A 144,179-nucleotide genomic window follows, 5' to 3' on the forward strand; every position below is an offset into this window, starting at 1 on the left:
GTGGCAGAGGTGATGTCATGCTGTGCTTTCCCTGACTTGAAGCTGCCCCTCAGGACTGTACACCAAAATTAAAAATAAAACTTCCCTTTCGGCAGCTGCTTTGGGTTGAATGCTTTATCTCAGTAACCAGAAGGTAACTGTAATTCATTGACTTTTCCATGTAAAAGATTCTTCACCCAGCACCTTACCCATTTAAGTATAATTTTATGGAGACAAGATATCACGTATCCCAGGCTGGCCTAAAAACCTCCAGGGTTCTCCTTTCTCTGCCTCCCATCTTGCCAGAGGATTGGGATTACAGATGCTTACTGTTGTGTGTGACCTCTTAGTAGCTTCTGAGGATGTAAAGTCCAGTGGTCTGCTGGTGCAGCAAGCACATTCACCCTCTGTGCTCTCCCCTCAGCTTTCAGTTAACTCTTTTTTAGCCCAGGCTGACCTGGAATTCACTCTGTAGTCTCAGGGTGACCTCGAACTCATGGCGAGCCTCCTACCTCTGCCTCCCGAGTGCTGGGATTAAAGATGTGCGCCACTACACCAAGCTTCAGTTAACTCTTACTAAATGCTTTCTCATGAACAGATGTGAGAAATAATTGCATTCTTACCAAATTAGAGAAACAAGGAAGAGGAGAAAATGTAACACAAAGAAGCATTCTGGTTTTCCTCTTTATTTAATCAAAGACTGGTGAATAAAACATAAATACAGCACAATTACTTCAGATCATTCTTCAACTGTGTACACACAGACCGATGAACAGTCATCTGAAAGAAACTGCAGTCAGCAGTGAAATGCATCAGCTTTTTCTTCCCTTGCTCCAAAAAAAAACAAAAAAAAAACCCACCACCAACAAAAAAATTTAAAATCTCTTCAGCACAAAATCTCCTGTAACAAATGATTCAGACATAAATAATAGGTGCAAAGAAACTATATACTAACATATGTATGTATAACCTTTGTTAATGAAACAAAAAGCAGCAGCCATAATGATTAAGATACATTCAGTTACTGATAACTAGCTGTGCCCAGAGGGCATTATCAAAAGGGAATCGTGCTGCAGAGAAAAGCTATATATACATACACAATGAGAAATGAACTGCAAGATTAACGCATGCATGTTTAATACTGGAAAAAAAAAATCACAGCCCTCCAAGATTTCTCCACATTTGTTATAAAAGCCCTCTGCACTCAACTAAAATTCAAATGATCTTAAAAGGATAATACTTGAAAGTTTAAGTCTTTCCAGCCACAGAAACTGCAATGGAAATAAATGTTCAGAGTCATTTTCAAACAAAACAAAAATCTATTCCTCTGATGACATGCATGATTCAAAGGTCTATGCAAGATATGGTGCTCTACATTCCCAAGGACTAGGAAAAAAAACCTCAAGTCAATTTTTAGTTTGCAGATGGATAAGGAGTTTGTATTCCAGCAGGAGCTCAAATCTTCTGGATCTTCTCACCAACAACTACTGGATTTTCTTTCCTGATTTTTTCAGCAGCATCGGCTTTGTAATTGTAAGAGCAATTGTGTACATCTGAGTAACGGTGCACACCACAGTAAACATTTCCACACCGGCATTCAAACCCTGAAAGTGAACACAGGTATAATGTGAGCTGGACAGGTCAGAAGACTGGGGCTTAGTTAATGTTAAACAGCCTCATGACTTTACAGCAGTCTAGAGTTTTGTTCCCTACCAGAGTTTCATTTCTTTTCCTATCTACAAATACACTTTTGTACTAGAGCATGTCACAGCCACTTTTGAGAGCTCACATTTCTTCACCTGTGGTATGGCCACAATTTTTTCCTATGAAACGATGATAGGTAAATTGAAAATGTCAATCTTAAAACACAGCCTTACTGTAAAAAGAAAGAAATAACCCTACTGTCAGAAGGCTTAACAATTAAAAAAGATCAAATAAAACTGAAAGAACTGTGACTCCTTTAACTTGCCCTTGTTAAACTCCTAGGAAATGAGAACAGTACTATGGATAAATGATTAAGAGCATGGGATCTGGAGTCAGTTTCTTTCCTAAATAGGTACCACTTAGCTCTCTGAGCTTCATTCCTGCATCTATTTTGGAATTATTGTAAAGATTAAATGGGAAATGCACTGAGTTCTTAACATGTAATAAACTAAATGCAAGTTACTTAACTTTAGGGAAATGCTATAAAAACTGAGGCCAACCGACATGTAATGGAGCAAGAATGGATTGTCTTCTTCCCCTAAATTAGGATTTTATGTTATGATAGATGTTTTAGAAATGGAGCTCAAGAATAATCAGTATTTTCACCATAACAGTGGATATTAACTTACCTTTTCTTACTTCAAAATCATATTCTATAGCTTCATTTAATGAAAGAAAAATGAAAAGTTAACCAGATTAAACAAAACTAAGCACCAGCTTTGTAGTGTAAGTCCAAGATTTTATAAGATTTAGACAGACTGTACTTGACATTAAATAAATGTATATAGGTATTTTTAAATCAAATGTTTATATTTTTTTGAACCATTTCATAGCATTCAACACCCAACCTTACTTTGTTGAGTACTTAAATGAGTATTTATTGGGTTTGCACTTAGCTATGTAAAATGAAAGTTATTTTGTGTTTAAATTCTTATTATTTTTAAAGTTTTTTTTAATATATACAGTTCAGAATCTGAAGTGTATCCAATAAGTAACACTCATGGGAGCAGAAATAATCTTAGTTGAAGTCTAATGATATGCTGAATTATTCCAAAACATGATTTTAACATTAAACCACCTGATGAGAATCCCTTACCAGTAAGTCCCACTTTCTTCCTGCACATGAAACAGCGATTCTTTTTTTGTTTTGGTTTTTCAAGATTCTTGCTTTGCTCCTCAGATGGTTGCTGTGTTGTATCTGATACTGAAGCTGATGGAAAAAAAAGGGGGGGGGGCGGTAAAACTTCATTATCCAGTAATACTGCGACATATCAGTGATAGTTGGCCCTCACCCCACCCCACAGCTGAGGATTTATAAGGATGGAAAGAGGTTCATAAATTGCAAAGGTATTGCTAAAATGAGAACCTCTTGGTTAAATGCAAGTATATACACATGTAGAAAATAATCTGTAATACACAAGTGCTGTATTTAACTAGTAATGATTCTAGATGATGGACTGTAGGAAATATGCAGGAAGCAATAGTCATATGCAAGCATCTTAATACTGATCAATTACGTAAACTTCTCAGAGAACAAGAATATTCTTGTATCAATGTTCTCAGAATGTTTCACATGAAGCACTTAAACTAGGCACAGTATTGTCTATAATCCAGCACTAAGGAGACTGAGATTGCTGTTGGGGGCCAGCTGTATGTACCCTGTGAATTTAAGGCCAAAGGGAGATTTGTTTCATCAGTCCCTGTTCCTCAAAGCAAAATAAAACAAAATGATATGGAAGAAACAGATGCCAAGAAGCTCTAAAATGTAATTAAGATAACATGCTGAAACCAAGATTAGTACCAAGACTTGGGTACTGTTCTAAACCCTCAAGAACGCTCCCCCTCCACTCTCACTTGCTACCCTGGCCCTCCTGGGTTCAGTCAGAACCAGTCTGTAACAGCACACTACAGACATGAAGTCTTGTTCAAGTCAAGTGGACACCACAGGCTTCAGCAAACAGCACGCTCTGGCTTTCCTTGACACATCTCTCATACCTGTGAGCTCCTGTGCGGTGCCCTTGCCAGAGCCTGCCTTTACTGGAGAACTCCAACTTGCCTTTTATGTTTAAGCTTACATAACCCACTCTCCCAGACTTAGACTAGAAACTACCCTGTGCTACACAGCACTGTTCACATGCTGTAACTGCCCACTTGACTTAACTCTGCGTAACAGGAACCTGTCCTATCACCCTGTTAGTTTATCCTGGTGCCTGTGCCATAGAACAAACAAATGCCTGCTGAACCAAATTACTGAGTCCTCACCAACTGTATCTAAGGGCAACATCTGTCCAACTGGTCTACATCATTTCTTACAACCAGTTAATCATAGCAGACTCTAGATTATGTTAACTCATTTTGCAGTTAAAAAAAAAAAAATCAGGCAAAGCACTACAGACTAGTGATTGTCCACCAACAGACTGTGCACAGCCCTACTACACTAGACTAATGACTGTGCACTAATGGAAATGCAACACCCCTCCACTAGACGTACTTCCAGTAACAGAAGAAAGTACTATTAATATACACATTTATCAGACTGCTTACAGTTTTTGAGACAGGGTTTTCCTCTATAGGCCAGATTGTCCTTGAGTTCACAACAATCTTCCTACTTCAGCCTCCCAAGTGTTGGGATTACAGGTGAGCTATGGTAACTGGCTACATTTTATCTTTCAGCAAAATATGTTACACAAAATCTTTTATTTTCAAAAAACAAATATCCCTAAAATGTGAGCTGACTGAAGGCAAGGGTTGAGTGTCATACTTACTATTTTATCCCCAGCCCTTAGAACAGTATCAGATTAATCTGTAGCCAGAAATTAACCCATATACTTAGTGTGGAATTTATAAGCTGCCTCAACTCTATTCTCAGTAAAACATATTCAAATGAACTAATAAAGAAAATGCTTACATGTAATACCATCACAGATCAAACCAAAATTAGTGTAATTGAGACACACTTTGGCATCTGGCAATGGAGACGAGTGCAAATCTATTTATCTGCTATGCACACAAATGTTACATACCTCTGGAGTGATATCTTGCAACATTAAGCATGAGGACCTAAGGCATATGGTTTCATTTCAGCAAAGGCAGATGGACAGCCTTTGAAGTTAAGGACTGGCAGGCTATCAAAAAGCTCGTAAGCCAAGGCTTGAGTCTGGAACTAGTGAGTATCAAATATAGCCCAAGAGATGAAGGGAACCTCTACTTAACCTAAATGATATGCACTGCCTGATTTTATACAGTGAACAGCCTGAATTTAAGTGAGTTCTTGTGCAAGTTCATATATTCTAAGATACTACTCTGTGTCCTCAGGTTACATGTAAGATTTAAGACCAAAGAATAACACCCAATTCTAGTCCCATAAAAAGCAATACTTTGGCTTATGAAAGATTGGTACACTAGACCTACAGCCAAAATGAGGTCAGTTTCATCAGAAGTAGGCAGTTTTCATGTTGGGAAATGAGAACTGGGAATTGAGTATCTCTTGTTAATAGTTAACAACAGATGTCTGCCTGTGTCGCACTCACTGATGCTAGAGGTGTGCTTGGGAGACTTATGAAATGGCATACAGGCAGTAAGTAAACTACAGTTCTTGCTAGCTTAATTTCTAATGGGAATCCGGACAAGACAAAATCTACTAGTGACCGTTAAGATACTTCAGAGAGCACTGGACAGGTAAAAGTGGTTTAACTACCCACATGGAGGATCACATTCAAGAGGAACAAGGCCCTCTGCTCTGGGTCCTGTAAACAAAAAAAGAATACAGACATAGTAGTGAGTACATACCATGGTTTACACATTATTTCTGCTTGGGGAAAGTTCATAAACATGAAAAATGCTGAACTTAACATGACAGTAACAGGTAATCCCAAAAATTATCCATATCATAATATGACACATATATTCTTTTCTAATAAGTCATGACAGTTCTCATCTAAGCATTAAAACTAAGCCCCACCCCCGGCACACAGTATTACAGTGCTTGAGACTGAACTCAGAGCCCAACCGCACAAGGCAACTGCTCTACCTCTAAACTACAATTCCAGTGAAGAACTGAGACTAGGGGCTTGGTGACTCTGCTCACTCAATGCTCACAGGGCAAGTGCTCAATAGACCCTTATATTAAATCAAGAAGAACATTTACAACCACCGACTGGTACAACACTGATTTCTCCTCTTTGCATCTCATTTTCCTATATGCAAAATATGAGTTCAAACTGAATGAACTTCACAGTATTCCTAGATAAATATTCTTCAGAAAATGAGAAAAATCTTGATATTTAAAAGAAAACCAGGCTTGTATCAGTAGTAACATACAAAGGAAACTTATTATATTTATAATGTTCTGGGAGCCACATTAAAAAGTAAACCGTCAAAATATATAATTTCAAAATGCAATTAACATTAAAAGTACTGGGTATTTGGGGGGCTGGAAAAATGGCTTAGCAGTTAAGGCATTTGCTTGCAAAGCCTAAGGACCCAGGTTTGATTCCCCAGAACCCACTTAAGTCAGATGCACAAGGTGGCATATGTATCTGGAAATCATTTGCAGCAGCTGGAGGCCCTGATGTGCCCATTTTTCCTCCATCTCTCACATAAATAAAATATTTAAAAAGTATTATTTTAACTCAGGGGTGGCTATTAAGCCCTCAAAAACCCAGTGTATGCATTCTCCGACAGTACAGCTACTACAAACATATACACTAGAAAATTTTGACTAGTCATTTCTAGAGCTGTACAAGCTCGTTGCTGGCCTAGCACACACAGCAGCCCTACAGATGGACATGCGCTCAGTGTGGAGCACGTGTCTGGCACAGGCAGGGCCCTAGTTCCATCCCTAGTTCTGCAAAATAAAACTTTAAGTAAGAAAAAAGTATCTGCTAGAGATCAGTTTCTGTTAGTAGCTATCTGGGGGCAAAAGTCTGTTGCATGAATCTCCCTAAAAGTAGGGATATATCTCAGTAGTAAAGCATATACTTAATGTGCATATGTCTCTAGTAGCAAAAAACCAACAAAACACAACTAGCCTTCAAGTGGACTCTACTCCTTCTCTACCGTTTTCTACTATTATCTGATTTCCAAACATCTTTCCATCTTCAGTTCAACACATACTTGCCTCGATCAGCCACTGGTTACTCTTCTATTCCCCACATTTCATGCCTCCCCACTCCCCCATATATTTTTGTGGGGGATGGGGTGGGTATGAGGCTTTCACTCTAGTCCAAGCTACCCTGAACTTCACTCTGTATCCAGGCTAAAATTCAAATTCATAGTGATCCTTCTACCTCAGCCTCCTCAGTGCTGGCCTGGCTTTTTACCTGTGTGCTGATGTTCTACTCCTCCAGTGAAACCATATGTGTGTGTGTGTGTGTGTGTGTGTGTGTGTGTGTATGTGTATATGTGTGTGTGTGTACAAACACACATGTATTTCGTAGGTTGTGAAATCATCACCTGTATTATAATTCCTGCTGTTTCATTTACTCTAAGCAAACCTTATACATGATTAATGGTAACTCCTAAGCCCCACAGCTCCTGGAAATGCTCATCTTGCCATATGTATGCATGGACTGGCTGTTCTGGATAATGCCCCTGGCACCATACAGTATTTTGGCTTCTGAACCTGGCTTCAATTAAGTGAACCCTTGAGTGTCACTTTCTTTTCACAGCTCAGTAAACATTTCAGGGCATGCACATACCACATTATTTATCCAAGCATCTGCTGGTCATCATCTGAGTTCCTTCAATTCTTTTGGTTATTATACATTATGCTACTATAAGTATTCATATACAAATTTTTGTATGAACACATGAGGTTTTGTTGTTGGTGCCATCTTTTGGGGGCTGAGGAATGAATTCAGGCTTTGAGAATGCCAAACATGTATTCTACCATTGAGCCCTACCAACAAGTCAGGACATATTTTCAATTTTCTTTGAAATCAAGAGTGAAAATGTTTTATCATACAGTAATTATACTTAACCTTTTGAGGAACTACCAGATTGCTTGCAAAACATCTACACCATTTTGCACTGCTACAACATGCAAGAGCTCCAATTTCCACACCTTGACAACACTGCCTGTTGTTGGTTACAGGGTTGAGTGGTAACTCATTGCAGCTCCCATTTGCACTTCCCTACTAACAACCGACATTGACTGTCTTTCATTTGCTGATCTGTCAATCTGTCTGTCTTCTCAGGAGAAACATGTATTTAAACTCTTTGCTTACTTTTAATTGAGGAGTCCTTTTATTATTAAACTTTAATTTTATACATTATTAGATATATGACTTAAAATACTTTCTCCTTTTCATGGTATGTTTTGGCATAAAAAAGGAATTAACTCAATGTATCTTTCTCTTTGGTTGCTATTGTTTAACATGTCTTATCTAAGAACCCATTATCTAATCAGAGGTCACAAAATTTGCATCATTTCAGTTGTCATGGTAATTTAAAATTCTCATGTATTTTAAGTGAATTTTTGCATATTTTAGGAGGCAGCAATCCAGGCATCATCATATTTTGCTTTTCATATTGGATGATCTGTGATAACCCTGTTGAAAATCAATTGTCCTTGGGTGGGCATGCGTTTTTGGATTCTCAGTTCTATCCCTGGTCTACATGAACATCCTCTCAACAGTACCACAGTCCTGCTTATGTCAACTTTATCATTCTTTTTGAAGACTATTTTGGATATTTTCATGTATTAAAAATCCACATTTTTTTTCCATAAAACTTTACTAAATTATTTCAAAATTAGTCTTACTGCCTGTGACCCCCCCCCAACCCCTTCCCCGGGGTGGATGGTGTGAAGCATTGATCTAACAATTTACTCTGAGAACTCTAGCTCACCCTGCCCACTCAGTGAGCATTCCCTTCTGCTCTGTCCTTGACAACTCCGCTCTACTAGAAACTTCTGTTAACAGCTTATCGTCTTAATAAAATGATCCCCTTTACTGTTGGGAAGTTTTAAAATCTTCCCTTAACTCGAAGCCTTCTTCTGTAAACTCCCAAGTTATTTGGGCAATGTACAAAAAAAATGCATATCCTTCACAGTTTATACAGCCCATGTTGCCTCTACTGTTTCAATAATGTTGACTACCCCATAAAATGAACATGCTTTCAGAATAAGGCACAGAAAGTCATGTGGTATAAGGAAGACAGGAAAACACAACCTGCAAGTCCAAAACCCATTTAGTAGGATGACTCAAGATCTGAGAGACTGAGGATAACTAAAGATAAAGACTGAGGATAACAACCTTTAATAAGACAGCCAGCCAATCCAGTATGGGGTAGTGTAAATACACTAAGATTGATTCTTTTTCTTTTTCTTTCTTTTTTTTTTGAGGTAAGGTCTAGTCTTGGCTAACCCAGGAATTTACTATGTACTCCCAGGCTGGCCTTGAAATCACAGTGATCCTCCTTTCTTGGTCTCCCAACTACTGGCATTAAAGGCATGCACCATGCTTAAAGAGACTTTTAAAATTAGAACAAGAGAAGAAAATTACAAAGAGCTCCTGCAACGTGGAAGGCAGCAGAGTAGGAACCCACATGGGAGCAGGGGTCCCTTACCCCCCGTTAAACTCAGAAGAAGATGAAACTTATACCTGTTCTGTCAAAGATTCTGTTACGCTGCAATTTTAAAAACACTAAGTTTTTAAGGTATTTAAATATTAATTTAACCTAAAAGTCATTCAAAACACTCTTGACCAAAGAGTGTCTCAACTTTTAAAGCACTACAATCTGAATTAATGTTCTCAGGACAAGATGGAGGAAACCCTGCTGTTCTCCAAACATCAGAATGGTGAGAAAGAAGAGCTAGTGAGATGGCTAAGTGGTTAAAGACGCTTGCTTGATAAGCCCACTGGCCTGGATTCAATTCTCTAGTACCCAAGTAAAGCCAGATACACAAAGTGATACATGCATCGGGATGCTCGTTAACAATGGCTAGAGGCCCTGGAAAACCCACTCTCTTACCTCTCTCTTACAAATAAAATATTTTTTTAAAAAAGAAAGATATCAAAGTACTTACTTCACATTAATTCACCCACCTATCACCTTTATTCTTTTCAAAGTATACTACTGCCATGACACCTTTATTTTTTAATTATTTTAAAATGTTCTCATTTATGTGCAAGCAGAGAAAGAAAAGACATAGACAATGGATGTGCCAGAGCCTCCAGCTACTATAACAAACTCCAAATGCATGGGCTAGTTTGTGCATCTGGCTTTACATGGGTATTAGGGAACTGAACCTGGGTTGTTAGCCTTTGTAGGCTAATGCCCTAACTACCACGCCATCTCTCCAGCCTACTATTTCATCTTCCAATGCTAAATTGTTCTTTATTTTTTTAAACAATCAGCATTAAAACTTATTATCAATATAAACAACACCTTGGTGACTAGCAGCTTGTTTCCTCCCTGTTCAGTCTATCTTCCTCTCAAAGCTGAATACTTCTAGCAATTCTCCTTTGGCATCTACAGCCTGAAACTGACCAGGATCTAAATGCTTCCTCTTCTACAGGCCCACCCTCCAGACTGTTCTTTGCTTTCAACCTCATCTATCAACGTATGCCCAGGACTTTAAAATTTCAGCGACAGTACTGACCATACCTCCTACCTATAAATATCCTCCAAACAAGCTCTCTCCTGTGTTAAATTTGGCAACTTACTCGTTAAAGTTTTCTGTGAAAAAGTACCTTTCTCAGCCTCCTTGTCTAAAGCAATCACATGTCACTATGATAAAACCAACAGACTGACACCAACCACCCTTAGTTTCCATGTCTGATGGATAACTGTGGTAGACTGAATGTGTGTCCCCCCCAGACTCGGTGTTTTATTAAAACTGAGTTTGCAGGGCTGGAGGGATGGCTTAGTGGTTAAGATGTTTGCACGCAAAGCCAAAGGACCCAGGTTTGATTCCATAGGACCCATGTTAGCCAGATGCACAAGGTGGCACATGCGTCTGGAGTTCATGTGCAGCAGCTGGAGGCCCTGGCGTGCCCATCCTCTCTGTCAAATAAATAAATAAAAATAAAATATTAAAAAACTAAAATTGAGTTTGCAGCTTCAGCCCCTAGCAGGCAGAATCATGCTGGGGGAGGGAGGTTATGACACTGGGGCAGATCCAAATTCTAGCCCAAGGTGTAGAGAACGAGAGCAGTGGCAGCTTTGGCAGAGCTCCTGTCTACTGCTTTTTGGTGTCTGCTGGCTGGTTTTTGTTTTGTTTTGTTTTTTTCTCTCTGCTTAGATCTGTGAAAGGGAGCTAGTTTTCTTTTGCCATTGATGGAATTTCCCCTGGATCTGTAAGCTTGAAATAAATCCCTTCCTCCCATATAAGTGTTCTGGGGTTTGTGTGTTTGTCCCAGCACTGTGGTGCTGTCTATGACAGTAACTTGTCAAAAAGTACCCCCCATCCCTGCCTATATTACGTTCTCATTGCTATGACAAAACACCTGACAAAAGCAATTTGAGGAAGAAAGGTCAATTTGGGTTTCCACTCCATCACTGTGGGGAAGGAATGGGAGCAGAGGCAGGAAGCAGGTGGCCACATTCAACATTCAGTCTGCAGTGATGAAGCAGAGTGATGAACACGAGCGCTCACCTCCCTTTCTTTCCCCTTTGCATTCAGTCCAGGACCCCAGGCCATGGAATGGTGCAAGTCTTCCCCCATCAATTAACCTTATCAAGATAAAACCTCATCGGCATGCTCAGAGGCTCATTTTATCAATAAAAACCATCCTTCAATGCCATTCCTTCAACCTTTCTATTTACCAAGAAAAATCTTTCACTAATTATACTTATGAATTTATAACAAAATGCTCAGAGACTACTGGCCACATAGTATGTTCACTAGCTGTGGCAAAAATCTACACAAACGAGCAATATGTCAAGGTTACGAAAGGTAACTAACTTAAGCTAGTGCTACCAGTGCTTCTGTGGCCACAGTGCGCACAGTACACACAGAACGCCATTCCGTCAGCATCTTTGTCCTTACACTACGCAGCGTAGCGCTGCACTGCTTATCACAGGGCTTCTTTGCAGACTGCACCTTCTAGGTTAATAGAAGGATACAAGTTACAGAGACTAAGAACCTTCTAACTGCCTCTACGCTAAGAAAGCCTTCTGACAAATTTTAAAGAGTTCTTAGGTTACTTGAATTTACATCACAGGGACATGGGGACATAAAGAGCCAGGGAATTTACTAATAATAAAGTACTAGTGTACTAATAAGGTGCTTGCCAGCCACACAGAATGATCTCAGATAATTGGAGCAACCAGATTTCCACAAGCCAGTAGTCTAGTCTGCTTTGAATGGGAATAGTCTCTACAATTAACTAGGCAAAAATCATAAAAAACTGTAACAGTATAATCTTCTCATCCAGTCATTGTAGTTATGTTTTTCAAACAAATTTAAATTTTTCTCTTAATGCTGGCCTAAAATAATCTAAATAGGAAGTGGCTCCCAATATTAAGTCAATTAAATACTTGAGGATATAAAATGTCCTCATAATAAAGCCATAAAATATTTCTTATCAGCAGGCACTCTGTATATGCCTATGCTAGAGCCTGGCCTGCAATGCTTGGGGTTGGTAAGTAACAAGACACACTAGTGTATATGCAAACCTTGTAGATCTTCTGTTTCAGGTACTGCTTTGTCCACAGATGTGCTGTCCACTTGGGAAGGTGCTACAGATTCTGATAAAAGTGACTGGTTTGATACAGGGCTAGAAAGGCAAAAATAAAAAAAAAAAATTGCTTTTTCCTTTTTAAGTCAAAATTATTTATTTAGTCTTGAGATAGGGGCTTGCTATGTTGTACAAGTTGTTCTCTAACTCCTGGGCTCAAGTGAGCCTCCTACGTCCTTCAGGCTATTATCACTACACCCAGTAATATTTCAATTTTAAAAGATGATCCCCATAAACAAATATAAACTGAAGTGACACTTGTTTATAACTTAAAATAATCAGCTTCGAAATCGTAATTTGGAATAGATGTACATGTTTCAGAAATCAAAGGAACGACGCACACCCTGTGTATTTCAAGTAACCACGAGAAAGCACTGAACAATACACATGGTATGCTCTTGCATGGAAAAAGGACCTCTAGTACAGATTATTAATATGTCACTGTAGCAAAGTAAGACAGAAACAAGTATCTCTCTTTCTCTCCCTCCTTTTCTTTTGATAGGGTCTCAGGGTAGCTGAGGCTGGCCTTGAACTCCTGATACTGAGATTATAGGTATGTACCCTCACATTCAGAGGTTTGATTAAGTATTTCTATGACATATAACTATATCTTTGACTTCAGAGTTAAAAATAAAAATGTATCACAAAACAAATACAAGTATTATCTCATGGCATAACAAAAAGAACCTGTGAGAAGATTGTTTATTGATGCACGGTACTACTATTGCAAATTAAAGAACTAATTAAACATGTTCCAAAAGCACTTGATCAATGGATCAGGATACAGTATGAAGAATAAAAAGGGAAAGATATCTGAGAAGGGAATCTAGGATTTAAAAGATTGTCCTCCCTCAAAGCATCTTTTAACTGGTGGGTAGTAGTAGCCACATATAATTTTAGGCTAGTTAATCCTAACATATTCCTTAATATATTTTTCCCCATTTTTTGAGGTAGGATTTCACTCTAGCCCAGGCTGACCTGAAATTCACTATGCAGTCTCAGGGCAGCCTTGAACTCATGGCAATCCTCCTACTTCTGCCTCCCAAGTGCTGGGATTAAAGGTGTGTGTCACCACACCCAGCTCCTTAATACATTTCTTAATAAAAATGATAAAAACAATAAATTCTCTCACTAGTTTTCCAGTGGCCACTCAAGAGAATACCCCTTACCTTGGCTGCATAGATGAAGACGTAGAGTCTAACGCTGACTGAGCGTCTGAGACATTTCCCTCTGTGCACTGGACGGGTAAAGATTCCGACAGGCTGCTGACAGAAGCTGCTGCAACACAACCACATTGCACAGAATGTAGTGGGTAGATCATTTTACAATACATGGTGGTATTTCATTATGTTTAGTTCAAAAATTTTAACAGCTTGCTAATGGTGACAAATTTTTGGTGCTGGAGGTTGAACTCAGGGTCTTACACATACCGAATACATGTTCTACTATTGAGCTTTCTCACTCATCTGTTATTTAAGAAAAAAATTAGTGGGTGGGGGGGGGTTGGTGGTACACAAATGGAGGTCAGACAACTTCATGTGTCCATCCTTGCCTTTCACTTTGAGACAGGGTCTCTCATTGTTCACTACAGTGCTCACTAGGCTAACTGGCCTGCAAGCTTCTAGAATTCTGTCTCTTCCTCGCTACTGGACATGGGAAGGCTGAGATTACAGATGCTTGCAACTGCACGAGCTTTTTACATGAATTCTGGGGAGCTGAACTCAGGTATTCATGTTTGCGTGGCAAGTGCTTTATTCACTAAGCCATCTTCCAACCCAAGAAAATTTTCTGTGTAGTTTTAAGTTTTTATTTATTTTGAGGAAGTGAGAGAGGGAGGGAAAGGGAGAGAGAAAGAGGAAGAGAGAAAAAGAGAGAGAGGATGGGCATACCAGGGCCTCCAGCCACTGCAAACAAACTCCAGTCACATACGATGCCTTGTGCATCTGGTTCATGGGGGTACTAGGGAATCAAACTGGGGAGCTTAGACTTTGCAGGCACATACCTTAACCACTAAGCCATCTCTACAGCCCTGACTTTTTCTTTTTGAAAGCATAAAGAATGTTCATACTAACTAAGAAGAAATTCATAAATAAGTTGTATGTATTCTTAATTATACTGTGGTTACTCAGCTGACTATTATTCAAAAAATCATTTAATGTACAAACACCTTCTAAGCACTAAAATACACCTGAGATAATGAAGAAAGAATTTAGCCCTGAGGCAGATACAGGTTCAGAACAGTACATCAGGTTATATTTTTCCTGTGTCTGCAAGACAGAAGCAGTGATGATTACTGAATGTACAACAATGTGTATATGGCCATATTGTTTTAGCCTTAAGAAAAAAATGTTAAAACTATTTTATTCATTTATTTGAGAGAGGGGGACAGGTAGAGAAAAGGAGAATGGGCACGCCAGGGCCTCTAGCCACTGCAAACTCCAGATGCATGTGCTACTTTGTGTATCTGCCTTACATGGGTACTGGGGAATTGAACCTGGGTCCTTAGGCTTTGCACTCTCAGAGAGCAGAAAGCAGCACTGGGTATACTGGACTAGGCCATGTGTTTCAATCAGGAGCACTGTTGTGTTCTAACAGGACTACTTACCAGGTGGGCTTATTCTACCATTGCTACTATTCTGTCTTTGAAGGTGTTCTTTATAGCATACTGAACACATGCCATTTGTACGAGGGTTTCCATAAAATCCGCAGCCAGTGGAGCAAAGCATAGGCGCTTGGCTGTGATTAGTTTCTTGAGCCATGTTTCTGCCGTGCACCTGAAATTTATATGAAATTAGCAAAGACTCAAACACAAGATTTCAGTCTTACATATCCAAATAAGGGAAAAAGCCTATATGGACCCCTGCCTTTCAACCATTCCATAACTGTCCCAAGACACCAGGCTAAAACAAAGATGAAAAAATAAACGACAAAGGACAGACACATGGTGAACTTTGCTCTCTAAGCCACTCTGTCTTCGATCATATAAAGTGTGGAAGAAACTCTACAACAAAGTTTAACTTCAGTTGGACTCTTGAATGTTTAAGGTGTGCATTACACTACTGAATTTCTCCTCTATTTTTTTCCCCAAATGCCTATTAACTTGTACAAATTTGTTCTGTTTTAAAAGCATCTAACAGGGCTAGGGAAATGGCTTAGCAGTTAAGGGCCTTGCCTGCAAAGAGTAAGGACCCAGGCTTGAGTCCCCAGAACCCATGTAAGCCAGATGCACATGCTTCTCAAATTCTTTTACAGTGGCTAGAAGGCCCTGGCCCGCCCATTCTCTCTCTCATAAATAAAATAAATAAACACACACATTTTTTAAAAAAATAAAAAACATCTAACAATAACACTTCTAGTGATGGTACGGAGAACGGGGAAGAGAAATGGTGAAATAAGAAATGGGTTCAACGTTTTGGAAGGCAATTTAGCAACTCACCCCTAGAACCCTGAAGATGATGAACAGTGCTCACTGACCCAGCCATATAGCTAGACTACAGTCAGAAAACTACAAAGAACACACAAGGAAGTGCTTCCCAACATATCTAGAATGTTGATGAACTGAAAATAAGACCTAATGTCTAACACTAGAATAGAGAATTTGTTATTCATTTATTTGGAGGGAGGGAGGGAGGGAAAGGTAAGAGAGAGAGAATGGGTGTGCCACGGCCTCTAAATACCTCGAGTGAACTCCAGACGTATGTGCCACCTTGTGCATCTGACTTTTTGTGGGTGCTGGAGAATCAAAACTGGGTCCTTTGGCTTTGCCAGCAAGCACCTTAACTACCAAACCACCTCTCTCGCCCTAGAATATATGTACTTTAATACATAATGCATGTTAATGACAAAAATCAGAGGGTCACTAATGTTTTAAAATACTTTCTCATGGATAAAATGCTATGATAGTGAAAAATCTGAAGGTGAATATTCATACAATATGTTGCTAAGTAGCATTGAAAGAGCAACTACTAATTATCAAAAGGACATAGTAAACATTCAAAAATGGGAAATGGACCTGGGCGTGGTTGTGCATGCCTTTAATCCCAGCACTCGGTAGGCTAAGGTAGGAGGATCGCCGAGTATTCGAAGCCACCTTGTGACTACATAGTGAATTCCAGGTCAGCCTGAGCTAGAGTGAGACCCTACCTCAGAAAACAACAACGAAAAACCCAAAAAATGGAAAATGTAATGACTTTTTGATATTTATGTTTACTCTGTACTTTAATTTTTTCAAAGATAAAGATACTATTTGCGGGCTGGAGAGATGGCTTAGCGGTTAAGCGCTTGCCTGTGAAGCCTAAGGACCCCGGTTTGAGGCTCGATTCCTCAGGACCCATGTTAGCCAGATGCACAAGGGGGCACATGCATCTAGAATTTGTCTGCAGTGGCTGGAAGCCCTGGCGCACCCATTCTCTCTCTCTCTCTCTGCCTCTTTCTGTCTGTTGCTCTCAAATAAATAAATAAATAAAAATAAACCAAAATAAATTTTTTAAAAGATACTATTTGCCTAATTAGGGAGAGATGTAATTTTTAAGCATATAAAACATAAAGACTGAAACATTAGAAGTGGGATGCTGGGACTCAGGAACTATGGGAAGCACATGAAGGCAATAATCAAACACAGCAGGTGGAAGAACCCCACATGCTATTTCTCCCAGAAAGCAATTGCTTGTTTGGCAAGACTAATGTGACAACAGACGATAGTAACGACCATCTCCCGAGAGGTCTCTCCAAATGGGTCTGTGCATTACAAAATTATGAAGAATGAAAGTACAAACTTTTCTGCCATTGCTGTTTTCTTGAATTGTTAAGTATGTAAGAAGAATATTTACCACTCACTATCAGATTATTCCTCATCTAATCAGTCTGCAGAGTACCGAGAGGTGGAAAGAACTTACTGCCAATTTCAGAATAATAATAAAGAGTTTGTTTGAACTATAAAAGGACTTAGTACCTTACATTTACAAAATGCTCTTTATAGGAGGGCTCGAGAGATGGCTAAGTGGTTAAGGTGCTTGCTTGTAAAGCCTAAGGAACTAGGTTTGATTCCCTGGTACCCACATTAAGCCAGATGCAAAAGATGGCTCATGCATCTGGAGTTTGTGGCTAGAGGCCCTGGTGTTCCCATTCTCTCTATTTGACTCTCTTTCTCTCAAATAAATAAACCATTGCAAAATATTTTAGCTGGGGGATGGAGATGGCTCAGCAGTTAAGGCACTTGCCTGCAAAGCCTAATGATCTGGGTTCAATTACACAGTACCCACATAAAGGTAGATCCACATAAAGTGACTCACGCATCTGGAGTTCACTTGAAGAGGCTAGAGGCTTTGGTGCACCCATTCTTCCCCCCCACCCTCTCTCTGTCTCTGCTTGCAAATAAATAAATATTTTTTAAAACGCTCTATCTGGGCATGGTGGTAAATGCCTGTAATCCCAGCACTTACAAGGTTGAGGCAGGAGGACGCATGTTAGATGCCAACCTGGGTTACAATGGGTGGCCCTGCATTTAAAAATGAAATCAGAACTGTCAAGGATATTTAGGACTTTACCCTGCGAATACAAACTGAGATTCTGACAAGCATCTTTTTTTTTCAACTCCACAACAAGTACTTTCCGAACCCAGTCACTGCTACCAGACACGTGTGTGTTTATGAGCTGCTTCAGACTCTGCTTTCCTGAATGCTTACAAACAAACTAGACAATGGTATGGTGGGTGGGGCTGGGTAAATGGCTCAATCGTTAAAGGTGCTTGCAAAGCCTGATTACTTGGGGTTCAATCCCCAAGTCACTCCAGATAAGGTGGTTGCAGAAAGTGAGCAAGCACCTCGTGTTCGCTTGCAATGGTAGGAGGCCTTGGCACATGTGTGTATGCGTGTGCGTGCATATACATGTTTAAATTAAAAAATGAAACACTTTTGAAAGGCAATAGTGATGATACAGAAAACCTAATGTAAATACTTTCATGGGAGCATGCTTCTGGGAGACACTGGATTTTTATGTTCATCTACTTTTGTTACCAGTTATTGCTCGCCATCATGAGGCTGATTAAGTGATGGAACTGGGGTTCATTCAGGCAGCCTGGCTACACATAATCAAGTCTAATCCAGTGGCGTTAAAACCTCTTTGGAGGTCAAAACTTTGTTCAGAATAGCATTTGCAAGTTATTGCTTTTGCTTTAAACAATACTGACATATCTGCAGTGGTGTGAGTAGGATGCATAAGATACCTGCAATTTTGCCAGTAAGCCAAACTAAGGTCTACTGGCCGTGCTGTTCTTTAACACTATGCTCTCTGCAGAAAAGATGACTTCACTAAATACTGCCCAGAACACATACCCAGCCCTCCTGCACACCTTACAGGGTTTCACAATGCGCTGCTGCAGTTAGACATGTGCCACTACACCTTGTTACTATTCTGTGTGACTGACAGGCAGGTATGAAGCACTCTTGCTGCCTAGAAGTATGAATGTCTACAGAAAAACTACTGGTGAACTATCTGAATTGTGAGCTGAAAGACTGGGCCAAGGCATCAACTACACCATCTGTTTACTAATAGCGTTACTGTGACATAAGATAGAATTAAAGAACGACTGACAATCGAATTACTCAGATGTGAGTATACGACAGACACATTCTTGAAAGTGAAGGACTTGCACCAGTCTTCCAACAACTAGCAGCATTCACACCAAGGACAATATTAAAGCATTCAGGTGGTTTACAAAGGCTTGCCAACTCTCCCATACTGTGAGAGTTTCTAGTGAGATTAGTGGTGATATTAAAGAAATCTGTTTAGCTGATACTTATTTGAAAGGTCTTATTAAGTGAGTGAACCAAGAATTCCAAGTAAAATGATGCAAAATTATTCATGAACAAAAGGTCCATTCAAGCCCAAAGCCAGACGAATGCATGTTCATAATGGTAAGATAAAAATGCCCTTAAATCCCAGCATTTGGGAGGCAGAAGTAGGAGGATCATCACGAGTTTGAGGCTGCCCTGAGACTACACAGTGAATTCTAGGTCAGCCTGGGCTAAATCAAGATCCTATCTTGAAAAAAAAAAAATAACCACGTATTTTATGTGGTTTCACATTCCACACTCAACTATCCTCTAAGAAATACCAACTGTTACGTTTTGGTGTCGTATGAAAGAACAGCCTGTATTATCTGAAAAGATTATTACCACACTTCCTTTTTCCAACTACTAATTAGCCCAGATTTTCTTTAAAACATCGCAATGAAGAAACCATAAGAATCTTGCTGTTAAAGCCATGTCTATCACTAAGGAACAATCGTATAGAGGAGTGACTGCAAGGATTTTCTTCTGTTCTACAGGCTCTCTTCACTCAGCTAATTTCCTTTGCTGCACTCCAGATATGCTTTTTATTCACGAGGTCCCATTTGTTGATTGCTGACATTGTTTACTGGGTGACTTTAGTCCTATTATAGAATGTTCTTATCCATTGCTCTATTTGAAGAGTTTCCATATTTTTTCCTCTACCATTTTCAGAGTTTCAGGTCTCATGTTAAGGACTTTGATCTATTTGAAGTTGTTTTTGTGTAGCGTGAGAGATTTAAAAAAATACTTTCATTCTTTTACATGTAGACATCCAGTATCTCAGGACCATTTCTTGAAGAAATTCCTTTCTGCCAGCCAGGCTAAATGAGCCAACAGGTGCAATAGTGGCATGTCTGTCATGGTGGAAACCAACTGCCCTCTAATTGGACTGAAGGCCTGCTCCATGGGAGGGAATATATCCTTCATACTGAAAACCTACAACAGGGTAGTCATGAGCCCTTAGAGGTATGTCTGCTGCTGTCTGGCTAAATGTATATACTATGCTCATCAAACTGCCCAGTAAGCACTTCTCTTAATGTATCACTACTACTCTATGTATCACTACTACTCTCACTTTTGGTAGAGATCCTTCTCTTTTCAGATGTCAGTGACCTTGGGATGACTCAGAAGGCATCATGGTGCTGGGAAGAAGTGACAGGAGTGCTCAGTACTGCAATATCTCTACCACACCTTCCAAGGCTCAGGGTCCATTGCAGAACAGGTGGCAGAAAGAATGTAAGAGCCAAAGGAAGGGTAGGACTCCTTACAACATGCTCCTCCAGAGACACAAAATGGCCTGGATATACATGACCTCATAGTGCCTGACACTACCTACACAAGACCACCAAAATAGGATGAAAGATTATGACATCAAAACAAAAGAGAGACTGATAGAGAGCAGGAGGGGATATGATGGAAAGTGGAGTTTCAAAAGAGGAAGGTGTGGGGAGGGAGGGCATTGCCATGGGATATTGTTTACAATCATGGAAGCTGTTAATAAAAATAGTAATAAAAAAGAAAAAAATTCCTTTTTCCCAATAACTATTTTTTTGTCAAAAATCAGGTAGCAGCTATAACCGAGCAGGGTAATGTCAGGATCTTTAATTCTATTCCACTGATCTTTATCTGCCTGCAGGCTGAGGAGATGGCTCAGGAGTTAAAAGTAATCGTTTGATTTACCTGTCTGGTTTTGTGTCAGGATCATGCTGCTGTTGTTACTATCATTCCATAATACTGCCTGAAATCAGGTATGCTAAAATCTCTATCCCTTCATGGTTGCTTTGGCTATCTGAAGGCTTTTGTGCCTCCAAATGGATGTGAAAATTGCTTTTCCTATTATGTGAAGAATGGTAGCTGGAGACGGCTTAACAGTTAAGGTGCTTGCCTGAAAAGCCAAATTGGATTTGATTCCCAATACCCACACAAAGTTGGATGCACAAGGTGGCACATGCACCTGGAGTTCGTTTGCAGTGGCTAGTGGTCCTGGCATGCCCATTCTATTTGCCTCTTTCTCTCTCTTCTTTCAAATAACTTTCAAATAAATATTTTTTTAAAAAAATTTAATGGTATTAGGATTTTGAATGAGACAGCATTGAATCTATAAAATGGCTTTTGGTAAGATAGCCATTATATTAATTCTTCTAATCCATGAACATGGGAGATCTTTTCATCTCCTAATATCTTCCAATTCTATTTCTAGTGGTTTTAACTTTTAATTTTTTTTGTTTTGTTTTGTTTTTGTTTTTCGAGGTAGGGTCTCACTCTAGCCCAGGCTGACCTGGAATTCACTATGGAGTCTCAGAGTGGCCTCAAACTCATGGCAATCCTCCTACCTCTGCCTCCCGAGTCCTGGGATTCAAGGTGTGCGCCACCACGCCCAGCTTTAACTTTTAATTTTAGAAGTTGCTCATTTCCTTGCTATTTTACATTTTTTGAGGTAGTTGTGAATAAAGTTGCTTCCACGATTTCTCAGCTTGTTTGTTACTGACATATAGGGAGGTTGCAGATTTTTCGCGTGCTAATTCTGTAACCTGTTACTTTGCTGAAACAGTTTGTCAGTTCTAACAGATTTCTGGTGTAATCTTGAAGGCCACTTGTGTGCAATAGCGTATTATATATGCAAATAAGGATACTTCTTTTAGTATGTGTCTTTCTCTTCAGCAATGGGCTTGTCATATAGTCTATACTGAGAGATGTTCTACAGAATGTTTTCATGAAGGGATACTGAATTCTGATAAAAATTATCTTTGGTACATACTATGTTTGATGTGGTTTGGTGTGGTGTATGCATGTGTAAACAGGCCAGAGAAAAGTTAGGTGTCCTTCTCTAGTGTTCATCTGCTTGTTTTCTTGAGACAGTCTTTCACTGAAGTGGAGCTGTGAGTCCCAGGGACTCTGGACTCTGCTGCCAATAGGACTGGTATTAAAGGTATGTGTGGCCATTCCCTGCTGTTCATGTGGATGCTGTGGAACTGAACTTGGGTAAATCTGGGACTTCAGGCTTGCAAAGGCTCTTCTTACACATTGAAACATCTTTCCAACCCCTCTGAAAATCCTTTTCTTCCATCATGTGATTTCTGTCCTTCAGTCTATGTATGTATTACATTCATTACTTTGTGCATGTTGAACCATTTCTGCTTTTCTGGAATAAAGCCAACTTAATCAAGATGGTCTTTTTGATGTATTCTTATATTTTGTTAGCATTTTGAGAATTTTTCCAGCTATGTTAGCCAAAGAGATTGGACTATAATTTTTCTTTTTTCCTTCCTTCCTTCCTTCCTTCCTTCCTTCCTTCCTTCCTTCCTTCCTTCCTTCCTTCCTTCCTTCCTTCCTTTCTCTTTCTTTCTTTCTTTCTTTCTTTCTTTCTTTTGTTGTTGTTGTTGTTGTTGTTGTTGTTGTCGTCTTTATCCAGTATTGGTATCAGAATAATGCTGGCTTCAAAAAAGTTATTTGGTGGTATTTCATCCTCTCCTAGTTTATAAAATACTTTTAAGAAGCAATTATGCTACATGTCTGAAGATATGGCAAATGAATTCAGCTGGGTCTCGGCCTTTTTCAGTTGGTAGATCTTTTACTATTTCAAAGTCCCTGCTTACTATAGATCTGTTAAAATTATTTCTCTTTCCTTGTTAATATGCATTTAAAACTTGATTTTTTAAAAGATCTTCTAAGTTAGTAGTGCATGTTTTGAAGATGTGTCCTAGGAGTACTGAGTAATATCTTGATCACACCTTCCAAGGCTCAGGGTCTAATGTGGAAGAGGTGGCAGAAAGAATGTAAGAGCCAAAGGAAGGGTAGGACTCCTTACCACGTGCTCCCTCCAGACATAAAATGTCCTGGATATCCATGACCTCACAGTGCCTGACACTACCTACACAAGAGGAGGGAAAGATCATGATATAAAAATATGAGACTGATTGAGATGGGAAGGGGATATGATGGAGAATGGAATTTAAAGGGCAAAGTGGGGGGAGGGAAGGTATTATCATGGGATATTTTTTATAATCATGGAAGATGTTAATAAAAATTGAGAAAAAAAATCATGTCCCAAACCAAAAAAACAAACAAAAAAATCTTAATTTCATTACTATCCGTCATAATGGTCCCCTTTTCTGATTTTATTAAATTTGTACCATCTCTCTTGGCTATTAATCTTACTATTTCAATTAACCAACACTGTTACACTGACTCATTGAATTGCCTTTTTTTTTTTTTTTTTTTTTTTTTTGGTCTCCATTTCATTAATTTCTGCTCTAAAATCCTTTCTTTCCACATACTGGTATTGAGGTTTGGAGTACTCCTGTTCAAATCAATAACATGAACCATTAAGTTATTCACTTGAGATTGCCTGTATTTCTTAATATAAGCACATACAAAGCTTTTCATTGTATCCCACATGTTTTCCTATTGTTGTGTTTTCATTGCCATTCATTTCTAGGAATTTCTTCATTTCCCTTTTGACTTCTTCAATGATCCATTTAATTTTCAATAGTGTATTGTTTAATCTTCTTGAGTTTATGTATGTTCTATAGTCTCTCTTGCTATCACTGATTTGTGATAAGAGAAGGAATTATTTCCATATTATTAAGTTTTTTAAGACTTGCTTTAGATTCTAATATATGGGATCTATTTTGGAGGATATTCCATGGGCTACTAAAAATACATATTTTGCAGTGTTTGAGTAAAATGTTTTGTAGATGTTAAGCCCAATTAATCTATGATGCATTCAATTCTGAACATTCAATTCAGATGTTTCTTTGTATTTTTTGCCTGGATGATCTGTCAACTGGTGAGACTGGGGTACTGAAGTCACCCATTAGTGTGCTACTGAAAGTTGTATAGTATTTCCTATCATTGTGTTATTTTGTAGTGTTTGGGGTTTTCCTATTCCTCTTTTGCATGCTATTTTTCAATCATATTTACTCTTCTCTGTAGCCTCATAGATACATTTGTCTTTCTCTACAAGCTAGAGAATTTCTTCAAGTTATCTTCTGTAGAGCTGGCTCAGCTAGCCTGTTTTTATCCTTTTTCCTTCTCTTTCAATTATGATGGGCAGTTTTGTTGACTATAGATGCCTGAGTTGGTAGATGTTGTTATTCAGAACTTGAAGTATATCATTTACAGACCCTGCTAGCTTTTAAAGGTTCACTGAGAAATCTGCTGTTATCCTGATTGACCTGTCTTTATATGTGATGTGATGTTTCTCTCCTGCTGCTTTGAATACAATTTTTTTTTTTTGTTCTGCCAAGTTTAGTGGTTTCATTATCATAGATGAGTGAAGCTCATTTCTGGTCTTGTGTATCTGTATTTGGCACTTTAAAAGTCTCACACCTAGACTGGCATCTCTTTCCCTAATTTAGGAAATATCTTTTGCTATTATTTCATTTAAAATATTTTATACACCTTTAGACTATCACTCTACACCTTCTTTTATGCCCATGATTCTTAAGCTTGGTCATTTCAGTGCCCTGAATAAGGTCTGATTTATAGCTTTTTGCTTTTTCAAGGTAGAGTTTTTCACTTTAATCCCAGGCTGGCATGGAATTCACTAAATGAAGGTAAAAAATAACGTCTTTATTTTCCGAGTTAGGGTCTCACTCTAGCCCAGGCTGACCTGGAATTCACTATGGAGTCTCAGACTGGCCTCCAACTCATCTCATTCATGGCTTTTTACCTATCCTTGTTGTTGGACAGTTTCAATTCTTCCACTTTATCATCCGGCTCAGATATTGTCCTCTCCTTGATGCATTAGACAAAAGCTTTCCAGATTTTTATTTGACTTACTGTTTTTTCATTTCCAGTATTTGTCTGGCTTTTCTTCATATTTCTATATTCTTAGTGAATTCTCCTCTTTCTTATCATTTATCTCTATTATTTTGATCAAATGACTTAATACTCTTGTGAGAGTCACTGTTTATTTTCTTTGAGCATACATATACTCATTTTTCTGAATTTTGTTTCTGGAATTTCTGTGACTTCATTCTCAGTGGAGGCCATTACAGAAGCATTAACTTTTGTTGTCTTAGTTTTTAATTTTACTTCTGCTCTGTGTTAAGACATGCATCTGGAACTGGGTTGAATTTATTTCATTATTTTTAACTTGCCCTTATTCTCTCAGAGTGAAAGCTTGCAATGATTAAGAGAGACTAAGTTGCTGTGGGGTTAGTGTCATATCCTTCTGCTGAATTAATGCTCAGGGCATGAAACTTGAGCCCTGGGTATTCTCCATGCTTACTTTCCACCAGCCCTGTGAAGATGCAAAAGGCTCTTGGGTGTGTCCAGTTTACCAGAGATGCCAGATTAGCCAAAGACTCTGAGGAGTACAGAGCTCCCTAAAGAAAAGTAAAGGTGGAAGACTCTCAAGTGAGTAGAGTTCACTGGAGCCTATGTACACAGAGCTCGAAAGAGATGAAGAGCAGTCCACAGGCTCTGGTGTACACAGAGCTCCAAAGAGATGAAGAGCAGGCCAAAGGCTTTCAGGTGCAGAGATGCTGAAGCCAGGCCTCAACACTGTGCCTGCTGCCTGTGGCTTGATTGCTAGGCTGAGTGGTGCCGAGGATGTCCAGGATGCAGTCACACTCCTTGGGGCTTGGTGAAATGTTGGCTGTGAGCACCTCAAGAAAATTTATTTTTACGTTTTTTTTAAAACCTAAAATGTTTCTATCAGTTTATAAAATCATGATTAAATACTTTGAGACCAGAAAGAAATCCATTACAACCAAAATTACAATGAAAAAATAGCCATGAATGAAGGTAGTACAGGCTTATAAGTGCAAACCAGTCAAACCCATTTACCTTTGCTCATTCCCAAGTAGAGTCACCATGTCCCCGCAATTTTCACTTTGGAATAGCTAAAGATATTTTCTATTCCAATGGTGATTCTCATCCTATTACACTTGAGGAATGTTTTTGGTTTTGCTTTGGGGATGTTAGAAATTGTGCCTCAGGATCATATGTACAGTGTCTGCATTATTTTTAGTTTTTCGTGTTTTACAATCACGCATCCAGGTTCATTGACTTCAAAGTCCTGGAACACCTTATTACTCATCTTATTATTTCTATATTTTAGTTATTGTATAATAACTATCTGATAAAAATATGCAACCACTCATATGCTCTGTAGAATTTTCTCCACCCAACCTACATTTTCTGCATTGTATGTTGTGTGAGAAGAGAACAGCCTTGGAGTCAGGTCAGCAACAATATAAATCCCAACTCTGCCCTTTTGTTGCCTGGAAGCACTTGGACAAGTTCCTAACCTACTCTAGGTCAACTTTCTAAGGATGCTACATCACTTATCAAACCCAATTCAATAATACGTACAGAAAGCACTGCGACACTCTTCACGTAGGTAAAGCTCAACCGCTGCTTTTACTCTTCTCCACCAGTAAGTTCCATTCTTTCCTCCCTCTGTTCACGCGGTCTACTGCATTTCTCTGCCCAAACAGTCCTATTTCAGGAAATCATTCCTACATTCCTTAAAAACCTGCCTGTACCATTTGGGAACATTTAAACTTAACGGGTGTCAATTCATTTCCCAGTTAGTAAGTTTCTTCTTCAAATCTCATTCATAACCAATATCAATCCTACAAAATATTTTGTTGACTAACCATTATTTCATTATTGTTGAAAGTATTCATGTCAGATAACAATGTTGAAAGAGGGTAACAAAAATTTTCATATTGCAGTACTCATTAAAAAACACAAGTTATTCAACAAAATGACAAGTAGCTTAAAGTTGCTATAAGAAGCATATACAGTGTTTTATTTTATTTTTCCTAATTCTGAAGGAAACAAAAACAAAATCTTTTTAATGATTTGTTACTTAAGAGCCAACTAAAGTTGAATCTGTCTCAAATTTATGTTTGCTTGGCCAGCACATATTAAACCTTTTTAAAAGCAGTTGTTAGTATTCAAAAGTTGGGGGATGCTATACCAAAATTCCAGATTTTTCTGGAAAAATAAATCCCTCCTAACAGAGTGGGCCCATGATCTCAAAATTAAAACTCTGCTACATCTATCAGGCAAGGCCTGTCCTCTTTATGATCACTACCCTGTTGAGCTATTTGGAGGGTTTTCTGTTTGGTTTTGTTGCTTTTGTTTTTGAAACAGAGCCTCACTCTAATCCAGGCTGACCTGGAACTCTCTCTGTAACCCCAGCTGGCCTTAAATGCACAGTGATCTAGCTACTTTAGCTATCCCCACTCAGTACTAGGTTTAAAGAAAGGCATGAGCCACCACCCAGCTTTGTTTTGATCCCCATGTTCGTAGCATTGAGGATCTTCTGAATGAGACCATTCTAGTAATTTCAACAGAAAAAAAAAAAAATGCCACAACTAATGGAGTAAGTTAAAAAGTACTAATTAAATCTTGATCCCATTACTGTATAGCCAGGTGCTAACAAAACTATCCTGCCCTTCTGCCTTTCTTTGGTCTGTAGAAAGTCACCAATTACTCACTGATGGCTAATTCTTTACAATTTTCAAAAGGGGATCCCAGGGCTGGAGAGATGGCTTAGCAGTTAAGACACTTGCCTGTGAAGCCTAAGGACTCATGTTCAACTCTCCAGGTCCCAGGTAAGACAGACACACAGTGATGCAAGTGCACAAGGTCGCATGTGTGCACAACAGGACACATGCATCTGCATATTGACTACAGTGGATGGAGGCCCTGACGTACCAATTCTCTTTCTCACTCTCACATAAAAAAAAAGAGAGGGAGAGAGAGAGAAAGAGAAAAAAGAAGTCTGTTGGGCTTGTCTCAAAAAAGGAGGGGGAAAAATCTCAGAAGAGAGCAAAGTAGAAGCTAAATACACACTACCATACTTTTAAAAAAGTAACTGATACAAGCAGTAATGGCCAATCTGACACAGGTGCTTGAGACTAGAATTTCCTGGTGGCCCAGGGTAACTCCCAGAATTTTGCATCTAGCTATCATATCATTACACATAGACATATTGGTCATATTATAGTTTGTGAACAACCCAGGAAAGTTCATAAACACATGAAAAAACATGACTCAACAGCAATGGAAAGAAAGCTACTCTTATGAAAGAATAGAAACTTGGGCTAAGGTACCTATTGCACCCTAAGTCAGGTTGTTTTTCCTATTGTTGCTTGGGTTGAAAGGCATGAGCCTGGCTAACCTAAGAATTAGATTTACAAAGGTACTACATATTTCTCCCCAGTAAAAAAACAGCACATTGTTTCTAAAATACTAGACTATGAGCATGAACTTCAAAGTTAGTTCTAGTATATAATCTTCAGGTTCCCAGTTATTGCTATAAGAAAAGTCTCCACTGGCTAGTAGGAGAATCTCATTAAAAGGATCACAGTAGATAGGTGCTCGGTGAATAATGATCCCATCACTCAGGAGATTAAGGCAGGAGCACTTCAAGAACCAGGGCTGATATGGATTCTATCTCCAAAAACAAGGATGGAGAGAAGCCAGGTGCACATCTTTAATCCCAGCACTTGGGAGGCAGAGGTAAGAGGACTACCATAAGTTTGAGGCCACCCTGAGACTACATAGTGAATTCCAGGTCAGCCTGGGCTTAAGCAAGACCCTACTTCAAAAACAACAAAAAGAAAAAAAGGATGGAGAGAAGCAGAGGATACCATACTTAGTGGTTTTTCCTGCTCTTGAATTTTAAGTGGGATTACTTAGCATCTAACATTTTATGCCTGGCTTCTCTCACATTTAACCATGCTGTTTTATGTAACTGTAGTTCATTCATTCTCATCAGTACATCGTATGTTATACTATATAAAGAACCACTATGCAGTCTAGTACTGATAAGAGATTTTGGAACTTTCTTATTTGGAACTTCTATAAATATTCCACCTGGGAATGTCATTTGATCTATTTTTTGTTAACATACAGACACACTTTGCTTGAGCCCATACCTACAAGTGTGAATACTAAATCACAGGTAGATGGACATTCAATTTTAACAGAGACTGCTGAACACTTTGCAAAGCAGTTACACAAGCTTACATCTTCCTGGCAATGTATGACCACTAGTTTATTCTTCATCTCTACAGTACTTAGTACTGTCCAATTTACAGGGTGAATGCTGGCCCCAAGGACATTATTCATATCCTCCAACCTGGAATTTATAAATTCTTCCACATATAGCAGAATGATTCTGAGGCTCTCATCCTGAATTACTGAGGGGAGTCCCAATGCTCTCTCATGTGCCGTTGAAAAGAAGCATAGGGAGCTATGAGATAAGACACATACCACCATCTTCATTTATGATTTCTGGACTCCAACATCAAGAATAAATTCCTCTTTGCTTTTTAATCAACTAGTTTGTACTAGTTTGCTATGAAAACTTAAAATACATCTACTTTTCTAATTCAATATTATGAGCCACATTAAACCTTCCTCCTTAAGGTGTTTCTATCAGGTATTCCATCACAAAGACACAAAACTAACATAGGATCTTAGAGCAAAATTAATCCAAACTTAATTTTGGTTTAAAATATTCCTTACTGTTTTATATCTACATATAATTATTTAACAAGCCTTTGTACACTCCAAGATCATGATGATGTTTTATGTTTTTCTTCTAATTTTTTTCTTGTGGCAAGCCCAAATAGATTGCCTTTTTTTTTTTTTTTTTAAATGCAAGAGTGAGAGCAAGAGTGGGAGGGATGGAAGGAGGGAATCAGCGTGCCAGGGCCGCCAGCCAATGCAATCGAACTCCAGACGCATGCGCTGCTTTATGTGCATGTGCAACCTTGCGTGCTCATGTCACTTCGTGTGTCTAGCTTACATCGGACCTGGAGAGTTCAACGGGAGTCTTTAGGCTTCACAAGCTACCGCCCTAACTGCTAAGCCATCTCTCCAGCCTGTTTATCTCCTAAATTTTATTATCCATCTAGAATTGACTCTTCTAAAATATGTAGTAGAGGTTGCGATTCACATTTTTCACATACAGATTATCTTAACTAAAAATTACTTGCTGAAATAATCATTTTCCTTCTACAATGCACTCTCATTTTTGTCTATACACTTATGACTTAATTCAGGGAAGGCTGGATGCCATGGGTGAAAAGCCTATGTGGTAAGCAGCTAAGGCCTCTAGCCAACAGCCCTGATCACGTCTTGAGATGACTGTAGGTAGCCATGACTGACAACTCATTTGCAACCTCATGAAGCCTAAGCCAAAACCAAACAGCTAAGTCACTTCTATATTAACAAAAGAAACTGAGACAATAAATATCTAACAACATGAAAATTTTTATGACCTGGCCTTGAACTACCTCTGTAGCCTAAGTTGGCCGTGAACTCCATGGCAATCATTCCACTTCGGCCTTGAAGTGCAAGGATTGCAGGCACAAATGACCATGCCCAAAGGTAAATAAAACAAAAATATTTACAGAGAGCTGGGGCTATCACTCATACATGAGGCCCAAGACCACAAGAAAATATGTTTGAAAACATTAGTTTCAAATCCCATTGTTTTGAACCATTAAAATGCAAAATTTATTACGTAACAACTGATAACTAGTATACTAACTGGTATGCATGTTAGCTTCTATTCTTGCCTTCCAATTGAGATTCTTCTCAATATAGTAGCCAGTAATCCTGGAGTCTAAACTCAATCACAATGGTTGCATCCTCAAAATTCTCCAACTGCTTCCAAGCTCACAAAGAGTTAACTGACTCCTCACCACAGTGTATGGGTTTTCTCCAGAGCTGGCCCCTGTGGTTTGATCTCCTTTCCTACCCAGATCATACATGCTGTCATGTTTGCCAGGGATTTTGTTGCCTCAAGGACTGTGTACTTGCTTTTCCTTCTATCCTCTAAAACCCTCATGACTAGGTTCCCTTGCCTTTCAGAGGCCTTTGCCCAAATGTTAGCTTTTCAAGAACACCTTCTCTTTACACTACCTTATTCAAAATTTATGTCCAGTATCCTTTATAATCCTTCTTCATACTACTTTTCTTCAATGTCTTTGTTCTGTTAATTTATTATGAAGTCACACTTATTTTATCTGCCTCCCTTCTAAAATATTACCTCTATCAAGGCAAAGGTTCCATCCGATTTTCTCAATGATGGTAATGGTACAGTTCTGAATGGCTGAGTGGAACTCCCCTGCCAACCTGCCAGCCTACTGCCATTAGGGGCTCAGTATTATACCAGGGCAAGAAACTAAACAGGCTCCTGAGAAGAAACTGAACTGGAAAGGTCGAGCTGTGGCAGCAGAGTTTCTACCTGTGGTCATGCACATGGGACCAAGATGCTCGGCCTCATGCTCCAAGCTGCTGGCCATCTTTCCAGGGCAGCCCACTTAGCAATGCTCCTGATTAGTATAGATCAAACAGTAACTGCATGAATAAAAACTAAGCTATAGCCAATTTGATGTTCTCAAAACTGAACTTGGTTCTTTTATCATCTTCTTAAAAAAGACATTGTTTTTACTTGCACCAGTTCACCAAATATCCTTCTATTGCAAAAGGCAGGGAAACTCACTCAGAATTCCCCAGTGGTTTACTTATTCAATGGCTGACATCTACTCCCTCCCCCCCATCCTCACCCCGGCCACACACAAACACAAATATAAAAAACAAGGCAAGTAACACAGGATTCATATCCATAAGCCTTTTAATGTCCTCGTTGTTGATAGTGAAGCCTCTAAGCCATCCAGTTACACCACCACCAGGAAGCCATCAGAGTGCAGGAAATCATCTCCTTGCCCCACCCTCCCTTAAATCTCTTAAGGCAAATCTTGAACTTAATGTGCAACAATTCTAAATGACTGCCATGCACTAACTTTTCACTTCAGTATCATCTTTCTCTAAACTGAAACTTCTCGATCTGGAACTTTACAGGCATTAGCACCACACGCCAACAAGAGAAACAAAGGCGATAAGAGTTTCTTGATGGAGCAGTAAAATCGCTAAGTTTCACGTCTTGATGCTGATTTATGCTTTCTCTCACTGCGTTCTCTGTGATCTGCTCTGGATATTGGCACCCTGGAGTACAGCCTCCCTATAGTTTCCCATCCACATCCCACCAACTCATGTTACCTCTGGACAGTCCAGGTTCATGGCTCCCATTTTAGAGAACAGACCTGCTGGGGAAACAGACACCCATAAACCCAGAGAAGATTGCAGGGGCTGGATATATATAGCTGAGTGTTACAGCACTTGTTTAGCACACACAAGATTTGCTCCCCAGCCCCACACACAAAAAATAAGCATGCAATATTCCAGAAGCTGATTTTTCTTTTAGTTAAAATGTAAAATCTTGGGGAAACATATCACAAACACCTTGAGGATAGGCATAACCATAAAACTGTTACAAGGAGTGGGACAATGTGATGTGTAGGAAAACAAAAAGGACTGCTTTAACTTTAGACTTGGTTGATTCTGATACTGCCTGCTTAAATTCCAAACCTGGTCCCTTCATATGCAGGACAGATGTGATACATATCTTTTTTGAGTTAGATCAAAGAAGTCAGTGATCATGAAAATATATAAATAGCAATCTAAAACTCCGTTCAGAATTGAGAAGCTTACTAACCCTATTTACAGTTTTACAAGAAGTGAGCTGCAACTTCTCAGGTATTTAATAGGTGTAGCCATAAATCCAAGATTCCTTATTCACCCCAACTCCCTAAATGCAGGTATATAAAATATCTCTTTGCCACATCATAGAATTTGCTAGGAGCTTGCTGAAAAATGCCTAACTTCCACCTGACATGGTATCACTTCCTTGATTAGAAGTATGAGGGGATAGCTTCTAATATCCTCCTCCCAAAAGGTGATGAAACAATGCAGCAATCATTCTGTCAACACAGACTTTCTAAATGCTTAGACTTAGCATTTATAATTGCAGGAGGGTAACAAGTGCAACTCAGTACACCACATTATGTCCTTTCAGACAATGTCCATGCTAGGACAAAGTCTGCATTTAAACTATCAAGCAATGGAGACATTTATCACCTTAGACTAGCAAGGATGCCTTAGCAAATGCCACTCACTACATACTTTTCCCCCCCTCAAACACTTCATACACTCTGAAAATAATTCAAAGTGATTTTCAAAATACATATTACATGACAACACCAAAGGAGGCAAAAATAGTCAACCCAAGGTAAGATGGTCAAGAAAATGAGTAGTCAGGAATACTGTCTCTGATGGTTAATCTTCATTAGTTGTATTTATAATCAACGTGGAAACGCTCTTCTTGCTGTGTCTATGAGGATGTTTTGAGAAAGGTTTAACTGAGGGGGTAAAGATTAACCCTGAATGAAAGTGATACCATTCAATGGGCTGGGGACCAGACTGAAAAGAGAAAGCAAGTGTGTATTAGCAGTATTCAACTCACTTTGCTTCCTGGCTATGGATACAATGTGATCAGCTGCTTGCACTCTTGCCACCATGACACCCCCACTACGATGGATCAGACTCTCAAACTATGAGCTGAATAGACTCTTCCTTAGGTTGCTTTTGTCAGGGATTTTTTTTTTTTTTTCTCACAGCAACAACAATAGTAAGATATACACAGTCAATAAATAAAATGGCCCACAGGATCTATATACTACTTAGAAAGCATGTAGTAGTTGACATTATTCCTCCTACCAATTGATGCACAGGCTATGACTAGTTAAGAGGCCCAATATTCTAAAGAAAAATTGCTTAAGAGAATACAAGAGCACAAACACATCAATAGTATCACGGCCAACTTCAGGTAACAGCCAGCCCACCAGGAAGCCAGAGCTACAAAGAAAGATTGTAAAGAATCCCAAAACGTGTGCATTTTTTTCTTCATCAAGTTTATCCTAAGTATGCGTATGTTCTATCAAAGATTGCTTCAAACACAGAGAAAGAGGTACACAGAAAGAAAACTAAAGGGGCAGAAGGCCACAAATCTCTTATTTAAGTATAACAGCTTTTACTTTTTTTTTTTTTTTAACATACCAGTAAAGGCAGTCATGTTATCATATCTCGCCTATAATCCCAGCACTTTGGGAGGTTGAGGTAGGAGGATCATTGTGAATTCCAGGCTAGCTTTGGCTAGAATAAGATCCAGTGTTAAAAAAAAAAAATTATTTAAACGGAGTTCAAATGGCTATAGGTTCCTTAAAAGCCATACCATAACAGAGAACAAAAGGAATACTTTTAAGATAATTCAGCCATTAGTTAAGAGAGCCATCCCCCTTCCTCTGAAATGAGAGGCTCTGAATAAACACAGACCATCAATTCACCCTAAATTTTCCCAACTTTTCTCCTAGATTAAAAAAACAGAGGACTGGAGCCAGGCGTGGTGGTGCACGTCTTTAATCCCAGCACTCAGGAGGCAGAGGTAGGAGGATCATCATGAGTTAGCAAACTATGAGCTGAATAGACTCTTCCTTAGGTTGCTTTTGTCAGGGATTTTTTTTTTTTCTCACAGCAACAACAATAGTAAGATATACACAGTCAATAAATAAAATGGCCCACAGGATTAGAGACTAGAGATTGAATTCTAGGTCAGCCTGAGCTAGAGTGAGACCCTACCTCGAGAACCCAAAAAGGGGGGAAGGGGGAAGAGGGCTGGCTGGAGAGATGGCTTAGTAGTTAAGGTGCTTGCCTGCAAGGCCTAATCCAGAGTTGATTCCACAGTACCCACGTAAGCCGGATGCAGCACATGGTGGCACATGCATCTGGAGTTGTTCATTTGTGGTGGCTAGAGGCCCTGGCGCACCCATTCTCTCTCTGTCTCTCCCTCAAAATAAAATATTCTGAAAATTGAAAGCTGGGCATGATAGTGAAAGCCTGTGATCCTACCTACTCCTGAGGCTGAGGCAAAAAGACAAGTTCATGTGACCCTGTTTCACAATAAAATTAAAAAACAAAGACTAGAAAATCAGTACAGTGGTATCTGCATGTAGTCCCAGCATTCAGGAGGCTGAGTCTAGAAGGTCAAGAGTTCAAGGTCAGACTGGCCTCATGAGACCTACTCAAAAAAAGTGTATGGGGGGGAGGTATAGCACTTGCCCACTAAGCAGGGAGACCCTGAGTTTAATCCTGGCTGCGGGGGGGGGGGGGGGAGGTCAGGAAATAACCTAATTTGATATGTCTTAGTAAGCAGTAAACACTCACTGAAAATGATAATTATTATTGTTAGGTACTTGACCCTAAACTAGCACACTTTGTATGAAGGAGCTTAAGTACCCTTTACCAAATCATATGCGGAAAGCAACATCATTATACAAAACCCTTCTTAGACCCTGAAGGAAGTCATAAAAACCTGATTTGCCATGCAATGCCTCCCTGCTAATATTCTCTGCTGATACAGCCCCTGCCACCTATGGCTGGCTCTTAGTTCTTGCTCCATTTTTGAAACTGAGGAAAATTCCTCCAGACCAAGAAGCTAGACCTGTTACACCTATTGAAAAAGCAAGCTAGAGAGGACACAGAACACCGGCCTCAAAGGCTTTCAACTTGAATTCAATCCCAGAATAACTTCCTGTTAGACAATCTTTTCTCCATGGAAAAACAGGTTTCTGTCCCCATGAGTTCTGGTCCTTGATTAACATACACTAAATAGAGATTTCTTTGAGAATATAAGACATGCTTCCTGGTATCCTAATAACCACAATATTTACCAATTCCCAATAAAGGTTATCATAAGTGTGGAAATCAACTACTTATATAGCCTTTAATGGGATCACCCAAAACATGAGATTCTCTTAAAATAAAGCTACTACTACTACCTTCACCTAGGCCTTACTGAAGAATACTACTCTGCCCACTGGTTTCCCAAGGTGCTTCTGAATCAAGATGCTCCACCACTATAAACCTTCAACTGCATAAAACACAGACAGCAAACCCCAATGCAAGAAGCACTGACAAACCTCAATACTTGAATACTATTTACTTGCCAGTCAAAACCTTATTTTAAAACTACATTACGTGGGCTGGAGAAATGCCTTAGCCATTAAGGTGCTTGTCAGTAAAGTCAAAGGACCCAGGTTCATTAAAGTGAGGCATGTCATCCTTAAAGGGATTTTTTTTTTTTTTTTTTTGCCCTCTCTAAGCTTCAGGAAGATTAGGAGCTAGATGACTAGAAGCTCACGCAGAGCTGTGTGTCCCCTGACCAGCCCAGGAAAGAAAAGAACAAGGCAATAGAAGCCTTCATTTTTCCTAAGGATATCCACATTCAGTGTACATGTCAATGGCCTTCTCACTCACTGCTTCAAAAGATAACCCATTCTGATTTTCTTCAGCCAACATCTTTGTGATGAAGGAGACAGTAGCACATAAAGTACAAGCACACCAAGTGAGCACAACACCTGCTGCTCCGTGCCTCGTTAAACAGTTACGTGTCCAGTCCATGGACGTGCTCATCACGTACAGAGCGTGTTCCCACTCTCCCAGCCTTCTGTACATACCACACATTGCTCTAAAGAGAAGGGGCTTTGCTAAGTTAGAGCCTTGTTGCAGTCAGCTTCATACTGCTAGTAAAAATCACCCAACCAAGAGCAGCTTGTAGGGAAAGAGAGGTTTATTTTGGCTTATAGGCTCAAGGGGGAAGCTCCATGATGGCAAGGAAAATGATGGCATGAGCAGAGGGTGGACAACACCCCGTGGCCAACATAAGCTGGACAACTGCAACAGGACAATGTGTCAAACACTCGCAAGGGGACAGTGGCTATATAACACCTATAAGCCCACCTCCAACAATACACTGCCTCCAGAAGGTGTTAATCCCCAAATCTCCATCAGCTGAGGACCTGGCATTCGGAACACCTAAGTTTATAGGGGATGTCTGAATCAAACCACCACAAGCCCCATTCCTAAAATCCATGAAGAAATAAATGGGTAAAGTAGAAATTAAAAAAAAAAAAATCTACCAAAGAAGATCCCTGAGGTGACAACTTTTAGTAAGAAAGGCAAGATGATTCTTTTTCTTCTTCCCTAGAAATTATTTTCAAAGTGCTTGAAATAAAATTGGCAATTTTAAACCACTTCCAATTTCATTTATGAAACAAGAATTCCTTTATTTTATGTATATGCTCTGTTTAAATTAAATTACTCTCAGTAGCAATTTTATGTATCGCTATCAAATATAATCTTAAAAGGGATTTTTATGGTTGTTTGGTCAGAAATTCTCATTTTAAATGCCGAAATCAAGTAGAAAATAGCAATCTGAAGAACCACACTCTCCTGCTTCACAGTAAAATTAGTCATGCAAGTTGCAATGCTTAGGGTAGTATTTTTAAAGATGCATGGTCACCAACAACGTTGTGTAACTGCTAAAAATTTTTCATCAGTGAAATATTTTATCTACTACCCATCTACCCATCAAATCCTACCCACCAGGAAAAAAACAAAAATAGAGACCTTCAAAAAAGTCTTATCATACTGACTTAATAAGCATATCTTCAGGCACTTTGGATTTGTATAACCTTAAGTTCTAAGTCCAGTTACATAGGGTATAGGCTTACGTCTCTACTCACACAGTTGAGGTTGATGAGCAAACAGCTGTCCTGTGTCTTGAGACAGACATTAGCTTCCTGCCTTCCCTATCCTCATTAGCAGCTACTTAAAGTTTGAGTTTTATGCAAGAAAACATTTTAAAGCCTCCAGTGTTTTACTGCAGCAGACTTCAGATTCATTCCTGTAACACATTTAACATGAAACAGAGTTGAGACATTAAAATTCATCATGTACCACATTTTAATCATCTCAAAGTTAAAGGAATGCTTTCACTATAACAGTGACATAAAAAGGGTTGTTGAGGTAACATTAAGGAATGAAGACATACCATTTGATTTGACACTAATATAAAATGTAACAATATATAACTTTAACCTATTGACTTTTCTATACATGGCCATAGGCTAGGTGAGCAAGAAATATTTTTCATAATCATTTATACCCAAAGTAAGCAAATGTAAGTCCTTTTTGATTTTCCTAAAAAGTTTAAGCCATTTATTTAAACTAGTCAGCCACATTTTTCACTAGAAGGTGCCTTCAGCGTCCAAGTACAGCTCTGTCACAGCTTCTGATGTGGAGACTCCGTCCCAGTCCTGTTGTGATAGCAGGAAGTGCTAGCTGAATTTCTGTTACTTGCCTTAAAGGTATGCGGCATAACTGCCCACAGTCGAATTTCTACAGTATAGATGAGTCAAGTGGAAGAAGGCTTCTCTCGAAAGAATACATTTCCATATGAAACAATTCTTTTTCTTTTTTATTAAGTTTTATTAAGGTCTCACTCTAGCCCAGGCTGACCTGGAATTCACTATGTCGTCTCAGGGTGGCCTTGAACTCATGGCGATCCTTCCTACCTCTGCCTCCCAAGTGCTGGGATTAAAGGCATGCACCACCATGCCCGGTGAAACAAGTCTATCTTACTCAAACTGAATTTTCAAATAGAACACACACACACACACACAAAGATTTAGAAATCGGAACTACAATAAAATTCCATTAGTACATAGGCAATCATAATGAGAGTTCACAGTGCGGAAATGAAGAGACTATTTTACTTAACGTTAAAGATTTCGTTTTTCTTGAGGTAGGGTCTTGGTCTAGCCCAGTCTGCCCTAGAATTTATTATGTAGTTCTAAGCTGGCATTGAACTCACAGTGATCATCCTACCTCCCCCCTCCCAAGTGCTGGGATTAAAGGCATGCACCAATACACCCACCTCCATTTTTAAAAATTATATTCCTAGATAAAAATGTACTATTTAAAATTTGATACAGATTAATAGCATTATTACCAAAATCTTGACCCAGTCTAATTTTTAACTGTTCCAGACCTATTGAACCTTAATGTGTGGACAGAAAGCTGTATACAGGAGCACTTTAGGCTTAGAATGTTTCAATAAATTTCCTTCTCACTTGCATTTTTCCCTCAATTACAAACTTCAGGCACAGTAAGTATAATTCAATAAAAATGTCCCCAAAAATTCAAAGGTTTCCCTGTATGAACACTGCCATGCATGCATACACATACACACACACACACACACACAGGCTTCAATATCTATAGCAAAGTTTACATAAAGCTTTAATGTTTCATGAAAATAGGAAAGGTGCTATTTGTAAATAGCACTATGGTTTCAAAAACACCATGAGAAGTACCAGCCACATTCACTAATTACCAAATGCTAAGCATACAGAATTTTAGATATCAATCATTCTGGCATTTTCAAACACAAATTATTTTAGTTGGTCCTTCTCTCCCTCTCCCCTCCTATTTACACTTGTCTCATATGTCCTTTTGTCCTTCCTAATCATGTCTTTATACCCTCCCTTGGTTACCATTCTAGCTTTACAGGTTATACCCACATTTTCCCCACCTTATATACACCACACACCAGATATTACAAACTATGATCTGTACATCAGAGAACATGCAGCTTTGATCATTCTGAGTTTGGGGTCACTTTGCTTAATATAATTCTTTCCAGATCCATTTACTATCCTGGAAATTTCATTTTTCCATAATGTTCAGCGTTTCCCTGTGTATAAATGCCACATTTTCATTGTCATCTATTTGCCAATGGGCATCTAAGCTGATTCCTTTTGGCTACTGTAAGTACAGCAGCAATAAACACTGATATCAAGTGTCTGTGCAGGAGAATGTAGCGTCCTCAGGGTATATGCCCAGGAATGGCACAGCTGGGACAAATGTTCTAATTTTTTGACAGCTTCATAATGGCTGCACTTGCTTGTACTTCCACAGCAGTGAATAGGGTTTCTTTTTTCCCTTACCCTCACTAGCATTTGTGTCAGTTTGACGATAGCCATTCTGACTAGGGTGAGATGGCATCTAAATTTAATTTGCATTTCCTTGATGGCTAGGGATATGAACTTTATGTTTTTAACTTTTTGTTGACAAATATCCATACATATAGACATTATGTCATGACCATAGATAGCTCCCTCCCACTACCTTTTCTTTTCCCCTTCCTGAATGCCCCCCCACACACCGGATCCCTTCTTGATTTCAACAAGTCTCTCTTCTATTTTGATGTCATCATTATTTTCCCCCTGTACTCACATAAAGCCAGATTCACAAGCTGGTACAGGCATCTGGAGCTCATTAGTAGATGGAAGAAGCCCTGGCATGCCCATACTCTTAATCTCTCCTTGCAAATTAAAAAAAAAAAAAAAAGTTTTTAAAAAATGAAGCCTATAAGCTTACAATTGTGTTTCAAAACAAAAAAAAAAAAAATTAGGTCTGGGTACTGGAGAGAGACGGCTCAGTGGCCAAGGGCCTTGCCTGAAAAGCCTAAGGACCTGGATTCAGTTCCCTAGTCCCCACGTAAAGCCAGATATACCATGTGGATCATTCGTCTAGAGTTTGTTTGCAGTGGCTAGAGGCCCTGGCACCCCCATTCTTTCTCTTGCTCTCTCTCCGTTCCCTCTTTCTCATAAATAAATTAATTAATTAATTAAAAATTGGGCTGAGGAGATAATAGCTCAGTGGCTTGCTTTCAGAGCCTGCAAGCCTCAGTTTGATTCCCTAGTACCCTCGTAAAGCAAAAGGCACCAAGTGGTGCAAACGTCTGCTTTGTTTGCTGCAGCAAAAGGCCCTGGAAAGCCTATACTCCCACCTCTTTGGTCTTGGTGTCTGTATCTCTTTCCATATATATGTACATACATATACACATACTTTATTCAGGCATGGTAGTTCTTGCCTTTAATCCCAACACTCTATAGAGGCTGAGGTAGGAATTATCATTGTGAGTTTGAGGCCAGTTTGAGGCCACCAAATGAGTTCCTGGTCAGCCCAGGCTAGAGTGAGACCCTGTCACGAAAAAATATATATATTTATTAAAAAGTTTTTTAACTCATATGTTGAAACAAGAATTAAAAAAAAATGTCTACAATGAAACACGAAGAGAACCACAGCCCTAAGCCACAATATCCTCATGATCATATAAATGACTTGTTAAATTTAAGTCAATGACAATACCATAGAGCATCAGCAATTCCCACAGAAACCTACGAGTTGTCAGGAGAATGCAAGTTTCTATAGAGAAAACCTAGATCCTTCTGCTCACTGCCCTCCTTCCACATGAAAGGCTTGAACACCAAATAAAACTTAAGTTTCTTGGGCAACAGAGACAGGGCAAAAAAAAAAAAGAGATTTTCTAAGAAACTATTATAAACTACAGAAGAGAAATCATCTACAAATAACACCAAGAAATCAACTGCCTGGAAGAAAGCAGGTAGTATTTATTTGATGGAAATACATGGAACACCATATCTGAAGGCCTGTTTTGTAAAGGCAGCATTGTACTAAGCACTTGATATACTTTTCAAAACTACCTCAAGTTTAAGGAGTAGCAATTTTCAGCATGCCGTGTGTTAGACTTGGATACCCATTTAGTTTATTCTACTTATGCAAATTGTCTGTCCTATAGCCTAACTGGCCAAGCAAGTCCTCACTGGCCTTACTCCAGCTGGGTGCCACAGCCAAGGTTGAAGTGGGAAGCCGTGGTGGCGGAGGGGAACTTTAAGGGAGGAAACATGACTAGCTTCTTCACTCTCTGCCTCAATTATTTCCAGAGGGTGGGAACCTGATCCACAAGAGAACACTATCCATGCTCCTCTCCCACACTTCACCAAAAGGGAAGCCAGGGAACTGCATGCTCCACTGGTTTTCTACTCTCCCAGCTCCTCTTTTCTTTTCTTTCTTTCTTTTTTGGTTTGTTTGTCTTTCAAGGTAGGGTCTCACTATAGCTCAGTCTGACCTGGAAGTCACTATGCAGTTTCACAGGATCCTCCAACCTCTACCTCCCAAGTGGTGGAATTACAGGCATGTGCCACCACACCCAGCTTCCTGCTCTTCTTTTCTTTAGGTGGCATATGCAAAGTTATAATAGGTCTACATTTGTATTATTCCAAGACATTCCATCTTTCAGAGAATGAGACTGTAATTATAGTTAAGTCAGTTTTTGTTTCCTGCTTTTTCTTTTCTCTAGATTTTAAAACCAACAACCATGCAATAAATGTTTTCGTTGGAAGGATGAACAGTAATCAGAAAACACCTCCTGATGAGGCAGATGTAAAATATGAAGTACCCAGCCTTCTTGAGATATTGATTTTTTTTTTAAATTTTTTTGTTTATTTTTTTTTGAGAGTGACAGACAGAGGAGAGAAAGAAGCAGAGAGAGGGAGGGAGAGAGAGAGAGAATGGGCATGCCAGGGCTTCTAGCTACTGCAAACAAACTCCAGACGCATGTGCCCCCTTGTGCATCTGGCTAATATGGGTCCTGGGGAATCGAGCCTCGAACCGGAGTCCTTAGGCTTCACAGGCAAGCACTCAAGTGCTAAACCATTTCTCCAGCCCAAGATACTAATCTTTTAAAAATGTCCCAGGCTGGAGAGAAGGCTCAGTACCTGACATCCTGATTTTGACCCAGTAACCACATAAAGCCAGATGCACAAGGTGGCACATGCATCTGGAATTTGTTTGCAGTAGCCGAAGGTCCTAATTCCTTCTAATTCTAATTCCTTCATTCATTCTCTCTGTAAACAAATAAAACGTGTATTTTTAAAAGAAAGCAAGCTGTAGGACATACTTTAAATAAAAAATTAAAAAACAGGGCTAGAGAGATGGCTTAGTGGTTAAGGAGTTTGCCTGTGAAGCCAAAGGACCCAGGTTCGATTCCCAAGGACCCATGTAAGCCAGATGCACAAAGGGCACATGTGTCTGGAGTTTGTTTGCAGTGGCTAGAGGCCCTGGCATGCCCATTCTCCCTCTCTCTTCTCTCTCGCTCGTGCACTCTGTTTAAACATAAAAAACAAAATTTTTTAAAAAGCCCTGTTTGGGGCTAAGGAGATAGCTAAGTGGATCAGAGTACTTGTCACATGCAGGAGGGCCTGAGACTTCCTGAGTTAGCTTCACCAAGACTCTTGTAAACAGCTGCGTGTGGACATACATATCTCTAAGTCCTACAGGAAGTAGAGATTGGAGAATTGCTAGTGCTTATGAAAACTGCAGCTCCACGTTCAGAGAGACTCCATCTAAAGAAAATACCTGGATGAGTGACAGAGGAAGGAAATCTGACGTTCTCCTCTGGCATCAGTGCATCTGTGAGCACATCTGCACAGACACACGTATATATCACACATATGACATGTTCTACATACATTAAAAAAAGAGTCCAGTTTGGCTGGTGTATTAGTCAGGGTTCTCTAGAAGAATAAAACTGAGAGAATGAGTACGTATTATAAAGATTTATTGTATTGGCTTACAGGAGCAGGCCTGAGTGGCAAGAATCCTGGTAGAGCAACTCAGTTCAAAAAACTAGGCTAGAAAGTTGGAGAAGCAGGTAGCTGCTCAGTCCACGAAGCTGAATACCTCAGCAGTCTCAATCTGGAACTGAAGGCCTGGAGGATTCCTGGAGAGTCACTGATCTTCAGACATGTTGGAAAGCTTTATGAAACTCCGTTCCAATGTCCACAAAGGGCAGCCCAAACAAAGTAGATGTTCACACAGGTGAAAAGCAAGGGCAGCCAGGTAAAAAGAGAACACAAGCTAGTAGCACAGGCAGCCAGGCCAAAAAGACACTGTGTTCTCTCCAAGGTTCTTTATATACAGTTCACTACCCAAAGAGCTAAAGGATTTCTTCCCTCAGTTAATCCTTTCTGGATACACCCTCGCAGATCTGCCCAGGAGATATGTCTCTTGATTCCTAATCTGATCGAGTTGACAACAGACCTTGACCATCACAAGTATATCCCTTGTCAACTTGCCACCAAACCATATCTCCTTACGTCATGAATGCTTCGTTTCCAAATAAAAGACGATCATGTCTAACATGATATAACTATCCATGTACAAACAGAAACACACTATTCTTCCTCTGTTCCCAAACAAATGGCAAGGTAAGAGGAATGCTTAGTCTCTAAAATAGGACAGAAACATCTGAAACTTTGGCTGGTATTTATAACTACCCTTTTCTACTATCCGTTCTGTACTTCCTCCAACTTCAGCAAGTACCTTGGCAGGTCCTGACTGCTTACCAGCAGAAGTGACACGAAACATCATTACTGAAGGGGTGGGGCATTTACCACCCTGCCATGATTAAGCTGTTCTAGTCATCCACTAATCTTGAACATAGGGAGGGCATGGTGTTATAGTCAGGTTCACATTCCTGGCAGAAACCTGACCAAAAGCAGCTTGTGGGGGAAAAAAAAAAAAAAAAAAGGTTTATTTTGGCTTACAGGTTCGAGGGGAAGCTCCATGATGGCAGGGGAAAATGATAGCATGAGCAGGGGGTGGACATCACCTCCTCACCAACATCAGATGGACAACAGCAACAGGAGTGTGTGCCCAACACTGGCAAGGGGAAACTGGCTATGACACCCATAAGCCTGCCCAACAATACAGCTCCTCCAGGAGGTGTTAATTCCCAAATCTCCATCAGCTGGGAACCTAGCATTCTGAATACCTAAGTTTATGGGGACACCTGAATCAAGCACCACATTCCACCTCTGGCCCCTATAAACTGATAACCATACATGATATAAAACACAATACATTCAGTCTGACTTTAAAAGTCCCCATAGTTTTTAAATCAATCACAATGATGTTCAAACATCCCCATAATCCAAGGTCTTTTAAGTGAGCCATAATACCAAAAAACCCAAATCAGCACAGAATAAACATTCATACTACAACAGATGGCACTGGGCATAGGAAAGATATAGTCAACCAATACAAGATTTAAAACAACCAGGGCATACATCAAACTCTGTCCAACAACTTTAGTCAGTGAAAAGTATCCAAGTTCAGTTATTTTAACCAGCATTAAATCTCTGGAGTTCTAATTCCACCCCTCCAGCTGGGCTACTCAGTGCTGGAAAACTTCATCAGGGCCGGCAGCTTTTCTTATCAGCCATCTCATCTCGTGGTCCCAGCTTCTCTATTGGGTCTGGGCTTCAACCCACGGCCCATCCTCACGGCTCCATCAGGTCTCCAGGCAGGCATCCAGCACTGCTCATGGCCATTTCCAAAACACAATAGTGTGTGGGAAATTCAATGACCCTCTCTTTCCTGCATTTCTTATACTCCTTAATACCAATCTGTTAATCCAGGGGGAAATAAAGCAGACTTTGAAGAACAGGACACTCCTTCAGCATTCAGGTCTTTTCAAAAGACTACATTCCTGCTGGATGTGGTGGGCACGCCTTTAATCCCAGCAGGTAGAAGTAGGAGGATCACTGTGAGTTTGAGGCCACCCTGAGACTACATAGTGAATTCCAGGTCAGCTTGGGCTAGAACAAGACCCTACTTCAAAAAACCAAAAACAAACAAAAAGACTACATCCTTTCTGTTGTCCCAATGCAAATCAGTTGACCCAAGCTCAATGGTTGTAATCTCTCATACAATTACAGCTTAATGGGCAGCACTTTGGGCCTAAAGATTTCATTTTTGTGCCATATCTCTCTGTTCACACCAGTCCATTTCTATGAAATGAAACCCTGCACAAATTCTCAGGACATGGGCCTAACAGCAAGCCTCTCACACAAACTGCTTCCAGCCTAGTCCAGGCAAAGCTCTTTTGCACTCTCATTAGCCAAACCTACAGTCCATAGTTCTTTCTGAATTCAGGTCTTTCAACTCTGACCAGAATAGTCCATCAAGCTATATTTATAGCACTGCAAGGTGTCTCTTAGGCCAAGGTTTCAAATTCATACACATTCCTCTTAAAAATCAGCTCCATAAGACCAAAGCTACACAGTCAGATTTCAAGCAACAATGACACCGTTCTCTGTACCAACTTTACTGTTGCAATGAGGTTCATATTGCTGGAAGAAACCTGACCAAGAGGTGCTTGTTGGGGGAAAAAAGGTTTACTTTTGCTTATAGGCTTGAGGGGAAGCTCCATGATGGGGGGGGGGGAGAGGAGTGGGGAAATGATGGCATGAACAGAGGGTGGACATCACTTCCTCACCAATATCAGGTGGACAACAGCAACAGGAGACTGTGCCAAACACTGGCAAGAAGAAGCTGGCTATAATAACCATAAGCCAGCTCCCTCCATGAGGCATTAATTCCCAAATCTCCATCATCTGGGAACCTAGCATTGAGAACACCTACGTTTATGGGGGAATCTGAATCAAACACACATGGTAACACCAAGAGGCATCCTAAAGATTCCCCAGCAGTGCAAACATACTCTTCCTTAACCTCCACTGTGAAGGAACAGTCTAATTTCACCCTGGTGGTATGGATCAATCATCCCTGCTAGCACTGTAACTCTTCTCTTAGCCTGTTGACTCAAGGACATCAGAAGCCCAAAGAAGCTAGCAAAGTCTTAGTTTCCAGTTCAACAGAATCTTCTTCATGCCTTCTGGCAGAAGAATTCCCCTCTCTGGAAAGAAGACCTCTACAGGTTACAGGTGAGGTTACAGGAACAGGAAGCAAAATTTTGGCTAGTCAGTCACATGGGATGATGTCAAGTGGTACCATTCCATTTCCATCTTCAATTCTTGGACCTGTGAATCTTGACTATAAGGAGAAACAGTATCATATTTCAGACACTGATTCAGAGCATATCCAATCTTCTGGAGAACCCTGGCCAGCCTTCCAGGCTATTGCCACATACTTGGTACTGTAACTGTTTCTTTAAAAGACCATTCCATCAAGCCAGCTGCTTCAGAATGGTGGAGGAACATAGTAAGACCAACGAATTCCATGAGCATAAGCTCATTGCCACACTCCTTTGGCTATGAACTGAGGTCTTGGTCAGAAGCAATGCTGTGTAGAATACCACGACAATGGGTAAAGCAATCTGTAGTTCTGATAGAAGCACTACCTGCAGGAAAGGTTAAATCCAAACCCAGAGTAAGTGAATAAACATCTATTCCAGAAGAACAAAACCCTGCCCTTCCCACAAATGGAAGTGGCCCAAAATAATCAACCTGCCATCAGGTTGCTGGCTGGTTAGTCAAGGGAATGGTATCATACCAAGGGCTCAGAGCTGGTCTGTGCTACTGGCAGATTTCAGCAGTAGCTATAGTCAGGTCAGGTTTAGTGAAAGGAATCCTGTGATGTCAAGCCCATGCATGACTTCCATCTTTGCCACTGTGGTTCATGGGCCTACTGGGCAATGACTGGATGACTGAGAAATGAGAATGATAGCTACAAATACAGCACATCATCTTATCTACTTCACTATTAAAGTTATCCTCTGGTGAGGTCACCTTTTAATAAACATCTACACAGGACACATTTATCTTTACATCCCTTGCCCGTCCATCTAGAGAGATCTATTTACATATCATTTCCCCAGATGTCTTCCACAACACCTTCTGTGCTCTTCCAAGTCCCAGATCATCCATACAAACCACTGGCCACAGCCCATGAATCACTATATATAACTGATCACCCATTTTTCTTCCCTAACAAAATGCACAGCCGTGTGCACTGCCTGAAGTTCTGCCCATTATGAAGACTTCCTTGCTCCACTATCCTTTCAGGATTGTCCCAGGAAGGGGCTATAATGCTGTGCTGTCCACTCCTGGGAGGTGCCTGGACAGCATGTAGAATCATCTGTAAGCCAGAATCTGGTCTTTTCTCTCACTCACATGATCATAGGGCACACCCCATAATATCAGAGGTGCAAGCTTGAGTTCAGAAGGCATTGTAACAGGAGTAGGAGTCACAAGCATTTGAGCAACTTCATGTAATTTACTTGTGCCTTAAGGACTTGGTTGAATTCAATCACACTGCTTCTATCTGATGACCGACTGCTGTACATGCCCAAATGCATAGCTTGGTAGGTCAGATAACACACTCAGCTCATGATGAGCAGCTTAGTTTGCATGGTCATTTGGGGGGCCCATTGTCAAATGTTTCCACTAAGGCCCCACAGCAAGTCAACAGCTGTCTCTCAAAGGGAACAAAATTGTCTGCAGATGATGCCAACGACTGCCCAGCATGCACTGAATCTCTGAGTTTTATCCCAAGCACCTCAAAAAGTAGAAAGCTGCTCAGATTTGACTAACACCTTATAGAAACTCTGTGGTCCACTGCCTGCAGTGATGGCTCAAGTGGTTAATGTGCTTGCCTGTAAATCCTAATGGCCTGGGTTCGATTCCCTAGTACCCTTGTAAAGCCAGACGCACAAAGTGGTGCATGCTTCTGGAGTTCGTTTGCAAGTGCCCTGGTGTGCCCATTCTGTTTCTCTCACTTACAAATAAATATGTTAAGAAAAGAAACCCTGAGGTACAATTACCTTACTATCTACTTTGAACACTGCTTAATAATCTTTCATTTTTACTCCATTAATGAGATAGGTCTAACAAACAGCAGGTATATAAAGTATTTTACTAGCAGTACAAAATCATTCTACCACTTTCTATTAATCAACGTTGCTGTCCTTTCTCTCTGTGTTTAACATACCAAGGGTCTGGCCAGAATAAGTGTGGGTCCTCCTAAAATTATTCATATTAAGAAATACCTTAAATTTGAATCAAATGATTACAACACACCAGAATATCATTCTCTCCCTACTACCAAGTACTCTAAATTATGTAGCACTGGGCTGGAGAGAGAGCTCAGTGCTTAAAGTGCTTGCCGGCGAAGCCTGAGGACCCAGGTTCAATTCACTAGTACCCACACAAGCGAGATGCACAAGGTGGTGCACGCATCTGGAGTTCATTTGCAGTGACAAAAGGCCCTGGTGTGCCCATTCTATCTGCCTCTTCCTCAAATAAATAAATATTAAATTATACAGCACTCTCACTGAAAGAGTTAAGTTATTAAAATGCTAAATAGCTTTAATCTTTCAGCTAAATAATCACTGCAAATGATATGTTCTTAGTTTGGGAAAGATGTCTATACTCTCGGGAGCAAAAGTATAAATTCAAGAACATAATCGGCTCTTAATACTAATAGTCACATTGAAGCTTTAACTATGCATTTAAATTAGGATGTCTCTTATTAAAGAATAAATCAAGGACACTGATGCCAGATCAGTAATCTTAAGTGTTATCTTTATATAAAATATCTACTCTTGATCTGCATAGTAAGACAGTATTTTTAAAAAGTACTATTAACTATCTTATTTACCTACATGGAACTGCCAAATGAGACTGTACTTATGGTGACAATACTTCTAAATCATTACCGAGGATATGTGATTTAACAATAAAGAATATTTAAGTGGAATGCCATCAATTTTCTGTGGGTTTGAGGCAGAGCAAAAAGATGAAAAATTATGGGGACACAGAAAAGAAAAGGAGCCCTGTTACAATGGAGTCTGTTTGAAGTCTGCCAGCTGAGAATCAAGAGTTCCAGCACAACTGACATTTGCTATGAAGATTGTATATACATAGAGACAATATTCCTTTTATATAAATACTCTCAAATAAGACTGTTAAAATGGCAACAACCAAGGCTAAATGTCTGGGCATATATGACACCATCTATGGCCTTACTCCTCTCCTAGATATTTCCGGGGAATCTCACAAGCAAGACTATGAACTTTTGTTTATAATGAATATATCTTCTTGCATTCCTGTGATTATCAATTACATTCCTTTACTATATCTCAGAATCTATCCTGTCATCTCATTTAAATTTCTTAATAACCCTTTTAAAATAACAGCTTTATAAGTAACCAAAAATTGTGCATGACTACTGTAAAGACAAGAAAGCTGGACTCTCCCTTTAGAAGGCCATGCCCACAACTGGGTAGGCCTCACTCTTTCCTAGATCACCTCTACATTATCTCCTGTGCTCATTCATGTCTGTGCTAAAACTCCCTTTTAATCAACTCCAAGTCTGCTTCATATTGGTTCATTCAGAAAATGCTTTCTATGATGAAGTCAAGGGTCTGGCTTTACCGGAGTGGAAGTCTCTGAAAAGAACTCAAGCTGCTGTGGGCAGACGCATGGAGTCTCTACCCCTACAGCCACTGACAGGTTCAAAGGAGCACTTCAACTGTCTCTGTGACCCCAAGTGTATGGCCCTGTATTGTATGCATGCCAAAAAAAAAAAAAAAAGAATCTGAAGACTGGGCTGCCCAAAAATGTACAGCTCCAAAGAACTATACCTCAAAACCCCTTCATGTGCTTTTGTCATTTTATGACCATGAGCTCAGGTTTAAAAGTTCTAACTAGCCACACTGAATAAATGTGTCCCAATAGGACTGCCTCAGAACTTTCTCCAGATTCTTTTCATTTGGGGAGATTTTGTTTTTAAGCTTGAAAGTTTATTTCATTTTTGAGACAGGGTCTTGCTACATGGCAGACTTGTCTCTCACACTCACTGTCCTCCTTTCTCCACTCTCCCAATGCTGGGATTACAGGTGTGCACCTGTTTGTCAGAGTTCTCGTTTGCAAAACTGTGTATATCAGAAAGTCACTTATAGGCACCTGCCACATAGTAAGACGCTAGACAGAAGTCAAGTTCCAGGTCTGTGCAAATACCAAAGAACTGCCAGAGAGCTCCAACTGCTCTCTCTACACCCTAAAGACAAACTCAAGATCCACCCCAAACACACCTTGGGGCTGGACCCCGAGATCTAACCCTCAGTGACCTATCTCTTCCCCAAGAGGCTCTGCCCACTGGAAAGTGAACTGAAGCCTGAGTCTATGGGGCCCATACATTTAAACCACTACAGAGTCTCCTTGGAAAGCAAAGTGGTAAGAAGGCAGGAGGCAGAGCTAAGCATGAGGTTCATGAGGGCACTAAGAACCCAAGATCAGGGTGGACCTCTCATAAGAAGCACTGAAGCAATTCTTCAAATGTTAAACAGAGTTTTCAAGCACTTTTAGCCTCATTTAACCTTTCCTGAGTTTCAAATTTAAAAGCTACCTGTATCCACTGTAGCAAGCAGCACATGTAAAGAGAAATTTTTTATCTAGGAAGCATATATTTTCCATCAAGAAAAAGAGAGAAATAAAGATACAGGTATTTGTAAGTTACAGAAGAAGGGATAGTTATAAAAAACCCACATGATAATTTGAAAGTAATTCACTAAGAGGCAAGAGGGAAGTGAAAGCCTTAAAAAGCAGACAGGACTTAAGAAAGCCACACAGAAGAATGGGAAAGTGCTATGACATTTTTTTTTAAAAGGACAGCCAAGGCCAAGCTCAAGTTATGAATTATAAATATAAAATTCATAGTAAAATGTTAAAAAGTTACAAAGGATATATTGTTGGGACAATTGATGAAGCTAAATACAGACAGTAAAATTAAGTAATATTATTTCACAAATGTTAGAATCCTTATTTTCATAACAAACAATCTCACAAGAGAATATCTTTGTTTCAAAGAAAACACAGCAAGTACTTAGGAGTAAAATTCCCCAGCTTGTTAGAAAATGATTGACACACTGTCTGACAGTGACATAGCAAGTGAAACTGGAACTGGGAATACAGCAAAGGTAGAGGGAGGGAAGACCAGAGAGCTCCTGCACTATCACACAATTTCTATATAAGTCTAAAGTAAAAGCAGAAGGAAAAAACGCAGAGAAACTGACAGCTGTGTCAAAAACATAAATCTACGTGATTTTTCTTCTGGTAGCTTAGCTTTAGAAGAATAGATGACAGAATTGGTGAAACATTAAAAGCCAAGAGTACTGTCAAAAACTGGAGCTGGGCTGCAGAGATGGCTTTGCAGTTAAGGCACTTGACAGCAAAGCCAAAGGACCGAGGTTTGGTTCCCCAGTAATCACACGAAGCCAGAAGCACAAGGTGGCATGCGTCTGGAGTTGGTTTGCAGCGGCTACAGGCCATAGCACACCCATTCTCTCTTTATCTGTCTCTCCTTCACTCACTCATAAATAAATAATAAATATGTTTTTAAAAAACTGGAGCTGAAGAAAAGGGTGAAGCCTGGTATGCCCATTTTCTCTCTCTGTACTTCTCTTTTAAATAAAAAGACAAATAGATGAAGTATTAAAAAAAGAAACAAAACCTGGAGTTGAATGAAGGAAAGCATGTAGCCAGAGATTTTGATGCTGGAGGTCTCAGGAGTGAAAGTAGAGTTGTAGGAGGTCCCTTCCAGCAAGGCAAGTAGGGTACTAGCATACATTATGTTAATACTCAGGAAATGTAAACAGCTCCACAATGAGGCATTACTACATCCACTAGGACAATTAAGATCTAAAAATCTGATCATACCAAGTGCTGGTGAGAATACATGATTGATGCATAGAAGACAGTTTACAACTTAGGTTCTTGTTGAGGGAGGGGGAATGAATACTGGAGATCCAACCCAGAGCTACACACACCCAACACAGCTATATCCCCAGGCATTTAGCAATTTCTTGTGAACTTGTCCTATGACCTAGCATTCCCCTTATAGGTTTCTACCCAAGAACAACAAAAACACACCATAGAAACTTATTTACAAGTGTTCATAAAGTATTCACAACCGCCAAAAGGTAGAAGAAGCAAAGCAGTATCCACAGTTGAATGAATAAACAAAATGGGGTATGTATATACACAATAGAAAATTATTCAGCCTTGGGCTGGGGAGATGGCTCAGCAGGCAAGAGTTTAGTGCTCAAGCATGAGGCCCTGAGTTTACTGGCCAGAACCCACATAAAAAGCTAAGCACAGTTGTACATGCCTGGCATACTGGGACTGAGCAAGGCAGATAGGAAGACCGCTTGGGTTCCCTGGTCAGCCAGCCTGACCAAAAATGGTGAGCTCCAGGTTCAAATGACACTCTGACTCAGGAAAATAAGGAAGAAGAGCAATGGAGGAAAACACCAGTCATCTTCCTCTGGCCTCTATAGCGTGTGCATCTACCCACATGCGTGCGCGCACAAACACACACACACACTTATTCATCCCTCAAGAGAAATGAAGACCTGACATGTCATGACATTTATAAATCTTGACATCACTGTGCTAAGCAAAAGTAGACAAGAGAAAAGAAACAGGTAATTGTATATGACCTCACTGAAAGTACCCAGAATAGCAAAATGCAGATAGACAGAAAATCATAGGAGAACAGATTGAGGAGTTATTGTATGCAGTTTCAGAGATGATCTTAAAAGTTCTGAAAGTCAGGCCAGTCAGGTCAGTGTGACATGTGCTTTAACTGAGCTACTCCAGATTCTAAACAAGGAGGATGTTTTGGGCCAGGCTGGGGAACATAGCTAGATCTGTCTCTTTAAGGGAGAGAAAAAAAAAAAAAGAATAGGTTACCCACTTAAAAGTGGTTCAGGGATGCTAAGGAGATGTGCTCAGAGCTTGTCATGCAAGCATAAGGACTGGAGTGCAGCTCCCTGGGGGCTTGCTACCCAGTGTGCAGCTCCAAGAACAAGTGGGAGACCCTGTCTCAAAAAAATAAGGTGGAGGGTGACAGAGCAAGACACCCGACACTGACAACTGCTCTCCACACGCACCAGCACACAGGTGCATGAGAACTTGCACACATCTGTGCACACACACATGAAATGACTCAGGGTCTAGGGATATAATTCAGTGGCACGGAGCTGATGTAGAAGGCTCAAGACCATGGGTTAGATTCTCTGCACTGCAAAAATAAACCAGTATCTGATACAGTGTTAAGCACAGGAGAGAAAACCTCTGAATCAACCCTTCTATATCTTTTCTTTTCATTACTCTGCATAGAAGCCTTCACAGCTCACCACTGCTCACAGTCACACCACTCCTACACATCCTCAGTCCCCTGGCAGCTCTTTCCTGTTCAAGAGCTGCAGGTGGGCTTACTAGACAAGAACAGCGTGGATGTGATTTGCTAAAAACAAAGCTTTGGCTGGAGTAAGCTAAAACCAGCTATTTCCTAAAACAATCTCTTTCTTTGTTCTCTCATCCCAGGGTTACTCCTTAGGAATAAAGCTTTTGGGGCTGGAGAGATGGCTTAGCAATTAAGGTGCTTGCCTGCAAAGCCAAATGACCCAGATCTGATTCTCCAGTACCCTTGTAAAGCCAGATGCACAAAATAGCACATGCATCTGGAGTTCATTTGCAGTGGCAAGAGGCCCTGGCACACCCATTCTCTGTATCTCCCTCTTTCTCTCTCAAATAAATAAATAAAATATTTAAAAAAAAAAAACAAATAAATAATTCCTTTTTAAAAAGCTTTTGCTCTCTAGACAAAATTTAAGGAGACTCCATAGGTCTACAGGCAATATCAAATATACTTAATAAATCATCAAGATGTGTGTCTGATTTCACCGTTTCTCATTTTGACTTAGAAGTTATTTTTCTCACTACTGATATTCTACATCAATAATTCATAACAATCCATGAACTTAGTAATACATGGTACTAACTTATAGAATAGGAAGTCTTCAAATTAAAATTTTTAAACCTTCAACTCTTTTATTAAAGGGAAACTCATGACTTTTTGGGTGGGGGATTTTTTTCTTTACTCTAATTACCTACCTTCACCTCTGATTGCAATTAAGAATTCAACCCTTCGGGGCTGGAGAGATGGCTTAGCGGTTAAGCGCTTGCCTGTGAAGCCTAAGGACCCCGGTTCGAGGCTCGGTTCCCCAGGACCCACGCTAGCCAGATGCACAAGGGGGCGCACGCGTCTGGAGTTCGTTTGCACAGGCTGGAAGCCCTGGCATGCCCATTCTCTCTCTCTCCCTCTGTCTTTCTCTCTGTGTCTGTCGCTCTCAAATAAATAAATAAAAAAATTAAAAAAAAAAAAAAAAAGAATTCAACCCTTCATTAGAAGAATAGGTTCAGTGGAAGAGGGTTAAGAAAGCAGAAACAACAAAAGGCATGGAGGGATTATGATCAAAACACATTATAAACATGTATAAACTTTACCAATAAAAACATAAAAAGGGGGCTAGAGAGATGGCGCTTGCCTGAGGACTCATCTTAGAATCCCCGGGTCCCATGCAGCCAGATGCAGTGGCACAAGCACACAACGCCGCACGTGCACTACAAGGGGGCGCACGTGTCTGGAGTTCATTTGCAGCATGCTGAAGGTCTGACACACCCATTCCCTCTGCCTCTCTCTCAAAATAAAAAAAAAAAATGTAAAAAGGAAAATAATTCAATCCCTTTAAAGAAGTACTATTAGTAATATTTACCTTAATATTTCAAAAGTCCCATCCACTTTGTATTTAATGGTTCCAACATATCTTTCAAAACTACAGACAAAAAAAAATTTTTGTTGTTGTTGTTCAAAGGAGGTCCTTTTATTTAAATGTTATAAGAGGGATGACAGAAGAATACAAGAATAAAATACTTGGGATGAAAACTATTCCAAATAAACTATTTGGTTTTTCAACATTTCCTTCTATATTAAAGATAACTGTGATGGTGAAGTTTGTATTTTGTAGTATTTTGTATTTGAGACAAAAAACAAAAGCAAAACAAAACAAAAAGCTCCTATGCAGCCTAGTCTACAGGCTGCTCACCATGTGTTCACACACTTCACACACCTGATGCACAGCGGACCACTACACATGGTCTAGAATAACAGCTATTCAAGGAGTCATTAGCTTTTCCAACAGCTCAGATAAGGTACTTTTACTGTCTGTCTAATATTGCTCTAACACAGCTTGATCTTAAGTTTTTATTAAATGTGACCAATTCAATAGTTTTGAAATTCAAAACAAGCCACATATGAAAAACTATTTTCACTTTTCCTGTCCCACTCTTTTTCTTCTTGTATTATGGGTAAGTTAAGTCTTACATGTTTTTTGAATATTAAAAAAAAATTCCAGAAATGTTTTTGAAAACATTTGTTTTCCTCAAAGCACTTTTAAGTAGAAAGTTCTGAGCTTGCCCTAAAAGGAAGAACTACAAATAGCTGGTTAAAAAATAAAAGTGGAGAGGTGTGATAAAGGAAGTCTGCACAAGTAAGCAAGGACCAACTTAGGCACAGCTCAGCAGGATCATCATGGTGGCTCAGTCTTTTGCTGCAACTTGTTGGCCAACCTGGGCTAGCTACAGTGAGACCCTGTCTCAAAGACTAAGCTCAGTGGTGGGAAAAGGACTTTGGTCTTACTTTAAATGTGCTGGCTACTTACCTACTTACCAACTGAGACTACCGGGTAACTTAGCCTTCTGAGATGCCTCACTGTTAAGTGAGGATAGCAATTCTTAGCTTTTAAGGTTATTTGGGGACTAGCTGAGAGAATTTTTAGCCTGGAATTAGCTGGCATTATTACTCATTCTAGGCAGTTGAAAGTTCAAAGGGCAAGAAGAAATCCCTACCACAGACAAAACTGCGCAGTAAATAGTGCATTCTAGCTGCCAAAAGTGAAGTAGAGAGCAGTGAGGTGGCTATTTAATAACCTAAGCAAGAAATCACAGTGGCCTGTGCCAAAGAGGTAGGAAAGGAAGTAGACAGGTTTACAATTAGGACTTTTGTGGCTAATTTGGGGTGACAAAAAAAATCATTAGAATGTGATGCCTAGGTTCTGGCATGGATGGTACATTTGGTGAAATGGGTATCTTCAAGTAACACACACACACACACACACACACACACACACACACACACAGGGTTCAAGACTCAGATCTTGGAACTATTGACATACATGGGGTATTAATTAAAGACATGAAACTAGAGACTACCAAGAGAAGTATGAAATGAGAAAGTGTTAAGAATCCTATGAAACTCCATTACTTGATGGTTATAAAGAGAAACATCTGCAAAGGACACAAACAGGAGGAAACATAAGCTGTGCCAGGAGGGTTTCAAGTGAGTTAAGAGTACCAAATGATACTGAGAAATTAAGTATAGGACAAAAATCTGTGAGGGGAAGGGACTGAGAAGCTTGCACAGGGTAGGGAAAAAAACAAAGAGGGATGGACCTGCTGTCTTGTACTTAAACACTATCAGCCACAAAAATGCTTTAAGTTATTTCTAATTGCATCCAAAGAAAATCAAATTCAAACAGATTCTTGACATCAGTTCATTAATAAGCACTTCCTAAGGTATCAACGAAGAGCTTACCTCCTAAAACATTTACCTACTTTCATAAAGAAGCCATATAGGAAAAACATTTCAAAATAATTTATTATTTCCCATTATTATTATTATTCCCATATTATATAAAGTGAAGAGCTCCTGCAAACAATGTAAGGTTCTAGGTTGTTTCCAGTTTTATTAACTTACTTTTAATTTTTTTTCTCCTTATGAGGGAAACAAGATCAGTATATTCTCCTGAATCATGAACAGTAGAGACCCTGAATGCATCCCACACAACCCCCTTACCATTTTCCAACTCATTCTAAAAGAATAAAACACAGCTATTGCTAGTCATATCTTTCCCCAACATCTAGGTCAATTTAAGAATTCTCTTCTCCCTGTAGAAAACTGACTTTTAAGTCTTCCCCTGAAATTTATGAACTAAGAAGAGGCCATTCTCTAGTTGTCAACTACAGACCAATACAGTAGAGAAAACATTAAAATTTTATTTTCTCAAAGTTTTAGTGTTCCACAGAGCACAAGAACGGGTAAATCTTTACGTTGGTAACTATTAAAATGTAATCAATAGAGACTATATATTATATATATATATGATTATATAAAATGTATCTTCAAATCTGCTTGATATAGTCAGATTGAGTTTTATTAAAACAAGTACATTTTCTCAAATAGTTATGAGATAAATTAAAAATATTTTCCTCTTCTATTCCAAACATCAAGTCAAAAAAGTAACAAGTGGCAAAATCATTCTTCAATCATAACAAAAAAAACTTTTAAAATACAAACATATACCTTACCCTGAAAAACAGTAACAAACATTCAATATCAGCTATGAAAGTTATCAATAAATTCAAATGAAAGTTTAGATAAAATTTACTTACATTGCAAAATGAGATGGACTAATTAAAAAACCATACTGCTCAACTACTGCTTATCATGCTCATTTATTCAATTAGTACTTGTCTTGAATTTTGCTTTAGAACAACTTTTTACATTTATTCTGCAACATTTATCATAACCTTTAGTGACAGCCTATCCCACTGAGCAGCCTGTGCAGTCAACATCCCTCACAACAAAGATGCCCTGAAAGACAAGACAGTCTGGCACCAGTGTGTGGACAGTTACCTTTTTATCTTTAAACAAAAATCTCTGAATACCAGAAAAGGAGTGTAATGCCACTTTAGACCGACCCCAGGACTATATACACAAATTTTTAAAATGCAAAATTCAGAAATGCAATGACAAAGGATATTCATTACATATTCAAAGACAGGTAATGTCATCTGCTCTACTTCAGGCAACTCTCTAAAAACATTCCTGATAAATGTTCTTAGAATAAAATGCTCCTTTGGTGTGTGCTTACAGAAGCAGCACATACTGAGGCAAGCTGGCAGCAACAAAGCCAGTGTGAACACGAAGGCCTGGACATGCTGAGTGCAATGCACATACTAAATCAACGCCCAACAGAGATGCACAACTGCTCACTAGAGTGATTAAAACGTCCCCAGTTTCCTTTAGCTAATTTTCATATCCAGAAAACAGATTTAGATTCATCTCTACATTGGAAAATGTGTTATCTGCTTAGACAAAAACTAAGCAACAACTCAGAAAGCTACAGTGGTACATTGTAATAGACAATTTAGGATTATCCATCAGGGAAATTCTGAAGACATCCTGAAGGGGCAATACAAACAGGTATATAACCTTTTTGAAAAGCAATTTGGCCAGTTGAGAAGTCACATCTTTTGGTCTACATAGGTCCACTACAGAAGGGTTTTTCCTAAAGAAATAAACCTCTTATTAAAAAAGGAAAGCATTTTAATGATTCACCCACAAATATCACTGAAATACCATTTAAAATGAAGAATTAGGAATACGCTAGCAAATAAAAGACTAGGTTAATTAACATTACACCAACTTCAAAGAACTCCATGGTTTTCAGAACTAAAACAATTTCAAAATGAGGCATTTAGTGATGAGAAACAGCACTCATTCACAATTAATATAATTAACAGAAGACTGAAAAAAATGAAGCCATGAAATATTACTGTGGGCACATCTGTGAGTCTGCCTGGATTTACTATAGTATTGTTTAGGCAGCTGAAAAGCGTTTGTTTTAAAAGCTTCGTGGGATCCGGAAGGAGCAGCCTGGCAAACACAAGCACACAGGGTAAAGTGCTCGGCTGGCACTTGTGCTGACCATTGGAAGGAACTTTTATACCTTCAGAAACGAGTGCAAAGGGCACAGCATAAAGAAAACAGTCTCCAAGAAAACGTACGGTACTGAAGCACACTCCCAATTACTTCCTATGACAGACGTGTTAATAGATCCACAGACACTTTTCTCCCAAGTTTTAGTAACCTACCTATAGCTTTTAAAAATATAAATCCATTCATTTCCTGCTTTAAGAGGATGTTAATCACTATCTCCACTTTCACAAGAACCCAAATGCAAGAAAGCAGTTTCACTTTGCTATATGTAATATAAATCAATGACCATTTTACAAACAAAGTTCAAATTGTGAGATAACCAAAATGTCAACATATTGCTAAATTTAAAATATCCTGGAGTTAAAGGGAGTATATTAGGGATAAAAAATTAAACAGCTGACATTTCAATTCTTTAAAAAGAATAGATTTAGAGCTACTACATGTTCTTATCTTTAAACAACTTAACAATCTTTGATTTAAAGAAAATGACATCAAATTGATCTTGTTAAGATGTCATTTTAAAAACTGACAAATGACTACTTCAACATAATAAAAAGCCTGTTACTGGAGATGATTTTGATTCTAATATTTTTAATGGCACTTACACTCTAAGCTAAAAATAATAATAAGAAAGAAAGAAAGTCAAGTTTGATTCTCTGAACACCTATTTCCTGTCCAAACAGCCCTTTTGTTCTGCTTGCCTGCTTAATTTTAATGTTCAGTTTGTATCAGAAAACAGAAACAAGGACAAAATCTAGTATACACAAAAGGATAAAGGAGCCAAAGTACAAAATACAGGACCATGAAAGGATTAGAACAAAAATCCTACCAACAAAACCTCCACAATTTTCTGTTTGCTTCACCTCAGATTAACTTCACTTGAAGCTGTACTCCAAAGCAACCAAACCTGAACACCAAGCTCCACCTTCCGCAATGCTAGTGGACGAGGAGGCAAATCTCCTCCCTCCCAGTGTGACTGGTAACTGTGATTGGATCCAGCTAATATCCATTATTTTAAAGAACTTTTCCTTGCTAGCAGGTTAGGTTAAACACACTAAACCCCTGGATAAGCTGGTTTCTTAAAGAAACAGTAGGTAATGTTCCCGTTTACCCATCATAGGCTATTTGCTTTCTCTTTTGTCTAGGTGAAAAGTACAATGAAATCTCACAGAGGAAGCTTTCACTGAAAAACCAGTGATAAACTGTTTAACATATATACTTTTAAACATAAAACATTTGATATTTTATAGTCATGAAAATGAGTTATGCTTTAAAAAAAAAATCCTGTTTTAACACAGCTCAAATTTTACCTGAAAATTTTAAATATCTACACAAAATCCATCACAAAATTTTGCTAGGAGAAACAAACCAATATATTCTCTAAGACTTAGAAAGAGCCATTAACATAGGAGAAAATACACAGCACTACAAAATCTCTAATGCAGAAGAGTCACTTCTGAGCTATCTATCAAATTCACTGACATGCTCAACATCACAACACGGTGAACAATTCTCAGCGGCAACAAGGATTTGTACTTCCACTTAAAACAGAAGGAAATATTTCCATATTAAACATTCTACATAAAGCCACTTAAGTATAACACTGGGCTGGCCAAGGTTAAGCTTATCACGGCAAACAGATCTAAAAAGGAACGATAATTTTTCTTAGGACATGTTTGGATAGAAAATGTATTTCACAGTCCTAGGAATCCAACCCAGGACTTTGCCCATTCCCACCCAGCTACCTTCCACCCAGCCCCAGGTATGAAATTTAGGAAGTACTTTTTGGTTGTCTGTTTTAGAGACAAAGTCTCACTCTGTGCCCAGGCTGGCCTGGAACTCATTATGTAGTCCAGACTTGAACTTCTAGCAATCCTCCTGCCTCAGACTCCCAAGTGCTTGGATTACTAGCAACAGGCACCATGCTAGGCTGGAAGATTTAAATTTTTCCAAATTGTGTCCCTGCTTCAAGGTAGTATGGGTGTTCTAAGGTGTAGCTGCAAAGTTAAACTGCAGTGAGAAACATGAAATGGTATCTTACTAAATATTCTAATGAGACAACATGGAGGTACTCTAATTTTTACAGAAAAAGATTTGCAGCCCTTTTAGACATGACTCAGTTTGCAATACTTTATGTGCTAACTAGAATTCTTATGTTTTAGTACCTTGGCCCAAACTTTTATCAGACATTAATCATTCTCTAATTGAGAAGTCGAAGTATAATTTTCACACCTATCAATATCTGTACTTCATGAAAATATTCATGAGTAACTCAAAACTTAAGGCATATGAGAGTGGGTTCTTCTGGGGTTGAGACAGGCTTGGGATGGCCTTAAACTCATCCCCAATTGCAGGTGTGTGTCAACCTGCCTGGCTACTAGAGTGGATTCTTCTTAAAATGCTCTAACTAAGTTTGGGTATTAAAGAAATTTTAAATTTACAGTTTTCAAAGTTTAAAATCTTGCCATCATTTTCCCCAGAGAAAATGTGTAGGTTAGAAAAAGCCAACACAATTGTTTTGAAAACAAAGAGAAATGTTTATGACAAACTAGAAAACGCACATAATGGCAACCAGACATGAATATGGAGCAATGCCCTGCTGAAGGCCAGACAGCTGCATATCTATCACGCCCGTGAGTGGACAAGTTCAAAGAGCCAATTCACAGAGGCCTTGTCCCAAGATCCTTTGCTAGGACTCACTGCTTGGAATGCCCAGCACTTCCTGAGTCAAGTTCAGGTTTTCTTCCCAGTGTGTCATACTCTTGCAAGGCAACAAACACCTCAAGAGAAGAGGTACAGAAGCCATCTGCAATAAGAATATACCACCTAACTTACAGTGTAAGACTGAGAAAAGAGATTGCAGGAGACCAACAATTATACAGGTTAGAGAAAAAGAAACGACAAAACATTTTCAATTTTTAATTTGGCAACCATAAAATTAGTGGGGAGGGGAGGGGAGAGGATTATAAACAAAAAATCAACACCTAGGCTATTAGGAACAACTTCTGGCAGAAAAAATATAGAGCAGGCCTAAAACTTTCTAAGCATTTTAAAGTCCCAAGAATAGCTCCATCTGTTCTTCTCAAAAAAGCTATCTATCCTGGCATTCTCCCTGGACACAACTGTTGGCATTTCCAGCCACTGATGAAAAGGTCTATCCTGACTTTAGCAGAGCATGCTGGGATAGGTGAGAATAGAACCTAAAACCACCATCCAAGAGATAGTGAAACCACTTCCAACAACATTTCCTTGGAAAATACACAACAGCTTCAACACTGAGGGATCTGTCGATTTTGTAATGCCTGGTTTATCTTCCAACTTACAGTCAAAAGCACAAGGTGTACAGACACAGTTGGGGAGGGTGGTCATGGCCCATTCAGCCTCACACTGAATACAAAGGGAACATTAAGGCAACATATAGATAAGAAAGCATAAACCAAACTGATAGGAAGAGATATCCTTGTACAAAAAACAGAAAGCTACTTTGTTTGAGGTCTAAATACATAAACAAGGTCACCAACAATTAAGATTAAAATGAGATGAAATATAGACATTCCCATGAAAAATTCATAATCCTTAATTATTAAGGTGTAGTTGTCATAAAATTCATGTTCTGCACTGAAGGAAAATAATACTGTTTCATAAAAGCAAGGAATTTGCACAAAATACCTTGGTTTTAAGTGAAACTGCTAGGCATAGAAAAGTGAATTTCAGATTGGAAGACATTTGTTTCCCTCTCCCCTTAGCTGCCTACACCAAAAAATAAATAAATGAGAAAAAGACAAAGGCTAATTTTTATAGATCAAAGGAGGCCATTTTCTTGACAACATAGTTAAAAACCATAGTTGTGAAGAAAGCTAACAACTGTAAAGGAGATGCTGAATGGTAAGAGTCTTTTATAACTCAGCTACTGCCTCTAACATCTTCTGGGCATCTACTATATTCTGGCACCATCACCTGCTGCAGATGCCACAGTCAACAGTCTGAAAGAGCCTCTATCTCTGTAGAAACTTGTGGTTTAGAGTCAGAATGTTGCTGTCCAGAGAGAAATATAATTGGATCTATGTGGATTTTCAATTTTCTGCTAGTCACAGTAAAAGTTTAAAACAAATATAAAAGTAAATACAACTACATTTTATTTAATTCAATACATGCAAAATATAATTACTTTAATAGTACTATTTTTAAATGTTTTTGTTTTATGCTTACTTATTTACTTTAAAGTGACAGACAGAGAAAGAGGCAGACAGAAAGAGAATGGGCATGCCAGGGCCTCCAGCCATCTGGCTAACGTGGGTCCTAGGGAATCGAGCCTCAAACCGGGGTCCTTAGGCTTCACAGGCAAGCGCTTAACCACTAAGCCACCTCTCCAGGCCCTAATAGTACTATATTGAACACTGGGATATTTTCATTGTTTTAGATAAAATTTAAGTTCATATTTCATACAGAACGCCTTAATTCTGACTTGTCACATTTCGAAACATAGCCAGGCATGGCTATTTTAATTTACATAAAGTATGCAGCCATTGGCAACATGACTAAGTTAACTTTTATTACTACAGAACACTATAATCTCTCCTGTCCAATATACGTCAATAGCTACATGTGCTACTGAACACCTGAAATGGGACTAATACAAATGAGTCTTAATATTAAGTGATTTTTAACTAATTAAGCAGGCACAAGTGGCCAGTAGCTAGTAGACTATCAAACACAGCTGAAGGAAAACACAGATACAGGAACCATACAAACTTAACTGCAGGTGCTAACTGCTTTCAAAGGACATGTCCAATATGAATATACCAGAGCCATCATAACTCTGACCTATTCTGTACCACCAGAAGTGAGTTCAAGGAAATCACAATGAAGCAAGGACAGCAGAAGTACCAGCCTGGCACAGAAAAAAACAACAACACTGCACTAGAAATAATGAAAGAAAGCACCAAGGGCCAAAAGAACACAAGTGATTTGTAGGATCTGAACAAACTGGACAAGAGGGTGGCACAGCCTGACACTTGGAGATAACAGGTCCTCACAATGATGGAGCTCGTCAGACTCCTCTCACTGCGTAGGCTCCAGCCATTCCCATCTTGCCTCAAGTTCTAAATCAAGCCAAAAGCATTGTGTGTGCCCTTTGAGCTGACCATTCTCTTCCCTTCAGGATTTCTCTAATTGCTGGATATGAGAACAGAACCACAGTTGTATATTTTCTATACTTCTGTATAGAAACCTGGCTGGAGAATGGGAATGGAAAAAAAGAAAAAGAAAACATTATTATTATTATTTATTTATTTATTTATTTTTGCCAGGCATGGTGGCACATGCCTATAATCATAGCACTCAGGAATATGAGACAGACGGATTGCAAATTGGAGGTCAGCCTGAGTTACAGAGAATAAGTATCAAAAAGGAAAAAAAAATGTCCTATCAGACTGTGAAAGTTTTAACTTCCAAACATGCCTTGGTATCACCAACCAACTGTTCTATTCCTTACAGGCATGCTCAAAGCGCCAGTTAGCACTTTCCATTTCTTTATTTCCAAGCATTTTGCAGTGTGAAAATTCCTCATCTAGTGCTTTATTTACCTATCTTCCCCCAGTGTAACTCTATGAAAGAAAAGACAGCGTGCCGCTCACAGCGGTGTCCTCAGCACTTAGCACAGTGTCAGGCATGGATCAGGTGCTTAGTGTTTAAAGAATGGAAACTGCAATTGTGAGGACTTTCTAACACAGCATGGATGTGGTACGGTCCACACAGAGCACTCACCTAGTATGTATGAAGTCCTGGATCAAAGCTCTAGCAGTCAAATTTGGTGTGTACGTGTGGTGGTGGTAGGGAGGGGGAGTTAATTGGTTCCAAGCCTCTGGTACTGAATAAACAAAACCAAAGGCATCAGCATTTTAACATGTAATGATAGCTGTTCTTTTCAGAGTAACAAATTATTTTTGATCGAACTATAACAACTGGTTAACTGTTAAGGAAAAATAAGGCAAGTTATTTTCCTTCGCATATTATGTCAAAATATATCCCAGAACAGAGAGAGGGATGTAAAATATAAAACCGAAAAGTTACCTAGGTGAGAGTATAAGTTATAAAGAAAAGTATTAACCAATCTATCTTAAGAACTCAGGAGATAGAGATGGCTTACTGTTTAAGGTGCTTACTTGCAAAGCCAAAGGGCCCAGGTTCAATTTCCCAGTACCCACTAAAGCTGCACAGGATGGAGCATGAGTATGGAGTTCGTGTGCAGTGGCTAGAGGCCCTGAAGCTCTCACGTGTGGTGTGTGTGGGTGTGGGTGTGTGTGCGCGCGCGCGCTCTCTCTCTCTCTCTCTGTCTCTCTCTCTCTCTCATAAACAAGAACTCAGAAGGAAAGAAGGGAGAGGGAGGGACAGAGAGAGAAGAAAAGGAAGAATGATGCAAATAAAAATCAAATCAAGAGCCAGGAAAAATATCTGTAATACAAAGGTTGAAGTTCTAAATAGATAAAAGACTAAACAACAAAAAGGATTTTACAAAAGCAAAATACAAAATACCATCCAAAACTGGGCAAACATATTCAACAGCTATAGTTCCTATGAAAATGCAAAATACATACAGGTCAAATCCTTTTGAGTGTTATTGTGTTGCCCAGGCCTATCATTCCTGGGCTCAAATAATCAAACTGCCTCAGCCTCCTAAGTAGATGGGATCACAGGAGTGAACAAACAATCCCCACCCAGCACTCAGTCACTTTTTAAAAAGCATTATTTATTTATTTGAGAGAGGGAGAGAGATAAAGAAAGAAAAAGATAAAGAATGGGCACACCAGGGCCTCCAGCCATTGCAAACAAACTCCAGACCCATGTGTCACCTGGTCTGGCTTATGTGGCTATTGGGGAATAGAACCTGGGTCCCTATGCTTCTCAGGCAAGTGCCTTAACTGCTAAGCCACCTCTCTAGCCTCATTGTTTTTGGAAACAGGGTCTCATGTAGCCCAGATTGGCCATAAACTCTCTATGTAACTGAGAATGATCTTGAACTTCTGATCCTTCATCTTCCAAGTGCTAGGATTACAGAGAGCCATTCACCACCATACTAGGTTTATGAAGTGATATGAACGTAACATGTAACCCAGGGCTTCTTGAGTACCAGGTTACCAGTCTACCAACTGAGCTCCACACCCATCACTGGTCAAACCTTTCAGACATTTAGCAACAGTTAGTAAAAGATTTAAATATTCTTGGGACAATTTTAAGATGAGACCATATTCTACTTACGGGACACATCCAAAGATCTAAAGATGACCCTCACTGCACTTAAAAGGGGGAAATAAATAGATGACTACTTAAGTTACCGCACTTGCATAAGATGGTATGGTGGAATCAGATGTCCTCCATAAACTCATGTGTTCTGAAGTACTTGGTCTCCAGCTGGTGACAAATTCAGAGGTAGTCTTGCTGGAGGAAGTGTATTCCTGAGGGCAGGCTTTGGGGGTGCTATAGCCAGCTCTCTCTTTTGCCACAGCCCAGCTCACTCTCTTGCTGCTCTTTTCCACCTGTTATGGCAGAAGTGATGTCCAGACTGTTCAGGCCATGCTTTCCCCTGCCATCATAAAGTTTCTGCTGGAGAATGTAAGCCAAAATAAACTTTTTCCTCCCATCAGCTGTTTTTGATAGAATGTTTTGTCCCAGCTACGAGAACTACAACAAATGGAATGATACAGACTCCCTAAAATTCCACTGTGTGTGTGTGGGGGGGGGGTTTCCGGGTAGGGTTTCCCTGTAGCCCAGGCTGACCAGGAATTTACTATGTAGTCTCAGGATGACCCCGAATTCACTGCAATACTCCAACCACTGCCTCCCCGTGTGCTGGGATTAAAGGCATGCACCTCCACAACACATGGATCTAGTGTAAGCAAGAGGAAGTCCCTGCCCTCACCACTGTACATCTAACAGGAGATGTATATGATATCCAAGTAAAATAATTTCAGATGATAGGGCTATAGAGAAATAAAGTAAGGTGACCCACTGGTCAGAGAATGGTATCTCTTAAAAAGTGTGCCTGAGAGAAATATGGTTGAGTTTTTTAAGAAAAGTAACAATTTTACAGGACTAAACTTTGCATCCCCAAGAATCTCAAAATGCCAGGACAAGTGGAGATAACGTAACAAAGGAGAAAACAGTGGTAGATGTCTCTGAAGCAGGTGGGCTTGGAAATGATGGAGTAGCACCACCCAATTCAGTAATCACTGCATACATGTGGCTCCACAAGCAGTGAAACACAGCTAGACTGAACTTAAGAGATATTGCAAGTGGATGACACATCTGATCAGGAAGACAACATATGAAAAGTTAAAGACCCTCATGAATAATTTCTTAAATTCAGTATATGCTGGAAGCATTGCATTTTGGACTAAATAAAATATATTTCACAGGATTCCCTTTTGTAATGTGGCTATCAGAAAACTTTAAATTCCTTAATGTATTTCCTAGTCTGACCTGCATTTTTTTTTTATTGGCAGTGCTGCTGCAGGTTACATAATCTGCAGTAAAAAGTTCAAATTTTATTTTCTGCATTGAAAATTCACTGGAAGACTTTGAGCCTGGAGCTACCATCATTTAATGAGCACACTGAAATGAGCTCTTCCCACAACATCAGCCACAGCAGACCATAGGGGAGCAAAGCCTGAAGGAACAATAAACATTAGATGACTATTAGAATCTTAACAGAAAACAAAGGTGTTGAGATAGATCATATTTAGGGTAAATTCTGAGGGTGGAGCCAAGCCTAACTGTTTAGAACTCTTAGGACTCATGGGCTAAAAAACAATCCCCCTTCCTCAGCCTCGAGAGTGGCTAATAAGACTACAGTGAGACACTACCTTCACCCCACACTTTGGTCAAAACTTTAAGATTTGCCAGGCATGGGGGCACATATCTTTTAATTCCAACACTCGGGAGGCAGAAGTAGGAGCATCGCCCTGAGTTCGAGGTCACCCTGAGACTACATAGTAAATTCCAGGTCAGCCTGGACTATAGAGAGACCCTACCTTTTTTAAGATTTGACAATGCTTATGAAAAATCTTTAAAATGTTCATATGTTTTGAGTCAGCATTTTTATATGACAAAGATAAAATCTTAAAGGATGATAATAAATAAACTTGCAATAGTTTAGAATATACAAAGACCAAAGATACAAGGGTCAGAATGTTAGCAGTTGCTATCTATTGCACTGTAAGTGGCTTTTCTTTGTATCTATTCATTCTGAAAAGTTAAGTAAGGGACAGCCTTCCCCAGGACCCTGCCACACACTTCCTTTGCTGAATAATTAAATTTGAAAATAATTTGAAAGCAGGGTAGTACAGCCCTACATAAACATCTATCTGCAAGCTGCAAATACTAAAAATGCTCCTCTCTCATGCTTTCAAACAAAAACAGGTCACTCAAAGCTACAGTTATATTACTTACACACCACCCCCTCCACAAAATAGGGGAAATATTGCTCCATCATTTATCTGGAAGCATGCCATGGGGGATCCTTAAACCTAAACATACTTAAAAGTGTGGTAAGCAGATCCTGGAGTAACACCACACATTAATATGTCATCCTCCCAAACTACAGTGCCACCTGGGTCCTAAACCTTCCTTAACAGCTGAGAAATTTTACAGATAAAGTACTAAACTCATGACAGGTTCCTTTTACAAGAGCATGCTAAAGAAAGAAGGAAACTTGAAAGAAATTTAAAGGGAAAGAGAGAAAGGGTGGCTTTACTTTGCAAGGCAGCAAGGTTTTTTGTTTGTTTGTCTGTTTGTCCGGTTCTGTTTTTCCAAGGTAGGGTTTCTCTCTGGTCCAGGCTGACCCGGAATTCACTGGGTAGCCTTTATAGGCTGGCTTCGAACTCACAGCAATCCTATCTCTGCCTACCAAGTTCTGGGATTAAAGATGTGCACCAAGTCGCCCAGCTTTTTTTGGTTTCTTATTTATCATTTCTCCATTGAAAAGGGATTATCAAATTGTGCCAGCCATTTTGCAAGTTATTTGAAGGGATTCAGTGCCTAGAAATTAACAGAAATCTTGGTTTCTCATGCAAATGTTCAACCCCTAAGAACCAATAGCTATGGCAACAGAATCTGGTGTTTAAACAAAACAGAATCTTAACTTTTTCATTGGGCTTATTTCTAAGTCTGTCAATCCATTTTATTCCTGGTGAAGCAAAACTTTCTCATGCAATGTACAGCACTCGCTTTAAAGAAACTCTTGTACTTGTGTAACAAGAGCTGGTAAAAAAGAAAGAAGAAATGTTCATAGATCACACTTGGCAAAAGCAATTAAAAAAATAAAAACACTACAGAAACAGGAGTTAGGAGATAAGCACATTATTTTACAGCAATGCAACGAACCACAACCATACACTTTTCCCAAAGTTCAAAAAACTACAAATCACACTGTTTGGAGATACAAGTATGTGACAAAACTGGGTTCTTTAAAGGGCAGAGAACGATAAGCACAAAATCCACTAGACTCGAATGTTTACTTCAGCAAGAGAGGTAAAATGGGGTAGGCCAGATAAGAAACTCATATGCAGATGCAAGCTTGGGTCGTGTTCTAATTCTTGGTTTGGGGGAAGGAGGCATACATTTTTAGTATGTCTTATCTTTTGATGTCATATCGTTATACATGCATGTTATTAAACATGTTTGTTGCTTTTTAAAAACTTCTGAGATAAAGCCAACAAAATATAATAAATCTCACCTTGTAAAAGAGATGTTTCACGCTTATACACATAAGTATGGCTACAATCAAATTAATACATGCAGCTGTCTCTGAATTCTCCTATGAGGCCCTAGCCCCTCAAACACGTTTTGTAAATGTTAATGCGTAAATTCTACAAAGTGTTCTTCTCCCTGAAACCCCAGAAATAACAAACCAGCGGGTGCTGTAAAGACAGTGAAGTAATTACTATCCCATTAACCTCAAACGTTGATGGCATTTTACTTTAAATTAAATTAAATCCCGCACGTGAGGGCTGGAGAGATGGTTCAGTGGGTAAAGGCGCTTGCCTGCAAGGCTGTGCACCCACGTTCGATTCCCCAGTGTCCCCCAAAAGGCAGATACACAAAGTGACGGATGCATCTGGGGTTGGTTTGCTCTGGCTTTTTCTTTCTTTCTTTCTGTTTTTCTTTCTCTGTCTCTATCTTTTGTCTGTTTGCAAATTAGGGGAAAAAATAATTTTTAAAAAATCCCGCATTTGGTTTGAAAGTGGCGTTTCTTCCCGTCCCTCCAGCAGCCGAGCTAGGGAGCGTGCATGGCCTGGAGGTGACCCCGGGGCCCTGCTCTCCGCACTCCGGGCGGTGACGGTCAATCCCAGCCCTTTCGTCCAGGAGCTCCCAGAGAAGTTCCAGTGACCGGCGAGCCGGGGCTCGGCGCCGCCCGTTTACATCAACTTGACCAGGCGGTGCGGCGGCGCGGAAATCTCAAGCGGTCGGCCCCACCGACAAACTGGATCCCCCCGACCGGCCGTCCCCCCCCCACCGCCCTCCCCAGAGACCCCAGCCGCCGGGAACGCCCCGCGGCTCCCCCGACCCCGCCCGACCCGGGACCGCGCTCTCCGCCCGCCGCCACCTGCTGCGCCTCACCCCGCGCCCACCGCGCTTCCGGCCGGCCGGGCCCACGGGGCAGCGGCGGCGCCGACCTCCCGTCCGCCGGCCCGCCCGCGCGCGCTCCTCACCTGGCGGCGGCCCTCGGTGCCCGACGCGCTGCTGCTGCTGCTGCCGCCGCCGCCGCCGCTGCCGCCGCCACCGCCGCCGCTCGCCGCCGCCGCCTCTGCTGCTGCTGCTGCGCGTGTGTAGGGGGGGACAGGTGAGGCCGCCGAACCCCTGGCTCGCTCCCGCCCCGCCGCAGCCGCCGCCGGCCCCCGGTCCACTGTTTATTAAACTTTTCTGTTTGGCTGCTCGGCCTGTGACGCGGCCTCGGGAAGCACCTGCGATTGGCCGACACCGCGCGCTGACGCGGCAGCCCCAGCCCGCTGCCTAATTATGACCAGCGCGGGCGGGGCTGCGGGCGAGAGGATGGGGCGGGGCCGCGGCTCGGAGAGCACAGCCATTGGATGAACCTGTGTGGTGGGCGGGGACATGCAAATAACACCCACTCTCAATCCCGAGGTCCGCCCGGGGCCTGCCTAGGTTACCCACCCCCAGCAGCCCTTGAAAGGCTCTCGCTTCCTCCGCGGGGGGAGGGTCCGGCGTGGTCCGCGGGAGAGTGAGGCGGGGTGGGGGGGGAGTCTGGTGACGTAACCGGAGGCCTCGCTACCTCACAGGGAGGGGCGGCCGCCGGGTGGGACAGAAATCCGGAAGCGGCTGCGCCCCACCTGCGGCGTGTGGGAGGCAATCTCGAGCCTCGCGCGCCCCGGCCCCCTGGTACCTTGTGCGGACCTGGGCAAAGTCTGAGGTCCGAATGCTTGCCTGGACCTGAACCAGGACTTGCAAACTGGAGCTAGATGAGAGGCAAGGGTGCACCCAGGGGTGCACATCCAAGCGTTTGGCCACAGCGTGGATTCCAGCCTCAGCTGCGGGGTGTGAGCCTCGCCGGAGCCAGGGTGATTGGGAGAGTAGCTCGCCTGACATTTCCCCAGCTGGCCTGAATTTTTAATTTTAAATTTTACTGTCCTGTTAGGCATGGTGGTGGTTGGGATTTTTTTTTTGGGGGGGGGGCGTTAATTTTGAGTTTTAAAATATTATGTTATGATTAAATAATTTTAATTAAAGTAATTAAATAGGAGGGCTGGACAGATGGCTTTATGGTTAAGGAGCTTGCCTGCGAAGCCTAAGGACCCAGATTTGATTTCCCAGTACCCATGTAAGCCAAGTGCACAAGTGGTGCATGCTTCTGGAGTTGGTTTGCAATGGCTAGAAGCCTATCTCTATCTGCCTCTTCCTGTCTCTCAAATAAGTAAAAACGTTTCTAAAATAAAAAAATAAGTAATTAAACATTAACTTTTAAGTATTATTTAAATCATCACTGAATTTTTTAGTGCCCCCAGAAGTTTTTTGGTTGAAGAGTGCTCCCTGCTGTTACAGTAGTGAGTCACACAGGAGTGAAACTGGGGTGTGGTTGACTGTGTACAGGTTTGGAATCTTGCTCTTGGCCTGTAGGATAAGGAAAGGTTAGCTGTGAGAGGAGAGGACCCTAGAGGCTAGGAAGAATTCAAGGAAGAGGTGGCATTGGGTTTTGACATGGAAAAGTACAGAAGCCTGCTGAGAAAGGAAACTCCCTAAGAGGCCCCAAGAGGCTATAAAAATTGAGCATGTTCTGTTGGAGCTGACAAGTCTCGGGGTCAGGGTGTACATCCAAAACATCTACAGCTAAACCTACGGTGAGAACTAGGAGCAAACTGTTAAGCTGGCAGATGCTTACCCACATATTAAAGTGTGTTTTTGAGAAGTATTCAGTACATGCAAAAAGTGGGCTAACCCAACAAGGGGATTTTCCCCAAGGCTATGTCATCTCTGATGGTGGAGTCAAACTAGATTTTAAGCTCAACTATAACAGCTGAAAAAGTCCAAGTGGTTGACTTTCTTTTGTGGGAAACAGGAAACTATTAATAGAGCTAAGAGGGAAGATAAAGGCAAATTATAACATGTGAAATATGGGGTTGGTGGCAGGAATAATTTTGTAGCCTAGAATTCAACAATTCATTGGTTTCTGGTCATTGGGTATTTAAACTATATGGAAAGAATTTAGAGTTTTATCTGGGGTTCAAATTGTTACTCAGACACCTTTCTGACTAGAACTTTGATTAATACCTAACCTTCCTAGGTCTCAATTTTCTACCAGTTTGGAGACTGACATTGAGCAAAGCAAAGATCCTCATCTTTATGGGCTGTGAGTTCCAACAGAGGACATGCAAATAAGCATAATAGGACACCTGTGTGTGAGAAGCTAGTGGTTGGTGACTGTCAAGATGGAAGAAAACATGCTGGGATGAAGATTGAGAGCACAAAGCACCCAAGTCAGGGAAAGTCTCCTTGGGACAGGGAGGTGTAAATAAAATTATAAGAGGTAAAAGTGTTATAAATAAAAAAAAAATTAAGGGGGGGTTACTAGAGAGATGGTTCTGTGGTTAAGGCACTTACCTGCAAAGCCTAACAACAGGGGTTTGATTTCCCCAATTTCCATGTAAAGCTGGATGCACAAAGTGCCACATGCATCTGGAGTTCATATGCAGTGGCTAAAGACCCTAGCATGTCCACTCATATTCATTCTCTATTCTCTCTGTCTCCCCTTACAAATAAATAAGAATTTAAAACAAGTGTGAGTTTGTGAGTTGAGCATTCCAGCGTGAGAGGATGGACCTTCTCAAGCCAGGCACAGGGAGCAGAGAAACGGCCTGTGTTAGAGAGCCCCATGACCTTGGAAGAAGGGCTAGGTTAGGAAGGGCCTTATGGGCTAGTGTGTATACCATGACTTCCTCTGAGTGACAGGCCAGCACAGAAAAGAAACCTGGAATGCTTTAGGTAATTCAGAGGTTCATTCTACATGCTGAGTTGATAGTAGACCCATGAATACCAACGTTGGGAGCAGAAACTTCTGGCAGAAAGATTCTGTCTGATCCAACATGAGAGATGATGGAGACTTTAGTGGTTTGAATCAGATACTCCATGAACTTGTGTGCTCCGAATGCTTGGTGACAGTTTGGGAGGTAGAGCCTGAAAGGCCCAAGAATTCAGAAGCCCAGAAATACTATCACGCTCCAAAGGGAGCTTAAGCGGACCCCTGCATACCTCAAACTCCAGGCTTTACTCTCTGTTGAAAGCAAGTAAAGAATCCCTCTTCTCATTATATCAGAGCCCGCTCCTAATATAAAACTAGGTAAAAAGGGCATGAGATAGCCCTCAAGGATGGGAAATGAGTAATAAAGTAAACCACTTATTTGGTTTCTGTAAATAGCCTATACCATAAGCCTTAATAGCCCACACTGTAAGCCTTAGTAGCCCGCACCATAAGCTGTAGCAGCCTGCCTCAGACCACCAAGGTCATAGGAGACTGATACCACACTCTGCTACCCCCACCCAAGGACCTGCACAAATGCTGACCACCAAGCTCATAAGAGACTGATTGGTCCACGAGGGGCTTGAACAAATTAAACTAATTGGGTTAGAAACTATGGAGTGGCACAAACTGACTGGCTCGCACCCCGTGGGCTCCTGATATTAAAAAATGATTGGTCTAATGCACAGGCTTTGTTAGAAACCCTATAAAAACTGTCCCGTTCCTGCATTCGGGGCTCTGCAGTCCTCTACCCCTGTGCGGTGTACGACTGTGGGCCCCAGCGCGCTTGGAATAAAATCCTCTTGCAGTTTGCATCAAGACTGCTTCTCGTGAGTGATTTGGGGTGTCGCCATATCCGGGCAGAGCGTGGGGTCCCCCTCCTCAGGTTCCTTCAAGCCTTGCTGAAGGAAGTGTGCTGATGGGAGTGGGTTTTGGAGTATTTATAGCCAGCTTCGACTTGCCGGAGATGGGCTTGCTCTCTTGCTGTTGTTTCCCACCTGCTGTGGCAGAGGTTATGTCTAGCCCTTCTTCATGCCATGCTTTCCCCTGCTGTCATGGAGCTTCCCCTTGAGACTGGAAGCCAAAATAAATTTCCTCCTATCAGTTACCTTTGGTCAGGTGTTTTTTTCCCAGCAACAAGAAGGTAACTGCAACAGAGTTGTCACCAGAATGACAGCAAGGGAGGCAGTGAAAAGTCAACGACTTTTAGATATAATTTGAAGAGAAAGCCAACAGAACTTTCTGATAGACTGAATGATACATGGTATGTAGTGGAAGAAAAGATTAAAGGTCACACTAAGGGTTTTTGTCTTGTGCATCTGAGGAGGGAAGTTGAGATAATTTTTGCATCCACTTATTTTGAATTGGAGACAATAGTGTATCTGAGTAGAAAGATCAGGCCCATAGTTGGATATTTGACATTGGAATTCGGGGCAGAGTTTGGGGGATCTATAAGTTCCAGAATCATTAGATCCTAGTTCTTAAGCCATCAGAATAACCAAGAGGCAAGCACAGTGACAATCAAGGAATGAGTCCCAGGGCTTGGGATTGAGGGTTCATAGGCAAGAGCAGGAGTTAAAGGGGAGGCAAAGGAGAAGTAAGGGACATAGTGGCCTGAAAGTCATGAGCACAGGGTGTCAAGTGATCAACTACATCAAAACTGCTAATTCAAATGCAGCACAACTAGCTGCTGCATATAGCAACATGGAAATCTTGTGTGTGTTTTAGTGCCGACAGAAGTCTAACCAGGATGGAAATAAAACCTCCTTGGTAGGGTGCTACAGATTAATATGATAATGCATGTGAAAGCAAGTTCTTAAGAGATTTTGTCTCAAGTGTTTTTTTTTTTTTTTGCATATGTTTTTATATGTGCATGTTCATGTTGAGACAGAAATTTGGAGTGTCTCTGAGAGCTACTATGGAGCCATTCTCAGCTCTTGGTTGGCTTTTATCCCAGGAGTTAGCGTGCCAGATGGACACAATCACATAAAACTTCCACTGAGTCAGTGGCTTCCAGGTTCTTATCTTGTCAACCACGAGGTGAAGTTTAGAAATATTTTATTATAGAGATTAAGCGAAGGAAAGCAGGCGGAGCTCCTGTACAACAGAAATGGTTCCCCCGAGGTGGGGAAAAAACTGCCTCGTGACTTTGACTGAGTTTTTGGCCTGCAGAGGGGCTGAGCTGGTCAGTCCAATGTCCATGTCAGGTGTTTAGGGACCTTGCAGTCCTAAGCCTGGTTTCTAGGGAAAGAGAACTATAGGGAAGACGTGATAAGGAAAGCCAAGACCTTTCTTCTTACATTTCAAGCATCCTGCAAGGTGGAGACTGAGAAGACTCCTCTAGGGAAAAAGAGGTAAGGAAGAATGTGATTTCCCCTTACAGATTCAAGGACATTTCTTGCTTTTAGCCACTTTTAGTCTACTTTGTGGGGGTCCTGGTAACCCTGAACTGCTTAATTATGTGTGTAAGTACTTGGGCAAGTGTGTGTATGTGCAGATGGAGGCCAGCAGTCAGTGTCAGGTGTCTTCCTTCGTCATTCTCCACTTTTTTTTTTTGTTCATTTTATTTATTTGAGAGCGACAGACAGAGGCAGATAGAGAGGGAGAATAGGCATGCCAGGGCCTCCAGCCACTGCAAACGAACTCCAGACGCATGTGCCCCCTTGTGCATCTGGCTAACGTGGGTCCTGGGGAATCGAGCCTCGAACCGGGGTCCTTAGGCTTCACAGGCAAACGCTTAACTGCTAAGCCATCTCTCCAGCCCGACTTATTTTTTTTTTAATTTTGTTTATTTATTTGCAAGCAGAGAGAGAGAGACAGGAGAGACAGGCAGAGAATGTGCATGCCAGGGTCTCTAGCCACTGCAAACGAACTCCAGACGCCTTGTGCATCTGGCTTTACATGGGTCCTGGGGAATCGAACCTAGGTCCTTTGGCTTCACAGGCAAATGCCTTAACCACTAAGCCATCTCTCCAGCCCTCCAATTTTTTTTAAAAACTAAAGTCTCTCAAGGAACCCACACTAGCTAGCCAGTGAGCCCTAGGGATTCTTGTGTCTTGGCCTCCCCAGTGCTGGATTCCAGGTGTACTCCAACATGCTGATTTGTTCCTGGGTACTGTGTATCTGAACTCAGGTTCTCAGAGTTTTGTCATAAGCACTTTACCAACTAAACTATCTTGCCACTCCCTTAAGTATGTATTTTTGGAGGGTGAGGGGTTCAAGGTAGGGTCTCACTTTAGTCCAGGCTGACCTGGAACTCATTCTGTACTCCCAGGCTGGCTTTGATTTCACAGTGATCCTCCTATCTCAGCCTCCCAAGTTCTGGGATTATAGGTGAGTGCCACCATACCCTGCTTCCTCAAGTGTATTTTTACCCCGGGTCTTCTTTGGTTTATCATTCATTGTATTAACTCGGCATCTAACATAGTTGATGGTCATTTATATTTGTTTTGAATTTGCAGAAACGGGGTTTCCATGGTCATTACTTTTTTTATTCTAAATCTATATTGAGAAATTGAAAGATTATAGCACTATGTATACAGTGTCTCCTGTGAGATCTGTGGTGTTAAGAAAAGCATGTAAACTGGGATGGTGGCCCACGCCTTTAATCCCAGCATTCGGAAGGCAGAGGTAGGAGGATCACCGTGAGTTTGAGGCCACCCTGAGAATACATAGTTAATTCCAGGTCACCCTGGGTCACAGTGAGATCCTACCTTGAAAAACCAAAAAAAGAAAAAAGAAGAGAAAAAAAAAAAGAAAGGAAGGAAGGAAGGAAGGAAGGAAGGAAGGAAGGAAGAAAGAAAGAAGGAGAAAAGCACGTAAATTAAGGGATATATCCGTACCTTACAGGGTTGTTGTGAGGTGTGATAGTTTATACTGATTGTCAATTTGACAGGATTTAGAATCATCTGTGAGGGATTATATAGATTAGGTTAGGCTCTGTGCAGGTCTGTGAGGTATTATGTGATCTTGATTAGAGTAATTAAGAAAGGAAGACCCTCCCCCTTAACTTTGGAGAGCACCATCCAGACGCTGAGATCCCAGACTTTATAAAAAGAAGTGAGCTGGCTTCATGTTCTGCCCTGCTCTCTCACTGTTCAAGAGCTGCTCCTGCCTCCATGCCTTCCCTACTAAGAGGGACTGCAACCCGGAACTGTAAGCTGAAATAAACCCTTGCTCCCTCAAAATGATTTTCTTGGTCAGGTATTTTGTACCAGCAAGAAGTCAGCTAATACAAGAAGGTATAAAAAAAAAGAAAAAAAAAGATTCTGTATTGGTATCCATCCAGTGAAGGTTCCATCCCCTTCCTTCCAGCCTGTGTCCGTGGATGCTGAGATCTGGCGGTAAGAGACGGAGACGTGCCCTCCTCCCAGTGACTTGCACAGGGAAGAGGGGACAGGAGCAGTGAGCAGAAGCACGTGAAACCTCCCAGCAGAGAAGAGAAACCATGTATTTATGGCCATGGGCCTGTGGACCATGGCCAGTCAGTTGCAGCTACTTGTCATTATCCCTCCAGCCCATCCTCTTCCCCATCCAGACTAGAGGGCTCAGTGTCTGTTCATCACAGCTGCTCCATATGTCCAAGCTCTAGTTTTTCCTTCCACCTCCTGTTAGCCCAAGATTGCCTAATGGTGGCAGTTATTAATGCTAGAAATTCATCTTTTTTTTTATTTCCAGCTACTTTATTGAGAGTTTATATGTCATCAATTTAGCAGTTTAAATGATACAATCCAATGATATTTATTACATGCATAGTAGCACAGATATGAACACAAATTTTGGAACATTCTGTCACACTCTACCCCCCGAAAGAGATTATGGGCCCATTAGGATTTCCTCCTTTGTTATGGTGTGCATAAGAAGTGTCTTCTCCAAAAGTCTCATGTGTTGGGGCTTTGCTTTCTATCTGGTAGCCTTATTTGGAGAGGAAATTATGCAGAGGGACCTAGCTGGAGGAAGTAGGTATCTGGGAGCAGGTTCTTGGGGACGGCTTGCTTTCTATCTTTTACTCTGTTCGGTGTCCACAGTGAGGTGAAGAAACTCCTTCACCCACATTCCCATTCCATGATGCTCAGTCCAAATTCATGGGGCCAAGCAAACACCTCTAAGACTATGAGCCAAAATAAATTCGTTCTCCCTTTCGTTGTTTATGCCAGACAGTCCAAGAATGTATCATAGCTCAGGGTGGACCAGGCATTCAGTTGCTGCCTCACCGAGCCCTCTGTGAAGAAGTCATAGGAAACCAGTGAGCTGCGCTGGCTGCCGATCTGGGCCTCTTTCCTTGTGTTCTTTTACAGCATGGAACTTTTGTGAGGCAGAGGCATAAGCTTGGTCTCTTTTGCTCTTCTGCTTTTTGTTGTTCAAAGGCGCAAGGCTGACCCAGATTCAAGGGTAAGGAGATGGACTCTTCCTTTTGAAGTAAGGAGGTTGCACAGGCTTTATGGGAATGTGGATCTAGTCCACCAGTCTGCATGTTCAAAGTGGACTCCAGGGCACACTTCTAACTACGGGGAGCTGGGCAGGGAGGGGTGTGGCCAGAGCAAAATCTGGAGATTTCCCTTAGAAAGCTCCTCAAGGTCTAACGTGCATTCAGTTTCCTCTCATGTGTTTACCAAAGCCTAAACCAAAGGCTCTGAAACTTTCTGGGTTTAGGACCTTCTTACCGTCTTTTTTGTTCTGTTTTGTTTTGAAGCAGGGTCTCACTCTAGCCCAGGTTGACCTCTAAACTCACTCAGGTTGGCTTCGAATTCGTGGTCATATTCCTACCTTATCTGCCAGAGTGCTGGGATTCCTTTTGTATTCTTAAAGATTGTTGAGAGGATCTGGGGAGATGGTTTAGCAGTTAAGCACTTGCCAGTGAAGCCTAAGGACTCCAGTTTGAGGCTCAACTTACCAGGACCCATGTAAGCCAGATGCACAAGGGGGCTCATGCACCTGGAGTTCGTTTGCAGTGGCTGGAGGCCCAGGTGTGCCTGTTTTCTCTCTTTCCCTTTCTCTCTCTCTCTCTCTCTCTCTCTCTCTCTCTCTCTCTCGCTCTCGCTCTCGCTCTCTCTGTCGCTCTCAAGTAAATAAATATAAACAAAAAAAAATTTTTTAATTGTTGAGAATGACTCAGCAGTTAAGGTACTTGTTTGCAAAGCCTAAGGACCCAAGTTCAATTCCCTAGAACCCAAGTAAAGCCAGTTTGTTTGCAGTGGCTAGAGACCCCAGTGCACCCATTCTATCTATCTCTTCCTCTCTCTCTTCCTGTCTCTCTCTCATAAAATAAATAAATAAATAATTTAAAAAAGAAAAAAATGCTGAGAATTGACAAAACATTTCGTTTATATGGATTACATCTATTAATATTTACTTATTAAAAAGAAAGGCATTTAAAAACACTAATTATGCAGGCTGGCGAGGTGGCTTAGAGATGTAAGCACTTGCCTGTAAAGCCTAAGGACCCAGGTTTAATTCCCCAGTACCCACGTAAGCCAGAAGCACAAGGTGGTGTATGCATCTAGAGTTCATTTGCAGTGGCTGGAGGCCCCTGCACACCTATTCTCTGTCTCTGTCTCTCTTTCTGTCTTTCTAAATAAATAAATAAAAGATTTTAAAATACTAATTATATAAAAATAACAAAACCAGGCCTATTATTACATGTCCATGTAGGGAAGATTTTTTTTAATTTTAATTTTATTTATTTGACAGAGAAAGGAAAAGGCAGATAGAGAAAGAATGGGCACGCCAGGGCTTCTAGCCACTGCAAACGAACTCCAGATGCTTGTGCCCCCTTGTGCATCTGGTTTACATAGGTTTTGGAGAATTGAACCTGGGTCCTTAGGCTTCACAGGCAAAGGCTTTAACTGCTAAGCCATCTCTCCAGCCCCCATACAAGAAAGTTTTAAATCAAAAATATTTTTTTAGAAATTTTTAGTGAGAAGAGTTGTATTGCGTTGCATATTTTTGTGCATCCCTTCCATATTCAGTGTAACGTCAGACGGCTTCATTCTCATATTGAGTTGTGCCATTTTATTGATTTATTCATTATTTCTTTATTTAATTTCTGCCTATCAGTGTGTGTGTATGTGTGTGAGTGAGTGTGTACAGAGAACAACCTTACGTATTAGTCTTCATCTTCCCCCTTGGTTGAGGAAGGGTGTCTTCTTGTGTTGTGCTGTGGACTCCACGCTAGCTGGCCTATGAGTTTCTGGGGATTCTCCTATCTCTGCCTCCCACAGGCATGCTGGGATTATATGTGCCAGACTCCAGTGCTGTGTGGGTTCTGGAGATTCAATCTCAGGTCATTATGCTTGCACAGCAAGCATTTTTACCAACTGAACCACCTCCATAGTCTTGTTATTTAATTAATTAACTAACTTTGTATCCCTGTGCTTCTCAGGCTGGCCTTTAATTCCTAGGCTCCTGTGACCTTTCCAACCCTGCCTCCCAGTCTCTCTAAATATAGTTCCTGGTTCACACCTAATTCATTCTGTTATGATGTCACTCATCTTACAGCCTCTGGGAATCGTCAGTCTATACTCTGGAGACAACAATGGGGAAAAAGTGAAATAATGACTTAGCAGTAGGAAGAAACTAATTTTGACCATTCAAGATTTTTTTTTTTTTTTGACAGACTTCCCTATGTAGCCTAGGCTGACTTTCAACTCTTGATCCTCCTGCATCAGCTTCCTCCCACTGGAATACAGCATGCATCACCACAGTGAGCTAATTTTGGCTACTCAAAAGGCCCCAGCCATGTGTGGTTCACACTTTGGGCACCGCTGTTCTAAACTACCACCATGTCTTGAAATGGTTAAAGGGTGTTATCCTTGGCGAGGGTGCTTCCCTGCTCGTATACTCTGGACTGGACACTGGCCATTTGTGTGACTCCATCCTTGTGCTTGTACTAATTCCTACCAAACGCCTACACCCCTAAAGTCCAGTAGACTCCCATAGGCAAAATTAGGGTTTCTCTTTTCTGTGTTTTCACATACTTTATCTTTCTTTTGCAATAGCACTTACTGTGTTAAATTGAAATTTGTCAATCTGCATGCTTATTTCCTTCCTATTTAGAATAGAAAATTGCTTCTCTGAAGTTTGCTATTTTCTTTCTTTCTTTCTTTTTTTTATTGCCATAAGGTAAAAGTATAAATTTGGTCCATTTTCAAGTCTCAAGCCAATTTTCCTAACAAATGTATTAATGCTCCCCTTCTGCATGGTTTTGAGGGAGGCCTCCTTTGCTGTATGTAATTTTACATACTGTAATTCTAGAAACAAGCCTTTCCACTAGCAGTAGTATGCTGCTACAACAGAGTGTTTGTTGTTTGTTTTTGAGGTAGGGTCTCACCATAGCCCAGGCAGACCTGGAACTCACTCTGTAGTCCCAGGCTGGCCTCAACCTCAAAGCAAGTCTCCTAAATCTGCTTTCCAAGTGCTGGGATTAAAGGCATGCACCACCAAGCCCACTTCCAACAGAGTGTTTTCATTTAAGACCCAGGACTGCATTTTTCATCACATTGCTTAGGGCCATTCCACCATCCATTGCTTTTCTGCATTTTATTTGAAGTTCTGCTCTGCTTATGTCTCCAAGTTAACTTCAGAATAATTTTCTGAAACCAGCCACAGTTGTGTGTGTCTGTAATCCCAGCACTTGGGAGGTAGAGGCAAAGAGGTCAGGGCCATTTTGCCTATATATTCAGTTCATGGTCACACTGGGCTGTGAGATCTTGTGTCAATAAGCAAATAAAATGAAATGAACAATAATAATTTTATAAGCTTCCCAAGAAATATTATGTCAGAATATCAAGTAAAAGTGTATTCGGTGAAAACGACTTGAGTGAGGAGGGACAAATGGTTACTTCATAGTATCTGAATGGCTCATTATCATGAGTACCAATTTGTTGTCATGGCCAGGCCTGGTGGTCCCTGAGCTCAGAAGGCAAAAGCAAGAAAATTGGGAGCTGGAGGCCACATTGGTCTATGTAGTGAAAACCTACCTCAATAACAAAAGAAATCTACAGTCTTTCTTCTACCATTTATTGTCTTTATTTTTTTTTTTACAAAACATTTCTTTTTAAAAATATTTTATTTTAATTAATTTATTTGACAGATAAAGAGGGAGGGAGGGAGGGAGGGAAGGAAGGAGAGAATGGGCATGCCAGGGCTTCCAGCCACTGCAAACAAACTCCCGACTCATGTGCCCCCTTGTGCATCTGGCTAATGTGGATCCTGAGGAATCGAACCTGGGTCCTTTGGCCTTGCAGGCAAACACCTTAACCACTAAGCCATCCCTCCAGCCCTACAAAGCATTTCTTTTTTTCTTTTATTTTTAATTTTTATTTATTTATTTGAGAGTCACAGACACAGAGAGAAAGACAGATAGAGGGAGAGAGAGAGAATGGGCATGCCAGGGCCTCCAGCCTCTGCAAACGAACTCCAGACGCGTGCGCCCCCCTTGTGCATCTGGCTAATGTGGGACCTGGGGAACCAAGCCTCGAACCGGGGTCCTTAGGCTTCACAGGCAAGCGCTCAACCGCTAAGCCATCTCTCCAGCCCTATAAAGCATTTCTTGAGCATGTCCTCCTAATTTAAGGTAACAGTGAAATATTAAAGAGAAAGACTTGTGAGCATTGTGTTTCTTGTTAATCATTCACTTATAGTCTGCTTATTTTGTTTTGTTTCAGTTCTGGAAATTCGACCTAGGGCTTTGTTCTTGCTGGGCACGCACTCTTACATCCCCAGCCCTCTTTGAATGGTTACTATTTTTTTTTTTTTTTTTTGAGATGAGGTCCTGCTAAGTTGCCCAAGTTACCTTTGAACTTGTTTTGCAGCCTGGGATGGCCTTGAGTTTGTCATTCTCCTGCTTTAGCTTCCTAAGTAGCTGAAGTTACAAGCCTGTGCCAACAAAAGTAATTTATATGATGCTTAAAATATATATATATATTTTTGAAAAACCAGGGTCTCACTCCAGCCCAGGCTGGCCTGGAACTCACTCTATAGCTCCAGGCTGGCTTTGAACTCATGGCAATCCTCCTCCCACAGCTTCCTAAGTACGGGGATTAAAGGTATGTGCCACCACACCCCGCTGTTATGATTTTTTTTATATACTGTGGATGGAATTTCTCTTTTTCTTATATTTTCTTTAAAAAAATATTTTATTTATTTGAGAGAGAGAGAGATGCACCAGGGCCTCTAGCCACTGCAAAGCAATTCCAGACACATGCATCATCTTGTGCATCTGGCTTACGTGGTATTGAGGAATCAAACCCAGGTCCTTGGGCTTCACAGGCAAGCACCTTAACCACTAATCCATCTCCCCAGCCCCTTTTCTTATTTTTTTTTCTAACTTATTGACGATGATATATCAACTCAAGGTGTCTGCTTTATGCCCTGATCCTGCAGTGGTTCCTATGGACAAAAGAGGACAAGGCAGCAGGGGCTGATCACTGGCTGGTAGCAGTGCTCATTCTAACCTCCCAGTGGCATGGAGGTGGGTTGGAGCACAGGATCACCAAGGCCAAAGCCTCTTCTGCTACTGCTAACCTCCACCTACTGGAAGATAAGCAGACGCAAGGATACCCATGGCCTGGCAAGGGGCTCACAGATAACTCCAAAAATTACTATGCTTATGGTTTTCAGCCTCCCCCTGGGATGCATGTAGGACTGGTTTCCAGTATTATTCTTTTCTTATTTGTTGTTGTTCATTTTTCAAGGTAGGGTCTTATTCCAGGTTGACCTAGAATTTACTCTGTAGTCTCAGGGTGGCCTCAAACACATGGCAGTTTTACTTCTGCGTCCTCTGTGCTGGGATTGAAGGCTTGTGCCACCATGCCCGGCTCCAGTGTTATTCTTTTTTTTTTTTTTAATTATTTATTTATTTGAGAGCGACAGACACACAGAGAAAGACAGATAGAGGGAGAGAGAGAGAATGGGCGCGCCAGGGCTTCCAGCCTCTGCAAACGAACTCCAGACGCGTGCGCCCCCTTGTGCAGCTGGCTAACGTGGGTCCTGGGGAACCGAGCCTCGAACCGGGGTCCTTAGGCTTCACAGGCAAGCGCTTAACTGCTAAGCCATCTCTCCAGCCCTCCAGTGTTATTCTTAATAAGCTCATCAGTCTCTGCTTGACTCACAGACTTAACATGTCTGGGGTCAGGTTTTTCCACTTTATGTGTTTGGTGGTGGTGGTGTTTTTCTGAAACAAGTTCTCATGTGGCCCTGGCTGGCTATAGACTTGCAATGTAGCTGAGGATGAACTCTTTTTTTTTATTATTATTATTGTGGTGTGTGTGGCTGTTTGTGGTGTGTCTATTGTATGCACATGTGTGTATGTACATGTGTGTGTGCAGATGTGGGCAGTCCATGCAAGTGCATGCAGAAGCTAGAGGAGAATATCTCATGTCCTTCTATCATTCGTCTACATGATTCCTTAAGATGCGGGGTGTCTCTCCTTCCACCCAGAGCTGCTGTCTATAAGTGACCCAGAACTTATTCCCAGTTACTGCCCCCTGCAAACTGGGGTTGTGGGCATGGTCATGCCCAGCTTTTTATTTTTGTTTTGTTTTTTCAAGGTAGGGCCTTACACAAGCACAGGCTGACCTGAAACTCTCTATAGTCCTAGGCTGGCCTTGAATTCACAGTGATCCTCCTACCTCTGCCTTCCAAGTGCTGGGATTAAAGGCATGCGCCACCACACCTAGTTTATGTCCAGCTTTTTACATGGGTTCTGGGGAGTTGAACTTGGCAGTCTCTGGTCCTAGAGACTCTCATGCTTAAGCAGCAAGTGTTCTTAACTGCTAACGCCATCTCCATAGCCTGAAAATGAGGTCTTTCTTTTAAATACTTGATTTATTATTTATTTGCAAGTGGGGGCCAGGTCAGGGGAGAGGATGAGAATAGATACACCAGGGCCTCTTGCCACTTCATAGGAATTCCAGTTGCATGCATCACTTTGTGCATCTGGCTTTACATGGATAATGGGGAATCTAACCTGGGCCTTCAGGCTTTGAAAGCAAGCACATTTTTTAACCACTGAGCCATCTCTGCAGCCCATCCAAGGGTGAATTTTTTTTGTTTTGTTTTGTTTTTGGAGATAGGGTTTCACTATAGCCCAGATTGACCTAGAATTCACTATGTAGTCTCAGGGTGGCCTTGAACTCACAGTTATCTTCCTGCTTCTGCTTCCTGAGTGCTGGTATTAAAGATGTGCACCACCACACCTGGCTAAGGATGAATTCTTGATCCTCCTGCCTCCACCTTCCAAGTGCTGGGATTCCAGACATGTGCCACCATGGCCACCTTTACTCCATGTTTTATCAGGTCTCCCTGTGTGGCTCCAAACTCATGATCCTCCTGCATCAGCTTCCTGGGTGCTATGATTTCAGGTGTGTTTCATCACATCTGGCTATCAATTTTGATAGTAGAGATTTTTTTTATTATAACATCCCTCATTTCACTGAAACTTCAAATGTATTTTACTCAGTATTCCAGGGCCAGTGTGAGTGAGTTGCTTCTAAGTACTAACATGTGAAACCATCTACTGAGAGTTTGGCTGCAAACCCAACGGGTACTGAAAGCACTGTAGGTAGAAATTTCCATTTGGTTTAGAAAGTTGTTTTTTTTGTTGTTGTTGTTTTTGTTTTTGTTTGCAAGGTAGGGTCTCACTGTAGCCCAGGCTGACCTGGTATTGATATTGGTATTGGTATGTAGTCTCAAGGTAGCCTTGAACTCATAGTGATCCTCCTACCTCTGCCTCCCTCCTCCCTAGTGCTGAGATTAAAGGTGTGCACCATCATGCCCAGCCCCATTGCTGTTATTAATGTATACTTTCTTATTAGCTTATTTGCTTTTAAGACAGAGTCTTGCTGTATAGCCCCATTGGTTTTTAATTTGAGGCAGTCTTCCAACCTTGGCCTCTCAAGATCAGAAACTTTAAGCATACACCACTTAATGTAGCCTTTTTGAATACACCAGTATATCTAAAGCCAGCATGTGTCAAACAGAACAAAGGGAGGGTTGGTCACCGTATAAGCAGAAAGATAGCGTATGCATTGCCGAAAAATATGGGGGAGGGCTGGTTCAGTTCTGGAGTTCATATGTCCTGAACCAGTTAGCAAGGCTGTTCCTCTTATAAAGTGAAAATGTTTGGCTTCTCAACGAGGCTCTCCATTATTAAGTATATAACTTATCTAACAGATTTCTTTTTTTCACATTTTGAATGTATAAATCAGAACTTGGATTAATATGCCCATCATGTGAACTTGGATTATGTGAGTCTATTAATGAGAAATGGATGTAATATCAAAACCAGTCCAGTGTTCTGAAATGTGAGGCAGTGTCTGATGTCACTTTGTGAGGGTAGGACATGCTACTCAATGGAGCCTCTGGGGACATCACACTGTCCCCATCAGGCACAGCAAGATCAAGATAATTACCCTTGGTACTTTATGTTTCACAAGGGCATTTCCTTCTCCTGAGATCATAGAGTGAATAAATAAAGGTTAATGTGCCTCTTTTATACTATACTAGGTAAGTTTCCTCATTGGCTTTCTTTCTCCTTCAGTAATTCTTCCTGTTAGTACTTTTAGAACTGTCTTTCTTTCAGCCTGCATCTATCTGGTTTAATACCCTTTTAGTTAAAAAGTTTCAGAATATCCAGCATTTGAACATTTGCCTCATAAAGATATTTGCAAACACTGGGTGGTTTAACCAACAGGTCACCTTGGCAGATGACCTCCTTGTATTGTCATTTCTCTAGCATGAAACTATTTGGACCACAGAAAATCCAATTGAGCCACAAGGCATATAGAAACGACCTGAGGTACAGCTCCCCCGCAGAGACAGAGGTCCTAGTTGCCCCCAGTGAAAATCAACAGCCACTGAAGAATGCCCTCAGGGAAATGGAAGTGGGGGAAGGGGACACACTACAACCTATGTTAAAAATAATAAAGAAAAAGAAAATCCAATTGTCTTGTCCCAGACCACATAACTAGGAACAGCAAAATCACTGTCCAATCTATACTAGTTGCCAGCCTTTTTATTTATTTATCTATTTTCAAGCAGAAAGAGAGAGAGGGCCTTTAGCCACTGTAAATGAACTCCAGATGCATAAACCGCTTTGTGCATCTGCCTTTATGTGGGCACTGGGGAAATGATCCCAGGTGATCAAGGCCTTGCAGGCAAATGCCTTAACAGCTGTACCACTTCTCCAGCCCAAGATCCTGGCCATTTTATCTTTTCTAGATCCTGTCCAGAACCTGGAACACACACCCACATTTCCAAAGTTTAACTGAGAGGATAAGCATTTCCAAGCTTGCTGCCTTGACTCATCCATTGGATCTTTTCCTTGGTTGGGTTTTTTAAATATTTTTTTGTCCATTTTTCATTTATTTATTATTTGAGAGCGACAGACACAGAGAGAAAGACAGAGGAAGAGAGAGAGAATGGGTGCGCCAGGGCCTCCAGCCTCTGCAAACGAACTCCAGATGCTTGCGCCCCCTTGTGCATCTGGCTAACGTGGGACTTGGGGAACCGAGCCTCGAACCGGGGTCCTTAAGCTTCACAGGCAAGCGCTTAACCACTAAGCCATCTCTCCAGCCCCCTTGGTTGGGTTTTTAAGATTTGTAACAAAAGGGCTAACCATTTCCTAAAGCTTTTCTATGTTGATTGTTTCTCCAGAGTTGAAGAGAAATTCACACAATAAGAGAATGTTTGATACTAACTGACATGTAGTGAAAAGAGTTTAGTTTAACATGATTATATAATAAGTTATGTTTCTGAAGAAACCAATTTCCCAGACAAAAGTGTATTCTTCTACTGAATTAAAATATAATCCAGAGGATAATAGGCTCTTGTGATGGTTTTTATAATCCCAAAACTCTCTGTCCATTAAAAATGACTATATAGAAGGCAAACCTCCCTCTTGATTTTTTTTTTTTTTTTTTTTTTTTTTGGTTTTTCAAGGTAGGTCTCACTCTGGCTCAGGCTGACCTGAAATTCACTCTGTAGTCTCAGGGTGGGCTCAGACTCTCAGCGATCCTCCTACCTCTGCCTCCTGAGTGCTGGGATTAAAGGCATGCGCCACCACGCCCGGCTTCCCTCTTGATATTTTTGTTTAATTTTTTTTATTTTTATTTGAGAGTGACCGACAGCGAAAGAAAGAGGCAGAGAGAGAGAGAGAGAGAGAGAGAGAGAGAGAGAGAGAGAGACTGAGAACGGGCGTGCCAGGGCCTTCAGCCACTGCAAACGAACTCCAGACACATGTGCCCCCTTGTGCATCTGGCTAGCATGGGTCCTGGGGAATCAAGTCTCGAACCGGGTTCCTTAGGCTTCACAGGCAAGCGCTTAACCACTAAGCCATCTCTCCAGCCCCCTCTTGATATTTTTATTTTTATTTTATTATTATTATTATTTTGGTTTTTCGAGGTAGGGTCTCACTCTATGCCAGTCTGACCTAGAACTCACTATGTAGTCTCAGCATGGCTTCAAACTTACAGTGATCCTCCTACCTTTGCCTCCCTGGGATTAAAGGTGTGCACCACAGTGCCTGGCTCCTCCTGATTTTTTAAAAGTGCTTTTGTTTCATGTCAAAAATGGGATTTAGCCAAATATCACCCATGATTTCTTTTATCATTCTATTGTAATTAGAAAATACTGCCAAAAAAAGATAGATTCATTAAGTTGAGTAGTAGAAACTAACTTTATACTAATTGATTGTTCTACATCAGGCCCTAACTTGATTATATTCTTGTTTCATGCAATAAATGTTTTATTAGATTCATTATGTTCCTTGATGAAGACATCTCAGTACCCACACAAATAGTTAACTGATTTTTGACATAAGTGCAAAGGCAATTTCAGTGTAGCCAGGAGAGTTTTCCAACAGATGGTGTTGGAATAATGGAACATTCATATGGGAAAAAATGAACCAAGATAAATGCCTGGTGCTTTCACAAAAATTAGCTTTAAATGTATCATAGATGTAAGTGTAAAACACAATACTATATAAGACTTACAAAAGAAAACAAGAGAAAAAGCATTCAAATGTGGGTTTACTGACAGGTTTAGACAATATACATAAAAAAACCTATATATAAAAATAGGTAAATTGGAGGTCAGGTGTGGGGCACACACTTTTAATCCCAGCACTTGGGAGGCAAAGGTTGGAGGATCACTGAGTTTGAGGCCAACCTAAGACTACATGGTGAATTCCAGGTGAACATGGGCTAGAGAGAGATCCTACATTGAAAAAAATGACAACAAAAAAGCAAGGTGGACTTCATTAAAATTAATTTTTGCTCTGTGAATAAGAAGATAAGGCATGGACTGGGAGAAAAGATTGACAAAGCCAGGCGTTGTGGTACACACCTTTAATCCCAGCACTTGGGAGGCAGAGATAGGAAGATTGCTGTGAGTTCAAGGCCACCCTAAGACTACATAGTCAATTCCAGGTCAGCCTGAGCTAGAGTGAGACCCTACCTCAAAAAAAAAAAAAAAATTAAAAAAGAAGGTAGACAAAGCACATTGATAAAGGACTTATACTCAAATGTTTAAAAAAACTCAACAATAAGAAAATCTACAGCCTGGCATGGTATTGTACACTTTTAATCCCAGCTCTCAAGAGGCTGAGGAGGCAGGAGGATTGCTGTAAGTTTGAAACCAGTCTGTGGCTATCGAGTGAGTTCCAGGTCAGCCTGGGCTAGAGTGAGACACTGCCTCAGAAAAATAAAAACAATAAACAAAACAACAATAAAAACATGCACCTGGATTTTTTTTCTATTGGGCCAAGTTTCTGAATAGACACTTCGCTGAATAAAATGTACAGGTGCCAAGTAAATACCAAGAGGTGTCCAACATCATTTGTCAATAGGGAAATTAAAACTACAACAAGGTGCATTGCTATCATCCCAGCAACTCAGGAGGTAGAGGCAGGAATATTGGGAGCTCAAGCTTTACCTCAGCTGCATATGAAGTTTGAGACCAGCCTGGGCTACATGAGCCCCTTTCTCAAAAAGAAGTCATAATCACAACAATGAGGTAGTTCATAGTAACATACCTATACTCCCAGCAGAGACAAGATGATTACCACAAGTTCCAAGCCTACTTGGGCTACATACAAAGTAAGACCTTGTCTTAAAGTGTGTGTGTATGGGGGGTGGGTGTCTGAAGAGATGGCTTAGCGGTTAAGGCGCATGCCTACAAAGCCTAAGGATCCAGGCATGATTCTCCAGGTCCCATGTAAGCCAGATGCATATGGTGGCACATGTGTCAAGTTCATTTTCAGTGGCTTGAGGCCCTGGGGTGCCCATTCTCTCTGTCTCTAATAAATAAATCTTTAAAAAAATAGGGGCTGGGATTATGGATAAGTGGTTAAAGGTTCTTGTTTATAAAGTCTGTTGGCCTGGGGTTCAATTCTCCAGCTACCATGTAATTCTGGATGGGCATTCTTTTGCAGTGGCAAGAGACTCTGATGTACACATAATACACATAAATAAAACAGAAAAATGTGCATATCATACATGAATAAATAAATATAAGACAATAATAAAGTACTGCTTTGTACCTTTATAATGATTAGAGTCCATGTGGAACTGGATTAAATTCAGTTTGGAGATTTGGTGGATATTCATGTTTAAGTTATGTGGACATATACAGAAATGTTCATTCTAATATATATGTATATACATTTCAGTGTGCATATATTTTCTTGTTCTCTCAGCTGAGAGGGCCTCAAAGCCATGACAACCTGGTAAAAACCAGCTCATTTAGCCCCAGGTCTTGGTTTCTAGCATGCACCCATAAAAGGAAGCAGGGCAAGCTGGAAACATGGCTGCTTCCACGTCTGGAACAGGAAGTATACGTGGTATGTCTAGAGCATCTTGCAGTGCCAAAAATCAAAGCCACATTCAAGTTTACCTTCTCAGCGGGGTGTCAGAAGTGACATGCTGGCCAAGTGAGAGAGTACCCAATCACCACAGCTGGGACCACTGGGATAATACAAGAAGTACAGTAGTACTGCGTTAGACCCCAGAGCGCAAGACACCCATGAACGCACACTAGTGCACATAAATGATCACATAAGTAAAGGAGGCAAAAAGAGACGCACCTCCTGCACCAAGGCAAGCCATGGGACTTAGAGAGGTACTTCAGCCTCAGAAAGATGGGGTGTCACTCCCACCTCCTGGAGTGTGTGCCGTGTATGGAGATGAGGAAAGAGTGTCCATAGTTGGCAACTTTGCAAAACATTATTAGCCCAGCCCCGTGACCAGTATCAACACCATCAGACGTAAGTCATGTTTTGTAGCCTGTTCCCTTGAGAAGTTTCCTCTGTGGCCGTTCTCCCCCAAATCCATAACCTCAGTCCAGTAATTAGAAAAATGTCAGAATGTTCTACTGCCATCACTGACTGGTACTCAACACCTTCAAGGTCATCCCAAACAAGGAGAGGGAGAAGCTGTCACTGTCACTGTCACAGTCTGGGAGCCCCTGAGGACAAACTGACAGTGAAATGTGATGTGATAGTATCGGTTGATCTAGAAATAGATGAGGGACATTAAATACACACTAAGGAAATCTGAATCAGGTGGGACTTCAGTTGATAACATGTCAGTATTGGTTCATTGTGAGAAATGTACCACAAGAGACTAATAATAGTGGAAGCAGGATGGGCTAAATGAAGACCCTGTATAATCTTTTCCCCATAAATCTAAAGCTATTTTAGTATTAAAAAATAAAACATGAACTACTCTAGGGCTTCAGAGATGGCTCCGTGGTTAAGGTGCTTGCCTGCAATGCCTAATGACCCAGGTTCAGTTCCCCAGTACACACGTGTAAAGCCAGATGCACAACGTGGTACACGCATCTGGAGTTTGTTTGCAGTGACTAGAGGCCCTGGTGCGCCCATTCTCTCTCTCTTTCTTTGCAAATAAGTAAAATATTTTTAATTTTTTTTCTGATTTATTATTTATTTATTAGAGACAGAGAGAAGGAGACAGAGAGAGACTAAGTGAGAATGGGCATGCCAGGACCTCTAGCTACTGCAAACAAACTTGAGACACATGTGCCCTCTTGTGCATCTGGCTTATGTGGGACCTGGAGAATTGAGCCTGGGTCCTTAGGCTTCACAGGCAAGAGCCGTAACTGCTAAGCCATCTCTCCAGCCCAGTAAATAAAATATTTTTAAAAAAATAAACTATTCTAAAATAAAAGGTACATTTAAGACAGCATTTATTTTACTTATGTAAGTGAGGACTTCAGTCATTCCTCCAAACCCATTTCTTTTCTAAGAGATGATGTTCATCAGTACCCTGCCTTGGCCAGGCCTCAGGCTCCTGGACTCTACTACTAGCCACAGTTGATATGTCCTACATAATAAGTGAGATGGGCAGATTCTCAGCCATAGCTGGAAACCAACTGCTGATGTGTGGCAGACAAACTCCTTTGCTGTTTTCTGAATGCCCCTGTAAAATATACATTTCGGTATTTCCCCAAAAACTGCCCAGAGAGGCTGAGCCACATGGACTTTCTCAAGGAGCCTCCATGTCCTTTGCCCTCTGTTGGGCTTGGTGGATGGGAAACACAACCAGGAGGTGGGGTTCAGGGTGAAGTTGCTGTGTTCATCCTTGCTTCTAGCTCTGGTGGCTCACAGAAGGAGGGGAACATTCTTCTACCAAAGCCACAGCCCTTCTCATCCAGACACTCCTTCAAGGTTCCACCAACCTCATCCTTATCAGCCCAAAGCACGGCCTCTGCTCAGCACTGCAGGGAAAGCTTATCGCCACCACCTAGCAACCCCACCAGTGCCCAGGGTACCAGACAGATAGGTGCTTGTCCCATTGGTCTTCTATAAATATTTGCTGAATACATGAACCAACCAATGAATTGCAGAGCATTCACCCTTGTGACCATGCCACCAAGTGGTTAGGACACTGGTGAGCTAGGGTTGGGCTCAAATTGTGGCTCTTTTAATTGACTAGGTGAGGTAAGTTGTTTGAGTTCTCTGAGTCTCAGTTATTTACCTTTAAAGTGGAGATAATGATGTCTCCTTCACTGGGTTGGTTATATGAAAACAGACTATACAAAGTGCTTAGCATAGTGTCTGTAACAAAAATAAATACTCAGTACACACTGCTTGTGTCACCTAATTAGCTATCTAGTCCAGTCATAGCTAAAATTAGATGGTCTATTGCAATAAATAAATGAATGAGGGCACAAATAAACAATTAACAAGCAACCAAAATAATTGGCTTAGCATATATGATTCCCCAACCCCCCGTGCAAAACAAAATGGCAAGCAAAGTTGTAAGCATATTTAGCCTAGCTGGTGCGAAAGGAAATGTGCAGTAAAAGAACAATGAGCATTTGAAAATTAGAAAATTGTAAGCAGGTGCCTTTGGCTGCTAAGCCTTCTCCCCAGCCCTGGAGAAGAGTTTTTTTTTTTTTAATATATTTTTATTTATTTGCAAGCAGAAGAGATAGAGAGAATTGGCATGCCAGGGGCTCCAGCCACTGCAAATGAACTCCAGATACATGCATCAGTTTGCGCATCTGGCTTTATGTGGGTACTGGGGAATCAAACTCAGGTCATTAGGCTTTGCAGGCAAGTACCTTAATTGCTGAGCCATCTTTTCAGCCCTCAGGAAAGATTTTAACAGTTTTAATTGTAGGCTTTGGGGGAGAGAAAAGTACTTAGCAAAAGGAGAGTTTATACCCATATGGGCTTTTCAAGAGAGTGTCATCAGCAAAAACATTGGTTTTTTTTTTTTTTTTTTTTTTTTTTTGAAGCAGGGTCTCACTTTAGCCCACAATGACCTGGAACTCACTCTGAGTCCCTGGCCAGTCTTGGCCTCATGGTGATTCTTCTACCTCAGATTCCTGAGTGCTAGAATTAAAGGTGTAGGTCACTACCCCTAGCATATGCTTTTCTTTAAAGAAAAAAAATACAGTGACTGAGGGTATAGATCAATGGTAGACCACCTGCAAAGAATGTATGAGGTCAAGAGTTCAGTCCCTAGCATCAAAAAAAAAAAAAAAATTAAAAGCTTTAAAACATTTGATAAAAACAAAACTTCCCTTTTCTCATCTATAAGTTTCACTTAGGATTGTAAAATAAAAGGCATTACTTTAAATGTCAAAATATTAGCAATAATAAGAATATAAACAATTATACTTAAAGCTACAAAGGACACACTAAGATGGGGATACAATTTGAAACTCCAAAAATACCTGAATGCAAAAGTTTTCAGAATGTAAGTGCATCTAGCAATTGTGTTTTGAGTGGCCTCACAGCTGTCTTCAGAATGGGCTGCTGAGTGGATCTGGCCTGAGGCCTGTAGCCAGTCCTGCTCTAGGCAGTGGGGATGGCTAGTTTCAGCCCTGAGCTGCAGCTTTGAGGAAGGAAACCTAGAGTAAGAGTGACAAGTGACAGAGGTATGGGAGACCCATGACGTCAAGCTAATCCCTCTGCCAAAGCCTTGCACTGAATCAAGTCCCAGGCCAAGGATGCTCACCGTGTCTCAGGTTGCTCGTGCGGGTGGTGATGGTCTGGCCTTTGATGGATGGATGGAGAGCTAGAAGAAGCTGGAAATGTCTTATGTGTCCAACTTGAGGTCTCAGGATTTCAGAAGAGGATTCTGGCTCCTTCACCACCTGCCTTTGGGTTCCCTAATGGCTGCACTTGTTTCCTTCTTACCCTCCCTGTAGCCGTTGACCAATCAGGAAACTATGCCTCCCAACCTTTAGTCACTGTCACTTAGCAAGCAGTGCAGGTTTGCCTCTCATACGGAGAATTGTGTTTTAAGCTCTCTCTGCCCTGCCATGAAGACAGCCGGGGAGAAGGAGGCAGGAGGCCTCACGAGACTCCCAGGAAGGAGCGATGCCACAAGGGCTATCATCATAGGGTCATTAACTGTGCCTGGCTCCATGCCTTCCACATTGGGCACATCTCTCTCCTTCAGAGTGTCAAGTGGTTCTCATTCCAAACATTTGGAGAACCATTGGGGTAAGGACTTGCTATTCAAAGTGTGGCTTTTTACAAGGCCAATTAGTACCATACTTGTTGGAAGCAAGATTTTCAGTCCATCAGGATCAGTCCAAGATCCCTGGAGGATTTTTATGCACCTTCCAGATGCATGGGGCTTGGATAATTGATTGTGCAGTGTAGACTCTCAGAACAAGGCTGCAGGCTAAAAGGTCTTCAGCTATTGCAGTCACCATCTGACCTGACAAGGACAGAGAGAATCGAATCAGACAGGAGTTCCCTGTGAGAAGGAGCAGTCTGCTGTTCGAGGAAATGGATGGAGCAAAGAAATCACAGGGAGCAACATGGGGGATCCCAGCTAGAGGCTGACTGCAATGAGCTCCATGAACTCTTTGCAATCTGGTCAGCAGGGAGGGGATCTTATAAGCTCTCTGTGTACTTCATCCAGGCCTCCTGACTCAGCTACTGACCTATTGACTCACAGCCCCTTAGACCTCGCATTTCTTTTGTCACAAACCCAGCCTTCAGATCTGATGACAAAACTCAGTTTCTGTGCAGTGCAGGCCCTGGTGTCTAGCTTGTGCTCCATGGTAATTGGTCTAGAAAATGCTCCTGGGAGAGCTGGGCATGGTGGCGCACACCTTTAATCCCAGCACTCGGGAGGCAGAGGTAGGTGGATTGCCGTGAGTTTGAGGCAACCCTGAAACTCCATAGTGAATTCCAGGTCAGCCTGGGCCAGAAGTGAGACCCTACTTCAAACCCTCCCCCCACAAAAGAAAATGCTCCTGGAGAGGCCACCCCTGCCTGAGGCCACCACTAACATTGGCTCTTGGTTCTGGATGGTGGGGATCTATGGGGAGAGAGTAAGTGTGTAAGCCCCTAGGGTTGTTTTGATAGATCATCTCAAGCACAAGAGCCCTCCTTCTAGGTTCTGATAACCAGCCCCCTCCCCTAGTCCTAGGCCCAAAGAATAAGGCTCTACTGCTACTTATGACTGATTACTGAGCTTCCCCTATCTCCTGCTCTCAACCTGATTGATAATCCCTTGGAAAATCAATCTGCCTTGCATTGTTCTAACTTGATTGAACCAAGGTGGGATCCTGACTGATACAGCTGGGAAGGGTCACATCAGAGAAAGAAGCAAAGATGTCACTCCAACCCACAGTGGCACCAACATAGTAAGCTTCCCAGAGTCCAGAATTCAACCTTCTTAGAATATCACACACACACTCACACACAGCAAGAAGCTGTTTCCTTCTAAGAGATGCATGTCAAGGGAAAACTTCCTGACTGGGCACCACCCAACTGGCAACAGACTGAGAGAAGAGAAGAAAGTCCTCTTCTAGGCAGATCTGAGCGTGAGCTGAAAGCTCCTTGTGTATAGAGCGTGTCAGGATGCTTTACCTCGTAGGAGGGAGACAGGGCTCATTGACAAGATAGTTCCTTCCAGGTCTGTTGCTGTGAGGCAACAACCAACCTCTTTTCCTGAAACATCCTCACAGCTCCCAGGCCCAGCTACGTGGTGGTAAATGTGCTGATTGGGAAGGAGGAGAGTAAAACTTGGTGCTCCCCTCTGGGCTTTGTTTATACCTCCTCCTGGCTTATTGTAGTTGACCATGAGGAGGCAGTTGAGTTGGTGGGGAGGCCCAGTTCAGAGATCAGAAAAGTCAGCATGCAGATTTCCCCGAAGGACTAGGTTGGAACACAGATCCATCCTCAAGTGGAAGGCCAAAGAAGCAGACAGCACACTGGAGGTCTGCCCAGAGGGTGAAAATCCTGGCTCTGGGCCATGGGAAGTCTGCCAGGCAAAGCTACTTCGGGGTGAAGGATAGCAGGATGTTGTCAGATATTGGTCAAAGGGGACAGCCTTAGAGAGTCTCCTTGAAGAAGGACAATGAGAGTGGCCTGGATTGTAGACAACAACATTTTTTTCTAGGCTGGTTGTGTGGCTGAATGACAACAGAAGAGACTTGAGGAGAGAGAACATCAGGCCAGGGCATGAGGCTTTCATCTCACTCTCCTGAGGAGAGAGAACCAGGACCAATGCTAACTCATCCCTTACTGAGCCCTTGCTCCCTGGAGCTCTGTGCTAGGTTCATGCTAATAGCGCAGCAGGTCTGTCTCCACCCTTCTCCGAAGCTTAAAACTATCCTTCCTGTCCCCACCAGAATGACTGGGCAGTCCAGGTGTGTATGAGTCAGGAGGCCCGGAGGTTTGTGTGACCTGGATCTAGGGAACTGAGGCTGGCCACGTGCTGGATCAGAGAGAGGCAGGTACTTTGTACAGCAGTGAAGGCCCCTTCCTCACTGCTTCAAACTGCTTGACATGGAATGAGTTCACAAATTTGAGTGTGACCAGCTGTCCTGGTTCGCCCAGACATGATTTGGTTTTAGCAAACTCCCTGGAAACACCCCTAGGACAGAGCGTGAGGCCCAGGGACTGAAATCTCTGGTAGCTGAGGGTGAGGGGTGTCCCTGTGTAAATCGAGCAGTTGCCGGTACCCAGAGGAAGCCCTGGGCCTCAGTCCCTTTGAATTTTAATTGAGCTAATTGGTGTTTGCTTCTAGACCTTCTGAAGGACCACACAGCTGAGTATTTGGGAAGCAATTAATTAGTGTTTACCCAAATACCTCCAATTCTGGCTCATTAGTCACTCTTGAACATGAGGAAATACATTCAGGAAAAACATTAAAATGAAATAATACAGGCTGGGTGTAGTGGCTCATACCTGTAATTGCAGCACTTAAGAGGCTGGGGCAGGAATATTGTGAGTTCTAGGCCAGCCTGGGCCACATAGGGAGACCCCTGGTCAACGAATAAACACATAAAATCACAGAATCTCATCTGATGACTTAGTCCTGGCACATGCTAGGGACTCAGTAAATGTCTACTGAACAATGTGATTCAGTTTAGCTGCTGCCGAAAGAAGGAACCCAAAAGGGCAGAATGAAATGGGTGAAAATGATCATTTTGAAAGGTGTGAAGTCGAAACAAGAGGACTAGGAAGGGCGCCATAGGAAGTCCGGGTTCCGGCAAGCCCGCCAGAAGCAGACAGCTAGTCACAACCTGGGAGTAGATTTCCCTGCCAGTGCTCTGCCTCTCTGGGGTCCTCTCTTCAGCAGTCCGGGCCTCAGGTCCAGGGCTTGGTCTCCACCATACTTGCTTGCTCCTCTTATTTGTCAGGGGCTGGGCTGGACTGTGCAGAGGAAGGGTGCACAGGCCAGGAGGAACAGGACAGATGCAGATTGGTGTCGGCTGTGGGGAGAACTCCGCTTATGCCCATATGTGTGCATTCTCTCTCTCTCTCACACACACACAGAGTCACAATGGTCACAATGCAGAAGGTTAATTATCAGGGGTGAGCTCTCCTCAAGGCCATGGTGTGACCTGACAGCTATAAACTCAACACAGTACAGCAGCCAGAAAGATGCCATCCCCTGGCTGGCATGGGCCCACCCATGGCTCTTCCTTTAGTCTTCTGCACCTGCTTCCTGGCTCACCTACAGGTTCTGGGCTTGTCTCCAGACATGACTGCTGAATGCCCCTGGCATGTGTGTGCTCCACTTGGCATTGAGCCCCTCCCGTGCTGGCTGGTGCTGGCAGCTGACTCCTCTGTTACTCACTCCCAACTCCACCCTCTCCTGCCCTCCTGACTTTGATGCCTACCAACTCATTAAATATTTATATGCAATACTTCCTCCTTGCAGGCAATGGGCTGGTGCTAGGGCTCTATTGGTAAACAAGACAGGGGACTTGTGGCACTCAATATGGTGGAGGAGGGGACAATAGCTAGCCAATTATGTACAGTGTGGTAAGTGCTAGGGTGGCATGGGCACCTGTGGCCATAGGCTGGGGTAAGGATTGGAGGGAGCAGGCTGGCAGTAAGGTCTCAGCTTTGCTTCTTACTGTATAAATTGCTCCATAAATTACAACTTCATTTCTTTGTCCATTTGCCTCCATTCCTTTGTTTTCCCCTTCAAAATTTGAAAGCTGTTACATGAAAGGCACACTTTTGATTATGATTGATGCCTAGGGATTAGAGATTAAAAAAAGAACAAGGTCCCTGGAATACCATGATGCAAAAGACTGGCTCCTCTGCCACATTGAGCTTTAGGTGCCAATGTGGTCTTCTCTTGTCTGTCTCACAGCCTTCATACTCCCGATTTCCCCCAAATAGAAGATCTTAGTCTCATCCCACCCTGCCTTGGTCAGGTAACTCCTTCATCCTTTAGCCTTCAGCTCAAAGGTCATCACCTCAGGGAAGGCCTCCTGGCTCATTCACCAGTGCAGGGCCCCATTGTGATGCTCTCATAGCACGCTGCAATTTTCTTTCATAGCATCTGTAATTATATATTTATTAGGGGGAACTGTTTTATTAGTGCTGGTCTCCCCAGCCATCTCTGTCAGGGACGCGTTTATTATAGTATTTACGCTGTCTAGCACATGACAGGGCCTTCAACACTGTAAGTTGAGTGTATGGATGAATGGGTGGATGGTGTCGCTGGGTGAGTGGAGTGGGTGACACATGGATGAAGGGCTGCATGGTTAGATGGATTGGAACTGAGGCAGGATGAAAGCAGGGACCAACTAGGAGAGCAATCCAGTGCTTGGAGCAGGAGTTAGATGGGAAGTGAGTGAGCTGCCACACAGAAGAGGGGAAGCTGAGGAGGGTTTGGCAGGATGCAGTTGGCCGGATTTGGTCCGTGGTGGCAGGAAGAACCTGCTTCGGAGTGAAGCACAGAAAGGAATGTCAGGTGACAACCAGGACTGTGACTGGTGCCTAGAGACTGGAAACAGACGAGAACAAGTCTGAGGTTGTGAGATAAACGAGATGACCTGGCGAATTGGAGCTCTCCGGGCAATGAAATGGAAATTTCAAATTATTTTTGACCACTAGAGTGATCAGGTTAGAATAATAATACTTTCTGTCCTAAGAAATTCTACAATTTCCATAGCTTGACATAAAAAAGTTTTGATTTTCTTTTATCTGGTGTGTGTGTGTGTGTGTGTGCATGCACGCCCATATGGTGATCTAATGCAGGTGTTTGGAATTGGCACAGCAATGTAATCCTGTGCTGGTTGGCGGGGTGGGTGGGGGTTGGCAGCGGCGAAGGTCCTGACTCTAATCTGATGTTTCTGTCTGTACTAAAAAGTGCATTCAGTATCAAAACCTTTCCCAGAATTTATGAGTCAGATCTTACAGTCTATCACCAAGCTCAAAATTTGAGACTCTGATTCCCAGATTTCTAGGTGTATGGTCTTCTGTCATTTAGACACTTTCTTCTTAGACTTTGATTTGGAAAACAAAAACAAAAACAAACAAACAAAAAAAAACGCCAGACTCAAAGAATCAGCTGGCTCTCAGAATCTGACCAACCATGGGAGGTGGCAGCCGTCCCCCGCTCTGTAGCTTTCAGAGCCTGCAGTGAGGCTGTGCAAGTTGCAGCAGCTGGTGTCAATGTCAGTGGCGTTAGTTCCCCAGGCTTCCTCACTTTGTCCGCTGGTGGCAGCTCTATGATGTGACCTGTGTTATTGTTATTTGCTATGTGCCTGGTTTTCCTTTCAGAGATTCTTAAAATTTTAAATAGCTTTTTTTCCCCTGCCCACATTGATCCGAGACATTTCCTGTTTCTTGTAACTAGGCACATGGTCTCATACAACCACACACGCATGTGCAGACTGCGTTTGGAGAGGCGGACATAAGGCCTACAAGATCCAGGTCGCCGAGATTATGGAGGTGGCTGATGCCATGGGGATGGATGAGAATGCTTTGTGACTTGTCATCATGCAAGGCAGGAGGCCTTGGCTGGATACGAGAGGAATGGCTGATGAGAAGTGACTCACCACGACACAGAAGAGGAGCTGCGTGCTGAGCTCCAGTTCCAGCCCGCTGAGGCCTTACTTTGGGTTAGTTCTTTGTGAAAACAACCCCTTGTCCAGCACAGTAAGTCACCTACATCTTTACGTCACGTTCTTGGGTTGATATTCTGTTTCTTCTTTAAGGAAGCAGCTTGGTTTGGCCAGGCTTTGCAGTCTTAAGTCTGTTCCAGATGATGTCTGTCATGATAGTAATTACAACCCCCACCTGTCCAGAATAATAATGTTGCACTCCTTACCAACCAATGCCCTTCCTGGGCCATAACCTCTTGTGATTGCAACAGGCTTTTCTACCCAACAATTGCACTTTTTCTCATGAATGAATGAATGAACCCAGCCTCAGAATGCTTTCAACCAACTTCTCCCAACCTAATAACTGTGACAGTTAGCTCAGGAGATGTTGCTTCAGGCAGACTTAAGAGATCACGAGTGACCTTATAAAGTGTAGCCTGCTCGCTAGATCAAGCCAACAGTTTTTCAGTTTGTACACAATTTTTGATCATATAAGGTATTGAACCTAGGATCTTTCATATGCTAGGCAAACAATATACTACTGAATTATATCCCAAGCCTCTTTCTAACTTGAGACAGTGTCTCACCAAATGCTTAGATTGGTCTTGAACTCACTTTGTAGTCCAGGCAGGACTTAAGATGGAATCTTCCTGCCTTAGCCTCCTAAATGGCTGTGATTCCAGGTTTGTACCACCAAGTCCAGTTTATACATTTCAATATATGTTATCTTTGTTTTCTCAATAACTTCATATAGCATAGTCTCTCCTCAGTGTCCTCAGAGGACTGGGTTTAAGGCCATTGAGGATAGTTAAATCTGTAGATGCTCATCCCTTATATAAATTAACATATTTGAATATGACCTATATGCACCCTCCTGTTTGCATGAACTTATCTCTAGATTACTTATAATACCTAAGGTGATGTGAGTGCTTTGTAAATAGCTTTTATGCTATGGTTTAGAAAGTAATGGCAATACAAAGTCTATGTATTTCAATTTTTTTTTGTTGTTGTTTCTTAAGAGAGGCTGATGCTATGCTGCAGACTGGCCTTGAACTCATGACGGTCCTTCTCCTTCAGCATTCCCAGTGCTAGAATTACAGGCATATATCACTGTACCTTACCTGACACATTTTTACTAATATATATCTTTAAATTTTTACTTATTTATTTCAGAGAGAGTGTGGTAGTTTGAATAGATGGCCTCCGATATAGTCAGTGTTTTATTAGTTTGCAGTTTGCATCTACAACCACCTGGCTGGAGGTGGTGTCACTGGGTGGATTTTAAGGTGTGGCGGTGGGTTTGAGATTTCAATCTAAAGATATGCAAAGTGTGCCTAGCTGGAGTTCCTAAAGTGTTCTGTGCTGTGTGGCTTTGGACTTTTAGGCTTGTGTTTGGTCCTGTGAAAGCAGGCCAGCTTCTTCTGCCGTTATGGAACTTCCCCTGGATCTGTAAGCTTCAATAAATATCCCTGCCTCCATAACTGTGCCTTGTCTGGAAGTTCATCTCAGCAAACTTGAAGCTCTCAGCTACTGAGAGAATGAGAGAGAAAGAGAGAGAGAGAGAAAGAGAGAATGGGTGCACCAGGGCCTCTAGCCACTGCAAATGAACTCCAGATGCATGTACCACCTTGTGCATCTGGCTTTATGTGGGTACTGGAGAATTGAATCTTGGTCTTTTGGCTTTGCTGGCAAGTGCCTTAACCACCAGCCCATCTCTCCAATCCTTTCCTAATATTTTAATCTGTAATTGATTGGGTCAATAGGTGTGGAACTCTCTGATATTGAGGACTTATTATGGTTAATAACAGGATTGTTTTAGAAATGAGGAAACTGATCTTTCAAGAAGTTAAGTGGCTTGATCACACTTACACATATAAGTCATGGAGGAGCCAGGGTGTGAGCTTGGAGCTCTTGACTATAAATCCTAATTTCTTTCTCCTTACCCACAAGGTGTTCTGCACCTCTGTGTCTTGTATGTTAGAAGAGCTACTTAATGCAATTCAAAGAATATGGAAGGTCAAGACCAGCTGCTAAATCACCGGAAACATCCCATCTGAAAGTAATGATAGCAGTTGCTGGAGAATTTTCTAAATAAAACGAATACAACCTTCCAATTTCTAGTTGGAATTTGGAAAAATGTTTGGTTCTCTGTTGGTTTGAAGCCATGTTCATATGCCAACAGGGAGTTGAGCACAGTTGTCTTAAAGCATCCCTGTAGGTGAGCCTTACACATCTGAGAAGTTGGACCATGCGGAGCAGCCATCGCCATGGGAGATAGAGGGACAGATGTCTGTTCAATAATTCGCAATTTTTAATAAAGTAAGTGTGATCTTGTCTTCTAAGGAAACTCCAGGGCCAGTGAAAGCAGAGGGTGTGTAGATTGGTATACTTGTCCCCATTCTGAGAGGAGACAGCTAGAAAGGTCACGTTAGACACCTGTGCAGCTAGAGTAGAAGATGTGACTTACTTTCCACATGCCAGATGTGCGTACTACATGTGATGTTGAGTTTTAGAGACAGAAATGGGGGAGGGATTATGGTAGGGGTTGTATGGAAGTGGAGGCTGCCAGCAGCTTCCAGATTTTAAGAGATGGCTTCCTGGAGGAGACTGGGTGGCTGCTTCCTGCTGGTGAAGCCACTTGATCACACAGAGGTAGAAGGTCCCGTGGCTGTACAGTTCTCTGTTGTGGTTTGGGGAGTCCTTCCAGGAAGCTCCTTCTAGTGTTGGTTTCTTTGGTGCTTCCAAAAGTTCTGTGATCTGTCTTTAACCCTCAATAGATACCTTCCTGTTTACACTAGCTGGGGAGGACTCTGAGGTCTGCAACCCAGAACTCTGACTCACACCCCATGCCTAGGAGGAAGACGTCCGCCTATAGCTGAACTTTTCCTAATAACTCACACACCTCCAAAAAGAAGCGCAGGCTGGGGGGCATGCCTCATGAGCACATGCTGGGGGAGGACTCGTGGGGAGACTGGCTTGCTGCCCTCCACTGGAGTCAGGATTTGCCTCTGGTTCCAGGGGAGCAGCCGACTATCTTATTTCTGACACAGAAGCCCAGTCCTACTTGGAGTTATACCAGCTTCCAGCTGGGGAAGGGGTTACCGTCCCTAATAACCCTGGAAAGAAGGAAAAAAGAGGGATGGAGTGTTTGTCATACTGCGGGACAGTAAACGGACCCGCGCCTTGAACGTCTGTCTTCATAGTCCTGGTACAGGAGCTACTTGCTCATTCTAATACAGACTGGGGCTTGGGGGATGGAGAACAATCCCCTGTGGTATTATTAAATACCAGGTCTTGCCATGCTTTGGGGGGGGGTATTTGAGAGTGAGGGTCTCACTGTAGCCCAGGTCTCAGGGTGACCTTAAACTCATGGTGATTCTCCTACGTCTGCCTCCCAAGTGCTGGGATTAAAGGCGTGTGCCACCACACCTGGATTGCCATGCTTTTGATTTCTGTATTCTGATTATTTTTCTGTCTTGAGCCCTTGCTGGTCTGGCCAGACTTCTCTGTCAGGTCAGAGTTGTCAAATGCAAGCTTACCAATTGATAGCTGAAGTCTCTAACACCCTCCTTGCAGGGTCCTTATATTCCCTGCTCTATACACTCCAAGCCCAGGCACTTTTACAGGAGTCACTACTAGTGCAGGAAAGTAGAAGTATAATTGAAAAATACCTGAAGATTCAGAGTAGACAGGTCCCAGAACTAAAAAAAAGTCACTGGGGAGCTGTACACTCCTAGATATTTGCCTGAATGAGTTGAAAACTATGTCCACACAACACCCTGCACATTTGGGCTGGGGTGAGTAAAAACAAGGACAGTAACAACCAAACACATGTACAAAACAACCAAAAATTTGCACATGAGTATTTAGGTTCTCTGTTTTAAAAATACTTGTTTCTCCATGTATGTGTGCATGGGTGTATGCACATTCATGCACCTGTGGGTGCATGTGCATGTGTGTGTATGGAGACAAGAGGTCTGTGAGATGTCTTCCTAAATTGCTCTCCACTTTATTTATTTATTATTAATATTGATTTTGGGTTTTCTAGGTAGAGTTTCACTCTAGCTCAGGCCCACCTGGAATTTACTATGTAATCTCAGGGTGGCCTCGAACTCATGGCAATCCTCCTCTCTCTGCCTCCTGAGAGCTGTGATTAAATGTGTGTGCCACCATGCTCAGCTCCACTTTATTTTTAAGGTTAAGGTCTCTTGCTGAACCCAGAACTCATTGATCGTGATAGACTAGCTAGTCAGCGGGTCCTGAGGATTCTCTTGCCTCTATCCGCCCAGTGCTAAGATTATAGGAATGTGCCACCTCGCCCAACTTTTACATGAGCGCTGGAGATCCTATGTGAGCTACCTCCCCAGCCCCTGTACATGAGTGTTTAGAGCCGTTTTATTCATAGTTGCTCAAATTTGGAAGCAACTATGATTTTTTTTTAATAAGTATGATGGGCATGTCTGTGAGAGTATGTAGTTTGTTTATTTATTTATTTATTAGCAGAGAAAGAGGAGGGAGAGAGAGAGAGTGGGAGAGAGTGAATGGGCATGCCAGGGCCTCCAGCCACTGCAAATGAACTCCAGATGCGTGTGCCCCCTTGTGCATCTGGCTAAAGTGGGTCCAGGGGAATTGAACCTGGGTCCTTTGGCTTTGCAGGCAAATGCCTTAACTGCTAAGCCATCCCTTCTACCCCTCTTTTTTTTTTAAAAAAAAATTATTTATTTTCTAACAGAGAAAGAGAGAGGGAGAGAGAGAGAGAGAATGGGAGAGAGAGGGCACGTAGTTTTAACTGAAGTGGGAAGGCCCACTGTGGAACTTGGAATTAGAAACTCCCCATATACTATGTGTTGAATGCCTGGTCCCTAGCTGACGGTAATTTGGGAAGTGGGGAGTTGCTGGAAGAGGGATGTTGTTGGGGGTGGGCTTTGGGGTGTCATAGTCAGCACCCCTTTGCCAGAGCCTGACTCCCTTTCTTGCTGCTATCGTCCATCTGCTGTGGCAGAGGTGATGCCAGCCTCTGTTCTAGGACCATCTTTTCCTGCCATCGTGAGTCTTTCCCTCAAGACTCTAAGGCAAAATAAGCCCTTTCCTCCCATCAGCTGATTTGGGCCAGGTAAAGTTCCAGCAATGTGAAGGTTACTACAGCACCCACTTTGAATGTAGTTGGCACCATTCCATGGGCTGGGGTCCCAGACTGGATAACAAAAGGACAAAGTGTGCTAGAGAGATGGTCCAGCAGTTACGACACTTGCTGGCAAAGCTTGATGACCTGGGTTTGATTCCTCAGTACTCATGTGACGCTGGATGCACAGTGGCACATGAGTCGGGAGTTCATTTGCAGCAGCTGGAGGCCCTGGTGCCTCCATTCTCAATATTTCGCTCTCTCTCTCTATGTTTGTATGTGTTTCTCTTCTTTCCATCTCTCTCTGCTTGCAAATAAATAAATAAAATATTTTTTAAAACAGAAGAAAGTGAGCTGAACACCACCATTCATCTCTCTTTGCTTCCTGACTGTAGCTATAATCTGGGCTGCTGCCTCATGCCCCTGTCACCCCGCCTTCCTACCATGATGAAGGAGCCCTCAAACCACGAGCAAAATAAACCTTCCTTTCTTCTGCTGCTTTTGTCAGCACAGTGAGAGAAGTGATGAATGGCGCATGCAAAGGGTAAATGGTATAACTGTGGTTTTGACCACTTTTGCATGTATATGTGAGACACACAGGAGTAAGTATACGTGCTCATATGTATCTGGGCAGTCCTGTGGGAGGTACACATATAAACATGTGCATGTGTGTGGAGGCCAGAGGTTGACCTTAGCTGTCTTTCTTAGTCACTCTCCACTTTATTATTTTTGTGATAGGGTGTCTCATGGTTTAAACTCTGGCCTTCCTGCTTGAACAGAAAGCTGTCTCTTACTGATGGAGCCATCTCCCCCCACCTCCAAGTTGACACCCCTTGGCAATAATGAAAAATGACTTATCAAGCCATGAAAATACAAGGAAACTTCACTCTTACTAAGTGAAAGAATCCAATGTAAAAAAATCCACAGTCTGTGATTTCAATGGTAAGATGTTTTAGGAAAGAGAAACTGTGGACCAATGGGTGCCATAGTAGGAAGGGTGAATAGAGAAAGATGAATACATGGTTCACTGGAGGTATTTGGGGAAGTGAAAATACCTTGAGAGATACTATATTGGTAGGTTACACGTCACTACCCATTTCTTCAAACCCACAGACTGTCCAGCACCAGAGCAAATGTGAAGTGGACTACAGACTGCAGGTGGTAACAATGTGTCTATGCGGATTCATTTATTTTCACAAGTAGAACACCAAGTGTTGATAGTGGGGAGGCTCAATGTTTGGAGGTACAGAGAGTAAACTGAAATCAGTTTTTCTGTGAACTTACAACTGCTCTAAAAAATAAATCTTAGGGCTGGGGAGATGGCTCAGTGGATAAGACACTTGCCTCTCAAGCCCGAGTACTTGAGTTCTATCCCCAGGCCCCAAGTTAAAAAAAGTGGGGTGGGGGGGGCGGCCTGGAAGCCTTGGTGGGCTATGCTAATCCCAGCACTCTAATGGAGAGATAGGAGGCAGAGGCACTTCCCAGAAGCTCTCAGTAAGCTTGATAGAACATCAGAGAGTTGGAGAGAAACTGCCTCAAGTGAGGTGGATGTGTGAGGATGGAAAGTTATCCTCTGACTTGCACACATGCATCATGGCATGAGCACACCTACATTTACACACACAAACACATATCCATATGTGTAGACACACAAATAAATATATAAATGAATTTTATTTTAAAAAGAAATAACTGATTCCCCACCCCTCCCTTTTTTTCCCTTTTCTTTTTGGTGCCTTAGATTAAGCCCAGGGCTTTGAACATTCTAGGCAAACACTCTACTGCTTAAGCTACACCCAAGGCTTCCCTCTCTTACTTGTCAATTTTTCTGTCTCCAAATAACTAAGTTTTCTGTTTCAAAAGAAAGGGGCTACTTTTTTGTTGGGGGGGTGTGTCAAGGTAGGGTCTCACTCTAGCCCAGGCTGACCTGGACTTAACTGTGTAGTCTCAGGGTGGCCTCGAACTGTTGGCGATTCTCCTACCTCTGCCTCCCGGGATGAAAGGCATGCGCCACCACACCCGGCTAAGAAAGGGGCCAGTTTTTTTTTTTTTTTAAACTATATTTCATTTATTTATTTGAGAGAGAGAGAGAGAAGGAGGGAGAGAGAGAATGGGTGCACCAGGGCCTCCAGCCACTGCAAAGGAACTCCAGATGCATGTGCCCCCTTGTGCATCTGGCTTATGTGGGGCCTGGAGAGTTGAACCGGGATGCTTTTGCTTTGCAGGCAAATGCCTTAACCACTAAGCCATCTCTCCGGCCCCTGCTAGTTGCTTTTAAAAAGTAACTTTATTGAGATAAATTTATGCACACTAAACATGCACCCATTTCATGTGGAGTCCCCCTCCCACCGCCCCGTTGGTCTTCAGTTTGATAACATTTTACCGGTGTACGTCTCCCCATGGAACTACAGCCAGCACACTCAAGATACAGTCTTCTCTTGCACCGTGAAGCCAGTTTCCAGACCCTGATTCTGGAAGCCATTGATTTTCTTTTCTCTGCCCTTCCGAGATCAGTTTTGTCTGTTTTTAAGAATATCACATTAACAGAACTATGTGGTAGAGACTGTTTTTGTGTCTGGATTTTTTTTTACTTAGCATAACAGTCTTAAATGTTACCCATGTTATTCCTTATTTTAGCCATCCTTGTTTCATTGAGGACTAGGCTTCCTCATATGGGTACTCCAGTGTTTATCCGTTCCCCCCACTTGGTCATTTGGTTCCTTCCAGCTCAGGGCTGCCATGAAATGTGAATTCACTTCCTGTGTAGATGGTTTTTTATTTCTCTCAGTCTAATACTGACACCAGAACTGTAAGGAATATGGAAATTTATGTTTATTTTATTATTTATTTACTTATTTATTGTTTTTTTGAAGTTGGTTGTCACTCTAGCTCAGGCTGACCTGGAATTTACTATGAAGTCTCAGGGTGGCCTCAAACTCTCAACAATCTTCCTACTTCTGCTTCCCAAGTGCTGGGATTAAAGGTGTGTGCCATCATGCCTGGCTTAAGTGTATCTTTAAAAGAACCCATTCTGGGATGTGAGGGCCACCTAGCTGTGACATCCATCACCCCATTGATCGCCACGGTTGATTTGGCTGATCTGGCTGGCTAGGTGGGTGTCCCCTTCCTCCCTCACCGCTCCATGGGCGACCCTCCTGAAGCAATGGAAAAGAACGACCTTCCCCGAATAGAGGAGGGCTGGCCTTCAGTCAGGGTTATATGAGTAGCTATGCTCCCTGCTAGAACCCCCAAACAAGCTCTGAAGAACCCATTCAGGCTTCTACAGAGTGGTGGTGCCGCAGGGTAAGAGCTCCAGTCCCTCTGTCTCCCGCTCACTTGGTATCATGGGTCTGTTTGATTGGCCGCCACTGCAGAGGGTATGAAGAGGTGGTTTCTCAGCATCGTGTGAATTTAATTTTCCTTGTGGATTAGTGATAGTGAACTCTGCTAGTCTGCTTATTTGCTGTTTGTATCCTTAGGAAATGCATTTAGACCCTTTGTGCGTTTGCAGGAGTTATGCTGTCAGTCTAGTCGTTAGTGAATTTTAAAAGTTATTTCTGAAAATTAATTAATTTATCTACTTATTTATTTGAGAGAGAAAGAGGCAGATGTAGAATGAGTATACCAGAGCCTCCAGCCGCTGCACATGCTCCACCGTTTGCATCTGGCTTACATGTACTGGGGATTGAACCTGGGTCCTTAGGCTTCACAGGCATGTGCCTTAACCGCTAAGCTTTCTCTCTAGCCCAAGAGTTCTTTATCATCTGTATGCCAGCATTCTGTCTAATATAGACACCATTATTTTTTTCTTCCAACACATCCCTCATCTTTTTTAACAGTGTCCTTTGAATACTTAAATCCGGATGAATCCAATTGTTCAATGTTTTTATGCATTTCTAGATTATGAGGTGAGCTATATGTTTTGTAAAGTGCTCATATTCTTCCTTGTATCAACTCCAGGTCTCCTGTTAGATGAAAAGTGAGGATGAAGACATTTGGTCTGCAGAAATAAGGAAATATGGGCAGAACTTAAGGAGGCCTGGAGAAGAAGATTATGAGGTCGGAGGTTCTGAAGCCAGGACCCTGGACTAGGAAGTGACCTTCACAGTAGCTGGGATTCCGAGTACTTAACCACGATCCAGTTTCTAGTGCAGTTCCTCTAAATGATGAGCTCATGAAATCATTCCAGAAACTCTACAGGATCAACACTGTTTTCAGACCTATCTTCCACATAGGGTCACTGCATGATAAAGTCACTTGGCCAAAGGTTACTTTACCAGTAAGTGACAGAGCCAGGACCTGAATCCCCACAGTCACTCTGTGCTATTGCCTACTAGGCTTTGCCTTATCTGGTCAAGTAGGGCTGCTGGTTGGTATCAGGCAGGTAGATTGATAAAGACCTGTTGCGAGGTCCTGGCTAAGTGTCTGTTGGCATCCGGCAGAGGAGTAGCCAGGCTTCTGTGCCCATCACTTAAAGGGGAGTGACACCAAACCTGAGGAGTGATCAGATGCAAGGCAACCTTTAGTGGCACACGAAATTACTAAGCATGCACCAAAATCAGTGCAGGCAGAGCAGAGACTGCAGATCTGTCTTCTGACACACTTCCAGGGGTGTTCTCATGGGCTTTCACCTTGAACCTCCCACATTATTTTTAAAATATTTATTTGAGATTTACTTACGAGAGAGAGAGAGAGAGAGAGAGAGAGAGAGAGAAGAGAGAGAGAAAGGGCATGCCAGAGCCTTTAGCCACTTGAAATGAACTCCAGATGCATTGGCCACCTTGTGCATCTGGCTTTACATGGGTACTGGGGAATTAAACCCAGATCTTTAGGCTTTGCAGGAAAGTGTTTTAACTGCTGAGCCATCTCTCCAGCCCAAACCTCCTACTTTCTGATGTACTTTTACATGCCTGTTAAGAATGGCCTTCAGGGCTGGAGAGATGGCTTAGCAGTTAAGCGCTTGCCTGTGAACCCTAAGGACCCAGGTTCGAGGCTCAATTCCCCAGGACCCACGGTTAGCACAAGGGGATGCATGCGTCTGGAGTTTGTTTGCAGTGGCCGGAGGCCCTGGTGCACCCATTCTCTCTCTCTCCATCCACCTCTTTCTCTCTCTGTCTGTCGCTCTCAAATAAATAAAACAAACAAAACAAAACAAAACAAGAATGGCCTTCAGTCCTGCACACTGGCCTTGTTCACCTCCTGCCTCCAGGTTCACCTCATCTTTTTCATAGCAGTTTGGGTCCATTGTCCTTGTGAGTTTGAGAGAGCTCCTGAGGGCCCAGCAACCCACTAGGCATCCTCTGAGGCTGAGAGCTGAGAGGAGGAGGAAGATGTCGGCAGGTCTTAGCCTTCTATTTCAGTAGATTTGTTTGCTAGCCACTCTGTAAAGATGTGAAAAAAGCTGAGCATGGTGGCACACTCACACCTTTAGTCCCAACACTCGGGAGGCAGAGGTAGGAGGATCACCATGAGTTCGAGGCCACCCTGAGACTACATAGTGAATTCCAGGTCAGCCTGGACTAGAGTGAGACCCTACCTCGAAAACACCCCAGACTGTGTTAATTGCTGGTCTATGTGGACAGCATGCAGTCTCTGTCTTGTTCTTCTTCAGAGTGTCAGGACAGGAGCTGGCTGCTGCTTCATTGCAGAAGCATTTTCAGAAAGGTAGCTGATAGTAATAGAGGCTGAAGCATGGAAACTTCAAACTTTTTGCTTATACTTACAATCCCATTCTCTCTGAAGAGCTGAAGTTAAAAATGACTTTAAGAGGGCCAAAGCCTGATGGGCTCAAAATAAGCAATGAAATATGGAAATTATTAATGGAGTCAAAGGGTCGATACAACTTATAGCCAGGATGCATTTTTAATGGAACTCACCTTTGTTGAGTTTTAAGCATGCTCCCCCCACCTTGTGTTTGAAGAGGATTTGTCCTTAATGGAAAATCCTTAACACTCAAATATGAGCAACTCTTTTTATTTAATAGTTTTGAATTATGTTCTTTTCATTGCATGGTAATTATACATGACTGGCTTTTCTTTTGAGCCATGTTGGCCTCATTTTGCTCAGTGTCACGCAGAATGTACTAGGGCATCAAATTAGGAAGGCTAGGCGTTTGAACTATTGTAACAACCACCTTCGGTTTTTCTTGTGACATGATTGAGTGGGGAGCAATTACCTCCAACTAAGTGGAGCAGGTCAACAGCACCAAGAACCTACAATTAGATAGGCTCACTGCGTACCTGTCTGTGCAAACCAGAGAGGATGCTTCCAAGCCTGTGTTGAGGAGAGAGGAGTTTCTGGATAATTGTTGGGTGTCTGGGGAGAGTGGCATAGCATGAATAAGACCCACACATTCTCCACACACCTTGTAACAGGCTGTTATCAGCATTTTGGCATCATGTACTTATGTCACACCAACATCCTGACTTTCCAGAGAAGGACGGAATGTGTTGGCAACAACTATGGCTGGACATAAAACATGACAGGATGTGATTGCTTAGCCCTGCAGCTGGATTGTGCTGTTCAGTTACAGGACAAACAGCCCGTTGTGTTTCCAGTCAGGATAAACATGGAAAGAGAATTACATTCTTCAAGGTAAATTCTCTGGCCCTGACAGGCCTGTGAGACATGGCATGGGTCCTCCCCATTGAAGCAGATAAGCAGGGGAGGCCAGACTGGTTCTCCTCAGACACTGAGGCAGGATTCAAATATTTCCCGAGGGCTGAGGACCAGGCAGGTGATCGGGACAGAGAGGCAGAGAGAGAGAGATCCAGGTCTCCGTGATGCAGGGACAGGTAGTCAGATTCCTTTGTTACTGGAGCACTTTGGTGCTCAGGGACTACCTGACTGTCCCCTCTTCTGGAGCCCGGCTGTGGACAAGAGCCTTCGAGTGGGAGTCAGGTCCAGCATCACAGGGCATGAGGGCAGCAGGGAGCCTCGCAGCTGCCGGAGTGCTCAGAGACAAAGACTTTCTGCCTCCTCCTGCCCACTCATCTCCCTCAACTCGCCTGCCAGCCAACTTGGATGATGTTTGTTTAGGCTGCATTTTTTTTTTTTTAAAACTCACTGAGTAGGAGGAGATTTTCCAAGATTTTCAGCCACTCCAAAGAACTTTGTTGTAAAGAGTAGAGATGCAAAGGTATGGAGTGGGAGGAGGGATGGGAGAAAGCGCCTCGATAGCTGGGGGCGTTTGGCTTTCGTGTGAAGCCGTCATCAACAGGGCCTGCCTAGGAGGAAGCCTTGGACTGCGAACAGTCTGACCTTCCTGTATTTTCAAGCAGCTGGAACTTGCCTTACCTGTGAGACCACCTCATCTTGCTAATGACAGTAATTGCTGGAGCCTTGGCCAGCCTTGACTGGGCCTCAGTCATGGGTACTGAAGGGAGACATGGAGCCAAGCCGTCTGCAGGGTTTAAGCGGCCCTTGCTGAAGAGTGAGCACCAGGCTGTGGAGCGATGGAAGGCAAGCCAAAGGTTTGGTAGTGGCTCCTCTTCAAGCACTTTCTAATATGAACCAGAGGGAAGCATTGTACAGACTCGAGGTGTCTGGTTTAGGGTCTGCCTGGTGTATATTATTATTTAGTATTGCTCCCAAAATAACATCCTTACAGTATGACAGGAAACCTTCCAAAATGCAGAAAGGAAACACACACACAGTGCTCTTTCTAGATTGAGGAGCTTTATGCAACATAGAAAATGTATATAGGTAAGTAGAAGAACAGATTAATGGGGGTGGAAAGGTCTAAGTGAGGGCAGGGGAAGAGACTAAGTAAAGGAAAGGTGTGTAGGGGGAGGGCTAATACCAATCTAAGAGGGTATGAATAAGTCACATGGAAACCTACTTTTTTGGAATGCAACACCCAGAAGCCATAGATTATTATTAGAAATTTTTTAGTTTCAGGGATGGGATAACTTCCAGTGAGTTGTTGGCCAGGGAAGTCACTTATATCCCCAAAACAGTATAGGCCATTGCCAAAGCTCTTGGTTTCTCACCAGAAATACATGGTAAGACCCTACTACTGAAGACTACAGATTGGGGCTGCAAGGTCACTGAGAAGTCCTGCTGGAGCTGAGCTGAAAACCTCCTCTATGTAGACCAGCTGAGAGAAAGCTGGAATAAGCCACGCTGAATCCAGTTCAATGGGAGAAAGAGAAATCACCAGTGCAAACCTTAAATTTGGCCAGCCAGAAACCAGGCGTGGCAGCACACACCTTTAATCCCAGCACTCAGGGGAGGCAGAGGTAGGAGGATCGGTGTGAGTTTGAGGCCACCTTGAGACTAAATAGTTAATTCCAGGTCAGCCTGGACCAGAGTGAGACCCTACCTTGAAAGAGCAAAAAAATAAAAAATAAAAATAAATAACAATTTGGCCAGCCAGGCCAAGTGAGCCAATGGGTACGATAGTGGCATGTCTGTTATGGGTTGGGGGAACTAACTGGTTTCTGATTGGACTAGAGGCCCACTCCATGGGAAGGAATACATTCATGATACTGAAAACTTATGACAGGGGTAGTCAGGAGCCTTAGGGTGTAACATCTGCTGGTGTTTGGCTAAATGTATATACTATGCTCATCAAACTGTGCAGTAAGCACTTCTTAATGTTCATATCCATATATTAATGCTACTCTCACTTTTGGTTAGAGAAGCTCTTTTCTTTTCAGATGGCAGTGACCTTCGGATGACTCAGAAGGTACCATGGTGCTGAGAAGAAGTGACAGAGTGCTCAGCACTGAAATATCTCTTTCATACCTTCCAAGGCTCAAGGTACATTGTGAAAGAGGTGGCGGAAAGAATGTAAGAGCCAAAGGAAGGGTAGAATTCCTTACAACGTGCTCCTCCAGTTACAAAATGGCCTGGATATCCATGACCTCACAGTGCCTGACACTACCTACACAAGACCATCATAACAGGAGGAAAAGATGATGACATCAAAATAAAAGAGACTGATTGACAGGGGAAGACATATGATGGAGAGTGGAGTTGCAAAGGGGAAAGTGAGGAAAGGCAGGGAACTACTATGGGTTGTTGTCTATAAATATGGAAGTTGTCAATAAAAAAAGTAAATTTTAGAAAAAGAAAATGTTTTTCCTTCCCCAGAGGATATAGTGCTGGCCAGCATGGACACTTTGGCCTACTTGGCAGAGCACCCCTTATGTACCTTACACAGGTGGCAGATGAGGTGGCACGCTTTATAATCCTTTTGACCTGACCTCCAATTGCCCTCTGTTTTCATCTGCTGCTGCTTCCTTCTTTGTTGTGGGGCTATTGGGCAACACTGCATACCTCCCTCAGGCCACTGGCCTATGTCCCCCTGGCTTTTCTCTCAGTTCACAAAGTCCTCATTTGACCTTGTCTGCCTGGTCAAGTCCTCTAAGTTTTCTGATTTTTCCTGCTGATTTTAAAGCCTCTTAATATTTTCCAATGAAACACTCAGAGAAGTGTATAAAACATAAATCCATAGCTCTATGAATTACTAGAAAGTAAGTGTCCACATAACCAACATTCAGATCAGAAAACAGAACATTCCCAGACCTCTACCATTTCCACTTCCTACTTCAGCTGCCCATTTCCTGAGGCCTTAAAAAAAAACCAACCAAAAATTTATTTATTTGAGAGAGAGGGAGAAAAAGGGAGGGTGAGAGAATGAGAGACACAGAGAAGGTCTCCTGCCATTGTAAACAAATTCTAAACTCATGCATCAGTTTGTGCATCTGGCTTTACGTGGTACTGGGGAGTTGAATCTAGGCTATCAGGCTTTGCAAGCAAGTACCTTTAACCACTGAGCAGTATCTCTACCTTCCCTTCCTTCCTTCCTTCCTTCCTTCTTTTTTTTTAAACAAGATCTTTATTTATTTATTTATTTATTTATTTATTTATTTATTTATTTATTTATTTATTTATTCGAGAGCGACAGACACAGAGAGAAAGACAGATAGAGGGAGAGAGAGAGAATGGGTGCGCCAGGGCTTCCAGCCTCTGCAAATGAACTCCAGACGCGTGCGCCCCCTTGTGCATCTGGCTAACGTGGGACCTGGGGAACCGAGCCTCGAACCAGGGTCCTTAGGCTTCACAGGCAAGCGCTTAACCGCTAAGCCATCTCTCCAGCCCCTTCCTTCCTTCTTCCTTCCCTCCCTCCTTTCCTTTCCCTCCCCTTCCCTTTCCTTCCCTCTCTCCCATCCTCCAAAGACCTTTTTTTATTTGCAGTCCCCTCTTTGTACCATACTGACTTTCATGACACACACATTCCCTTTTTCTTTTGTTTTTGCTTTGTGGGAATATAGCCCAACAGTCTACAAGTTAGTTCTTCCTTGTGTATCCTCTTGTGTTTTGTTGCCTTGGCTCAGTTATATATTTGAAATCCCTCCAGGTTGCTAGGTGTAGCTGTAGCATGTCCTAATGGGTAGGTTTCTGTTGCATAAATGTAGTATAAATGACCTCTCTAGTCCAGTACTAATGGACATTTGGTTTATGTCTAGTTTTGTTCTTTAGAAATAATGCTGCTACAGACAGTCTTTTGTGTATCGCCTACACTATATATCAATGCATTTCTGCTGGATACAGACCTTGAATGGAAGTTCTGGATTTTTTGGTATGCCTATTGTCAGCTCAGGACTTCAGCAAAGCAGGGACATTGTCGGCTTCCATTCCCACAGGCAGTTTGGGAGAGCAGCAGCTGTTTTGTGTCTGAGCTGGCACTTGGAATCATCAGTCTTTTAAGTTTTAGGTATTGCAGTGAGTGCGCATGGTTTTAATTTGTACTGTGAGACTGAACTTTTCACATAGTTATTGGTCATTGTTTATCGTCTCTATTTCAAAGTGTTTACTCTAAGTTTTTTTGTTCAAGTGTGTACTATGTGGTCTGTGTTTTTTCTCCTTATTTTGGAGAGATGTATATATATATGCATATAAAGTCAGTTCCTTATATAATACAATATAATATGATACTTTGTTACATATATCCCAAACATCCACCACTCAGAAGCTTGCTATTCTTATAATGTCTGAGAAGGTTTCTTGTTAAGTTTTATTAGTTTTGGAAAATTTATCTGGAAAAATTTCATTTTTGCCACATTTTTGTAATTAATTTTTTATGTTGGCATATAAATAATGGTTTTTATGATGGAATTTTCATGCACATGTCCTTGAACTTTGTTCCTATTTTTTTATTCCTTTACCCTCCCTAGCCCCCAATTCCCTCCTACAGGCCCCTTTCCTTCCCCTAAGTATCCCTCCCTTCTTTTCATACACCATGGATTCCATTACCTTTACTTCTCCCATACCTCTCCCTTAAGGTCTTTTCTTCCCTTCTCATGGTCCTCTTTCTACTTTCATAACCAACCCACAGATAAGGACACATATACAAACTTAAACATAGATTCTTCCTGTGAGAGAAAACATGCAGTATTTGTCTTTCTGAGGCTGGCTTATTTCATTGAATAAAATGATCTCTACTTCCATCCATCTTCCTATAATGTCATGATTTAATTTTTCTTTACAACTGAAAATATGTGCCATATTTTCCTTATCCAGTAATCTGTTTGATGGTCAATTAGGCTGATTCTACCTCTTAATCAGTGTAAATAGTATGGAAGAAACATAGGTGTGCAAGGATCTTTATGGTATGTTTTCTTAGAGTCTTTTGGGTGTATATCCAAGTGTTATAGCTTGGTCATATGGTATCTATTTTTAGCTTTTTGAGAAGCCTCTATATTGGTTTTCATAATGGCTGCACAAGTTTGCATTCCTACAAGCAGGGAAAAAAGATTTCTTTCAAGAAAAGTTTTTAATTTTTACACTGTCTTGGCTATCAGCCTTCTTCGAAGTGTTGATGATAAATGCCTTATTTAGAAATCTTTTTTTATGAAAAAGTCATCTTACTGTACCTAGAAGAATTCCCAAAAGTATTTAAAATTGAAGAGCTGAGAAGGTGGCTCAGTGGGAAATAGTACTTACGCAAGCATGAGGACTTGGGTTTATATCACCAGCTCCCACGTAAAAAGCTGGGTTTGGAGTGCAAAAGTAAACACTTGAAACACCAAATGGCAGTAACCCAACCAAGGTTGCCTAGTCCCACAACGGAAGTGTCTAATCAAAATATAGGAGACAATAGGATCAGAACCCTAAAATGACACAAGCTATGTGACCCTGGCCAAGCAATTGGCAGAACTTGCAGAAAGTCAGCAAAAGACCAACAATTGTACAAATGCTGTTCTCACTAGATTGGACCTAATAGAAAAAAAACGAACAAAAACAGGAAGTCTTCCAAAGACAGTTAAGTGATCTGAAGGAGAGCCAAAATAAAAGAGAACCTCAATACTAAGCTGGCTAAGCTCAATGAAGACACAAATAAATGCAAGGATGAATTCCAAGAAGCATTAAGAAATTCAGAAAATGACATGAAAAGGGAACTCGACAGAGGGATGGATACTATACAGAAAAAGGCAATAGAAAATACAAACCAAATTGGACAAGTCCAAACCTCTCCAGATACTCTAAAGAAATGAAAAAGGAGAGATCACAAGATATAAGTGAAACTGGAAGAATCATCAGGACTTTCTTCCAAAACCTCTACTCCACAAAACTGGAAATCTAGAAGAAAAGGATCAATTCCTAGACACATACCACCTACCAAAACTAAACTCAGAGCAGATTAATCTCCTAAGCAAACCTATCATACCCATTAAGATTGAAAAGGTAATCCAAAACCTCCCCAAAAAGAAGAGTCCAGGACTAGATGGCTTCTCAGCTGAATTCTATAAAACCTTCATGGAAGAACTGAAACCAATATTTCTCAAACTGTGCCACATAACTGGAGAACAGGGAAAGCTCTCCAACTCCTTTTATGAAGCTAATATCACCTTAATACTAAAACCAGGCAGAGATACAATAAGAAAAGAAAATTATAGGCCTATATCCCTGATGAACTTAGGTGCAAAGATCCTGAACAAACTGAATTCAACAACACATCAAAAGCATTATCCACCTTGATCAATTAGGCTTCATTCCAGGAACACAGGGTTCATTCAACATGGAAATCTGTCAATGTAATATACCGCATAAATAAGCTTAATCACAAAACCATGTGATCATTTCAATAGATGCAGAAAAGGCCTTTGACAAAATACAACATCACTTCATGATCAAAACATTGGAGAGAATAGGCATGGACGGTTTATATCTCAACATAATAAAGGCTATATATAAAGCTCCTAAAGCCCAAATAGTGCTTAATGGGGAGAGACTTAAGGAATTACTACTGAGATCAGGAACAGGACAGGGGGGCCCACTCGCAATTCTGCTCTTCAACATAGTACTAGAAGTACTAGCCTGAACAATAAAAAGGAGAAAGAAATAAAAGAGACACAAATTAGAAAGGAAGAAGTTAAGTTAGCCCTATTTGCAGATGACATGATTCTATATATCAGTGACCCAAGAGGGTCTCATCTCAAAACTCTCTCTCTCTTTTTTTTTTTTTTTTTTTGAGGTAGGGTCTCACTCTGTCCCAGGCTGACCTGGAATTCACTACATAGTCTCAGGGTAGCCTCGAACTCACTGCGATCCTCCTACCTCTGTCTCCTGAGTGCTGGGATTAAAGGCGTGAGCCACCATGCCTGGGTTCACAACTCTTACAGGTGAATAATTCCTTCAGCAAAGTAGCAGGATACAAAATCAACTCACAAAAATCAGTAGCCTTTCTATATGCAAAGGACAAAGATACAGAGAAAGAAATTAGCAACATTGTCCCATTTTCAATAGCAGCAACAACAACAAGATACCTTGGAATAACACTAACCAAGAATGTGAAAGACATATATAATGAAAACAAAAAACATTCAAGAAAGAATTTGAGGAGGACTTGAGAAGATGGAAAGACCTCCCATGCTTTTGGATAAGCAGAATTAACATTGTGAAAAGGACAATCTTACCAAAAGCAGTATACAGATTTAATGTAATACCAATAAAAATCCCAGCATTATTCTTCACAGAGATAGAAAAAATAACCTCAAAATTCATATGGAATGACAGTAGGCCTCAGATATTCAAGCATATCTTCAGTAAATAAACCACCTCTACAGGCATCACCATGCCTGATCTAAAGCTATATTATAAAGCCATAGTAACAAAACAGTAGTTCAAACCCATATAAATGCTACTCTCACTTTTTGTTAGAGAAGATTCTCTTTTCAGATGGCAGTGACCTTGGGATGACTCAGAAGACACCATGGTACTGAGAAGAAGTGACAGAGGAGTGCTCAGCACTGAAATATGTCTACCATACCTTCTAAGTCTCAGGGTCATTGAGGAAGAGGTGGTGGAAAGAATGTAAGAGCCAAAGGAAGGGTAGGATTCCTTACAACGTGCTCTTCCAGACACAAAATGGCCTGGATATCCATAACTTCACAGTGCCTGACAGAACCTACACAAGACCATCATAATAGAAGGAAAAGATAATGACATTAAGATAAAAGAGAGACTGATTGAGAGGGGGAGGGGATATGATGGAGAGTGGAGTTTCAAAGGGGAAAGTGGGGGGAGGGAGGGAATTACCATGGGATATAGTTTACAATTATGGAAGTTGCCAATAAAAAAATAGAATATAATTTTTTAAAATCCAGCATGATATTATCATAAAAACAGGATTATAAACCAATGGAACAGAATTTGGGATCTGGACTTTAGGTCAAGTAACTATAGGTACTTAATCTTCAACAAATGTCCTAATAATTTAAACTGGAGAAAAGATAGCATCTTCAACAAATTGTGCTGCACAAACTGGAAAGCCATATGTAGGAAAATAAAACTAGACCCACACATCTTGCCATGCACAAAAATGAAGTCCAAATGGATCAAAGACCTCAGTATAAGACTGGAAACTCTGCTACTACTAGAAGGAAAAATAGGAGGAACTTTCCATGATACAGGAGTAGGAAAAGACTTAACAAAACTCCAGTAGCTCAGGAACTTGTACAATCTCTCAACCATTGGGAGCTCATGAAGCTGAAAAGTTTTTTCATTGACAAACATACAATAATCAAAGCCTATAGACTATGCACAGGATGGGAAAAAAATTGCTGGCTACACAACCAAAAGAGGCCTAATTTCTAGAATCTACAACAAAATCAAAAACCTAAACAATTAAAAAGAAATCAAACAATCCATTCACAAAGTGGGTTAGAGAACTGAACAGGGATTTCTCAGAGGAAGAAACACAAATGGCAAACACACACTTAAGAAAATGTTCATCTCTAACCATTGGGGAAATGCAAATTAAAACAACTATGAGATTCTACCTTACCCCAGTAAGGATAGAAAACACTAAATAATGAAATGAAAACAAATGCTGGTGAGGATGTGGAGAAATAGGAACCCTCATTCATTGTTGGTGGGAATGTAAAATGGTACAACCACTATGGAAAGCAATATGGAGGCTCCTAAAAAGGTTGACTATAGAGTTATCAACAGACCTAGTTATTCCATTATTGGGTATTTACCCTAAAAGCTCCATGTATCAGTTCAGAGGAATTTGCTCAATCATATTTATAGCTGCTCAATCCATAATAGCTAAGAACTGGAATCAACTCAGATGCTTGTCATTGGAAGAATGGATAACCAAGATGTGGTATATCTACATGATGGAATTCTACTCAGCAATTAGAAAAAAAAAATGACACATTGAAATTTGTAGGAAAATGGTTGAACTTGGAGCAGATGATTCTAAGCAAACTCACCTAATCACAGAAAGACAATCATCACATGGTCTCCCTCATCTTTGGCTCCTAACCTGGATCAGCCTGAGATGTTGACCTACCTAATAGGCATCTTGAGGACCAGGCAATAGGGAAGGCAGGGCTGGAGGGAAGGGTAAGCGTGAAGGTGGGGGGGAGGACACAAAACTGGGCCCAAATGGAACTGGTACCATAAAATTCTATATCCTGACTAGACTAAAAGGTTAAACCCTCATCACAACCTTAGAGGGAACATCTTAATCAAAGGGCCCTGGAGAGGGTGCAATGAAGCCTAACCTAAATTTTCTCCTGTTTCTCTCTCTCTCTCTCTCTCTCTCTCTTTTAATTCTCTTTTATATTTTCTTTCTTTTTCTTCTTTCTTTTCCCTTGGTGCTGGCCTGTAGCTCCCAGTACCAGGAAGTGGTTAACACCCACAATGACTGTTGATCAAAGAGCCTCACAAGGTTTCACAAAAGAAGACAGGCTTCTGTCAGAGCACTTGATTACCCACTAAGAGGTTAATGGTAAGACTGTATTGCTGAAGACACCATATGCTGTCAGTACGGAACATGGAGAAACCTGGCTGGAATCTGGAAGACAGCCAGTCCCCAGACAACCCATCTAATGCCACAAGGTGCTACATGAGCTACTGGGGGAAAGTGGCCAACATCTGTCTAAGTAACTTGAGGTCTAAACTACTCAGAAGCAAACAACCTGACGTGAGGCTCACACAAGTACAGTAGTGGCGCACAGCCATGGTGAGAAACCAGCTGCTCTTGGATTGGCTAACAGATCTGCTCAGTGGAAAGGAACCCATATCTGGAACTTGGAAACAAGTCAGAATCATATCCAGATAACGAGTTTGCTCTCCAATATCAAGCTCCCATCAGTCTTGGGCTCCAAGGGGCCTGTACCTATTAAATTCTCTCTAAACTAACAATGCTTATCCCATTCAACTTGTGCTAACTTCACTCTCTACTGGAGAATCTGCTTCTCTTTTTCAGGTGGATACAGGACCTGAGGAGAGAAATAACCCAATTTCACCAGGACCCCAGCTGAAGCCAGAAAGTAATTGGGGAAATGAGCAGAAGTGCTACTTTCTCGTTGAACCTGGTATTAACACAAGGGTGAAGGAGTTAGACACAGAGGACACTCAACTCCTACCAAACCAGAGATCCAGAGGCTCCCAAGACCTCATCACTGAAGTAGACCTAAAATGAACCCAACATGGCTCAGGGAAGTTTTCAGAAGGCGGGGGATTGTTAGAGCCACAGGTGTGGGCATTACACACAGAGACATTGCCTCTTCCTCATAACTGATGGTTATCCCCAAAATTCACAACCCATGATCCCCCTGGTGATAACTAGCATCGCCAATGAGGAGGGTCCCTTGGGGGGGGCAGGAATGAGGGTAAGGATGGTACAAACATGTGCTGTTTACCTGCTGAGTGTGTCCATAACAAATACAAAAATGCTGGGTGTGGGAAAGCTGGCTCAATGGTTGTGGTAGTTTGAATGTCATAGTGCAAATGTATGCCTCCGCAGGCCTAGTGTTTTATTAAAATTAAACTTGCAGCTTGGGGTACCAGCCATCTGGTTGGAGGAGGTTTTATGGGGACACAGATCCCAGAGTGGAGCCTTAAGGTGTGTTTGGGGGTGGATCTAAATTCCAGCTCAAAGGTACAGAGAGAGCAGGTTGAACTGTGGTGGTTCATGCTTGCTTGTGGTGTTGGATTTTTTGGTGGTTTCTCTCTCTGCTTGGATCTATGAAAGAGAGCCAGTTTCTTCTACCATTAATGGAACTTCTAGATCTGTAACCCTGGAATAAACCCATTCCTTCCATAAACCGTGACTGGTTAAATGTTCATCCCAGCAACTGGAGCTGACTACAACAATGGTCAAATGTACTTGCTTGCAAAACCTACTGGCCTGGGGTTCAATTCCCACTCACAAAAGTCAGGTTTAAAAAGTAGTGCAATTGTGTGGTGTTTATTTGCAGCAGCAACAGGCTCTGGCATGTGCACATGTGTATGTGTGCACATACACACATAAATAAATAAATAAATAGATAAGTTTTTGTTTGTTTGTTTGGTTTGGTTTTTTTGAGGTAGGGTTTCACTCTAGCCCAGGCTGACCTGGAATTCACTCTGTATTCTCAGGGTTCTCGAACTCATGGCGATCCTCCTACCTCTGCCTCCTGAATGGGATTAAAGACGTTCTCTACCACGCCTGGCGAGATAAGTTTTTTTTTTTTTTTTCCTTTGAACAGATTTATTGAACATATAAAGCTCTATGTACAATGTGACCTGGAGCTGCTACTTCAGAACCTTATCCTTCAGCCAGGCACGTGGACAAGCCCTCAATTCCTGAACAGAGGCAGCTGAGGCAGAAGGACCAGCAGTTGAGGGCAGCCTGGGCCCAGTGAGTTTCAGGCAATGCTAGACTACACAGTGAGGCTGGCTCAGAAAAGCAAAACAACAGATGACCAAACTATGACTCTCCCTTACTAATTCTTGCTAGGTTGGCTATCATATAAATAAAAAAGGCATATACTGCACAGCAAATGAATGGCCTAAATTCTAGAACTTTAATAATTTTACAAGATAATTAGCACAGGTAGGATTGAGTCCCTATACCAGGCTGCTGGAGAACTGACATGAGACGTCAAGAGGCTATTTTGTGGCTGCCACTGTGATGCCATCGTGTTTCTGGATCATAATGTTCCCATTATCTGACTCTGGACACACCACAGGAATGTCAGTGGGGTCAGATGTTAGCTTAGCTGCTTGCTGGGCTAGAACAGATACCACTCCAGCATGCTCATCTGACAGGACACCATGGCAGCCCAGATTGAGTCCTTGTGAATCTGTGCACAGGACGCCAACAATGGATGGATTCCTCATCGTGTCCTCCAAGTGCTGCTCTAAGGTCGCCTCCATCCCACCAGCTGTCTGCCCAGGACCCCCTGGCTCAGCGTGTCCCACTCCACCACTAGCCGCAGTCACGTGACCCGAGCGAGCCGCCGAGATAAGTCTTTTTTTTTTTTAAAGTTAGGTGTGGCCATGTACATCTGGAACCTTGGAAGCAGAAAGTGGAGGATTGCTGGGGCTCACTGGTCAGCCAGTCTAGTTGAAATACTGTATAAGCTCCATGGTCAGCAAGAGACAGTGTCTCAAGGAAATGAGATCATACAGTGATGGAGGAGGACATTCCACATCTTCTTCTGCATGCATGTGTACAGGCATATGTGCATACATATGCATACACCATACACACACACCACACATGCACATACTTTACAAAGTATTTAAAATTAAGCCAGGCATGGTGTCACATACCTTTAATCCCAGGACTCAGAAGGCAGAGGTAGAAAAATTGCCCTGAGTTTGAGGCCATCCTGAGATTACATAGTGAATTCCAGGTCAGTCTGGGCTAGAGTAAGAACCTACCTCACAAAAACAAAATAAATAAATAAATTAATAAATTAATTAATTAATTAAGATGAGCATACATAAAGAGCATAGAGCTTAAGTATGCAGCTCAATGGACTCTCACATGCGTTCTCTGTGTAACTGTCACTCTGGCTGAAATGGCAGCACAGAACATCCAGCCCGTCCTAATCAATGATGCTGCCTTTCTGAAACAGTTAAGATTATAATTCTGTCCACTGTTGCTCCTGTGGTTGGATATTTGGTTTATTTCAGTTGGGGGCTGTTAGGAATAAGTTTCTATGCATGTTTGTGAATATATCTTCTGATGGACATTACACAGATTCTCTTAGACATATACTTTAAGGAGGGATGCTAGGGGCTGGGGAGATGGCTGAGTGGGTAAAGGCATTTGCTTGCAAAGACTGATGGCCTTGGTTCAATTCTCTAGTACTCTTTTAAAGCCAGATGCACAAAGTGGGGTGTATATCTGGTATTCATTTGTATCAGGACCATGGTGTGACCATACCCTCTCTTTCTCTTTCTATTTACTTACAAATAAATGATTAAAACATTTACAAATTCTAAAAAATTAATAAAAATTATTTAAAAAATTAATAAAAAATATATATAACCAAACAGTGACCATTGCATCAGGGAGTCCCCAAAAATAATATAGGAGAGTTCCGGTTCCACCTCATCAGCACTTGTTATTGGGAGATTCTAAGTTTTGTTTGTTGGGTTTTTGTGTGTTAATATGTGCATGTTTGTGTGTGGGGGGGAATGCATGTATACCACTGCCCATGTTTGGAGGTCAGAGAACAACCTTGGGATGTCAATCTGTTGAGATAATGTCTGTGTTGTTGTTTGACTGCTGTGAACGTCAGACGAGCTAGTCCGAGAGCCTCAAGGTTTTCCTGAGTCCTCCTCCCTGTGTCCCATTGGGATTACAGACATGTATGTATTACATAGACTTTCTGTGGGTTCTAGAGATCTGAACTCCATCAGGCTTAAACAAGTGCTTTTAACCACTGAGCCATTTCTCCAGCCCGTTTGTTTTTAATCACCTTCATTTTTGCAAACTTTCCAACTATAGCTATTCTACTGTATATGTTCTGATATGTTGTGCTTGAGTTTTAATTTACTTAATGAATAATGAGATGGATTACTTTGTCATTGTTTACTGGCCATTCGTGTGTCTTCTCAAAAAGTGAAGCTTCTGATCAAGTCTACTTTCAAAAATGGGGCTATTTTTATTGACTTGTAGATTTTTGTATTTTCTTTTTAGTCCTTTTGTGGTATGTATGATTTGCACACGTCCCTTCCCAATTGTCTTTAAATTAAAGGTGTTCTTTTAAAAAATATTCCCAACTTAAAAAAAAAGTCCCAGATGGATTCACAGGTGAATTTTAACAGACCTTCACAGAAGAACTAACACCAATGCTTCTCAAACTTTTCCATAAAACAGAAAAGGAAGGAATGCTACCAAATTCCTCTTATGAAGCCAGCATTACTCTGACATCAAGATCAAAAAAAGAAAATTACGGACCAATCTTCCTCATGAACATAGATGCAAAAATTCTCAAAAAATACTCGCGAACAGAATGCAAGAATATATCAAAAAGATTATTCACTCCAGAGCAGGTAGGATTTATCCCAAAGATTCAGGGATGGTTCCACCTGCACAAATTGATGTAATGTAATACACTATATAAATGGATTGAAGGACAAAAATCATGTAATTGTTTCAATAGATCCAGGAAAGGCAGTTGACAAAAAATCTAACATCCCTTCATAGTAAAAGTTCTTAAGGAAACAGAATAGAAGGAACATATCTCAATATAATAAAAGCTATTTATGACAAACCTACAGCCAACATTATACTAAATGAGAAAAAAATCCTGAAGCTTTCCTCTAATATCAGGAACAAGGGTGTCCACTGTCCCCACTTTTTTGAGTGTGAGAGAGGATGAATTGGTGTGCCAGGAGGACCTTAGCCACTGCAAACAAACTCCAGACGCATGTGTCACCTTGTGCACGTGCGCCACCTGTGCTGTGCGTGGGCTTACGTGGGTTCTGGGGAGTCTAACCTGGGTTCTTAGGCTTCACAGGCAAGTGCATTAGTGCCTTAACTGCTAAGCCACCTCTCTAGCCCCACTGCCCCCGTTTTTATTTAATATGGTACTGGATTCTTAGCTTCAGCAATAAGGCAAGAGACACAAATAAAAGGGGTAGAAGTTGGAAAGGAAGAGATGAAATTGTCATGATTAGCAGATGGTATCCCTCTATACATAAAGGGCCCTGAAGACTACCAGCAAACTGTTAGAGCTGACAACCACTTTTAGCAATGCAGCAGGATACAAAATTAACACACAGAAATCAGAAATTCCTATATACTAACAACAAACATGCCAAGGATGAAATCAGGGAACCACTCCCATTCCCAATTGCCTCAAAAATAAATAAATAAATAAAGTACCTTGGAATAAATCTAATCAAGAAAGTGAAGGATCTCTACAATGAAAACTTTAAAACACGCAAGAGAGAAATACAGAAGACACCAGAAAATGGAAAGGCATCCCATGTTTTTGGATTGGAAGAACCAATATTGTGAAAGATGTCAGTTTTACCAAATGCAATCTACATATTTAATGCAATTCCCATCAAAATTCCAATGGCATTCTTCATGGAAATAGAACATAAAAAACAATCCTAACACGTGGAAGCACAAAAAAACCTTGACTAGCCAAAACAACTCTAAGCAACAAAAATAAGGTTGGTAGTATCACCATACTTGACTTTGAGATACATTACTGAGCCATAGTAACAAAAACAGCATGGTACTGGCACACACACACACAGAAAAAACCATTTTATTCATTTGAGAGAGAGAGAGAGAGAAAGAGAGAGAGAGATACACACACACACACACACACACACACAGAGAGAGAATGAGAGAGAGAGAGAGAGAGAGAGAGAGAGAGAGAGAGAGAGAGAGAGAGAAAGCCATGAGAAACCCCACTCTGAGGAGGACTTTCCTGTCTCTCTAGGTCACTGTCCCCTGGTGGCTGGATTTCAGGCTGCAACTTCCAGCACTACTGGCAACCACCCTTACACCCAACACTGAGCTTCAGATTTCAGGGACACAGTTTTGACCCAACAAGTTATGAATCCAGGTAAGGGCCAGACAGGAGAGAGGAAAGGTCAGTGCTGCTCTTTTAGGGCTGAGAAGGTGGCTCAGCAGTTAAAAGGGCCTGAGACCACCTGAGTTCAACTCACCAGGTCCCATGTAGAAAGTTTAGTGGAAGGCCAGTGTGTGGGGGGTGGAGCAGAGGGTGGAGAATGGGAAACTTCTAGGGCTCTATGACCACTAACTAAAAACAGCAGCTCCAGGCTGAGGGAGAGACTCTACCTTAGGGAAACCTGCAGACAAGCAATAGAGAAGGGCACCCGATATTCCTCTGTGGCCCCATCACACACACTAGTGACACACATGCATCTGTGCCCACACATGCATACACCACCCAAGACAACACGCTACACATATTCTGCGCACACGTACAAAACAGACTTTTAAAAGCTTTGAGCATGGAGCAAAAATGGGAGACTGATGTGTACATATCAAATTAGCTTAGCTTCACTGTCTCTCCCAGAACCAATGCACCGTGGCAGAAATGGCCTCAAATGCTTGGTCTCATGAGCTCTCATTTTCCTCCTCCTCCTCTCAAATCTGGCCCAATCACACTTGCAGCATGTGCTGTACTCGTATAGTCTGACATTTCCAGATGTGCAGATCCAACTCCTAGAGTCCCCAAAGCCTACCTCCCTTGCGACCTTATGTCTGAAATCCTTTCCAACTACATGAGCTCTTATCATCCTCTTTTTTTGAGGGGTGGGCAGATTACCTCCCTTTTTTTAAAGCTCCGCAAGCTTTTTTTTTTTTTTAATGAATGCATATGCAGAGCCTACCATTTAAGACCCGTCAGTTTGGAGGTTTGGTGACAATGGAACATTGAGCTCCATCCCTTTTTCCCCTCCAACAGGGTCCCTAAGGTGCCTCTATGGAAACCCAGTGCCTTTCAGACCAGTTTGCAAATTACGATTCTAACCCAGTCACTTCTCTTTATAGAGCAAGCTTTGGGTACCAGAAAGTGGAAGTGCCATGTCTGCTGTCACTATGAGCCACTGGCTGGGGAGTGCATTCAGGCCACTAGAATTCTTTGATACTCCTCTCTTCAGCCAGCATCTTCATTTCTTTTCTCTGGGGCAGTGTGGTGGACCATTCACCGCATTTGTTCTCTACAGTGGATGGGCTGATGCAGCAAGGTTCTGATTTAGCATATGCAAAACCAGAAGGGCAAACCCTAACTTAGAAATGAATTTGCAAAGGACTTAAAAAAAAAAAATTAAAACAACCAGAAGTGCTCTTGTGCCCAGCATGACTATTGTCCCAGTATTTGGGAGGTGGAGGCAGGAGGATTGAGAGAGACATCATCAAACAAACAACAGTGCTCTTTTGAGTAGCTATGGCTGCAGCCCAACTTTAAGCTCTCCTCAGATTGCTGGTTCTGCAGGCTGAGGCTGTTGCATCCTGTAGTGCTCTGTGTGAACCTGGGTCACAGTCACACCCAAGCTGTCGGCAGGATGGCTTCCATGGTAACCCCGTGGCTAATCCTGGCTCTTGCCTTCTGATTCTCTATCCATGAAGTGGGGGAGTCGACCAAGAGGAACAGGGATACATGACTCAGCAGCCAAAATGTCATTGTCCTGTGGTCAACAGCCTTCCCCTCCATTCTTGAGGGCTCAGGCATTGGTGGAGTAGACATGACCCACCTTCAAAGAACACCTTGGTTTGTGAGAGAATCATAGATAGACCAACCAGTCACAGCACAGTGTGAGAGCTTCCATGGCAAGGGTGTGTTGAACTGAACAAAGGATGAACTTCCTTCCCAACTTCCCTTCCCTTTCTTTTCCTTTTGCATTTCCATTTCCTCTTTCCTTCTTTCTTTCTTTCTTTCTTTCTTTCTTTCTTTCTTTCTTTCTTTCTTTCTTTCTTTCCTTCCTTCCTTCCTTCCTTCCTTCCTTCCTTCCTTCCTTCCTTCCTTCCTTTCTTTCTTTCTTTCTTTCTTTCTTTCTTTCTTTCTTTCTTTCTTTCTTTCTTTCTTTCTTTCTTTCTTTCTTTTTCTGTAGAGCTAAGGATCAGATCCAGGACTTCACTTGCCCATGCCAGACAAATGCCCCACAGCCCCCGGATTTACTTTCATAGTGACTCTCAGGTCTGCCTTTTCTTCTCCATCCTCTTCATGTCTACACTAATTTGGGTTTGGGCATATCTCTATTAGGTACAAAAGCAACCAGGCCTGGTGGCATAGTCCTATAATCCCAGCAGCTTGGTAAACTGAGGCAGGAGGATTGCAATTCAAAGCCTGTCTCAGCTACTGAGTAAGTTAAAACAAGCTTGGACAGTATAGTGAGACCCTGTTTCAAAATATAAAATAAGGGCTGGAGAGATGGCTTAGTAGCTAAGCACTTGCCTGTGAAGCCTAAGGACCCTGGTTCAAGGCTCAATTCCCCAGGACCCACGTAAGCCAGTTGCACAGGGTGGTGTATGCATCTGGAGTTCATTCGCACTGGCTGGAGGCCCTGGTGCACCCATTCTCTCTCTCTACCTCTTTCTCTCTCTGTCGCTCTCAAATAAATAAATAAAAATAAACAAAATATAAAATAAAAAGAGGCCTGAGTCCCAGTGGTGGCATCCTTTCTTAGTACCTGTAAAACCCTGGGTTCAACCCCTGCAGCCACACATAAGACAAATTAAGAAACACCCCAAGAAAAATGACAGAGACATTCTAAACAGGCTCTATCATTCCCAATCCTCCCTCAGTCAGACTCTGTTCTCTTTCTGGACTGTTCTTGTCTATAGTGTTAGATGGGGCTGAGTCACTGCCTTGCCTCTGTGACCTGCCCCGGCCCCTGCTCCTTCCTATTCTCTTGTTGGTTAGCCTCTGCTCACACTGAAACAGGGAAGCTTCTCCCCGTTTCTACCCGCTCCCCACCCACTCCTGAGCCGGGATCATTTATCCGTGTTTGTTTCCCAGCCTGACAAACTCCTACTCATGCCGCCGAAGCGGCAGCTCCTCATAATCTCATCTGGGAGGTTTTCCAGCTCACCCTGAGTTCCTGGCTATCAGAGAACTTGGCACAAGGAGATAGGGTTTTCAGGCATTTTCCTGTCTCCCTCCCTAGACTGTGAGCGATTCAAGGACCACACCTTCCCTTCACAATCTCCAGCGCCTTAGGAAGGGGCTGTGACCTACAAAGAGCTCCTTATGCTGAAGGCTGTTTGTTGCAAAAGCAGACACAGCCCTCTGACTTGCAGGCCTTTACCAGTCAAGAGCTTAGGTCTGGGCTAAGCCTTTGGTAATGCGAGCAAGTCCAAGCCTCCACTCTGCCTCTGCAGTTCTACTCGGTACCACAAGATGGCGCCCGCGGAGTCCCTGCGGAGAGACCTCTAAAACGTCGTTTCCTGGCTCAGCCTGCCTTGGCCCAGCAGTGGCAGGTGCCCCAGTAATTCAGTTAGGGATGGGCTGGATCCCAATTTGTCAGTTAGGATGAACAGGGGTATTAAATAACTGCATTTATTCAGTCGTGTGAATTTTAAAAACTGTGTAATGTATATTTTGGAATAAGATGGTTCTGGCTCTTAATCTTGGCTTGACTCCTTCCTACCCAATGGGATTGTCAAGTTCTGGGTCTTGGCTTCCTCCTCTGTGAAAGAACAAATAATACTTTCTACATGCTTTAAATGGCATGAGGTGTGCCGAGTTTCAGCGTAAATCCTGGCACATAATAAATTAAAAAATAATACTCTCAGCCGGGCGTGGTGGTGCATGCCTTTAATCCCAGCACTTGGGAGGCAGAGGTAGGAGGATCACCATGAGTTCAAGGCCACCCTGAGACTACATAGTTAATTCCAGGTCAGCCTGGACCAGAGTGAGACCCTACCTCGAAAAACCAAATAAATAAATAAATAATATTCTCCATTAAAAAACCCTTATATCACCTTATATCATCTGTGAACACATGTTACATCTTATTTTGTGCTTTATAGTAGCTTCTTTTTTGATGGTGTGTGTGTGTGTGTGTGTACAGGTGCTTTGCATGCTCCATGCACACATGTGTGGAGGCAGAGGAGGATATTTGGCGTCCTCCTCTCTTGCTGTTCTACCTTACTTCCTTGAGAAAGGGTCACTGAACCTTGGATATTGTTGGCTTTCATTAGACTGGCTGACAAGCAAGCCTCAGCAGTCCTCCTGCCTCCCTCCATGTGACAGGTATGGCTATGCCCAGCTATTCCTAGGTTTTTAAATGAGTACTGGGGGTCAAACTTGGGTCTTCATGCCTTCAGGCAAGTGCTCTTGCTCACTGAGCTATCTCCCCAGTGCTACATTAATTAATTAATTAATTAATTAATATATTTATTATTTTTCAGTCTGGTCTGGGATCTCTGAGCAGAACTTGCTTGGCCTTTGTTTGTCTTCAATGCCTTCAATGCTAGGTGCCTAGCAAGAGTATAGTAAGTAATCACTGAGCCAGGCCTGGTGGTGCAAGCTCATCATTCCAGCTACTTGGGAGGCTCAGGCAGGAGGTTTCTAAGTTCTAGACTAGGCTGTACTGCAGAGTGAGTTTAAAGTCAGTTTGTGTTACTTATTGAGACCTTGACTCACAATCAAAGGCAAACAGGTGGGCTGAAGTGGGTTCTGTGGTAGAGCACTTGCCTAGATTGAATAAGGTCCTGGGTCAGACCCCCCCCAGCCCCAATATTGAAAATAAAATAAAATAAATCAGTTGAGGTTGGGTGTGGTGGTGCATACCTTTAATCCCAGCACTTGGGAGGCTGCAGTAGAAGGATTGCTGTGAGTTCAAGGCCAGCCTGAGATTATATAGTGAATTCCACATAAGGCTGGACTAGAGTGAGATCCTACCTTATAAAACCAAAAAGACAAAAATAAACAAATAAAAAATCAGTTGAATGACTATATTGTTAGCCTTCCCACCTCCACTCCCACCCTCATGTTCAATTCCTGAGCTATCTTGGTGAAAGTTCTCAGATACTTTTGCTGAGAGCATACAAACCTGAATGTGCTGTAGAACTCCATCCTCCAGCCATGACGTAATGGTTGCACTCTGATCGTCAGCAAGGTTGAGAGAATCACTGTGGAAACAAATCACTAGCAATAATTGTGAGGGACTTTCTAGGTTAGATTAACTGAGGGAGGAGGACCTACTTTAATGTAGGGTGCACCATCCCATGGCCTGGGTACTTGGAGTACATGAAAAAGAGGCGTGGTGGCACACGCCTTCAATTCCAGCACTCAGGAGGCAGAGGTAGGAGGATCGCTGTGAGTTTGAGGCCACCCTGAGATTACATTCTGAATTCCAGGTCAGCCTGGGCTAGAGCGAGACCCAACCTCAAAAAACCAAGAGAGAGAGAGAGAGAGAGAGAGAGAGAGAGAGAGACCGAGTGAGCTGGCTGAATATTCAGCAATCATTGCTTTCTTCCTCCTTATGTTGAGTGTGACCAGTACCTCAAGCTGCTGACAATGTGTCTTCCCTGCCAGGATGGACTTTCATGTGGAACTGTAAGTTGAAATAACTTCTTCCTCCTTTCAACTGACCTGTCAACATTTTGTCCCACCAGAGAGAAAGTAACTGATACACATGCTATTGCCATTGCCGTCTTGACATCAGAACAGCTGCGGTTGCCCCTAAGAGATCCACTAACATTCTCTGCTGGGGGCACGGGAGGGATGACCAGTCAGCTCATCCCACGAGGCTCCATCCACCCCTTCCTGAGAATATGCAAGGGCCATGTAGACACTGGTAAAGTGCCTGTGCTCTGGTGGGCAACTCCCCACCCATGTTCCTGTAAATGACCCCAGTTGACCTCCTTGGTTCACCCAGCTGGGTGGGAGTGGAATCATTCCTTCAGTCTGTCATTCGTGCCCCATCCCGGTGAACAGATGCTTGTTTTCTCATGGCGCACACAGGTCACCAGAGGCAGAAGAGTCAGTTCAGGTTTTACTGGAGTGTTGCATTAACTGTTTCTGCGGAGAGCGTTCCTCACGATGGAAAGCGTGGGCAGCAGACTTGTGGTCCTGTGGGCAGCAGTGGCTAACCTGTGTGCACCTGGAGCGTGCACCTGAAGCGTGCCCCTGGCAGCCTGAGGGGGGGGGGAGGGCATACAAAGCCCTGTTGAGGTAGGAGTTAGCAGGCTGGATGGGACTGGCTATCTTGCAGGAAAGGTGCAGGGTTAGAGAGGGTGGGTGGCCTGTGATGGCTGTCCCTTGGTTTAGGTTTGTGGCTGAGTCTCTGTCTACCAGCTCTTCTGTTCCTGGGGAAGAGACCCAGACATCTTTACAAGAGTTCTCCCAAGCTTCAGGTGGCCACCAGGATCGTGAACCCACCCGGGTGCAGATGCCATTGTGGCCATGGGAAGATGCGGTGCACTGTGGACTCTGCTCCAAGGGTCTGCACTTGGGATGTGAGATGTCTCCTACCCTTGGAGCCAGTTCCCGAACTCTTCCATTTCTACAGGTGGACCCATATCCAACAGAGCACCGTGCGCAGAGGAAGGGGGCGATTGGTCCTCTAGCCATCGGTCAGTCCTCTGCAGCTGCGTTAAGATGGCGAGGTCGACCACGGGATGTCAAGAACGGCAAAGAAAGGGGTTTCCCTTGCAACTAGCCTTTTACTAGACAGGTGAGAGCTTCCCAAGGGCACTGGAAAACAAAGCTGCAAAGACATTTGAATTCAAAGGGGATTCTGTTTGTTCCTTCCTTCCTTTTTCTTTTTTCTTTTCTGGGGTTTTCAAGACAGGGTCTCACTCTTTCCCAGGCTGATCTGGAACTCACTTTAGTCCCAGGCTGGCCTCAAACTCACAGGGCTCATTCTACCTCTGCCTCCTGAGTACTGGGATTAAAGGTGTGCACCGCCCAGCTCTTTTTTTTTTTTTTTTTTTTTTTTTTCCGAGGTAGGGTTTCACTCTAGCTCAGGCTTTCCTGGAATTCACTATGTAGTCTCAGGGTGGCCTTGAACTCATGGCAATCCTCCTACCTCTGCCTCCTGAGTGCTGGGATTAAAGGCGTGTGCCACCATGCCTGGCCCCAGCTCTATTTTTTAAAAAAATGTTTTAGAAGACAGAGAATTATAGATATCTACCAAAGACATCAGAGAAGTAATGAGGCAGGGAGAGAATGTTCTTGGGTTACTGAGTTTGGTCTACAATGTATCTGGACTTGTCCTGTCCCAAGCAATGAAGAAACTCCTGTGAACTTTATAACAAAAATATACTCTGAACCGAAGTGTTTCAAGAGCCTGCTAGATCCTGCAGTGCTTAGAGCCAGCTGAAGAAACTCACATTGACTCAGAACATTGGTTCCCAAATTGTCTTCATTTTGATGAGTACATTTGATACCACTGCCTTTAGAAGGTTGCAAAACCTCATTGGTGATTCTGGGAGGGAAAGCAACATGAGCCAGCCATTGAGCCAGGGCTAGCACCCATGTCACAGACTACCTTTTCCAGATTAGGATCGTCTCTGCTTTGCCGTGTCCCTCCCAAGTAGAAAGTGGGAAACCCCATATCTGGATTTCCTGATTTCTAGAACCCAGCAGTTTTGGGATGCTAAGCATCCTGAAGAGAAAAACCCCACAAAGATAGTGACTTTATGAAGGGCCAAATGTATCCCCTTAATAAGATCCGGTCAAGGAGACACCACTGTGGCTCCATTGAGATATAAAGCACACGTGTGGTTACAGGGGCTGCTGGGGTGGCCAGAATGAGGAGTTATTACTTAATAGGCACAGGATCTCAGTATAGGATGACGGACATGTTGTGTGTAGATGGTGGTGATAGCAATGTGAGTGTACTGAATGCTGCTGGATTACACACAAGCATGCTCAAGGTTCTTTTCTTTTTTCTTTTTCTTTTTTTGCTTGTTTTGATATGGTGTTGGGGCAGGGATCAAGCCCAGGGCTTAAGCCCTCTTCCCAGCCCCATGCAGTAGTAAATTTTACGTTCTGTTCATTTTGCCACAGAAAGCCCAATAGCTTTTCTCCTTAAAGAGTTTTACTGAAACCCAGTCTTACCATGTCTGTCCCCTAGTGCCTCATCCAAGCGCAGATCACTGCAGGTAGCCGCAAGGCCAGCCTCTGTTGGGGACTTCTGTTCTGGTCTCAAGAACTGACCATTTTGCTTACTTTTCACTTCTGAGGTTTGCATAACAGGTGTTCAAATATTAGACAGGCAGCCTCTCAGTGTAAACCTATCTCTGCCAATAATTTTATTGGCGAATGTGATCCGAGGCCTCAGTCCTTGTTCTCTGAGGCAGAATCTCAGAGCAGAAGCTCTGGAGGAGATCCCCTCTGCGCTTGCAAAGGCGGCTCTCCGCAAGCAGCTGTCCTGTCTCCTTTGTGCTGGGCACGTCTGTCACGCGAGTGTCAATGCAGACTTCGCTCCAGAGCGCATGGTGTGCACATCACCTGGAAAGCCATAGAAACACATGCATCTATCCTTTCTCACTTTACAGCATGCACAGGTTCCACTGTCGCAGAGCCTGAGATATAAGATCTCTCTTCATTGGCTTCATGGCTTCCAGTGCTGAATGTCCTGGAGAGATCTACCTTCCCAACTGTCCAAGAGAAATCCTTCTGCTTTTTGATGTACCACCTGTGGTCCATCTTCCATGCAGGTGGCAGCTACTGCTACTGAAGATTCTTTTTTTAAACTTTATTTTAATTTATTTGAGAGAGAGAGAGAGAGAGAGAGAGAGAGAGAGAGAGAGAGAGAGGAGAATGGACATGCCAGGGCCTTCAGCTACTGCAAATGAACTCCAGACACGTGTGTCCCCTTGTGCATCTGGCTAACGTGGGTCCTGGGGAATCGAGCCTTGAACTGGGGTCCTTAGACTTCACAGGCAACCACTTAACCACTAAGCCATCTCTCCAGCCCATTAATTTTTAATTTTAAAAAAATAGTTTTAAAGATTTGTTTTTATTTCTTTATTTGTTAGAGATAAACAGAGGAATAGAGAGAGAGAGAGTGAGAATGGGCACACCAGGGCCTCGAGCCACTGCAAACGAACTCCAGATGCATGTGCCACTCTGTACATCTGGCTTACATGGTACATGGAGAATCGAACCTTGGTCCTGAGGCTTCTCAGGCATGTGCCTTAGCTGCTAAGCCGTCTCTCCAACCCCAGATACTGAAGTTTTAATGGGCCCTGGAGAGTCCTGGAAGATCTTCTTCTTGCACCTAACCCTTATCGGACACTCTGAGCTTCCTTAAGATAGAGGAGTGTCCTGCTACTGCTCATGGCTGGGTGACAGAATGATGGAGCAGCATATGTGTTACAGGGAGGGAGGGAGCCATTGGTCCTGGGCAGCACAGGCTGACAGCAAGAATGGAAGCAACGAACTGGGAGGAATGGACGGCAGGACATTTTAAGGCAAGTGATTACGGTGGTGTGGGCAAGGCTTGGTAGCAGCAGAAGAGGTGGGATGTGGTCGGATCTGGAGTATGTTTGGAAGGGAGAGCTGTTGGGATGTTGGTGACATAGAGGGTAATGCCTTTCCTGAGGTGAGGAGCACCGTGAGCACATTAATCTAGGGCACAGACGGGACATGTTAAGTTTACTATACCTACTGAGTAAGAAAGTGGGGAGGACAGGTTGGCGACTGGAGCTGCACTTTGAGCAGAGGCATGCTGGCTGGGGAAGCAGACGGGATGCCCATAGGGAGTCTCGGAGTTCAGCATGTTCTGGGCCAGACCACACTTCTCCATACCTGCTGCATGTCATTGCTGCAAGTGAAGAGACAGTTCAAAACTTTCCTTGATGCCTCTAGCTTCACCCTTGGCCAGTTATGCCTTCCCAGGTACAGTTGTGGTGAATGGCTGGGAGGAAATGGGAATATGACGTATCAGAAATACTCTTGTTAAGAGAAGAAAAACAAGTGCAGGTGCTAGAGGAAGTGGAGTCAAGGAAGATTTTTTTTCTCTCCCACCCTCCCTCCCTCCCTCCCTCCCTCCCTCCCTCCCTCCCTCCCTCCCTCCCTCCCTCCCTTCCTTCTTTTTTCATCAAGGTGAGGTCTCCCTCTAGCCTAGGTTGATGTGAATTCACTCTGTAGTCTCAGGGTGGCCTTGAACTCACAGAGATCTTCCTACCTCTTCCTCTTGAATGCTGGGATTAAAGGCATATGCCACCACACCCAGCAGAGGTAGGAGGATTGCCAAGAGTTCAAGGCCACCCTGAGACTACATAGCAAATTCCAAGGCAGCCTGACCTAGTGAAATCCTACCTCGAAAAACCAAAGAGAGAGAGAGAGAACTGGCACACCAGGGCCTCAGCCACTGTAGTCAAACTCCAGATGCTTGCGCCACTTCGTGTGCATGTGCAACCTTGCACTTGCCTCACCTTTATGTGTCTGGCTTATGTGGGATCTGGAGAGAGATTGAAAATGGGTCCTTAGGCTTTGCAAGCAAGCCTTAACCACTAAGCCATCTCTTCAGCATTTCCTTTTCTTTTAAGGTGAGAGAAATTCTGAAATGTTTATATGGCTAATGAGACTATTCCAGTAGCAAGGAGTCAATTTTTATCTAGTAGGTTGAGGACATAATTGCAGAAGCAAATCCTCGCAACATAGATCCCGCATCTTCGTGGCTGGGAGCTCGGAGCAGGAAGGGAATGCCCAGCAGTCCCACCCAGCCCCATGGAATTTTCCTTCCAGGACAGCTTGGTACAACCTGTTCCTCAAAAGAGGGAAGCATGAGGGGAGGCTGGAGAGGGAGAGACTTGGAAAATTCACCCACTGAACACACAACTCATTATAGAGGTCCCATTCCTCTACTGTGAATGATGCTCAACCCCTTTTGGAAGCTTTTTCTCCTCTTCTTGGAATTTTCTTGATTCGTCGAAGCCTGTTCTCCGTGTGTCATTGAGTTTAGAGCTATTATATGTGCTTGACCCTGTTTAGTTAAAAATTATAAAAACAAGTGTCTTGGAAGGACCACTAATGCTCTTCCCACACCTTTCTTATCTTTCTACATAAGGGCTTCATTTCTCTTTACCAACTTCCTTTTCAAACTGAGAAATAACCACTACAGCTCTTGGGATTCCTGTCCAGAATATACAACTGGAGAGGACGCAGTTATCCTTGCCATATGTCTTAGTACATTTTGTGTTGCTATGACAAAAGGACTGACCCTGGGTAATGTATAAAGAAAAGAAGTTGGTTTAGTTAATGATTCTATATACAAATCATAGCCCTGTGTTACCCAAATGAAAAATATTGAAGGAGGACTCAGATTAGGTCTGATTTCTTTCCTGGGCTTATCAGATATAATTGGGGTTTTGGAAGGTTTTGTGACAAATTTGATGCTTTAAGTCAGAACCTATAGTTGGAGTTGGTGAGTGGGAATTTTATCATAAGAATGGAAGTGCTATTTCTAAATGAAAGGAAGGGTGCAGTGTAGACAAGCAATAGAGGTCCATTTCCATAAGCAGAGGGGGAGACTAATGTTTTTTGAGACAGAATCTTATGTAGCCCAGCTGGCATATGATTTGCTGTGTAGCTGAGTGTGGTAGTTTGAATGGATGTACTCAATGGATTCAGGAATTTTATTCAAGCATGTACCCTGATGTCTCTGTGGGTGGGTCTCAGGGGACAGCCCTGAGGTGTGTTTGAGGGCAGATGTGAATTCCAACAAAACAACGTGCAGTGCCGGAGCTCTGCCTGGGGATCTTGGAGCGCACTTGCGTGTGGAGCTGCTTGCTGATGGTGGTTCTCTCTGTGTGGGCCTGAGAAAGGGGGTCGGCTTCTTCCACCATTACAGAACTTCCCCTGGGTCTGCTTCTGATAAATTCCCTTCCTCCCATAACTGTGTCTGGTGTGGAGGTTCATCCCAACAACATGAAGCTGTCTCCTGCACTGACAATGACTCGAACTGGTTCTCCTGCCTCCACCTCCCAAATGTTGGGATTAGACAGTCATGTGCCACCACACCCAGCTCATGCCATGCTTAGGATCAAACTCAGGGCTTCATGCGTGTTATGTTAGGCAGGAACTTTACGCTCTAAACCACATCCCTAGCCCACAAAACCTCATTTAAAAAAAATTTACCAGGGGAGGACTTCTTTGGTGGCTGGCAGAAGAATTAGGATTATTCATTTGTCTCTGCCTAGAAGATCAGCCCTGTGAGTTATTTTATTCAAGTAAGATGTCAGCAGAAATGACCCAGGCAGAGCCTGAGTAAGAGTGTGGGATTGGCTTTTTACCTTCTGCCTTCACCATATCCACGAGAAAGGCATGTCCTTCATGGGCCTCTATGAGAATGAGACACATGTGGAGTGGAGCCAGCCTTTCTGGCCTGTAGTTCTAGAGCTTAAAGCAGAACAGCTCCACATGATCTGCAAACTGGGGCGGGGAGGCCTGATACTGGATGAGAGTTCTGGGCCATGGGCATTAGGCCACAACATTGTACCATCCACACGTGTGGTTTGGATGTGAAATTTCCCCCACAGTCTGGTGTGTTTGAACACTTAGTCCCCAGTGGAACTGTTTTTGTTTTTAAAATATTTTTATTTGTGGAATTAGGGAGAGAGGGGGGGGAGAGAGAGAGAGAGAGAGAGAGGGAGAGAGAGAGGGAGGGAGAGAGGGCATGAGAATAGATACACCAGGGCCTCTTGCTACTGTTCATGAACTCTAGATATGTGGTGTACCACTTTGTGCATCTGGCCCAGTGGAGCTGGTTCTTTTCTTTTTTCAAGGTAGGGTCTCACTTTAGCCCAGGCTGACCTGGAATTCCCTATGTAGTCTCAGGGTGGCCTTGAACTCACAGTAATCCTCCTACCTCTGCCTCATGAGTGCTGGGATTAAAGGTGTGCGGCACCATGTTTTGAGAGGCTATGGAACCTGTGTGGGATGGGTCCTAGCTGGAGAAAGTGGATCTTTGGGGGATGGGCCTTACTAGTTGTAGACTGGCCCCACTTCTTGTCCTTCTCTGCTTCCTGGTCCACTGAACTGTGAGCAAGAAGCTGCCTCCATCGGCTGCCACAGCTTCCCTGCCAGGATAGACCTGTGTGAGCCCAACTAGGCTTCTCCCCCACTTAAGTTGCTTCTGTTCAAGTATTTGGTTGCAGAGACAAGAAAAGTAAATTTACTAGAAAAACCTAGTAATCTAAATAAATATGTTCATAAAAATAATCTATACATGGATGTTCACAGATTTATTCATAATAGCCAAAAGTTGTGAGCAACCCAAATAACCACTGAAAGAAGAGAGGGTAAAGAAACTATGTAGATCCGCACCATGGAGCATACTCCTCATCGTCAACATGGGTGGGTCTGAAAATCATTCTGTAAGTAAAAGAAAGGAGACAGAAGAGAAGACATACTGGTCGCTTTCACTTACGTGAAATTCTAGCATAGGCAAAACTGATAGGTACATCATGATGCTGGGCAGATCAACATTTGCCCCTGGCGGGGGGACAGGAAAAGGCTGACTGCAGAGCAGCGTAAGAAAGCACTGGAGTAATGGAAATAGTTTGTGCCTTTGAATCAGGATGGTTAAATTTGTGCTTACCTATGTCAAGACTCATTGGAGTGTATCCTTTCCTGGGTTTTACTTTTGTAAATTACACCTCAATAATGCTGATATATATTTTTTTAAATGTTATCCCTGACTCCAGTTTCCCAGAAACCATCCCACTAGAAATACTACACTCTAAATATCCTTCCTAAAAATGCAGATCTAACCATGTTGCTGTCCTGCTTTAACCCTTTAAAGGCTGCTGTTTATTTATTCATTATTTTTTTTCGAGGCAGGGCTTCACTCTAGCCCAGGCTGACTTGGAATTCACTATGTAGTCTCCCTCCTCACAACTGTTTCTCCTTTATACAGCTGTAGGGCTGGTTCTTACAGCCCTTTTCCAGACGCTACACCCTTGAGTCTTTGGAACATACTTCCTGCCCCCACCTCCAGGAAGAAATGTTTTATTCTAATGGTTATGGTCATTGTGTGGCCTTTAAGTTTCTGTCTCCCTGACTTGATGTCCTGAGTCAGAGCCTCCTTCTCATAGGGTGGCGGAGGGTGTTTCTATGGGGAGCAATCTGCTGCAAACCAGCCCTGGAATCCACACTCCAGCTCAGCAGAGGGAAGCAACTATCTCCACTTGCCTGTGCAGGCAAACGGTACAGTGCTTTCTGCCTGGTCATATTCTGCTCATCCCGTGACAGTCAGCTTATATGCCAGCTAGAAAGCCATCTTCCTCCTCTGGGCTGTGTTGCACACTATTTTGTATTGAAGAGCTCAAAATTCTGAAGTTAAGCTTCCTGTTTGTTAGTTTGTTTCTGTGATGCCCCGTCAGTCTCTGTGATGCCCCATTACCCCAGGCGCACTGTGATAATGAAACATTTTCTGATACGTGAGTCCTTGGAGCCCAGCTCAACCCTCACATGTAGCCAGTGCTCAGAGTAGTCTGTTGAGCAGCTGACTGAGTGCATAGTTGTTAGTTCTCTGGACTGTGCCCCTTACTATGTTTTGATGCCTTGATTTTTGCCCACAAGGGGCACGGGTTCACTTGCTATCACTGGCTACTTGTGCTTCTCTGATTTGGCTGAGTCTTTCCCCGTTCTGTTCAGGGAAGTAGAAAACCCAATGCTCTCTGTCCTAGTCATTTAAAATGCCCTTCAAACATGTTATTCTCTTGCATGATCCCCAAAATGAAATTTTTGGAGAAAAATAGCCCAACAAAGTGTTGCACTCAAAAGGCAGAGGTAGGAGGATTGCCATGAGTTTGAGGCCACCATGAGAGGTTTGCTAAAGCTTCAGACTGATTATGAAACAAGCTATCTATAAAAATATCAGCATCATTGGCAATGTTTGTAATAGAATCTAGTCAGCTCTTAGCATGTGCTTTTTTTGTACCAGTTCCTACTGGGCCTTCTGGATGAATCCAAGGTCAGTGACAGGGTTCTGCTCAGCTGGGATCCTGCTGCCCTGCTCACGTGGCATAAAACTTGCAACAAAGGACACCGTGTGACACTCGTCATCCGCAGCCACTGCTATCTGACACACATGAAGAAAGTTTTCCCAGCTACGGAGAACAGCCAAAGTTTGATGTGACTGGGAATTAAAGACAGAGAACTGGAGACTCAGGGATAAGGGAAAAGGTATTTTAGTTGGCGAACAAGAAGAATGAATTG

General features: G+C 42.1%; 2 protein-coding genes across 6 annotated transcripts; both read right to left on the reverse strand.

Moving 5' to 3' along the window:
• Positions 1–649: 649 nt before the first annotated feature.
• Positions 650–71,012, reverse strand: Zfand6 (zinc finger AN1-type containing 6). 5 transcript variants are annotated; one of them, XM_045145855.1, is made up of 8 exons: positions 60,102–60,197; positions 37,660–37,820; positions 14,974–15,142; positions 13,538–13,643; positions 12,307–12,407; positions 5,385–5,429; positions 2,780–2,893; positions 650–1,583 (listed from the first exon to the last, which is right to left on the reverse strand). In XM_045145855.1, exons 3-8 carry the CDS (start codon positions 15,125–15,127, stop codon positions 1,435–1,437), a joined length of 669 nt encoding a protein of 222 aa, XP_045001790.1. In that variant the 5' UTR covers positions 15,128–15,142; positions 37,660–37,820; positions 60,102–60,197; the 3' UTR covers positions 650–1,434. The 5 variants fall into 5 exon arrangements, with proteins under 5 accessions (XP_045001790.1, XP_045001786.1, XP_045001788.1 ...); XM_045145851.1 differs by having other exon boundaries at positions 13,538–13,646; XM_045145853.1 differs by lacking the exons at positions 37,660–37,820; positions 60,102–60,197 and adding an exon at positions 70,981–71,012 and having other exon boundaries at positions 13,538–13,646.
• Positions 71,013–125,160: 54,148 nt separating this feature from the next.
• On the reverse strand, positions 125,161–125,439 carry LOC123459480 (ragulator complex protein LAMTOR5-like). The gene has a single exon (XM_045146112.1). It carries the CDS (start codon positions 125,425–125,427, stop codon positions 125,161–125,163), a length of 267 nt encoding a protein of 88 aa, XP_045002047.1. The 5' UTR covers positions 125,428–125,439.
• Positions 125,440–144,179: the final 18,740 nt, after the last annotated feature.

The sequence above is a fragment of the Jaculus jaculus genome, chromosome 3 (genome assembly GCF_020740685.1).
Source record: "Jaculus jaculus isolate mJacJac1 chromosome 3, mJacJac1.mat.Y.cur, whole genome shotgun sequence".
Classification (NCBI taxonomy): domain Eukaryota; kingdom Metazoa; phylum Chordata; class Mammalia; order Rodentia; family Dipodidae; genus Jaculus; species Jaculus jaculus.

Excerpts from the sequence above, each read along its gene's own strand:
- Zfand6 (XM_045145853.1), bottom strand. The coding sequence starts at position 15,127 with ATGGCTCAAGAAACTAATCACAGCCAAGCGCCTATGCTTTGCTCCACT. Across the intron at positions 13,647-14,973 it reads TGGTAGAATAAGCCCACCTG|CAGCTTCTGTCAGCAGCCTG; the intron begins GTAAGTAGTCCT and ends GTTGTGTTGCAG. Across the intron at positions 5,430-12,306 it reads TGAAACAGAAGATCTACAAG|GACCCAGAGCAGAGGGCCTT; the intron begins GTTTGCATATAC and ends TTTTGTTTACAG.
- LOC123459480 (XM_045146112.1), bottom strand. The coding sequence starts at position 125,427 with ATGGAGGCGACCTTAGAGCAGCACTTGGAGGACACGATGAGGAATCCA.